The sequence below is a fragment of the Macaca mulatta genome, chromosome 6, assembly GCF_049350105.2.
Source record: "Macaca mulatta isolate MMU2019108-1 chromosome 6, T2T-MMU8v2.0, whole genome shotgun sequence".
NCBI classification, from domain to species: Eukaryota; Metazoa; Chordata; class Mammalia; order Primates; family Cercopithecidae; genus Macaca; species Macaca mulatta.
This window is the reverse complement of record NC_133411.1, coordinates 46,349,155-46,493,333: the sequence shown is the minus strand read 5'-3', so window position 1 is coordinate 46,493,333 and position 144,179 is coordinate 46,349,155.

Sequence of the window (144,179 nt, the reverse complement as noted above, 5' to 3'; positions counted from 1 at the left end):
TTCTAGGTTTTGTACATAAACTTTTCACCAAATTTGATACCTTTCATTTGTGAGTGATTGAGGACAGCTCTCTAGACAGAAATGAAATTACCAATAACATGTCATTTCAGGTATAGACACAATAGTTTTTCATCATAGATTAGTACTACATAAGAAAGTTGACTAATATAGGTTTTACATATTTCTGTTTTCTAGTTAGAAATTACCAGGAGAAGCTCACCTAAAATACCAGCTTTTTAAAAAAATAAAATAAAAATAAAAATAAAAGTCTCAGTACTCATGGGCTCTGGGTATCATAATTGGAACTGTACCCAAAAGAATAGAAGTCTCAGAAATGACCAGAGAGGGCAGGTTTTCAGCATGTTTAGTTTCACCACTGATGACTTTTAATTCAGTCTGTCATCTAAAAGTATAAACTAAAGCAGGAGTCCCTAACTCCTGGGCCACTTACCAGTACCGGTCTGTGGCCTGTTAGGAACCTGGCCTCATAGCAGGAGGTGAGTGGTGAGCAAGCCAATGAAGTTTCATCTATGTTTACAGCTGCACCTCATTGCTTGCATTACTGCTTGTGCTCCAACTGCTGTCAGATCAGCAGATCAGCGGCGACATGAGAATCTCATAGGAGCAAGAACTCTGTTGTGAGCTCTATGTGTGAAAGACCCAGGTTGCACACACCTTATGAGAATTTAATGCCAGATGATCTGTCACTGTGTCCCATTACACCTAGATGGGACTATCTAGTTGCAGGAAAACAAGCTCAGGGCTCCTATTGATTCTACATTATGGTGAGTTGTATAATTATTTCATTATATATTACAATGCAATAATCATAGAAATCAAGTGCACAATACATATAATACACTTGTATCACCCCAAACCACCCCCGCCCCTGGCCCATGGAATCATTGTCTACCACGAAACTGGTCCCTGGTGTCAAAAAGCTTGGGGACTGCTGGACTAAAGGACAGAAAATGATATCTACAATTTTAGGAACTGAAGTCTTAAAGAGGAAGGGAAAGAGACATGAGTAAAATGGGTTAGGAACGTTGGGATATAAAAGCATGGATCGTGTTTGTCCTAGAATCTCTTGGGCACACTTTTAGACTAATCTACTCTATGAAGCAGCTGCTTTTGACATCATGTTTTGGCCACTTCAGAGCCCCTCTTCAGCTGGCATTCTTCCTTACAAGTTCCACCCAAATAATCTCATGCATAAATTACTATGTAAAATAAGGACTTCTATTATTTCTCTTAGGCCACAGTATCTCAGAACAAGGTGACAGTAATAATGGATCAGGGGAAAAGGATGTGGCCCATAAACATCTCAGTACTGCCCCTGATTTAAATATATTTTCACATTATAAAATAATGTAGACTCATAGAAAAATTCAAAAGATTCTAAAAAGGAGCAAGCAGAAGCCAAAGCATCTATATGTCTACCAAATATAACCAGAATGTTGGTGTTATTTCCTTGTATTTTTAAGTTTTAGATGTGGTTATTGTTTTGAGTAGCCTGTTAAACTCAAGTGAAAACATGGAAAAATAGATATAGATAGCTAATGAACAGAGCCATAGATTTGATAATGTCATTCTCCTGTATATACAATGGTTGTATACTTATTTTATTCAATAATATAACACAACAAACTTTTATTAATTGAAAATATTTTATAGAAATAATTTTAATGGCTGACTAATATAGTTATGTACGTATTCCTCATTGCCATTTAGTTTAATTTCTTCTTAACTTCTGGTATCAGTCACATAACCTTTATCATCTATGTACAAAATGTCTTTTCTATATTAAGAATTCTTTCTTTAGTTTCACAAAAAGGAATCATGGTGTTGAAGAGTTGGAATGCTTTTATATTTCTTGATAGGATATTTTTAAACCCCTGAGGAAAAGCAAAACTAAAGGGAGAAAATTCACATAAAGATATATGTGGATTCCACATGTTTATATTTTTAGTATGTAATTGTTTGGACTTATGCTGGAGTAAAGGGCAAAAGAAGAGTGGGTCTAAAAGGGTGTTTCCTACTGGAAAGGATGATGGCAGCAGGATGAGTTTTCTCCTCCTCTCCTCGCACACTGAAACAGCCTTCCCAGATTATCATGTTGTAAGTCTGGGAAGCTGGCTGTGAACTGCGGGGCACTAGTCAGCAGATATCATCCATTCATTCATTCAACAAATATTGACTGAGTACCTACCATGTGTCAGGAAATAGCCTGGGTAAAGGAGGTAGGTGAAAGAGAGGGAGAAAACCTACTGACGAATAAAGAAATAAGTGCGAGGCAGAGGATTTAAAGGTCAAGTCTAGAGAGTGACTGATTTGCTGCTGTGGTTTGGGAGGTCAAAGAAAACCTTTCCATGGAAGACAAATTGAAGCTGGGATGTAAAAGGCAAGTAAGAATCAGTTCTATTTTAGAGAAAGATCATTCTAGGCAGGACAAACAGTGAGTGCAAATTTTCTCAGCAAGGAGTTATTGTCTCATAGGAAACATAAAAAAGGGCAGTGTAAATGAAATCTATTATTTTCTTCAGTTATGGATATAGGCAAAAATAATACAATATAGTATTTAAAGTATCTGTCATTTTGTTATTGTTAGAAACCTCATATGCTATCATAGCGAATTACAGTTTTTACAGATATATTTTAATAATATTTATGCTCATCACTACTTTAAAATTATAGTAGCTATTATATCTGTGACTATGTATTATTATTTAATTTTTAATAAAATAGCATATATTACTGCAACACATTTATTTGAGTAATATTTTTATATCTATATCAATGCAATTGGTTTTCCTTTCTTACTTTATGCTTTTATAACATTATTCTGAGAAAAAGTGCATAGCTTTCTGAGAGATTGAAAAGGTCCTTGGCACCAAAAAGGTGATGGACCCCCATCCACAGGAAAGTGGATGGTAGATGGACTTTTTTCCAGTTATGTGAATGTGTCAATTAACCTAAATAGCAACAGTAACAATTTGGGTTATGTGCTTTGTTTATTTTTTAGTTCATGAAAATGCAGAGTTTCTTCCTGGCAAAGGACCTTCCATTAGAAGGTGGTTAGTAAATTTTTTTTTAGGTAATTGGATTTGGCTGCAAAAAATGTGGAATGCATCTTACAAGTGACTTCCCAACTCAACAGTTAGCTGCTAGTCACTGAACATCTGTTTTAAATATTTAAATGACTATCACAATAAACATTTTCTTTTAGAAACTAGTGAATAGAATGGACTCATAGAGAACACCTCCAGCAAACATGATTTATTCTAGGGACATAAAATGTACCAGTAAATTAAAAGGATAGTTGTATCAACCTTCCCATTGCCTTTTTGTAGTTCACTGATAGGGCTTCAGCCCTTTATTAGATGAAATACCAACTGGATCATTGTGATGTGACAAGTACTTTCGTATCTTCAACCTTGCCCACACAGGTAGAAAACTGAATGAATGAATTTAATTATTGAATATCAACCTCTGTATCTCAGTTATTTCCCACGAGTAAAGAAGAAAACAGATTTTCTATTTACCCTTAGTGAAAAATATTCCTTTGAATTGATTGTAGGAGTCTTTGCTAATTAAGTGATCTCCAGAGTCATCATTTTAAATGTCTTAAGTTAATTTGGTACAACATTTGGCACTTCCCGAGAAAGTGAAATAAACTTATACGATAACTCAAGTGCTTGAATTGTGTATGCTTTAATCAGAAAGCCATGACATTTGCATTTAAATTTTACACTCACAGGCAGGAAAGAAGAAATGGTTATAAACATGGATAATTAGAGATTTAAAATGTCATTATTTATCTAGTAATCTTGAAAAAAAAATTGATTCTCTGTGGAGATTTCCAGTACATTCCTATCGTCTTCAAAATAATTGAGACTTTTGTTATGTATAGAAGATAATTTTAAAAATATCAAGTCTATTTTCATAAATTTCTGGATATTTAATAGATTAGATATGCTCTTTCCAGTAATTCTAGAGTTTTACTCTGTGTTTCTTAACAGTTTCATAGAGGTATAGTTGATAAGTTAATTTATTAACAGATATTTTTGTTTAAGAGTAGCTTTAGGACTATGGAAAAGTTACAAAGATGTTCATAGATGTCCCTTACACATCACACCTATTTTCCCCTATTATTGACTTCTTTTATTGCTATGATACATTTATCACAACTAATAAAACCATAATGATATATTATTATTAATTAAATCCCATGCTTTCATCAGATTTCCTTAGTTTTTACCTAATGTCCTTTTTCTGTTCAAGATCCCATCCAGGATATCATGATACACGTAGTCAGCAAATTTCCTGTATGTATCTCTTGGGCTTGACAGTTTCTAATAGTGTTCTAGTTTTTAATGACCTTGACCGTTTTGAGGAATACTTCTCAATTATTTTGTAGAAAGCCCTTAAATTGGAATTTGTCTGACATTTTCCACATGATAAGAGACTGTTTTTGTATTGTTGACTACAGTGTCTTTCATACTACCCCATATCTAGGGTACATACTATCAACATAACTTATGACTGTTGATGTTAGCCTTGATCACATGGCTTGAGTGGTGTCTGTCAAGTTTCTGCACTGTTTCTTTTCCCCCTTTCCATACTGCACTCTTTGCAAAGAAGTTGCTCCATGCAGCCCACACTTAAAGGGCAATTATGTTCCCTCTCCATGAGGACAAGGTATTTTCAAAATTAATTGGAATTCCTCAATAAATGTCCATTCTCCTTGTTCATTCATTCACTCATTTATTTATAGAAGGATGGACTCATATGTCATTTATATTATACTTCAGGTTATAATCCATGATTATTTATTTTTGTTAGCTCAAATTTTCCGTTTTTGGCCATTGAAAGCTCTTTCAATTGATTCCTGTATCCCTTTCACATACTCCGTCAGTATAACTTAGTGAGTACTTTTTATTTTCAGACATTAGATTTCAAGGTTATCTTGTATATTCCTTGCTCCAGCAGTAGAATCTGCCATTTTTCCATGAAGACTTGGCTTACTTTATTGAAGACTGATGTTAGAAACCAAGATTTGTGTGCTAGGTGTGCTCATTTGTATTAGGGTATTACTGTTTCAAGACTCTTAACTGGCAGAGCAAAAAAAATACATGTGTGTAACTAGTCCATGTATGTACATATACCAATAATTATGCATATATTCATCTGAATAAGCTTAAAATGAGTTCACACCGGGGTTTCCAACTTTAATTCATTATCATGCATCATTCTATCCTCTCCTCTTTTTATCTGCAATCTTGCCTTCTAACAGTGAAAACCATGACTCCCACTACATGCTATTTGCTTAATTGTTCAAATCTGGTGTACATGTACAGTGACTTCAGAATTCTTATTCCTTCTTCCTACAGAAAAAAACTTTAGCATCTAACTAATGGCAAGCACAGATACTTTGCCACTTAGTTTTACAGTCTCCACTACTTTTACTTTTCAGAGTTACTTAGGTCAATACATTTCTGACATACCCCTCAGTTAAGATATTTCATACATCTGTAATATAAGTTAGATTCTTTTTTCATAATCTGCATTCTATTTTAGGATCCTCCAAACTTCTAAATTATATTATCTTTAATTTGTATTTTCTAGATTTTGCTTTTTGTACTGTAGAGTTCTGTGGGTTTTTGATAAACGGATAATGTTATGTATTTATTACTATATTACACTTTGTAAATGAATTTGAAATAGGCTTAGATCTAGGATCTAGGCATGGAACTGTTACTTTTTATTCAACATCTCCTTAAAAAATACTGCCTAATTTTCTTTGTTTTTTAAGTAGTATACATTATACATATAACATATATGTAAACTTTTAGGTTCAGGAGTACAAGTGCAGTTTTGTTACACAGGTAAACTTGTGTCATAGTTGATTGCTGTACAGATTATTTCATCACCCAGGTATTAAACCTACTACCCATTAGTTATTTTTCCTGATCCTCTCCCTCCTCCTACCCTCCATCCTCTGAAAGGCCCAGTGTGTGTTGTTCCCCTCTATGTGTCCATATGTTGTCATCATTTAGCTCCAACTTATAAGTGGGAACATGTGGTATTTAGTTTTCTGTTACTGTGTTACTTTGCTAAGGATAATGACCTCCAGCTACATCCATGTCCCTGCAAAAACATGATGTCATTCTTTTTCATGGCTCTATTCTTCCAGTTTATCATTGATGGACATTTAGGTTGATTCCATGTCTTTGCTATTGTGAATAGTGCTGCAATAAACATAGGCATGAATGTGTCTTTATACTAGAATGATTTCTATTCCTTTGGGTTTATACCAAAGTAATGTTACGACTGGGTCTAATGGTATTTCTATCTCTGGGTCTTTGAGTTACTACCACACTGTCTTCCACAAAAAACCTGTTATAGACAAGCTAAAAATGAAAAGCAACAAATTAAAACATGCTACCAGATAAAATCACTTAACCACATAGGAAGACATTAAAAAGGGAGGAACAATGTGTCAATAAACAGTAAATAAGCACCAAAATAGCAGTAGTAAGTTCTTACTTAATAATAACACTGAGTGTAAATGCTGCCATCTATGACAAAACCACAGCCAATTAACATACTAAATGGGTAAAAGCTTAAAACATTCCCCTTGAAAACCAGGAGAAAAGAATGCTCACTCTCATCACTCCTATTCAACATAGTAACGGAAGTCCTAGCCAGAACACTCAGGCAAGAGAGAGAAATAAACAACATCCAAGTAGGAAGAGAGGAAGACAACCTACCTCTCTTTGCAGATAATATGATTCTATGCCTTGCACACCACATAAGCTTAGCCCCAAAATTCTTTGATCTGATAAACAACTTAGTTTCAGGATACAAAAGCAATGCACAAAAATCAGTAGGATTTCTTTACACCAATAATGTCCAAGCTGAGAGTCAAAACAGGAATGCCATCTCACTCATAGTAAGCACAAAATGAATGAAATACCTAGGGATGCAGCTAACCAGTCAGGTGAAGGATTTCTATGATGAGAATTAGAAAACAATGGTGAAAGAAATCAGAGACAGCACAAACAAATGAAAAAAAATTCGACGCTCATGGATAAAAAAAATCAATGCTGCTAAATTGGCCACACTGCACAAAGCAATGTACACATTCAATACTATTTCTATTCACCCAGCAATGACATTCTTCACAGAATTAGAAAAATAAAATAAAATAAATTCATTTGGATCCAAAAAAGAGCCTGAATAGCCAAAGCAATCCTAAGCAAAAAGAATGAAGCTGGAGGCATCATATTACCTCCACTTCAATCTATACTGTAAGGCTATAGTAACCAAAACAGCTTGGTACTGGTACAAAAACAGACACATAGACCAATGAAACAGAATAGAGAACCCAGAAAAAATGCCACACACCTGAATTATCTAATCTTCAATGAAGTCAACAAAACATACAATGGGGAAAGGAATCCCGATTCAATAAATGGTGTTGGGATAAATGGTTAGCCATATACAGAAGATTCAAACTGAAGCCCTTATTTATACCATATAAAAAATCAACTCAAGATGGATCAAAAACCTAAATTAAAACCCAAAACTATAGAAACCCTGGAAGAAAACCTAGGAACCATTCTGGACATAGGTACAGGCAAAGATTTTATGATGAAGATGCCAACAGCAATTGCAACCAAAGCAAAAATTGACAAATGGAACTTAAAGAGCTTCTGCACAGCAAAAGTATCTACAATAGAGTAAACAGACAATCTACAGAATGTGAGAAAATATGTGCAAACTATGCATCTGGCAAAGGTCTAGTAACCAGAATCTGTTAAGAACCTTAAACAAATTAACACGCAAAAAACAAGCAACCCAATTTAAAAGTGGGCCAGGTCGAGCGTGGTGGCTCACGCCTGTAATCCCAGCACTTTGGGAGGCCGAGGTGAGTGGATCACAAGGTCAGGAGACTGAGACCACCTTGGCTAACATGGTGAAACCCCATCTCTACTAAAAATACAAAAAATTAGTCAGGCATGGTGGCGGGCACCTGTATTCCCAGCTACTCAGAAGGGTGAGACAGGAGAATCGCTTGAATCTGGGAGGTGGAGGTTGCAGTGAGCCGAAATCATTCCACTGCACTCCAGCCTGGGCGACAGAGCGAGACTCTACCTCAAAAAAAAAAAAAAAAAAAAAAAAAAAAAAAAAAAAAAAAAAAAAAAAAGACGGGGAGGCCAATGACATGAACAAACACTTTTTAAGAAGAGATACATGCAGCCAAAAAGCATATGAGAAGATACTCAACATGACTAATCATTAGAGAAATACGAATCACAACCACAATAAGATACCATCTCCTACCAGTCAGAATGATTATTATTAAAAGGTCAAAAAATAACAGATGCTGGTGAGGTTACAGAGGAAATGGAATGCACATATACTGCTGGCGAGAATGTAAATTAATTTGGCCATTGTGTAAAGTAGTTTGGCAATTTCTCAAAGAGCTTAAAACAGAATTACCATTTGACCCAGCAATTCCATGATTAGATATATACCCAAAGGAATATAAATCATTCTACCGTAAAGACACATGCACATGTATGTTCATTGCAGCAATATTTACAATAGCAAAGACGTGGAATCAACTTAAATGCCCGTTGACAGTAGCCTGGATTAAAAATAAATGTGGAATTTATTTACACCATGGAATATACACAGACACACACACAAACAAAAATCATATCCTTTGCAGCAACGCAGATGAAGCTGGAAGCCATTATAGTAAGAGAATTAACACAGGAACGGAAAACCAAATACTTGTTCTCTTTTACAAGTGGGAGCTAAAATTGAGTACCCATGAACACAAAGAAGGAAACAACAGACACTGGGTCCTACCTGAGGGTGAACGGTGAGAGGAGGATGAGGATCGAAAAACTACCTATCAAGTACTATGCTCATTACCTGGGTGATTAAAATAATCTGTACACTAAACCCCTGTGACATGGTATTTGCCTACATAACAAATCTACACATGTACCCCTGAACCTAAAATAAAATTTTAAAAAATACATTAAAAAAGTCAGTTCAGATTCAACAGAAAATACATAACCTCCACCTGCCAATGACAGGAGCCTTAAAGAATTTGTGTATATATTTTAAAACCACTATAGTATTATACTATTTGTCAAGATAATTACTAATTGCCTATTTTTATTATTTCAATTTTGCAGGTGTGAAAACTGAGGATGAAAAAGGAAATTTTTCATACATAAGTTCACACAGTCAGAAAATGGCAGAAAGTGGTGGAAACAGGACCCAAATCTAGGTCTGTTCGGCTCAAACTCCAGAGTTTTAATCCATATGCAATAATTCTTCACAAAACTCTGTTGGGGAAAGAACTCCAAGGGCTGGAAACATCATGGGAGAGTTTTAGAAGTAAAGAAAAATCTGAATTCCATAGTGATAATCAATAAAAATGCCTGGAACACTTAGGTGCCTATTTGGTTTTGTCTTTTGAATCAGCGTATGGTATATCAGAGGAATTAATTCTAGCAATTTTAAGTGGGGCAACAGAAAATTACATAATTCCATAGGGATTTGTTTGACATGTAATTCCAAAAAAGCTAACTTTAAAACAACTTTGTAGGCCATCTATTCTAAAATTGCATTTTAGAAAAACAACTGAAAGGATAAACACCAAAAGATCAATAATCCCAAAAGATCAATGATTATTGATATATAGTGATATCATATATGTTTTCAGTTTTTTGATTACCTTTTTCAAAATATTCTATAATGACCAAACACAGATTTTATAATTTAGAGAGAAAATATGAGGAAATTATGTCAGCCATTCTTTAGATTTGTCTAGATGATATTAATAAATATTAATTAACAATGATTTTATCACAATTTAGATGTGATTCTACAATCACAGATATTGATACTAGCTACAATTATTCCAGAATGCATTCATAATTTTTCTACAATCTGACCAGTGTTGTTTATTGACATTTTTATCTATCTACTTTTGTTATTTTCTAAATAAAAATAGATCTCATATTAAAGGGCAATTACGAGCACAAAGCCCTCATGTGTAAAAGAACAGAAATTGTAACACTAGGCAAGAAATATGACATACTAGCAACAAAAAGCAAATTGACCTACTCTTTAATCTTAGTGGATTTCAATTGTTTGGTTACTGGTAACTGTGTAACCCTACTAGAAATAAAAGAGTATATTCATTCTCTAAATGAAACATTTTATACAACATAAATTTGCTTTGAAATTCTAAGTTATATAGTGAGACCTATGTCTGAGAGTCTGCTGAAGAACCAGTTCACTTCCCTCAGAGATTGGTCTCGAATGAATTTGTGAAGACACAGAGTTTTATGTATCGCACCCACCCAGTTTGGAGACTATGACAACTGCTAGAAGGATAAAATTGATTTCAATCTAAGCAAACAAGGATTTTATTCAATCTGAAATGAAACAACATGCCTAAGGGATAAAAGCAACTCAGGTCTAAAAGTTTAAAGACTTAACAGCTGCCATCTATGAAACAGCTTTCTGTGGAGATTATCTTGCTTTAAATTGAGACTGGTCCTTGTCTTCAGCCTATCTGACTTCTCTAGTTTCCACTTTTTTGTACCTTTGCTGTGTTATTTTTGCGACTTTGCTGGTTCCCAGCTAATATTTTGCATCTGATTTTCTAGTTGGTCTGATGTTGGGTACTACCTGGTCACTATTTTGGTTCTGAAAATCAATCCTGCCTTTTAACATGAGTTACAGGTTTGTCTGGCTCATAAAACCAAACTTAAGGCTGGGCGCGGTAACTCATGCCTGTAATCCCAGCACTTTGGGAGGCCGAGGCAGGAAGATCACGAGGTCAAGAGATCGATACTATCCTGGCAAACATGGTGACACCCTAGCTCTACTAAAAATACAAAAATTAGTTGGGCTTGGTGGTGTGCGCCTGTAGTCCCAGCTACTCAGGAGCCTGAGACAGGAGAATCACTTGAACCCAGGAGGCAGAGGTTGCAGTGACCTGAGATCGCACCACTGCATTCCAGCTTGGTGACAGTGAGACTCCGTTAAAAAGAAAAAAAAAAAACAAAACTTAAAAGCTCAACAATTAGAAGCAAGACAAATATGAAGTGAAAGAAGATAAAAGTATTCTAGAAATGAACATAATCGATTTATTTGTTTTGATTTTGATTGGGAAGTACTGCATATGGAATTGGCCTGCAAGCTTACTAAACATGTACCGAAAGCAAATGCAGGCAGATGTCAGGAGATATGACAACTGGGTAAAGAATAGAGAAAGGATGAGAGGAGGTTATTTATTTTTTTGCAAATATTTACTGAATTCTCACAGTAGGTCAGATACTTCTGTAGTCACTGAGTGCCCTGACTTTGTGAAGCTTATCTTCTAGTGGGTATAATTAGATGATAAATAAGTAGACAAACAAATAAGATACTTTCAGCTAGTATCTGCTGTGAAGAAAGTAAGAAAGGATAATAGGGTAGAGAAGAAAATCTTAAGATTTTGTTATTGGATGATTTTTGAACTAAAAACTGAATGGTGAGACGACCCATCCTTATGATATTTGGTAGAAGACTATTTCAGGCAAAGGAAATAACAAATGCAAAATCTATGGACTAATAAAGCAAATTTAGCTCTGCCATATCAAAGTGTATTAGTCCACTCTCACATTGCTATGATGAACTACCTGATACTTGGTGATTTATAAAGAAAAGAAGTTTAATTGGCTCACAGCTCTGTAAGCTGTGTAAGAAGCATGGCTGGGGAGGCCTCAGGAAACTTACAATCATGGTGGAAGGCAAAGAGGAAGGAGACATATCTCACATGGCCAGAGCAAGAGGAAGAGGGGAAAGCGGGAGGTGCTACACACTTTTAAACAACCAGATCCCATGTAAACTTACCCACTATCATGAGAAAAAGTAAGGGGGAAACCCACCCCCATGATCTAATCACCTCCCACCGGGTCCCTCCTCTAATATTGAGGATTACAATTTGACATGAGATTTGGGCAAGGATACAAATCCAAACCACATCATTCGGTCCCTGTCCCCTCCCAAATCTCATGTCTTTCTCACAACAAAAACACAGTCATCCCTTCTCAACAGTCTTCCAGGTCTTAATTCATTTCACCATTAACTCAAAAGTCCACAGTCCAAAGTCTCATCTGAGGCAAGGCAAGTTCTTTCCACCTACTATGAACCCGTAAAATAAAAAACAAGTTAGTCACTCCCAAGATACAATGTGGGAGTACAGGCTCTGGGTAAAAACACCCATTCCAAAAGGGAGAAATCAGTCAAAACAAAGTGGCTATAGGACCTATGCAAGTTTGAGACCCAACAGGGCAGTCATTCAATCTTAAAGCTCCAAAATACCCTCTTTTGACTTGATGTCTCACATCCAGACCACACTGATGCAAGTGGTGGGATCCCAAGGCCTTGGGCACAAAGGTTGTTTTTATGTAAATGGCATTTGGTGTCAACTTACATTTTCTAAAAAGGAAAGTAAAAGAATTCTTGAAAACTCTGTTCATAAAAGATTTGTAGGTCTGTGTCTGGTATAGGTTTTAGAGGGCCTAGATAGTTACCTATTCTACAAAAGGCCATTTTATAAAATGATCCAGGAACTCTTACCTTCTTTCTTTCACTTCCTACAAATGCACATGTTCCTTCCATTTTGAGGGTCTTTACACATAGGCCTCTTCTTCTTGGAGAGCCTTCATCCTTCTTCACTTAGTTATGTCCTACTTAACAGTCAGCTCTCAACTCAAATGCCACATCATTTTTAGTTCTTATCTCTGCTTGCAAATGACTTATGTGTATAACTAATAGACCCCATGAGGATAGGACCAGTGTCTGTCTAGCTCAGTGGTTTCCCCAGCACCTAGCAGAGTACCAGGGACCATGACCATGAAAGTCAGCTTTAAAAATCACAGGATCTGAGCAACATTTTGTGGAGTCTTTTTTTCTTATGCTCAACATGCCCTTGTTGATTTTAATGGAAGTAGACTGGTGCACAAATTTGAAATAAACCAGTTCTGAAAATGGTTTACAAATGAAATACAGAATACCATACACAGCATTTTGTGCTTCCTGGAATTAGTTAATTGAATTTTAATTTTTTTCCATAAAAGAATACCAAAAAAAACCCTTAAATGCAAAGGTCTGCATATCAAAGTGGGGGCCAATCTCAAAAAAAAAATCTCACTGAGATGCATATCATCAACAATATTTTGGAATGTATTCCAGATGACTCTTTAGAAACAAATCACCAAGAACACATCTGAATATGGAGGGGAGGATAAGTAAGAGTCTTATATAGCATTTGCTACTCCTGAATGTTTTTATGTATTCTGAAAAGTCTTTCTTTTTGTAAAATATGTTGCCTATCATGGAGACTGCACATACTGCCTATTATGGTAATAGATGAAGAATAACATGCTTGATTTAAGTAGAGAGCCTTAGAAAGTCTTAGAACATCACTTAAAAAAAAAAAAAAAAAAAAAAAAAAACCTCTTCATGCTCTGTTTTCTTAAGAACTTGTGTGGAAAAAAAAGTAAAATGCATCTGCATTCAGCATTCTAATATTTCATTATTTAGAAGTCATCTAAATTCAATGCATTATTTGGACCATAAAAAGACTTTTTTCCGACAAAATTGACCTTGCATACACACACACACGCGCGCACACACACACACACACACATACACACACACACCCCATATAAAGATGTATGTGTCTCTGCATTGTTAAAATAAAACTTTGGAAGATCTGGGTTTTCTTACTTGCCGGCAATTGAGCTGAGCAAGTCAATGCAGGTTAATATTGTTTCTCTTAGCATATGTGATGTCAAAATTCAAAAGGACAATTTTCTTTGGAGGAGCCAAGTAAGTAGTCCCATAGGTGATCACTTACGGCTCAAATAAACTGCCCAATATAGGTTAGTATTTATTCCATCACTAATAATTACTTAAGAGTGTCTATTTATAATCACCCTATTTGCCTGTGTTTGTAATTAATAAGGACAATAAGGAAAAATAGGAAATGTTTAATACTAGAAATAAGAACTCAAGCTCAAGCAAGAGCAAGTGTTAGGAAGTGCAGGGGAGGGGCAATGATGCTGATATTAGGCTGATGACATGTCCCGTAGTACAAACTGTACCCTTGACAATTAGGTGATGAAAGGGAAATACATGAAATTGCTTTTACGTTGTTTATTGACCTTTAAATTACCTAGATATTGAAGTATGGCTCAAAGAATAAACAATTGTCACTATAAAAATCTTAGAATTAGAGAAAGAAAAAAATGTATCTGAGGCACAGAGGTTTGTTAAATTTCAAAAGGCAGGTTAACTCAGGAACTAAAAATAAATTTAAGTGCAAAAGAACATTATCTTGATCCTACTTGAAGGCAACAAATTTTTCCAAATGGTTATCTTAAAATTCCTCCTAACAACCAGTCTAAATGGCAAATATGGAATCAAAATCTTGGAAGACAGTAATAAAAGATGCTTTTCCTCCCTCAGTAATTATTTGTAACATTTTGTTCTTAATGATAGCCTAAATGTCATGCTCCCATTCCACTGGATTCTGGAGTTCATGTGCATTCAGCACATATTGGTTCCATTTCTTTAATGCAGAACTGGGGTACACTAATTAGACATTTAAAGTATGTGTCTTTATATATGGCTGATGCCTTTAATAGGGGAAATAAATCAATGCAAAAACACATTATAAATGAATGCAGTCCTGTGTGTTTAAGTGGCCCATACAATGAGAGTTTAAAAAAGAGACTCTGCATACTAAGACTGACCTCTTTGCTGATTCTTAAATGCACTATGCCCTTGTCTTAGTTAGATGCTAAATCCAGGGAGATGCTTTTCCTGAATTTAGCAGCAGAAAATTGTGTCAGAACATAAGAAAAACACAACAGTTTAGCAAAACTGTCAGTCATGCCAATGGACCATTGTGTTAGCATATTTCTAAGCCTCTGGTTAGAAGTGGAACTTTTACTGCCTGAAAGAAAAAGTATCTTTAAACTGCATATAAGATCTAGCCTGGAGACAAGGGAAAAATTTCTAAGATTTTGCTGTATATTTGAGGCTAACTCCTGAAAAGCCCACCTGCTATTAGTTCAAACCAGTCACTTCCCTGAAGAGCATGTTTATTAAGATAAGTGTCATTGGTTGAATGATGGCCTCACAAAAATAGTTTCTACATATTAACACCAGGAGCCTAGGATTATAACCCTATCTGGAAAAGGGTGTTTGCAGGTGTCATTAAGTTAAGGATTTTGAGATGACATCATTATGGATTACATGGGTGGGCCCTAAATTCAATGACAAGTGTTCTTATTAGAGACAAAAGAGGAGAAGATTCAGATACAGAGAAGACCTCATTAAGTAAGTGGCAGAGATTGGAATAACATAATCATAACCCAAGGAATTCTGGGAGCCAGTAGAAGCCAGAAAGGCAAGGAAACATTCATTTCTAGAGGCTTTGAGACAGAGCAGAGACCCCTTTTAGGGGCCTGCTGTCCCTGTCTTAAGCATGGAAATAAAGGAAAATTTTGAGTCCCATCAAGGGCAATTCCAGGCATCTAGCTAGCCTTAAAAAGTAAATGAGCAACCTGATAAACAGAAAAGCAATGATAACTTAAACAATATCCACCCAAATAAGCTAGAGTCACAGGGTGTTTGCTTCCCTATAGAAACTAGAAATAACATCTTAACATATGTCCCTGAGTTGTTTTTCGGAAACCTGGACCCCCACCAGAAAAAAAAAGGCCAATGGATAGATTAGAAAACAAACAAACAAAAAACAAAACAAAACAAACACCTCTGCCATGTAAACCTCAGGTAAGGGTGAACAGAAGTCTAGACTCTGACTCTTGCTTTTTGTTCTAAATGTCTTCCTGACGGGCCTGGAGAAGTCATGCCCACAGGCCAAACCTTAACATTTCTTTCTACTGGCCCCAACTTTTCAGATAAAGCTTATCTTCCTTAACCAATTGCAAATCTAGAAGTCTCTGAATCCACCTATGACCTGTAAGCTGTCTCCCCCGGGCCCCCACCCCCGACCCTGGGCACCCACTTTAAGATATCACACTTTTTTAGGTCAAACCAATGTATATACCTGTCTTGATTTATGACTTTGCCTGTAATTTCTGCCTCCCCACCCTTGAAACCCTTACATGTAAGTCATCAGGGATTGGGTCTTAAGCATCAGTGTGGCACCCTGCAAATAAATGCTCTTCTTTCCCTTGCTGCAAACTTTGGTGTGGATGTTTGGCTTTACTGTTCTGGGTGAGCAGACGCAGGTTTAGTGCAGCAATATCTTCAGAGGGTGCCTAGCCTTGTAAAAATCTTGATTTCAGATTTCTAGCCTCTAGAAATACAACAATAAATTTTTGTTGTTTTAAATCACCAGGTTTTTGTTAATTTTTTGCAGCAGCCACAGGAAACTAATACAATGGGCTTCAAGAAAAACTTGGCCTCTTCGCTGATCCTTAAATGCCTAATGCTCTGGTCTTAGTTAGGATTTGTTATTCCCTCTGCCTGAACACTCTTCTCCAATTATGTAGAGGACTCCCCCATTCACTACGTTTGAGTCTCTGCTCAAATACCACTTGACAAAAAGCAGCCCTATTACCTAATGTAAATTAGTAGCCCTATCCCATGTTTCCCTGCTCTATTTACCGTATCAGCTCTGACTATCTCCTCTCCCTGCCACCATGAATGGTGATCCTAACTGTCTTGTTCACTTCTGTACACTTGAAGAACTTTCCTTGCACATAGGAGGTATTTAATAAATACCTGTTGAAACACAGGCCAAGTCATTTTTTGTTGTTTTTGTTTGGTTGGTTGTGAAAGGACACAAAGATAGATGTGTACCCGCCCCCCACCCGCTACACCCTTGTTCTGCTCTCTAATCTTTGCACGTACCAGAGGTTTCGTAAGTTCTGTAAGTACATGTTTCTCTTTCTGAGGCCAGGTCACAAGGAATGTTTAAGTAAGATAGCCAGGTCACAAGGTGTGTTTAAGCAAGATAGCCATAAACTGGTCGTGCAACCTGATGCAATATAATTAACTGCCTTTGTGTAAAACTGCTCTTCTGCCTCAAGGGTTGTACTGAAATATCAGAAATGGCGGGAACCAATCATAGTTTGCCAAATCGCTTTGTTCAAACTCCAGCCAATCATACCTCTAATTTGTATAATGATTCTATGCCTACTTTCCTTAGACTATATAACATTGTTCGGAGCTCAGTAGGGGAGCTCTCCTGCCCGTCTCGTTTCACGAGCAAGTGAGAGCTCCAGGTTCGAACCTGTAATAAAGATCCTTGCTGCTTAGCTTTGACTCTGGACTCTGGTGGTCTTCTTCGGGGAATAAACGGTCTGGGCATAACAGTTGCTTTTTGAGAGAATGGGGGATAGGGATGAGAACATCAAATCAGTGGAAATCCAATATGCTAGTGACAATAATTTGTAGCACCAACAACATTACATAAGTGGCAACTTCTAGTTACCTACATTAAGCCCATTAACCACTGGGAGAGACCAGCATATGGCTCTACACAACATGAAGGATTGTTGAGCTGAAGACAAGAAGAAGTAGATGCAGGAAAGCTCTTTGTCCTCCGTCTGCTTCACTAAAAGCAAGACATAGATTTTCAAAGACAAAAGGTATCCTGCCCACCTCTCTAACAGGAAGAACAAAAGTTAACCACTGAAGACAGCATTAGCCCCTCATCACATGATATCACAGGATATGATACCAAAGTAATCTATATTAACAAGCTTTACTAAGTTTTATCTGCCTGTTATTTGCTTTCTCCCAATTTGCCACCTGTAGAGACTGAAAATCCTTTTCCTCTGTCCTGCCACTACTCTAAAAATTTACTGCTGTTTGTTTCATATGCTATATAAACTGAAATTTAAAGCCAACTCTTGGAGAACTACTCATTCTCTGGGTGCCTCCTCCAATGTACATATGAAATATACCTGTTAAGAAACTTGTTCTTCTCTTTTTAATTTGTCCTTTGTAACAAGGGTCTGTTTTAAGATCCTATGTGAGTTACTTTTCCCCTACACATAAAAGAAAAAGCCCCAAAAGTAACTGCTGATGTCAGAATATGGGAAACGTGTGTCTATAAAGTTAGATGTAAATGGACTATCTGTAAATTCAATCATTTTAATACTGAGATGCTTTATATGACTAACGTTGCATCTTTATCTCTGATATTCATATACAGTGGCTCTTAATACTTAGTCATTAAGTTTCTGTATTCCTAATTCTCATTCAAGTAGTTAACAATGTGTAAACACATTTTAAATATAATAGGAGAATATGCTATTAAAAGAATCACTGCTGGCTTAGGTGACTCCTTTTTAATTAATAAGATAGTCAATATTCGGTCCTTTCAAATTAATTGATTTAAATAACATGTTTGCAATGTGGGTGACAGATGAGCTCCGTTCTTTAAATAGAGTTATTTCTCCCCATGAATTGGAAAAGAATTAAAGGGGGTAATGTACATATTTGCTACTGGGAGAAAGGAATGGCAGGACCAGAGTTAAGCAATTTCATTTTTATACAATGCTATTGTGGAGTCTGTTAATATTCATAATAATGAATCATTGAATCATGAACATTTATTTCTTCAGAGATCACCTTTGCTTCCAAACATTTTGGAGTATCATAAAAATTACACATATTGTCTCACCTTTCAAGGATGAAACTTTGTTAGTTTATAATCTTTAGTGAATTGCTAATTAAATAGGCTTTCAATTATCTGATGAATCTTTAAACAGAGAAGGTGCTACTTTCAAAGATCTTTGTTAAAATTGATCAAGTGAAAAATGTATTGTACTTTGTGTTAAAATTACATAAGAGTAAATTTTTTGCAAATCTGTTTCTTTTAGTTTGATTCTGTTTAAAGAGTAACTGGGTCAAATAAACCATTAACTTTTGCCTTTCCTTTCATTCAGAGTTAGAATATCAAAGAGTTGTCTCCAGAAATTATTTTTTTCAAGTAATAAGTATCACAATATTGATCCATCTAATCAACTGAGTTTTATTTTCTACTAATAGGTAAAAGAAAATGTTGATTTAATATTTTACTCTGGTGTGGTATACAGAAATTAAGACAAAAAACTACAGGACAATTTTAGAAATATGTTACATGGAGAATGAGGTAGTCATTATAGAAATTGCTGTCAAAGCAAAAATTTCACCGAAATTAGATTAGCAAGGAAGACCTTATTATACAAGGCTGTTTCTATAACATGAGAGGGCAGAACTCAGTCTGAATTGAACTCTTCTGAAACAAAGGATGAGATGGTCTTTAAAGGCTGGGATGAGCTATTGGAAAAGTACTAGAGGACTTTAGGAAGGTTGATCAATGGACTTTGAGCAGATTGAGTTATTTCCTGAGTTTACAAATGTTTTCCTCTGTGATTAGGCCATCTGTGCTTGCTAATCAGCATCTATTGAAGTTAGGCTCCTACCCTTTCACAGAGACTGGGAGATACGGACTGTATCTTGCTGGATGATTGCGTTTCAGTGGGATGGCTCTCAGGTCCTTGAGAAAGACATTTGTTGGCTTATAAAACTGACAAGAGGGTTTTAAAAGAATTTACATCTCATAGGGAGAGCGAAACAACTTTCAATTATAAGTTTTCTAAAGAAAATACTCTAAGAAAAGGGAAGGGAGAGACTTCTGTGATTAGGCCATCTGAATTCTGTAAGAGCCATCTTGAGAGGGAGGGAGATCAAGGACTTAGAGACAGGAAGAAACCTGTCTTAAGTTCAGTCAAACCTCGGAGAATGTCGAGGCCATCTTGGTCAATGGTATCTTAAGTTTTTTTAATGTGCTACACTAAATGGTAGAGTTTTTCCTAAAGATCTACTTTCAATGCCTTAGAGAACTACATTCAGTTGTTATAAAGCAGCAAACCAGAGGTGCATATATCTATAATTCTTAATAGTTATTATAACCTATTAAGTATTATTTTCAGTCAGGGACTCACTATTTATAATATGAAGGAAGAATATTTAGATCTTACACTTCTACCTGTAACCATGGCTGACCTATTTATTTCAAAATTAATCAACTATAATTATAAGTTAATGGCAATTTCTTTAATGCTAATAATAAGATTATGGGCCTAACACAAAGGGTAAAACAAAAATCATTTCGATACTGTCTTGTTGCTCTGTTATTTTGACCACACCTTGCTTGGGTTACATGGACAAGCATATTAATAAATAAATATTCCAAAATAAGACATAAGACAAAGATGATTGTTTAAGCATTTAATGAAATCTTACAATATTGTTCAACGGGCCCACTTCAGGTTATCTTACTCCCTAGGTACTTGTAAGTTTGTTTAACATACTATTTACTATTGCTTGGGTCTAGACATTTCTTACCTCTATAAAGTCAGCAGCTAACTTATAGAAAGCTGATAAGATGCAGTGATTTTCTTATTTGTCTACGGGAGAAGATAACATCAAAAACTATGATATTTTTATATCCTGTAGATAATCATCCAATTTTATAACTAATATCATGTATTTAATAATTTATTTTCTTTTTATACATTATAGAATGCCAGTTTTCAAGATGTCTTTGGAAATAGCTTTGTCATCTTTCTGGTTCTATAAATCATGACATGTGCTTACTATTGTGCGATTTTTTTTTTTTTTTTTTTTTTTTTGAGATTTATACTTTGACAAGGAGCTGTAAAGAAAAACTTTACATTTCTTTAGTTTGGGCATATGACGAAACCTATTCTTGATTATTTTCTTTTTCTTTTCCTTTTTTAATTTCTTCTCTTTTCCAATACTGATTATTTCTCATTGCCACTTCTCAACCTCTAGATCCAGAACTTTATTCAACTACCAGTTGGACCAAAGAGGTGAGGTATATGTGTGTGTGTAAAAGTGTGCAAATGTGTGTGCATATGAAGTGCATGTTACTGTGTGGGCAAAACACATTGATGAAGCAGTAAAGCAAAGGAAAACAATCTTCATTCTTACTATTTTGCTTGAGGGGCTCAGAATTTGTACTTGTAAATGAGAGAATTACCAATATGTACAGAATATTCTCTAATCTAGGGAAAATAAACCTATGGGAATAACCTCATTGTTATAGACAAAATTGTACCCTCCCTGCACACCAAATTCATATCTTGTGTCTCTAGCCTCCAAAGTTACTGTATTTGGAAATAGGGACTTTAAAGATGTAATTAAGTTTAACTGAGGTCAAATGGGTTGGGCCTTAAGCCAGTTGGGCCCAATCTTTATAGGAAGTAGAAAAGATGCCAGTGATGTGTGAGCACAGAGAAAAGACTGTGAGGACACAATAAAAAGGTGGCCATCTGCAAGCCAAAGAGACGTCTCAGAAGAAACCCAACCCTACTGAAACTTTGATCTTGGAATTTCAGCCTGCAGAACTGTGACAAAATACATTTCTCTTGTTTAAACCACCCAGACTATAATACTTAGTTATGGCAGTGCTAGCAAAGTACTAAGCTCACTTTTTTTTTTTTAAATCACTTAGAGTCAATTTATCTTGAATTTTTCAAAGCATGCCCTGCATGCATATTTAATATTTGTCGTTACTTGTAACATTCAAATTGTTCTTAAGTAGACGTGATAAGCCAAACTAATTGGCACAAAAGCACAATTTCAGTGGTTACATGATAGCTGCTAAATTAGTTTTATTCACATACAGGTTTTTGTAATTGGTAAAGATAATCTGTTCAAAACAAGAATTGCTAGCTAATAGTTATGCATACCAAAATGAGTTAGATAATATGGCTGTCTTTGCTGTCTTGGAGCTTCAGTTCTCAAGGTATTTTGTTTCCTAAGCACAATCACTTTCAAAAACAAGTCTCCAAATAATTTATTCTCTGTTAAAAATATCCTCTTCAATAAGTGTCATCTCTTGTCCTATAGCCATATTTAGTACACATTGTGGTGCACCACTCAGATTGTGCACTCAAGATCAAGCCACACATTCTGGCTGTCTGAAATGTTACCTGCTAACAGTACAGAACCGAAGGTGATCAATTTAAGATGAATGATGAAAGCCAGATGACCTCTTTGGCAGCTGATCTTTTGCAGTTGACAGAAAAAAACTGGGAATCAAGCTCAACACTTAATTATTAGGCTATCTGGGCTCCAGAGAATATTTAATTTTCACCTCTAGCCAAGATTCCTATGTTATGATCATGATCCTGATTGGAAAGAAGTACAACTCTGAGACTTTGCAAGGAGATATATGGGTATTGTGCTTATATATTAATCTCTACATGAATGTCTACATTGTTACAACCATTCTAAGCCTGCAGAAGTGGTGTACTCCTCCTTACTGGAGACTAAAGTGCACCCCTTGCTTGAAGATGATCAGAGGCCACTGTCTTCCAAATATGGCCAACCCGCTACCAATATCTCCTCTCCTCTCCCCTCTTGGCCAGTATACTAATGACTAGAGACAAATCACAACATAACCTGATCAGAAGATTGTTGGATTGTACAAGAAAGGAGAGAAATTAAACATGAAGGAGTTGTAGGATATGACTAACATAGACTGTCAGGGTCTAGGAAAATATATATGGATGCTAGATCAATAATGGTATACTGGGTTGGCACGGTGGCTCATGTCTGTAATCTCCACACTTTGGGAGGACAAGACGGACAGATCACTTGAGGTCAGGAGTTCAAGACCAGCCTGGCCAACATGGTGAAACCCCGTCTCTACTTAAAAAAAATACAAAATTAGCTGGGCATGGTGGCCCATGCCTGTAGTCCCAGCTACTTGGGAGGCTGAGGCATGAGAATCACTTGAACCAAGAGGCACAGGTTGCAGTGAGCCAAGATCGTGTAATTGTACTCCAGCCTGGGCAACAAAAGGGAAATTCCATCTAAAAAAAACCAAAAAACAAAAAACAAAAAAAAAAAGAACAGTAAAATGTAACATTGGTGTAACATTGGATAAAAGAACATTAAGGGATCACTCTCTTATGATTCAAGATTTAACGCCCTGACAAGGACAAGGACTTTGGGAGATATTGCTAACAAATGTTTTTATGATTCTTGGAAACTTGGAAAAAGTAATGTCCCAAACTGAGTGATGAGGAAATGTGAGAATTGCTAGAGAAGACAGTGGAGAATGAAAGGCTCAGAGTGGGGTTGCTAGAACAGGTATATCATGAGAGATTGGAAACCCACCGGTTGACAATATTTCATAGAGAGGTCCAGAGGATTGCCCATCTACCAAAATAATATGGAATTTGCTAGTGAGTGGAGCACAAGCATCACTGATAATTTCACAGATGGATGTCCTCTATTGGCCAGGACTGACAGTAGGAGATATTTTTGTAGAACTGGCATCTTTAACAGTAATGAGAATGAGAGGATCCTGAAGTAATAGAGACTAGTTGCAATGATTAGCTATCAAAACCATTTGAGTGCAAATATTATAATAAGTAGCAAAGGCAAACATGGGTACAGATAAACTGTGGAGAAGAATAACGAACATAGGGCACTTAGAGGCATAACAGGTGCATCCAACAAAGGTATTGCTTGAACTGTCAAAGAAAATCAAAGTTGAGTGGGTGGGAATCAGAGGACAGAAATCCCCAAGTCAGAATCTCTTACTGAGTTTCTATATTTGAGCCAGGTTTTGGAAGTGAATGAAAATCATTGATTGAAGTAAAGACTGGGTACCAAGAGGATCCATGCCAAGTAAAAACCATGGCAAGTGTATGTAATAAAGATTCTTTGAGACCTTTTCCAACAGGACCCATAGACATTCTCAGGTAATCATTGGACACAGGATCTAAGTTGACATTGATACTCAGGACCCTGAAGTACTATCATCAACCCCTGTTAGAGTCAGAGCCAGGTAGTAAATAGAATCCTATCTCGGGTCCAGATTAGCATAGTTCCACTGGGTCCACAGACCTACCCACTTGCCATTTTACAAGTCTTTGCATATATAGGTGAAATGGATATATTGGAGGGGTTGTCAAGACCACCACATTATTCTGTGGCCTTTGTGTAAGAGCTATGTAGTAATGATGAAGCCCAAATGGAAATCTTTGATATTAACCCCCATGCCCCCATGATATTAACCCCCATTGCCTATGTCAATATGTAAGAAAAATGGCATTAATTTTTTTCATCCCAGATGGAGTAGCAAAGATTCATGTCAATTTTAAAGATGTAAAATGCAGGGATTGTAATCTTCCACATCATTTACTTCACCAATCTGGTCCCTACAAGAAAGTAAAAGAAATATAACAAATAGGATGTTCATAACTATGCCAAGTAGTCGCACCAATTTTCTTTATTTCATGTGTATTCACACATCAGCAAAATAATATGCCCATTTTAATTCATAACATAATTTACCTCAAAACTGTATTATATAGGTGCAGTGAAGTTAATTTTGCAAGACAACCTTTTTTCTTCATTTGTGTTTAATTATTTAGGGATGTATTGGTTGTAGTCGTATTCAACAGTATCATACTTTTTCATGATAACTAAGGCTAGCTATTAGTTCACTGGGAACATTGACCTTGTAAAGAGAAAATAATACCTTCCATTTAAGATTCTGCTTTTGTGTTTGGTATGCAGCACAATAGTTTTACTCAATATTGCTGCCTTTGCTCTTTCTCTAAATTAGGAAGAAAAAAGAGTTAGTAATTATTTTAAACTAAGTGGTAGTTATGCGAGCTTTGTTACATTTCTGTTTTTATGCCTTTTTGTGTGACTGAACTATTCATGATTGTAGAAAGAAGTACAGAAAAAGAATAACTGTGTTATCCAATTACTTTGGAGCCTTTTTAACTCTGAAAATGGTAGAAGAACAAAGAATAGACAGTTCAGTGACTGCTAAATCATGCAAGGAATGATCAAACCTGTATATCCGATTTTTTATAATTACTACGAATCTAGACTTCTAAAATTAAATAATTAAGTAGGATGAGATGAGATTATAAGCATGTTAGAGATAAGAGTGTCTGTTAGAGAAAAGTACAATTCTTGTAAGATGAACCTGTGCAATCCAATTAAATTTCTAGAATCCCAAACACAGCTCTGAATAAAATGGAAGGTTCTTCTCTGATCACTAACGAGAAGCCCTTTGAGTGATTTTGCCAAAAGGTTATTTGTTAATTAGAACCATGTGGCATTATGTCTATGTGATTCAGAAACTAAGTGAACTACTGTTACATTAGAATGCAGGCAAGGACAGCAATTACAGGAACCACTGAGCAGCTATTATTAGGTGATGACCGTAGATATATAAATTTTGTATGCAATTGATTTGATTGTAATAGAAATATATCTCTTTCATAATCTTAAATGTAAAAACAATGTTGCCAAATATTTCATTTCCTTTAATACAAATATAAAGGCAACTTTCAAAATATACATGTAATTAATTTTTTTCAAAGGAAAATGTACAGGGAAGGGTACTCTTATTGCCCATAATACAAAGTAAAGTTGTAATTTCAGCATGACCTTTGACTTTGATATCCCCTTTTATTTTAATATCCAGTGATTTTTCACTTATTTTATTGCAACATGTGCTTAAACTCTGACACACAGAGGTATAGAGTAACAAAAGGAATCAGATTTCCCACTGAAACAGAGGTATAGGCTTATGTCAAGAAATACCACTTTCTTGAAGACTGTTAAAAATGAATTAAAGTCCTATCACTTACTTTATTCTCATAGCAATGAGATCATCTTTGGAAATGCATCTCTCTTTGAGCAATTTTTGTAAATAGGATAGTGTCAGGGACTGAAGTGCATCTCCCCAAAATGCACAGGTGGAAATTTAGCTCTGTGTTTGGAGGTAGAGCTTATAAGAAGGTAATTCAGATTAAATGAGGTCAAAAAGGCAGGGCTCTAATCCACTACAATTGATGTCCTTGAATTAGAGACACCAAGAGTGCACACAACAGAAGTAAGGCCATATGAGGACAGAGCAAGAAGGTGGTAGTTTGCAAGCCAGGAAGAGGGGCCTGAGGAGAAACCAACCCTGCTAGCATCTGGATCATGAACTTTCAGCTTCAAGAACTGTAAGAAAATAAATTCTGTTGTTTAAGCTACCCAATCTGTGACATTCTGTTATGGCAGCCCAAGCAGACTAATAATATAGGCTTGAAATTAACAATCTATATTTGTATGTTAATTCCTCAATGGAGATTTGCTTTGGTGTCTGAGGATTCTTATGTGTTTGGAAATTGAAAGCCTTTGTAATTGGTGATTCTGAGCCAAGCAAGCACTGCTCCAGCATTGGGAGCTCTTAAGAAGAATGCATTCAAAGTTTCCACCTCCAGTATCTTCTTTCATCTTGGCAGCTGGACAAAAGGCCTCCAGTTTTTCTGCAATATTCATTATAGTGGCTGCAAGGCTTTGATCAAAAGATTAATTGTATTCAAGTGAAGAAAAATATTTGCTAAATTCTCCATTTGAAATCATTTTAATAGAAGACTTCAAAAAATGTAAAAATTCTGTCCTCAGTTTGATATTGCTCTTTAAGACTTGTCCTTGAGAGTAGAGTGAACCTACTGGTAGTGGGAAAGGGCTTTACATTCTGCACTGATTTTTGAAAGTACTATTTAAAGAGGAAGTGATTTAAGTCCCTGGTACTGATGAATTTGATAAATCTTATGACAATTGACATATTTGCTTTTAGATATTTTGGCTGTGTTTTTAATGCTAATGCATGGCAATATAGAACACAATAAAACTCGATGTGTTGCCAAGCACTAGAAATACTTCATCAATAAAAGTTTTCAAAATTTAGCCCAACTAGAGGTTTAACATTGCAAATAAATCCTTCATCACTACAAGGACACTGCAGCCCTTGAAGCTTCTTAAAGGGGCTCCTAAGATAGGGAATCTTCTTGGACAGCATAAGAGTGAACATCATAGGTAAATACTAGTATCTTACTTAACTGAAAGACCATCTAGGTTCATATTATAAAAACTTCAGGCAAATTAATAGCTTTTTGTTTTCAAAGACCTGTTTTGACATATAAATATATTATCTTTTCTGGAAGGAATGGGGTCATTTGATTGCAGCATTGCTTTAATGTTTCTTTTCTCTGACTTAAACTATAAGCCAGCTTGACCATTTCTAGTGGTTAGGGCTTCACCACCAATGTAGATTCACTCAAAGTAATTTCCAAGAAATTAATAATCCATGATCTGAAATGATTTTACCCTTCACTCCCATATACTTGCCTATTTAAAATATATACTAAACTGTCAAAAAAATGTGGGCACCAGTAAGTAGACTGGAATATTTTTCAAAAGACTTTGTAAGAATTTTTGAGTCATAGTGTGCAGAAGGTCAAATAAAGAAAACATATCCATAGTATAGCCATTACTGTCATCCAAACAGATCCGCAATATTTCTCTCTGTGATTTCTGATGTTTACCAGAGTAAAGTATGGAAGAGAAAAAAACATATTTGTGCCCTTTGGTGCTTTTCTCGGAAAAAATATTCTCAACACTGAAATATTGTTTCTTTTTCAACCCTCTTCACCTCTTTGACTTAAAGGTCAGACCAGATTTCCTTTCAAACTGGAAGGGTTTTCCCCAAACCTCTATAATTAATCTTAACCTCACTTAATAGCTTTTTTGTTGTTCAGGAGAATCAAAAAAATGTAACAATAAAATATGCTAAAAAAATCCAGGTTATTAGATATGATGTTCCAAATGGTACTTTGTCCTCTTGAGTTCATGATGACATTAACAGTTTTACATTGACATAAAGACAGACTTCATTCATTGTATCATAAAGGATATTCAGAATCTCTTTGCCCTAGTAATACAGGTTTAAAAAAAGAGTAGCACATTCTCAATTCACTTCTTCAGAACATAAGGTATAGCATGATTTATAGATTCTTTAAATAGGCAAAAAGTTTTACCGTGATGTCTACAATGGTTCTATTAGAAAAAGAAAAAAATAACCTTGATGGGGAGAGTGGAGTAGAAAATTTGATGACCTTTCCATTTTTACCTGCTGAAAGGAAAGTGTAAGCAGCTCAGATTTAAAAATTCCCTGAATGTAATGAGCATGTGCTATTTTTATTCATGTCCCTCTGCAGTGTTAAGTACAAAGAGCTCCATAAGTTCTCATTACACAATGCATATGTATATGGCATCATTATGTTGTACACCTTGAATATATTTAATCTTTATTTGTCAATTAAATATTTTAAAATAAAAAATGAAAAATAAGATCATTTTAAATGAAGAAATGACAGAAAATTATGCCGTAGCTATTTTCATCAGAATGTGAAATATCTTTATAATTATGTGGTTTTGCTTTCTGTTTATATAAAATATGTATTTGAAAAGATGTCATTTCTACTGTGCCAGTCAGCTGTCCTAGGATAGATATGGTCATTAATCATACCTAGATGTAAGTATTTCACAGTAAGGCAAAAGGCTACAAACCTATTTAATTACATATTTTCTACTTTTGCTATTTTCTTCCTCATTTTGTTGCAATCAACTTCATACTAATTATTGCTTTCACAAAAATAAATAGAAAATATATTATCATGAAGTACTCATTTTGATTAAGATTTAGATTTCTAGCTCTAGTAGAGTTTGAAGTATGCAGAATTACTAGCAATTAAGGATTCACATTCTTCAAAAAATGTGTTTTTAATTTGGGGTCTACTGTCCTTCTAGAAAAGAATTCTTGAAAATTTTATGAAAATTTATGTACTTTTGTTTATATATCTTTTTCTAAAGATAAAATCTAAAACGTTTCTTAGATTCTTAAGGGGTATTAGATTCCACAAATTTAGAACTGTTGCTCTAATATACTCTAGTTAATTCCAGGTTGTCAACTGGGAACTAGATTCACATTTTTTGAGATGAAGAAAAGTGATATTAATACAGTGAAATTAATCAAATGCATATACAACACCATTCAGTGGTGTTAATAACACCATAGAATTGAGCAAGGTATATTCTGCTGACATGTTTTTATTTCTTTTTTAATCACATAGATTAAAAAAGTATTTATAAATTCAAGTTAGTTCTTCCACTGTTATATTTAAGTGTGAGCCAAAATAATAAGTCTAATGATTCCTTTGGAGCATGTACTAAAGACTGACAATCAGTGACTCTTTGTCTACTCTTTCACTACATGACATCTTGTGAATGATCTACAGCCAGTGATGTCTGCAGAGGACCAAAATGAAACCGTGTCAATTGGAGAAAGATTGCTATTTAGGACCATGTTTGTGAGTGAAACTTATGAAAATGCCTTAACATTCTTATATTCTTAGAGAGCGAGCAAATAGTGAGCTGTAATTAAACTTGTTTGAACTGAGTTATGCCCATTTCAGTAGTACACTATAATAACACTCTGTAGATAAAAACAAAACAAAATAAAAACCTTGGAGAAAAATTGCCAATGCATTTAACTGTGGCACAGTTGGCCAGGAATGCTAAAAGATAATATTTGCACAGGATTTATTGGTATTCATTGGAAACATAACTTTTCTATTACTGCCCAGCACATGATGAATTCTAACTTTCGTATTTACAGCTACTTACATGTCAGCATCAAGTTGTGCAGAGAAATAAACTTAACATTTGAGAAGACAATTCAACTTAAATGAGAAAATATTTTTAATGACTTGTTCTATAGGTAAAGTGTAAATAAAGCAGGCGTATATGTGAATTTGGTCACTTGCTAATGCTAGAGGAATACAAAGATAAACATGGTTGCTCATAAGATTACAAGATTAGTAAAGGGATATACAATTATGAAGAACTAATATAATATGTAGCAGAAGAAAAAGAAACAAATTTATGATAAAACTACAGTCTACCTTCCAAGGCAACAACTATGGGCATGATTATTAGTTTTTGAGACAAACAGAATAAGAAAAGCTTCATATAGAGCATAACATCTGACCTGAATCTTGGGGAATTTGTAGGACTTCATTAAGAATTCCTTCTTTAAAAAAGCATATTCTGGGGCCACTGCAACACAATATATCAATAGCTAAACTAAAAAAAAATAAAGCACATAAATGGTTAAAAATGGACATTAACAACAACAAAAAAAACCCACACCCATTCTAGTGAGAAAATGTACATTCCATACTATGATAGATTATGGAGATTATAGAGTTCAGGTCAACAGTGCTTGTGGAACAAACACTGATGGCCTGAACTCTAGTGAAGGGCATATAAGGTGTTACATTAGAGGGAAAATGCCTTCAGACTCTTTCTTTTTTTTAAATACTTTAAGTTCCAGGGTACATGTGCACGACGTGCAGGTTTGTTACATATGTACACATGCGCCATGTTAGTGTGCTGCATCCATTAACTCATCATTTACATAGGTATATATCCTAATGCTATCCCTTCCACCTCCCCCCAACCCACGACAGGCCCTGGTGTGTAATGTTCCCCATCCTGTTTCCAAGCATTCTTATTGTTCAATTCCCATCTATGAGTGAGAACGTGCAGTGTTTGGTTTTCTGTGCTTGCGATAGTTTGCTGAGAATGATGGTTTCCAGCTGCATCCATGTCCCTACAAAGGACACGAACTCATCCTTTTTTATGGCTGCATAGTATTCCATGGTGTATATGTGCCACATTTTCTTAATCCAGTCTATCATCGATGGACATTTGGAGTGGCTCCAAGTCTTTGCTATTGTGAATAGTGCTGCAAGAAACATACGTGTGCATGTGTCTTTATAGCAGCATGATTTATAATCCTTTCAGTATATACCCACACCTGCTTTTTTTTTTTGTTTTCCATTTGCTTGGTAGATCTTCCTCCATCCCTTTATTTTGAGCCTATGTGTGTCTCTGCATGAGAGATGGGTCTCCCGAATACAGCATACTGATGGGTCTTGACTCTTTATCCAATATTCCAGTCTGTGTCTGTTAATTGGAGAATTTAGCCCATTTACATTTAAAGTTAACATTGTTATGTGTGAATTTGATCCTGTCATTATGATGTTAGCTGGTTATTTTGCTCATTAGTTGATGCAGTTTCTTCCTAGCATCGATGGTCTTGAGGTTCCAAGATGGGCAAATAGGAACAGCTCCAGTCTACAGCTCCCAGGATGAGCGATGCAGAAGATAGGGGATTTCTGCATTTCCAGCTGAGGTACTGGGTTCATCTCACTGGGGCTTTTCGGACAGTGGGTGTAGCCCATGGAGTGTGAGCCAAAGTAGGGCGGGGCATCACCTCACCCAGGAAGCACAAGGGGTTGGGGAATTGCCTTTCCTAGTCAAGGGAAGCCGTGACAGACCACACCTGGAAAATCAGGACACTCCCACCCTAATACTACGCTTTTCCAATGGTCTCAGCAAATAGCACACCAGGAGATTATATCCCATGCCTGGCTCAGAGGGTCCCACACCCACAAAGCCTTTCTCACTGCTAGCACAGCAGTATGAGATCAAACTGTAAGGTGGCAGCGAGGCTGGTGGAGGGTGTCCGCCATTGCTGAGGTTTGAGTAGGTAAACAAAGCGGCCCGGAAGCTCGCACTGGGTGGAGCCCACTGCAGCTCAAGGAGGCCTGCCTGCCTCTGTAGACTCCACCTCTGGGGACAGGGCATAGCTGAACAAAAGACAGCAGAAACTTCTGCAGACTTAAATGTCCCTGTCTGACAGCTTTGAAGAGAGTAGTGGCTCTCCCCAGCACAGAGTTTGAGATCTGAGAAAGGACAGTCTGCCTCCTCAAATGGGTTGCTGATCCCCAAGTAGCCTAACTGGGAGACACCTCACAGTAGGGGCCAAGTGACACTTCATACAGCTGGATGCCCCTCTGAGATGAATCTTCCAGAAGAAGGATCAGGCAGCAACATTTGCTGTTCTGCAATATTTGTTGTTCTGCAGCCTCCGCTGGTGATGCCCAGGCAAACAGGATCTGGAGTGGACCTCCAGCAAACTCCAACAGACCTGCAGCTGAGGGTCCTGACTGTTAGGAGGAAAACTAACAAACAGAAAGGACATCCACACCAAAACCCCATCTGTACATCAGCATCATCAAAAACCAAAGGTAGATAAAACCACAAAGATGGGGAGAAACCAGAGCAGAAAAGTTGAAAATTCTAAAAATAAGAGTGCCTCTTCTCCTCCAAAGGAACACGGCTCCTCACCAGCAATGGAACAAAGCTGAATGGAGAATGACTTTGACAAGTTGAGAGAAGAAGGCTTCAGAAGATCCGTAATAACAAACTTCTCCAAGCTAAAGGAGGATGTTCAAACTGATTGCAAAGAAGCTAAAAACCTTGAAAAAAGATTAGACAAATGGCTAACTAAAATAAAGAGCATAGAGAAGACCTTAAATGACCTGATGGAGCTGAAAATCATGACATGAGAACTATGTGATGCATGCACAAGCTTCAGTAGCCAATTCGATCAAGTGGAAGAAAGGGTATCAGTGATTGAAGATCAAATTAATGAAATGAAGCAAGCAGAGAAGTTTAGAGAAAAAAGAGTAAAAATAAATGAACAAAGCCTCCAAGAACTATGGGTCTATGTGAAAGGACCAAATCTACGTCTGATTGATGTACCTGAAAGTGACGAAGAGAATGGAACCAAGTTGGAAAAACATTCTTCAGGATATAATCCAGGAGAACTTCCCCAACCTAGCAAGGCAGGCCAACATTGAAATTCAGGATACACAGAGAATGCCACAGAGATACTCCTCAAGAAGAGTGACTCCAAGACACATAATTGTCAGATTCACCAAAGTTGAAATGAAGGAATATATGTTAAGGGCAATCAGAGAGAAAGGTCGGGTTACCCACAAAGGGAAGCCCATCAGACTAACAGTGGATCTCTTGGCAGAAACTCTCCAAGCCAGAAGAGAGTGGGGGCCAATATTTAACATTCTTAAAGAAAAGAATTTTCAACCCAGAATTTCATATCCAGCCAAACTAAACTTCATAAGTGAAGGAGAAATAAAATCCTTTACAGACAAGGAAATGCTGAGAAATTTTGTCACCACCAGGCCTGCCTTACAAGAGCCCTCAGACTCTTTTTTTTTTTTTTTTTTTTTTGAGACGGAGTCTGGCTCTGTCGCCCAGGCTGGAGTACAGTGGCCGGATCTCAGCTCACTGCAAGCTCCGCCTCCCGGGTTCACGCCATTCTCCTGCCTCAGCCTCCCGCGTAGCTGGGACTACATGCGCCCGCCACCTCGCCCGGCTAATGCCCTCAGACTCTTAAGTTAAAATCTGGGAGCAAAGGATGCTCCCAAAGTCTACTATCTGGCTAAATGTCCAGGAATTAGTTGTTCTAAGCTGACTGAAGGCTGGTGGAACTGCTGCACTTGACTTTACAAGGCCATAACTCTCTTTATTGAATTGTGGGGGAAAATATCTCTAAGCTGAAGACACACCTGAGATTTGTTAAGAATACACCTAGGTGTTTGCTGTGAACATAAGAAAAGTAAAAAGCAAGGGTTAGAAACATACTTACTTTATTACCTCACTGAACAGGAGCAGCAGTCAGGCTGAGATGAGGTGAAGGTGGGAATTCTAGCCTGATTTCAGTGTCTGAAGGGAACTGCTTTGCTTGCTCTCTTTTTCTTTCATTTCTCATTAAAAATATGTATATATATAAACACGGTCACTTTTCTGCCAATCTCTAGCTTCACTTAGCACTGGGGAAGTTTATAGAGAAGTCAGAGGTATCAGGCAACATAAAATAAAGAGTTTTATTGCACAGTCAGATATTAAAGAACGACAGGTAGGAATTAACATTTCCTCAGGGTCAAGGAGATTAGGAATTTTTTTCTAAAGCATTCATTCAACATAAAGAGCCAAGCTCTTTATTTGACCATGCTCAGTGTATTAGTCAAGGTTCTCTAGAGGGACAGAACTTATATATATACACATATATACATACATATATATATGTGTGTATACACGTATATGTGTGTGTATATATATACACACACACATATGTATACATATATATACACACACACATATATATGGACATATATATACACACACATATATATATGGGAGCTTATTAAGTATTAACTCACATGATCACAAGGTTCCACAATAGCCATATGCAGGCTGAGGAGCAAGGAAAGCCAGTCCAAAACTGAAGTTCCAAAACTGAAGAACCTGGAGTCCCATGTTTGAGGGCAGGGAGCATTTAGCACCAGAAAAAGATGTAGGCTGGGAGACTAGGCCAGTCTCTCTTTTCACCTTTTTCTGCCTGTTTATATTCTAGTTGCACTGGGAGCTCACGAGATTGTGCCCACCCAGATTAAGGGTGGATCTGCCTTTCCCAGTTCACTGACTCAAATGTTAATCTCCTTTGGCAAAACCCTCACAGACACACCCAGGATCAATACTTTGTATCCTTCAATCCAATCATGTTCACACGCAGTATAAACCATCACACTCAGTTTGATTCTACATCCTATGACTTTTACATTCTCAGGATGTTTACACTACAGGGGCTCAGGAGAGGTGAATTCCAAGATGAGGAACCAGTCCAGCCTCGTAAGGCCTTAATCTACAGTAGATGTTTCTGGGAGAAGTATTGAGAGAAGAGAGCAACAAAAGTGATTGAATCCAGAATATAATGACATAAAAGAAGATAATCCAGAATATAATGAAATTATTCTCATGAGCAGTAAAGAATTATTAACATGTTATGTATGGAATTGATAGGATTTGTGTTTTAGCTATATTGCTCCAATGGCAGTTTCAGGGATAGATTAGTCTAAAGGCAAGACACAGGAGACCAGGTGGGAAAATAAGGAAATAAAACAGTTTAGAGACACAGTTTGAATTTAGGAGATAATAGTGCTCTGAAAAGTTAAAAATTGGCCGGGCGCGGTGGCTCAAGCCTGTAATCCCAGCACTTTGGGAGGCCGAGGCAGGTGGATCATGAGATCAGGAGATCGAGACCATCCTGGCTAACATGGTGAAACCCCGTCTCTATTAAAAATACGAAAAACTAGGTGGGCGTGGTGGCGGGCGCCTGTAGTCCTAGCTATTTGGTAGGCTGAGGCGGGAGAATGGCGTGAACCCGGGAGGCAGAGCTTGCAGTGAGCGGAGATCCCGCCACTGCACTCCAGCCTGGGAGACACAGCGAGACTCCGTCTCAAAAAAAAAGTTAAAAATTATTTTAAGTGACATTTTGTAGTTCACACTAGAGAGCTTAGTTTCTGATTTTTTTCTGGAGGGAGTTGGGGGCGTTAATAGCAAACCAAAGTTTACAGCTTGAGTAATTGGAAAGACAATGATGCCATCACTGAAACCACAAATCTTGGGGAGAGGAAGAGAAGATTTAGGGAGAAAAATGATGGGTTAGTTCCATTTTAGACACCTTGAATTATATGTGCTTGTGACAATTGCAGTATGACATATTCAAAAGGTAGTTATTTCACTGGCTTAACACAAGAGAAGTTTGTTTCTTCCTAATGTGGATTTCAGAATAGGCATTCCTCGTCAGCGGACAGCTCTTCTGCAAGTACTAATGGAAGAAATCAGGCTCGTTCCAAGTTATTTTTAACCCATGGCTGCCAAAATCACTAAGTTCACCTGCGTCATTCCTGCATCAAAGGAAATCAGGAAGGATCAGTGTGGGAAGTTACTGTGACCTCCACCTGGAGGTAGTGCTGTAGTGAACTCCACTTCCTCTCACATTCTGTTAGCTGGAAATAACTCACATAGAAGAGTTATCTCCTTTAGTTATTATGTAAGGTGCAAAGTGGTATGAGTCAGCTGGACAAATCAGAGCCCACGACTGGTATGGAGGCCTCAGGATTTCTGGGGTAGAAGATTCAACAGCTTCGTATTTTTCTGATTTTGTATTGGGAAATGTCTCTGCATTTTTCTTCCATTGTATCATTTTAATGTAATTGACCTCCCAAATAAAGCATGTTCTTTAATTCTAACTGACATGAATCATTTCTATTACTCCATCAGTTTAAGTGGAAACTCAATTACCTACCTGTTTGGTTCTATTCCATGAGGTGATTTGAAATGAAGAATTCTGATTCAGGTAATAACTCTGTTTTTCAGGCAAGCAAAGAAATAGAGAATGGGGCCCTTTCTTTTTAGTGTATAATGGAATTTCATTCATATTACCTAAATAGCATAGTTCTCCATACATCCAAGTATTAAGTCTCATGTGGGAGGGAATAATTTTTATAGGGAAAAATAACTAGTTTGTGAGGTCATTTTTGCTTAGTCATTGTTATTGTCATGTTTATGCAGAAGTACCATTATCAATAACTCTATCACTTATTTTATAGAACAGAACTGAAGGCTAAAAAAGACCATCAAAAATTCACTTGCACTTGACATATTATTCAAAATTCGATATTGTGGTAAAATTGAAAACTGCATATTTAATAAAATATATACATACTTAGTATGTGCCACGAACCATCCTATGTAATTTGTGTGTATTGTTAAACCCTTCCCATATCTCTGTGCAGCTTTATTTACTTATTTTTCCCTTCATTTTATGATGTTGGACAATAGGATAGTTGCCACTGTCCAACAATTTTTGATCCATAGAAAATGGAAATTTCATATAATTCATCCTAATGCTTGTGAGAGGATTTTAAGCCACTTGCCCAAACTCACAATATGACAAGCTGGTAAAAGAAAGAAACTGTATTTGAATTCGATAGTCCATTTTTTTCTTTATACTGTATACTCACTCTTTTACACATACATAAACACACGCACATATATACACACTTATGTTTTATATATATATACACAAACAAAAGTATATAGAGATATGAATATATACTCTGTGTGTGTGTGTGTGTGCTTGCATATGTGTGTGCCTATACTTCTATTTCTTAGGAAGAAGTTACTTTGTTTTTTGAGGTGTGTCTGTAAAGACCCAAATATATATAGATAGGCAATCTTCTACTTTCTGAACTTTAACCCTAAACTACAAAATGGTTCATTATTTTTCACACATGTCATCATCACTGGTATTCTCCTTCCTCACCTCCTACCCCTGTGCTTTAATTTTGTCTTTTCTTTTAACGATACTTAATGGCTAAGTTTGTGACCTCAATGTTTAAAAACAAATTACATTTCCATCCACTCATCTCAATCCTTATTATCACTGGAGAGCACTTTTTCTGGGCAGAGGGAACAGAATGGATTCATAGCTATTTGGGCAGCTTGTTTTCTTCTCAGCGGGCCTTAGGGAGCCCATTCTTTATTGTCAGACAGAACCCAGTCTGTAATTATTAGCAGGAGCTGTTTACAATAGAGTCACCAATTTCCCCTATATATTAGAGCGTACATATCATGCATGAGGAGGTAAAATGTAGTGACGACAAAAAAAATAACCTTTAGCAAAACTGTAGGCTCCGTGGTTCATAGACATTTTTATTTAATGAATTAAACATTCTCATCTTTCAATGTTTGACACTATTTTAAATCTATACTTATTAGGTGTCTGCAACATGATGTTGGAGTTTCTTTACAGGAGGTAGATTTTATCATTCTTAATTGTATTATGTCACATAGTGCAAAGTGGTATAAGTTAATTATCTAGATAATAAAACTAAATATATTTTTGCTTTTGCTGCCCAAAATGTTAAGTAAGTAGAATAGGTAGAAGTTACATTTTACATTTTTAAATTTAAATTATCAAAACAAAGAATTATTCTGAAAATTTTATATCTAGCTGACACAATTGGTTGGTAGATTTATATATATATATAATATATAAGTGTGTGTTTACATGTGTGTGTGTGTGTATATATATATAATGTACATTTTCTATTTATCTATGGAGAAAATTATGTATAATCCTATGTATACTTTGTGCAAATCCCAGTTTATGCACCTTTTAGGAAATCTTGGTCCCACTTGCCCACCTAATCCAATCTGCTTGTTTTGCTTCCTGAACTCGGTGACTTCTTGATAAATCCCACCATTCCTGCCCAGACACCTCCATCATCTTCTCTTCCCTTATCTCTGAGTGCTACTGACTATCTCACCCTCCCTGGGAATGAGGGTTGAACTTTAACAGAGTCTTTATTGCTGCTGCTGACAGGCACAAAAACTTCATCTTCTAAATCCAAAGCAATGTGATCTACAGAGGCTCTTTTCTTCTCCATTGGAGGTGCCAGACAGGGTCTTATGACCCGAGATTGTAGGAGAATTGACATCATAGGGGGTTAACCTTACCAGTAAGAGAACAGAAAGAGACATCTAGAGAATTGCTTGCTTTTTATATTTTAATGAACTGTTCTTAGACCCAGTAGTTCTATTTGGACTTTCTGGGAAGGTTCCAGGAGGCCTGAGAACAGCTATGGTTATTTGAGTTGGCTGATCAGCTTGGTCACACTAAATAAAATGCACAATGCTAAACCAAGAACAGGATTCAAAGCAGAAATTTGCAAAGATTTTTTTAGTTTCATGTGGCCAATAAATTTATTTTCCTCTAATGAAGAAAACTTTAAAGTGACTACCAGAATATTCTACATAGTGTGTATAGAATCTTTTATGTGGAACATGAAAATAAAAGTGTGTTTAGAATTCCCTGCTTTTCCCAAAAACATTCCCTCCTTTTCAGCTTCAAAAAAGACATGGGTCCTGAGGACTATGTTTTTTTGCTTGCTGGAGCAGTGATACATAGGATTGCAAATGAGTAAAGCAGTTTGATCTGCAAGACAAAGGACACAGTTACCCAGAGAAGCTTCAGAAAGAGAGAGAAGAAAGGAGAAAATGAAAGAGGGAATGACTAACTTAAGCAAAAGCAGGGATAAATGAAGAAAAAGAAATGCCCAGAAGATATGAGAAAGTTTAGAAAGTTTCTGTAAACTTTACCCTTAGTATTCTAAAGAGACTTTCAAAAACGACTTTTATTACTATTTAAGGTTTGGCGGTTTAGCTTAATATGGCACGATGCTAAGAAGGATCTGAAGGCAAAAACTGGAAGGCCTACTTATATTCAGATTTCATACAGTCATCTAGACAATTACACTTTATTTAACTTTTTAGTAATCTTTGTGTACTTATTTCACAGTGCAGGTACAGTTATCCTCTACCATTGGGAGGTGCCTCAATCTAAAGTCCTTAGTTAAATAATCATTTCTGGGTTTACTGTGATCCCAGTGGTGAAAATCTAATGATACCCATTCCTACTTTGACAGTAGCTTAGTAGCTTTCATCTCTAAAAATTAAAACCCAGACACACAATGTGCAAAGCTCAAGTGGCAGGGATGTTATATATCCTGCATAATTAGGTGAGCTGACATATCCCCACTTTCTGCCCCATCCCTGAGTCACTGAAGATGTGCTTTTTGCAACTTACCTTCAGTCTGTGCTGGATTGTCTTGTCTTTTCTGTAGCCCTTGTTCTGCATGCCAAATGTACATCTGCCCAAATGCCTGCAGTTAGGTGTACAATCTCAGGTCCCACCTCTGATCTCTCTCCCTGGGAAACAGAAATCTGCTGAGTTTTCCTTTGAGGCCAGTGGACTGGTGGCTCAGCATGAGCTCATTGTTAGGGGCTTTTACTTTGTTCTTTTATGTTAAAGGTGAGAGAGATGTAACTGTAGCAATTCATCCCAAAACTGGATGTGAGAACTCTGGCAAGTTATATTCTCATATTTTTCTGTGTTAAGTTCAAGACGTACAGAAAGTACTGAGAGTGTAGGGCTCAGCTCTGTAGGGCAACACATCCCTAGGCATCAAACCTAAGACCAGGCAAATGTCTGACAAATTGAGGTCACGTAAAAGACAACCATACCTTGCTTTTCATTCACCTGTTTCTTTTCAAATCTACTCCTCATCCCTAACTATTCCACTTCTGTATCATAAAATATATTTCCCAGGCTCCCTGGCCCTCTGGCTTCCAATTAGTTTGGTCGATGGGAAGCACTGACAGAAGACTATAGGGCAGGATGATGGGACAAATTGCAATGTTTCTCTCCCTCTCTGTTTCAGGTGGATACTCAGGATGCCCCTGAGACTCCTCTGTGGCTGCAACTCCTGCCTTACAGACCTGCTGTGGTTCCACCTCTCACCAGATGGGCCAACCCCTGGGATCTAGTAACAGGCTTCCTCTCTTTGTCCCTTTAGTGCTAAGGTGATAGCAGTTCCCTAATGCTGCTGATACCTGAGTTGCCTCACCATGCTTTGTTTAGTTTTTTGGCTTTTCTGTTACATGTAAAGAGTTAGGTGAAATAACTTACTCTATTTAGAGTGCTATTTTAAATTAGATGAAATTGCTGATAATGAATTGAATCTGACCAGTGAAAGTGGCAATTACCTATGTCTTAACCACCTCCAGTAATTTGCTTTCTGTCTGTATATACCCCAGAGTTATTTTGAGAAGGTTAGCGCAGCTGAAATCTCTACCAGAAGTGAAACAGGGTAGACTTTGGAAAAAGTTAAAGAAAGGAAATATTTATTTAAACTAGTATCTGAAAGATGAGCATGAGTTTTCCAGATAAAGAGAAAATGGATTTGGGGATGCACAAACTCTGGGGAACAGAGGAGTTAGAAGGCACAGTACCTTTGGTGAAAGAAGAGCAGCTTGCAATATCTCTACTTAATGATTTAAATAAATTTGATGGCAAAGAGAACATCAAAAACCTACTGCATTAGTTTGCTAGGGCTGCCATAACAAAGTATCACAAATAGCATGGCTTAAACAATGGCAATTTATTATCTCAAAGTTCTGGAAGTTAGAAGTTTAAGATGGAGGTGTCAGCAAATTAGTTTCCTCTGAGTGCTATGAGGAAGAATCTATTCCATGTCTGTCTCTTACCTTCTAGTGGCTTTCTGGCAATTTTGAGTGTTCCTTATCTTGTAGATATATCACCCCAATCTTTGAATCCACATTCACATGGCAGTCTCCCTGTGTGTATGTGTGTTTCTGTGTCCAAATTTCCCCTTTTTATAAGAACACTAGTATTACTGAATTAAAGCCCACCCTAATGACCTAATTTTAGTTTGATTACCCTTATACAGACCATATCTCTAAATAAGATCACATTCTGAAGTACTGTACTTAGGAATTCATTGTGTGAACTGAACTTGGGGAGGATACCATTCAACCTGTAACAACTGATTGCAAGACTTTGCCCAAATTTAAGCAAACAATAAGGGACTAAAGCTCAGGCAATGACAGGGATGACATTGAGGAAACAAATAAATAATATTTAAACTGTAAATTAATATGAATGACAAAGTGAATATGAAGATAAGGTGAGAAAAAAAGAAAATATTGAAGTTTGGCATAAAATATTCTCTCAAGGAAACTTGGGGGATAACTGGCCCCTTCAAATCTCATGTCCTCACATTTCAAAACCAATCATGCCTTCTCAACATACCCCAAAAGTCCCCCAAAGTCTTTAGCAGAAAGGGGTCACATAGAGAAAGCACATGCATTGAATTTTTATTTTTGGAGATAGAGATTGAGGGTAGGTAATATGTTTGCATTTTTATATGTTGAATTTGAAGTATTTATAGAACACTCAACTGGAGATATCTAGCATATCATGAAAATGTTGCCTCTGGAGCCCAGCAGTTAGAATGCTTGATATCTCTTCTATTTCTCTTCTGGTAACCTTGTATAAAGTATGTATCCTGTCTAAGCTGCAATTTCCTTATCTGCAAAATGTGTATGTTAACAATGTTCCAGTGGGTCATTGGAAGATTAAACATGTAAGTCAGGTAAAGCATTAAGCTTGGTAGCTGACACTATAACAGTGCTCAATATTTGGTAGTTGTTTTCATAAAGACTATTGTTACCCTTATCAATATTAGTATTAGGAACACGTGTGCAGGTCAGCAATAGGAGAATGACCTGGAAAAGGGTTCCAACATCCCTGCACAATAGAAGAAATAATAACACACAATAGAAGGGACACCAGAAGTTTAAAAGAAATCTCAGGAACAAGGTATATTCTTTTCTATCTTTGTACATCGTATAAGGGGTGGAGGAAGAAAGAATCCTGCCATCTTTGCTCAATATATTTACTTGATCTTTGTGTCCAAAACTACACCCAGTTTATTATCCAGGCAAATAGTACAATAATGCTTTAAGAATTATTAATGCCTCTGGAAAACATTTAAGCACCCTATAAATATATAAGTAAAAAGACTGTTTCTTTCCCTACTGATGAGAAATACTTTTTTTGTGTTTAATTTTGTTACCCAGACCCACTCACCACTATGAAAAGATGATGACAGCATATAAGAATGGAAAGGGGGCTGGGTGTGGCAGCTCACACCTGTAATCCCCGCACTCTGGGAGGCCGAGGCAGGCAGATCATCTGAGGTCAGCAGTTCGAGACCAGCCTGGCCAACATGATGAAACTCCCGTCTCTACTAAAAATACAAAAATTAGCCAGGCATGGTGGTGTGCACATGTAATCCCAGCTACTCAGGAAGCTGAGGCAGGAGAATCGCTTGAACCCAGGAGATGGAAGTTGCAGTGAGCCAAGATCGTGCCACTGCACTCCAGCCTGGGCAACAGTGCGAGACTTCATCTCAAAAAACGAAAAAGAATTGAAAGGGAGCTTGATTCTAGTAAGAGCAGTAGCAATCACTGTTCAATAAGCACACATCATTTTTATTCATAATCTTCCTTCAAAAAAAGATATAAAACTTTAAACTGCTAAGCATATTATTGCACTTACAGTGCACATGTCATGGAAGTTTCTAAATCTATTTCTTTCTTGAAATATAAAGAGAGGAGAGCTGAAGAAGATTGGAAAATTAAACAAAATGCCCAGGAACTGCAATTCACTGCACGTATTTACACAAGTGCCAATGTGCATGTGTTGACTTGAGCACTTGCCCATTAGAAGGCAATGAAATTGGACATGAGCCTGCACGAAACCTGTAAAAGATGTTTCTCATCCTCAGTAAATTTTTAAATTTTGTAATATTAAACTCTTAGAATCTTAGACTCAAAAAAAATAAAAAATAAAAAAGACTTCAAAACTCATTTTGCTCAAAAGTTATCAAAGAATGCCTGCATTGAGACTTCTGGTTAAAGTTTCTTTAGCAGGAGAACAGGGGAAATTGAGGAAAAATGTTACTTCATTTTATACAACCGTGTTCATTTGACAAACGAGGGTGATAGGAGTAGCTCAGAAAAATGTGACACAGAGCGATAAAAATTTTGAGTTGGAATGGTCCTTCCATGAGCATGCTATCTGGTCTCCACATTTTATTTTGGAAGAAACTAAACTCAGAGACTTAAGTGACCTTTTCTGAAGTCATAGTGACCTAATGGCAGACTGGGGACCAGAAATGACATCTTCTGATTCTGAGATGAGAGCTCCTTCCACAATATCATGCCGACCAACTAAAGAGAATAGTAGCATGAAAAATAGCATCCATCCATCTATGTATCATGTTCAATGCTCCTAGTCCAATGGGTACGGGTATAAGATCTAAATTTTCCTATATCTTTATTTGCAACACAGAATAGGCAGAGTATTATTAAAAAGACTAGACAAATATTAAATATAAAATTCTCTTTCCTCCTATAAAGAAGCCAGAGTGGAGTAGGTAAGCACTTGAATGCTGTGCATGAATGGCTGTGTCCCAATTGAAAAAAAAAAAAAAAGACCTAATTTTCCTAGTCTGGTGCAGCTGTCATGATCCCTGGGAAAGGTAGTAGGATAAGAAGGGAGAAGATAGGTGAGGCTAGGGATAGAGGCAGGGAGAAGGAACTGTAAACTTGCTAAATTAGATATAGCCTTACTCATGCTTCGCAAAGTTTAATTATGATTTCAGGCTGATTCCCTGGCAAAACAAGTCATGTGAGCTTGAAAAATGCTTCCTTATTCCTGAGCTCTTTGAAGAGGAACAAACAAAAAACAAATCGACAAAACACACACACAAGATGTATTAATCTGTTTTCATGCTGTTGATAAAGACATACTGAGACTGGGACGAAAAAGAGGTTTAATTGGACTTACAGTTTCACATGACTGGGGAGGTCTCAGAATCATGGCGGGAGGTAAAAGGCACTTCTTACATGGCATTGGCAAGGGAAAATGAGGAAGATGCAAAAGCAGAAACCCCTGATAAAACCATCAGATCTTGTGAGACTTATTTCATTACCTTGAGAACAGTATGGGGAAACCGCATCCATTATTCAAATTATCTGCCACCAGATACTTCCCACAACACATGGGAATTATGGGAGTAGAATTCAAGATGGGATTTGGGTGGGGACACAGAGCCAAACCATATCACAAGACAACCGTTGCTTCAGTATTATACAACAGTATATACTCCTCACAACCTAATCCCTCAGTAAATATTGTTACCCGTCAGTAAATTTGTTTTAAAAGTGAAAACCTGAACCTAACCCATTTCTACTCCATTTTAATTTAATATCTGATGTTTCCAGTGTTTCAAGATTTCTGCTGCTGGCACTAATTTTGTTCTTTAAACCCTAATGATACAGAATAACATATTTTTAGTGTACTGGAACTACTGCGGTTGAGAGAAAATAACTGATACTCGAAAGCAATAATCCTTATTTTTCTGTACTTTCAACAACGAGGAGGAGAATCAGCAATCTCTGAGCACCTCTCTGTGACAAGCAAGGCCAGAGTCCTTCCTTCATATGTACTGTTCCATTTGATCTTTTCAACCATATTGTGCAGATGAGAAAACTGAAGCACAGTAAGTTCACATGACTTCTCTACATGACGTAAGGTGGCAGAGAAGGTTTTCAGACAAAGTCTGCAAACTGAAAGCTAGGCATTCCCCCATGAGATCTCAATGCCTCTGCACAAATGATTTGCTAGAATGATTAGAGTGTATAAATATGTATATTTGTGGCCAGGCGTGGTGGCTCACACCTGTAATCCCAGCACTTTGTGAGGCCAAGGCAGGTGGATCACAAGGTCAGGAGATGGAGACTATCCTGGCTAACATGGTGAAACCCCATCTCTACTAAAAATACAAAAAATTAGTCAGGCATGGTGGCGGGCCCCTTTATTCCCAGCTACTCAGAAAGGTAAGGTGGGAGAATCACATGAACCTGGGAGGTGGAGGTTGCAGTGAGCCGAGATCATACCACTGCACTCCAGCCTGGCGACAGAGCAAGACTCTGTCTCAAAATATATATATATATATATACACACACACACACACACACACACACACATATATATATATTTGCATATTTGCATCCATCTACACATGCAGACTTCGGGATAATATCCTTTGATAATTATAAATATTGGTTTTTGCTGCTTTTTTTCTCCTGAAGAACACGAATCTTGATGCTACTAAACCACTAAGACAACTTCTTAGTGTATGTCCTGTCATATGGTTACATTGATTGTTATAACAATCAGTTTTCATCACTTCTATAAGAATTTTGTTACAATTATAGTATCCTTTTATAAACAGCTTATCAGAGTAATTTCATAAATGTAGCCCAGAAAAGCTTGCATTTCACTTTTATTATGTCTCTTAGAATCAGGTTCAGAGTAACGAGTTGTTTCTTTTACTCTTTTGGAAAAATCATGTAGTACCTAAACTTTAACTCACATGACATGTTCATATTCTCAAAACCTGTGAAAGCATGGGAACATTTTCCATATGCACGTAGTGCTTTTCTGTAATGTTAATGTTTTCAAAAGTGTCCTTGCATAAGAATTGAAGTTAGGTGGCCGGGCGCGGTGGCTCAAGCCTGTAATCCCAGCACTTTGGGAGGCCGAGACGGGCGGATCAGGAGGTCAGGAGATCGAGACCATCCTGGCTAACACAATGAAACCCCGTCTCCACTAAAAATACAAAAAAATTAGCCGGGCGTGGTGGCGGCGCCTGTAGTCCCAGCTATTCGGGAGGCTGAGGCAGGAGAATGGCGGGAACCCGGGAGGCGGAGCTTGCAGTGAGCCGAGATCGCGCCACTGCACTCCAGCCTGGGCGACAGAGCAAGACTCCGCCTCAAAAAAAAAAAAAAAAAAAAAAAAAAAAGAATTGAAGTTAGGTGCAAAATGGTGGGTTTCGCTTACAAAATCAGCTTGATTTTTGTAGCTTTCACAAATTTATTCTAATTAAATTTTTACATACACAGGTAATGTGGCAGATAAACTAAATTTCTTTAGAAGGGGCTTTTCTTAGTAACTGTAATTATTTGGATTGTGGTTTCATTGAAGTCATCTCTCCCATGTCATCCAGCATTGCTGAACTAGATGACTATGTTTAGTGCCTAGACCATTCATTTGAACATCTTGTTGTATTGCTGTGTCTGACATAAATGACAGACACACGATGTAAACTTGGCCTTAGAAGGCCATAGAGATCAATAGGATTCCTCTGGGATAAGACCCTGTGTCATATTACTACCTAAACTACCAAGACCAACCTAGAGACCAGCTGATGGTGATGGTTATCTTGAATGGATAGCGGTGGAAGAGCTGACCAATTTCGGTCTCAAGAGCAGCTGCAGAGACTGTGGAGGGAGTTTCAGTTCCTTTGCTTCTAGATTTTCCTGTGAAAGAAAGATTTGATGGAGTCCTCGAGGAACTGCTCCCAGAATGTCTATGAACAAAGATGACATGAGAGGCACAGGAGTGAAGTATGGTGGACAAAGAGGGCACTGCCCAGAGTTCCTCTGGACAGTGGGACTTGCACCTAGCTGTCGGGGTGTATGGTCAGCAGAAACCATCGACAATCATATCCTCTAAACTTGCCTCTGCTGCTCAAACACCTTGCCGAAGGCTATGCCCCTTCCTGAGACAGCCCGTCTCCAGTGATTGATTGTATTTATCACAGGTTCTGTACTGGCATACAATAATGTTTTTGATCAGTCACATAATTTCCAAGATAAAACTATTGTAAAACCAATTTCATTTTCTATTACTTTTTGTGTAGTCTGTGGTTCAGAAAAACATCTTATTTCAATCTCATTTCATTGTTTTCTGATTTTTGCATCTGTTTTAGTCATGACATCATCTATCAATTCTTCCCTAACCATCACCACCTGAAGTTAAAGTCTGGTTTAAAGATATTTTTCTTCATGCAATTTTACCCTGTCCCCTCAATTAAAAATGATCTTTTCTCCCGAGATTGTTTCCTCTCTCAAGCACATTCTTTGTGTCTCTTTTTTATTCCCATGATCAGATTCTGCTTTAGTTATTATGCTTGTCTTTACATTGCTGTAATTTTAAACTCTTAAAAATCAGAGTAAAAAGACACTCTTTATCTTTTGAGTTCCTGCAATGTACTCTAAGTAAAAGGGGGTCTTCTACAGTAACTGTAATAATTTGAATTTGCATGTAACAGTTCAATAAATGTTTGCTAAATATATTATTTAGTATATTCTTAGGAATAGTAAGAGAAAAATAAAGGAAAGTGACCATTAATGGGAAAAAATAAGATGTTTGTAAAAATGTAAGGTGATTTCAAACCCTTGAGCTCTATTCATTTCCAAATGGTTTATAGGATCTAGCAATTTGGTTTAAGGCAAGTCAAAAAGGATCAGAGGAACATTCCATGTTCCTTTTGTGGAAAGACCTGCTTTTCTCATGCTGTATAATGTGTGAGGCAGGATTCTTCCTTTTTTTCACTAAATATACTCCTTGCACAGGCTTGGAGGAAAGTAATTCTCAGCAGCAGGATTTAAAATATATATAAAATTAACTTTAAAGAAACTCTAGGTAGTAAAAATATTCTGTGAGGAAAGACCTTGATGAAGCATAAATAAAAACTATCTTCATTTGTCAGTTACCTCTGTTGCTAAGCAATTAAAATGCTAACCTTAAGTACAGTTGTTCCTTTGCCTTTAAAATCAAGAGCATAATTGCCTGTTTCTGAAAGTACGCCCTCAGTCAAATCTAAGTGATCTTGGATTTTTAATGGTGTGCCATTTGGGCCATAATGATAACTCTTGATGAATATTTGGAGTAAAGCAAAACAGCTAAGTTATTTGTAGAATATGTTGACTTTGGTGGGTCACTTCATGGAAGAAATACTTCATAAATTGCAGCTTCTATGTTCACCCAGATTATAACATTTCATCAATAATAGAAAAAAGATGAGATGCTACATTAACGTTCAGACATAATTTGTAAGTTCTTTTCTTGTCCAAAGCAAAATTGGTTCTTTCTGAATAATGTGTTCTGCCTCAGAATGTGCATACGTGTAATATATAAGTATTTCACACAATAGAGGCCAAATCTCGTGTTTCTGTAGTTCATCTTCTCAAAGAGCTAATGGGATTCTCTACCCTGAAATCTCCACCCAGAACACATCATCCGACTTATTCTTATAGAGATATTGGCTGTCAGAGACAAAGACAAAAATAGTACACAAATCATTGCTTTAAATGATTTCTGCTATCTAGCCTGCAGAAATGCATTTCTCCACTGCCAACATTTTGCAATACAGATGTAACAACCGGGTCCCTTTCTTTTGTGCCAGTTATCATGATCATTAGGGCAAACACTGAAAATAAAGGTGCCAGAATTTTCTGTAAAAGTTCAGACTTAAAGCAATGTAATCACTACCCTTTTTACAACATTACTCTGTAAGTGATCATCTCTATATTGATGACTACGAATGCACGAGAGATGTTTGTAGGGAGTTGATTCTTCTTATGGGTGATGAGCAATTTACTGATGGGTTGAGAGTGCAGAACTAAAATTCTGTGATTACAATATTCAAAGGCATCCGCCTGAGGAAGCTACATGCCAGTTCAATGTATTGAGATGGAATGCATAATGAATAGGACAGGGTTTTCTTTCAGGTGAAGGAAAGCTGGCACATAGGCCCTGATCTTTTCAGGCAGAGTTGACCTTGGTCTGTGCACTTGACCTCTGAGTTATCCATTGCCTCATCTGTGCATTCAGAGTGGTTGTGATAACACATGCAAAGTACCTTACATAACTACTGACACACAGGGAGGGAGCACTTACTCAATTTTGGTTTCCTTCTCTTGACTAAGTATCTAATACACTTTTTAAAATGTGCTTTTGCCAGGCCTGGTGGCTCATGCCTGTAATCCTAGCACTTTGGGAAGTGGGTGGATCACTTGAGGTTAGGAGTTTGAGACCAGCCTGGCCAACATGGTGAAACCCAGTCTCCACTAAAAATACAAAAATTAGCCAGTCATGGTGGCACAGGATTGTAATCCCAGCTAATCAGGAGGCTGAGGCAGGAGAAAGGCTTGAACTCAGGAGGCAGAGGTTGCAGTGAGCCAAGATCATGCCACTGCACTGCTGCCTGAGTGAGAGAGTGAGACTCTGTCTCAAAAAAATAAAAAATAAATAAAAAAAATGTGGCACATATACACCATGGAATACTATGCAGCCATCAAAAAGGATGAGTTTGTGTCCTTTGTAGAGACATGGATGCAGCTGGAAACCATCATTCTTAGCAAACTATCACAAGAACAGAAAACCAAACACCGCATGTTCTCGCTCATAGGTGGGAACTGAACAATGAGATCACTTGGACTCAGAAAGGGGAACATCACACACTGGGGCCTATCATGGGGAGGGGGGCGGGGGGAGGGATTGCACTGGGAGTTATACCTGATGTAAATGACGAGTTGATGGGTGCAGCACAGCAACATGGCACAAGTATACATATGTAACAAACCTGCACGTTATGCACATGTACCCTAGAACTTAAAGTATAATAATAATAAATAAATTTAAAAAATAAAAAAATAAAAAAATAAAATAAAAAGTGCTTTTACTTCTTGTGAGCAGGTGTTAAACAAAATAATGATTCCCACCTGTAATTTAGAGTATTGAAAGTATTTCAAAACTATTTCAGAATCTGAGAATCTATACTAAATGGGTTGTCCTGAGAAGTCCACTGTTTACTGTGGCATTCTATAAGAAGTTGGTTTTGATGTGACAGCATTTTCAAGAATTTTTTCTCACCCCCTGCTGCTTTAACACTGAGATGGTTAGGAATAACTTCCAGCTCCACCCCAGAAAGAAAGGCTTTTGTCAATTTCTCCACATGGGGATCATCCCTACAGTGGTGAATGACAGGGTTTCCATGCCAGCAAGATTCATAAGCATGAGCAGATTTGATTCAAAACCACACAGGCATCCACTCTAGAAAATAATAGTTATATCACTATCACTGAGCTTTCCTGGAATGAACTTTTCATTTTAGTTTCTCTTCACATACTATCTAATAGGCATTTGTTCACATTCATTATCTTTGATTTAGCAGAGCTTTAGGAATTGAGCTTATTGAATGGTCATTTTAGTTCTTTATTTCACATGGCCAATAAAAGAGCAAAGCAAGCTGGGCCCATCCCCAGCATCTCCAGAGACAATAGGGCCCATTTCTCTTTCTGTCCCTGAAACAAAAGGATCCTAAAGAAGAAGAGGGAGGGAATTAACATCTACTGAATTTAACCAAGTGCCAGGTTCTAAACTATGTACTTTATACATTATTAATTATTACATTTCATTCTCCACTGAAACCCAAATGAAGTTGCTCTGGTTTGTGTTTTTGTTTTGACTACTGTAGATATGAAGACATGGTTCCAATTTGCCTCAGTACAGATTACTCTGAGGGTCAAAAGAAAATAGAGAAGAGTGTTACCTTGGAGTACTTTATGTGATTATGCCATTTAAAATTCATTCAGAAAGTTAAAATGTAAAAGTTAATTAACTTTTTACTTCTGTTATTATAAAAATTTTTTGTTGACTCTCATATTAATATGTGTTAACAAATATTTAGAAAACAGAGAGACAAAAAATTTTGTAAGTATACTGCCAGAGATGGTCACTATTAATATTTTTGCATAAGTTTCAATAGATTTCTTATTTTACATATATATAGAACCATAGTCAAAAATACATAAATATATAGATATATATTGCATTATTTTATTCGTTTTTTTGTGTTAAATGTAATGCATATTTGTCATAATATATTTCAAATTCTATGAAAGTTCTGTATTGAGTAGCCATAGTCTTCATCCCTAGAGGCAAATACTGTTCTTGTATCTTCCACTGAATTTGCTATGCATGTTTGAGCAAATTAACCAGATACACATGCACATTTTTTTTCTCTTAACACAAATGGCAGCATGTATTACACATAAGTCTATGCCTCGTGCTTTAAATGTCAGGTAGGCTCCTATCAGTGTCTGTAGTATCAGTGCTGATTGGTAGTGTATTGATTTTATCTCTTCTTGATAGACATTTATATTTGTTTGAGTGAAATTATAATTGTCATGATGTTGAAAGCTACACACTCAGAAAAGATTAGAGCCATGTTTCACATAAGTGTGTTCTGATCATGTAGTGTAACCTTGGCATCTTTTTGCTAGTGATGGTCAGGAATTGCAGATGGATGCATTGCTGGTTGTCACTATAGTGACTTATTTCTGGTGCACCTACAACACAGCCTAGCTGCACCTTACCTCCCCCTTGGATTTTCCACTATCATTGAGTTCAATTGTTTCTGCTCCACACTTCTAAATCACCTAGAAGGAGTTCTATCCTGAGAATCTCAACACAGTTGTGAGAGTCTTTTGTTGTTTCCAAAAACCTTTCAATTAGTTAGAATTCTAAATCTTCTGTTTTGCATTCTGTTGATCCTGTCATCTTTTTCTGTTTTATTATTTCCCATTTATTTCTAAACTGCTGTCTTTTTATCCTCAGCTCAAGCAAAACTAAAAGCCGAAACAAAACAAAATGAAATATGGCTCTGAAACGAGGCATCATAGTTAGCATGTTTCTTTCTGGTCATTTAATCTGCTTCTGCAATGATCTTGAAGTTGGCTGTATGATCATGGTCTCTTGATTTTTGTCTTTGCTCTCTCACTAGGATGTAAGATCTTTGAAAGTTATATCCAGTTTTTTATCTTTGTGAGGGCCATGTTTAGAGTTTCAAATAAATGTCTTTTGGTTTCAGAGACTACAATTTTAGCTAATAGACTATGTGGATTGCATTATTTTTTTTTTCTGTAGCTCCTCAACATTACAAATGAATTTGATTTCTGGGTATTTTGTCTTTTTGTTAATCTTATTTTTCATAGATTTTATAATCTCATCAAAGTATCTTATAGTTTTTAATATGTTTAACTCAATTTTCTTAGTATCATCATATCTAAATTTTCTAAGTATCATCATATCTAAAAATAGTGAAAATTTTTGTCTCCTATTTTCCAATTTATATATCTCTCATGCATTTCTCTTATAAAATTAAGTTGAGCTGAACTTCCAGAAGAATGCTAGATAATAACAATGGTAGTATTCATGTGTCTCTTGCTACTGACTTCAAAGGGAACTGTTATTTTTAAAAGAAATTCTTATTACTATAAATTTAAAGATTAAAACGTATATTACATTTAGGGCATATGATTTTTAAAATAAGTTTATTTTCCTTTTCTCTGATGGAATCTACACATATTAGAAAGATGCTTTTCAATCCAATTGGGTCAATCTATCTCATGCTATGAGACAGAGATTCCATTAGAAGTGATTTTCTTTATTCAATGGTGTAATTTATTAGAATTTCAGATTTCTAAGAAGTAGAATATTTTATGTCTAGTTCAGAATAAAGTTTATTTGGAAGAAAAGGCATCACTGCCTGGGTCTTCCACTAGCAAACCATCACTCAGTTGTCTTTCACAACACTAAAGCCTATGTCAAAACACCTCATACATGTTTCATTAAGCCAGGCAAAGATAACGTTACAAAGGACTTGTCAGCACACAGTGTGATGACCCTTGCACTGCCACAAACGATTTTATTATTTAGAAGTTTAGAATTCCAATACCAACATGGATTTTGCATCTTGAACTTTTTAAAGTTATCCTAACTATGTATATTTTGCAAACATTTGTTCAAATAGGAAGAGGTCAAATTGTCTCTGTTTGCAGGTGACATGACTATATTTAGAAAACCCCATCGTCTCAGCACAAAAACTCCTTAAGCTGATAAGCAACTTCAGCAAAGTGTCAGGACACAAAATAAATGTGCAAAAACCAAAAGCATTCTTATACACCAAAACAGACAAACAGAGAGCCAAATCATGAGTGAACTCGCATTCACAATCATTACAAAAGAATAAAATACCTAGGAATACAACTTACAAAGGACGTTAAGGACCTCTTCAAGGAGAACTACAAACCACTGATTAACGAAATAAGAGAGGACACAAATAAATTGACAAACATTCCATGAAACAATAGCATCGTCATTTATGATTTTTATCATGTATTATGTACTCTACATAATTGTATGTGCTATACTTTTACATGGCTGACAGCACAGTAGGTTTGTTTACACCAACATCACAACACCAACGTCACAACAAACAGGTGAGTAATGTGTTGTGCTATGACATTATGTTGGCTAGGATGATGTCACCAGGCAATAGGAATTTTTCAGCTCCATTATAATCTTATGGGACCACCAACATATATGCTATCAGTTATTGGCTAAAACATTGTTAAATAGCACATGACTGTAGAAACTATACATTAAGCTTTATTGCTCTACAGGATAAAGATATGTGACAAATTGAAACTTTTCTAAAATAAGCAATACATATATTTAACAGGTTCAGGAGAGAGAAAAATGTTTTTTACTGAAGTCCTGGACAATTATTTATGGGACATTTTATCGAGAGCTTTTCTTTCTTTTCATATCGAAGATCATTATTAAATTGTGACATATACACAAGTTCAAGTCATAAATATTTTGCTCAGCTCTGAGATGTTATCATTTTTTTAAGCTTTACAAAGCAAAGAATATTATCTAATTACAGTCAGTTTGTGGTTAATGGCTTCTGTTCGAAAAGACCAAATATTTCCCTTTTTAAGCCTAACAGAATACGTTAACATTGCCATATTTCCTCTTTTTTTTGTTTTTATTGTCTTTATAAATCACATTATTCCTGTTATAATATTTTCTGAAGCCTTAATATTTAACTATCTTAAATAAAAGGTTTGGATCTGATTATCCTAAGCATTTATATTTATATTTACATATTAATGCTTAAAACAGAAATCAATATTGATAAGCAGATAAGAGATAATTATAAGAATGTCATCTTTCTTATGATGCATATACAAGTCTCAATTTATGAAAGATAAAAAATTAATAGCCCTAAAACAATAATTTTCTGAAAATACAAAAATGTAAAAAATATACTCCATATGCTCTTTGTCACTTTCTCTTACTGCTAGTCAGTAATGACTATGAGAAAACAAAAGCTGGAAAGGCTTTTGAATAAATAAATATTACATTTGACATATAAGTGCAAACATTGATGTAAATAACACTTGGAAACAATTATTCAATTGTTGTGTTTTAGGTCCCTGGATAGAAAGTAGGAGATTTGAGTCAGTAACCTGGTATTAATGGACAAGGCACTTAACATACTTTGATTTGTTTTCTCAGCTGTAAAGTCTGTGTGTGTGTGTGTGTGTGTGTGTGTGTGTATGTGTGTGTGTGTGTATTTGAGGACTAGATGGGGCAACATTGCTAAATAATAATTACTAATGATCACTTTCTACTTCTAACCTTTCATACCTGTGAGGCTGATTACTGAGTCTTTATTCAGCTCTGCATTTATCAAATTTGATCTATCTTAGACTCTATTCTTGCTCTACATCTAATTTTCTTCTTTTTAGCCATTACTGATCAGCAGTAAGAAAAAGTGAGAAAGTGCATATGGAGTGCATTTTTTAGATTTTTGTATTTTTAAAGAATTATTATTTTAGGGCTATTAATTTTTTTCATAAATTGAGGTTTGTGTTAGCATAATAAAAAGAATGGCATTCATGTGTATGCAAGTAACTCTTCTCTGCTTATGAATACTAAATTCTGTTTTAGGCATTAAAATGTAAATATAAATATAAATGCCAAGGATAATCAGATTCATAGCTCTTATGTAGGATTGCTAAATATCAAAGCTTCAAAAAAATTTATACCATGGGACTAACATGAAGTGTCCAAAGACAATAGGGACAATAGGGACATCCTCTAATTTGGTGATTTCATCTACTCTCACTGTCCCTGTCTTTACTTTCTAATCCTGACCTCTACACCCTGGTGGTTACAACTTGTAAGGTTATTTAGTAACTCCTTCATTGATTCAAAACATTTTAAACAATTTTTTATTTTATTGTATTATTTCTAATTTATTTTTATTTTATGTCTGCTGTAGGTCAGGCCACAGGGATAAAATTGAAAGGAAGACTAACAAAGGTGTCCACTTTCACAAAATCTTCAATCTTCTGAGCTTAATTATACCACAAAATGAACTTCCTTCTAAAATCTGCATTTCTTTCTATATCTCCACCAAGCCACATCTGAATTTAGACACTGCCTGAGACATGGTACCATGAAAGGCTTGCCCACTTCCTTTAATTCAGCCCCCAAGTCATAGAATGTCTGTCTCAGAAATAATTTCCCAGCATCACTGCAATTGCGCACCTGCACTGAGTACCTACTTTGTTAATATTATTCTCCCTAAAGAGTCACAAAGTCATCATACATTTTCATTTCCACACATATATTATCACATGTTGCCCAGGCTGGAGTGCAATGGCGTGATCTTGACTTACTGCAACCTCCACCTCCCAGGTTCAAGTAATTCTCCTGCCTCAGCATCCTGAGTAGCTGGGATTACAGGCGCACGCTACCGTGCCTGGCTAATTTTTGTATTTTTAGTAGAGATGGGGTTTCACCATGTTGGTCAGGCTGATCTCGAACTCCTGACCTTTTGATCCACCCGCCTTGGCCTCCCAAAGTGGTTGGATTACAGGTGTGAGCCACCACGCCCAGCCTTTATCTCAATTTCTACTGTTAAAGACGGTAGACTATGAGAAGAGAAGTGCTAAAGTGTGTATCTATATAAATATATGAAAATTAGCTATTGTGTATTTTACATAGCTTAGGTAAATGATACACTTGATAGGAGTCAAATGTGGAAAATAATTTTAAATTCTACTTATAATTTAAAGTTAAAGTAGCTCTGTCAAATCAGTATTCTAAATGTCATTTGAACAGATCATATAAGCAGTGCTTGTTTTCTTTATTTCTTCATATCTCTTATTTTTTGGACAATTCTAAATAATATCACAATATAAGCAATTGTTGAGGAGAGAAAAAAAACACAGAGGAAAAAAATGAATTTTAGAATTGAAATGATGTCAAATTCTTGTTTTCCAGAGGTTCCCTCGACTTGTGGCATCAGAATCCCTACAGAATGTGGTTAAAAACATATATTTTTTTGAAAAGTGCTTTTTCCTTCTTTACCAATGATCTACACTTGCCCTCTCCACCTCCATGGAGATCATGCTTTGCCGAATCTTTCCTTCCTTTTCTATCTTCACCCTCTCCTTCACCATTCATCTTTTCATTCACGGTTTCAACATGTTCCATGTTTTTGTCTGCTCTGTTATTCCCAAGCTGTTCTTTGGATCCCCAGGTTCCAGGGAAGGTCAAGAATTTGGGTCTCTTCCTCCATTTAAAAGAAACAGTTCCATTGTTGTTTTGTTGTTTTATTTTCTCTGTTGATTGGTTGGTTGGGTTTTTTTTTCTTGAGATGGAGTCTTGCCTGTCACCCAGGCTGGAGTGCAATGGTACAGTCTGCTCACTGCAACCTCCGCCTGCTGGGCTCAAGCGATTCTCCTGCCTTAGCCTCCTGAGTAACTGGGATTACAAGCACGCACTACTATGCCCGGCTAATTTTTGTATTTTTAGAGACGGGGTTTCACCATGTTGGCCAGGCTGGTCTCGAATTCCTGACTTCAAGTGATCTGCCCGCCTCTGCCTCCCAAAGTGCTGGGATTATAGGCGTGAGCCACTACGCCCAGGCTTTGTTCTGTTTTATACATTAAAGTTAGGCATAATGTTTCATGAATGGAATCCCGTGGATAAAAAGACAGCTGGAAAATCCACATACTTTTATTAAAACTATTATCACAATTTATATCAACTTTATAGCCAGTCTTTTTCTGTGTTAAATATTAGAATATATTAGAAAACTAAAACAATTACAGTTTTTTTTAGCATAACGAACAGTATATCAGTATAAAAAATATATTTCGGAGGGAATTTCATTTGCAGAAGAAGACTAGAGTGACACACCATACCAAAAAGAGGGAAGTAATTATTATCACTTGGTTACTTGGACAAATTCATTGTATTTACTGGTTTAGGCAGCTCCTCGGTGTCTCCGGGATAATCTGGCATGAAACTATGTGAAGAATTTTATTTGTCATCCTGTCTGGAGCTATGGAATGTCAGAGGGTACTTATTTTACTGCCGCCTTTGAACAGAGCATGCACTCCTATCACACTCCTCTCACACACATAGTTAAAGATGTCACCATGTACAGTAGATAATAAACAGTTGCTTACAACCTCTGAAGCCCTAGTGATGGGTGATTATGTAAGCATTAGGTTTCAACTCACATAATTGCCAATGCTAGGTCCCCAGTGAGGACATTGCTGAAATGGAAAAGTGTGCTTTATTTCTGAAGCAATGTGCTGAAGAGTATTATCTACATTGAGTATTAAGAAAGTTATGGGCATTCCACTGCTCAATACTTTGGATTCAGAAATGATCCCAAAGCTCCTCTCATTCCAAGAACCATGGCACCTGCCTATGCCACTCAACTTCTAGATTTTTATTTTTAATTTTTCATTTCATTTCATTTCATTTTGAGCCAGAGTTTCATTCTTTTTGCCTATGCTGGAGTGCAATTGCATGACCTCGGCTCACCACAACCTCTGCTCCCAAGCTCAAGCAAGTCTCCCTCAGCCTCCTGAGTAGCTAAGATTACAGGCATGCACCACCAAGCCCAGCTAATTTTTGGATTCTTAATAGAGATGGGGTTTCTCCATGTTGGTCGGGCTGGTCTCAAACTCCCGACCTCAGGTGATCCATTCACCACAGCCTTTCAAAATGCTGGGATTATAGGCATGAGCCACTGCACCCAGCAGCTTCTAGATTTTTAAAAGCATTATTATCTAAATCAAGTGTGCTGTGAGTACAAAATACTTGGTGGTTTCTTCTCCACTGTCACTATGCTGGCTGTATTAGGGTGCAACTCTGACCCAATTGTGATTTAAGAAGCAAGAATTTTGAATCCAGTATCACTGCACGTATTTAGATTCTCTTAAGAACAATAGGTATTATATAAACTAAGCTTAGTTTTGAGCTTAGTGCATATGTGTTATTCATGTGTGCTCAGACCTAAGTGAAGGTGAAGTCTCTGGTTGAGTTATTGGATTTTCTGACTTCAGAGAAATTTCAAATTCGAAGTTTGAAGTTCTTATTTAAGATATCTGAAGTTTATGAATTTGAGATTTGAAATTCTTTGGAAAGATTAGTACAGAAAAGAGAATTTTGTTTTTGCCTCTGAAAAGAACTGAAGCTACTGATTTCTATTCCCATTTATAAAGCTCATCGATACCCTTCTCCCTCTATTTCTTGTTACATTGTGCAACGGTAGTTCAAGTTTCCGAAAAGACTGAACAAGGAAGTAGCTGACGGGGGAGGGACAGGAAGTAAGAAGGGAGGCAAGCCTTACTAGGTGTATGGGAAGACATTTCCCTCAAAGGTGAAAGACAACCAAGATTTGTTAGCACCAGTTAGTGTGACTACCTCATGCCAGAACTAGAAGCATTCAATGTTAGTGCTTTATTTGTTTTTTCCAAATGTCTAAAGGGTTAGGTATAGTATCAATGATGTAATTAGTAAAAAAAAATGAACTTTAGATTTCTCCTTAGACTCCAGTTTTTATTTTGAAATTATTAATGGGAATTTCACAAGAAGTATATCATACATTTGTTAGAATATCACTATATTAATCAAGAATTTGTGCCTGAACATTTTATGAGAATTTACAGTGTGACAGGAATTGCTCTAAATTCAGTATGTAGATTAACTAATTTAATCTAATTTTACCAGTAGATTATTTTTAAATCCAAAATGTATAGATGAACAAGACGAGGTGCACAGAAATTAAGCAATTTGCCCAAGTTATAGAACAAGTAAATTCTGGAGACAGCATTGAAAACCAGCAATCTGGCTCTAGAGCAGGAGCTTGAAAGCTATTGAATAACTCATTAGCTTACATGAATTTACCTGTGGATCTTGATTTGAGGTAGAAAATCAGCAGTTTTGAGGAACTTTCACTTCATAGGACCATTTCATAAATAACCCTGGACAGTCTCAGATTAAAGAAGAAAAAATTATTTTCAGAAGGGTTCAGAGAGGGAACACAAAATCTAATCTAGTATTGGGACGGAACTGAAGAAATCCAAAGACCAGGGTGAATTTCACAAACATTAGTAACATTTTGCCTGGCAGTTCTCCCAATCTCTTTGCTCCCATTTCATGACTAAGGCCACCAAAACTCTGTTTTTTCCCGAACTGATCCTAGTTGCTCCTTCTTGGCCTCTTCCTGCTTTAATGGTTATGTAGGTGTTATGCAGGCTGGGTTCAAATCCAAACTCCACACATTTTCCCTCTTTGTAAATGAAGACTGAAGACAATAACCCATGTAATGTTTTAGAGCCTGTTACAAAGTAAACAATGTCAGTTACTATTGTTGCTCTTAATATTCTTACTCCTTTTCCTTCTTGCACAGCTCTTTCCCTTCTTACCCTACTCTCCCTCTTCTCTAGCTGTTAGACCACCTCCATAATCTTCAAACTAATTTTTAATCAAACATAATAACTGAGGTCTATGCTCATTTACACTGAGGTCTTCTCAATATTTACGTGAAAATAATCTGTCTCAGTTGAAAATCTATTGAGAAATACCCAAATGTTCCTGTGGGCTATGGGGCTAGGGCAGCACTTCAAGGCTCAGTACCCTTGTACAAATGAATGGCATATTCTACTTTGAAACAGAGGGTGGTTTCATTTTGATTTGGGATTGAACAGAGAAAAGGGAGCTAGCACTTCCAGAACAGATGCTCTGTGTATGGGACTATATAAACATGTTCACCAATATAATCTCTCTTAATATTGCCAATGATAAGCAAATGAATAATTTCCCTCACGTATGGATGAGGACTAACAAACTTAGAAATGGTAAATCACTTTTCCAAGTGCCACATGTCTATTTGACTTCAAAAGTCATGGTTTCTCTATAGATTGAAAGTATATGTCTAGACAGATACCATTAAGACAAAACAAAATGGCCTGATGACTGTCTCAATGAAAAACTCAATGAAAGGAAAGGCACAGAAACACCATTAAAATAAAAATAAACAGAATAATGTTTATAATAATTTTATTATTTTATTTATAATAAAATAATGGAAAATAAAAATAAAGCTATTTCAAACATTGAGACTTGTTTTGCAGAATGCTGAGCTGAAAAAAAAAATCTTTGAAGTTTTTTATTTCACAATTGTGAAGTGTGTTCCTCAGAACAAAATGATAGAATTATTTTAATGCTGCCATTCTTTATTGATGCATCTATTTGAAGAAAAATGATTGTCCAATAACTATGATCCAGAATCCTCTTCACTACTGTAACCATCACCAGCACTCTTCTCTTTAAACTTGTATTTCGTGCTTTCTTTCCCCTTCCAAGGTAGTTCTTATTGCTAATTTTTCCAATTTTTATTTCCTCTGTTACCCCTCCTCCTACCCTTATCTCAAGATGAGCTCATCGAAACCTTTAAAATCAATTCTTCAAAATAAATACATTCTTATCTGTATTTTATAAAAACAAAAACTTATCAGAGCTTTCCAAATACAATAAGTAACTTTCCAGATTCAAGAGTAACATTTGCTAATCCCATAAAAGAATATACTTAGCGTTGTACTCTTGCATCCACTTCATTTTGCCTTGGGACCCAGAATTATTTTGGCCCTCCTCCTGATCCTTTTCTTTTCTTTTCTTTTCTTTTGAGACGGAGTCTGGCTCAGTCGCCCAGGCTGGAGTGCCGTGGCCGGATCTCGGCTCACTGCAAGCTCTGCCTCCCAGGTTTACGCCATTCTCCTGCCTCAGTCTCCCGAGTAGCTGGGACTACAGGTGCCCTCCACCTTGCCCGGCTAGTTTTTTTGTATTTTTTTTTTTTTTTTTTTTTTTAGTAGAGATGGAGTTTCACTGTGTTAGCCAGGATGGTCTCGATCTCCTGACCTCGTGATCCGCCCGTCTCGGCCTCCCAAAGTGCTGGGATTACAGCCTTGAACCACTGCGCCCGGCCCCTCCTGATCCTTTTAAGTTAGCACTGTTCATTCAGCTCACATCTTCTGTTATCAGTTGATGTTGACATACATTTAAAACTGCTCACTTCCTATTAAGATGTGTGTCTGTTTGGAACATAGGTTTAAAAGCATATCTTTTAGCTTTTCTGATTTTTGCCAAACTGTTGTTTTTATATATGTATTTATATATATATATACATACACACACACATATATACACACACACACACACACAATTTTTCTATCAGAATGTATAAGTAAATATATATTTTCAAAACTGGATTTTTGAACTTATTTATAAATATGTAAATATGCTTATTTTTTCTTAATGTCAGCAACAGATATCTAAAATTGTATGTCTAGCATATGCTGACCACATAATGTATAGAATATGAGATCTGATCCAATTATTTCCAACTGTTCCTACCACTTTAAACATTATTTGATAGGGGGTAAATTGCTGTAGCTCTCAGAGTATTTGGCAGATCGTATGTGAATTAAATCTATACTTTCCTATATTTAATTCACAATTTTGTAACTAGAATACACCCCGTCCTAGGTATCATTCAGTGATTCCATTTTTGTTTATAGATGAAACTTCTCCTTTACCTTCTTCCCGTGTGTACTAGGGCCTATCAGGTGACATTGCCTGCCTTAGCAGAAGGCATTACAGTCAGTTTTTGGTTTTCCTCGATCATATCATCTTTTTTCCACACAAAACTATTGTTTCTGCCTCTACCTGAATCAGAGAGTGGGCAGGTGCAGGAGAGAGAACTGTTTCACTTGGCTTCATAATTCTGGCACATGGCTAAAGCTGACTCTTGGGTCCATGCTTCCTTTGTTCTCTGGGAAATCCCACTCCTGGGCCATTTTCTTTGTATACCTCAAGTGATGTATTTCATTCCCTGGGTTGGCCCCTGGCAATTCTTCTTACACAAGCTCACATCGTTGTAACCCCCTTAAAATAAGTTGTCAGGCCAGTACAAATGTAGCCACTCATTACAAAATGTGAGTCTCTCATAACAAAACAAAAAACAAATTCTTTTAAGGAAATCTCTTCACAATATTTTTAATCTCCTCTACCTTGACTATTTCATATTCTTTGAGTAGGTAAGTGAATTCAAGAATCATTCTGCAGATCATTTTATTAGTATGTTCTTAGTAAATTTGATATGTGAAGATCTGCCTTTGGAATTTCACATCTTGGTGTATTCTGAATACAAATGAAAAAATCTTGTCTATGCGAAGAAGATAAATCAATGACACTTTTTTTAAAGATGACAGACAGCTCATTTGATCCCTCACATTATGAAAAAACAAGCCCCTTTAGGTAGTAAAGCTGTGAGGATATTTCAATATAGATTTATTATTCTTGTCACTATTGATAGTCACTCTGGAGAGCCTGTACAATGACAGTAAAAGGTGTCAAGAGGGTAATGGTAAGCCCACATAGAAAAAGCTAGGAAAAACTAAATAATTCCACAAAGTCTTAATTTCTGGGTCTGTTTCCTATTGGAAGTAACCCCATTTTCGTGTTTATGTTCATCTTTTATTTAAAAGAAAAATGCACTGTCTAAAACCCTCTGTTTATTTAATATCTACCCATCCTGGAAATATTTATCATGTGCTAAATCACAATGTTGGATCATTGACAAGATCCCTTTTTAGCTCAATGGCCTTCTGGGTGAGGTGACAGTGTGAGAAGATGCTCCAGAGGCCAGAGATATTATTGCAGGTAAAGGAAGCAGCAATGGTTTCCCATAGATAGAGTGTCAGATAAGTGGAGAAGAAGTGGGAAGTGAAGTCAGGCAAGCAGCAGTAACCCAGGAAGCAGGAAGCCTTGTGAGCTAAGCTGTAGAGATTAAACACATTCTAGGAATGGGGGAAAGACACTGAAGAATTTAAAGTGGATACATGATATGACCTACTTTGAAAAAACAGAAAAAGAATGAAATCCTATCATTTGCAACAACGTGGATGGACCTAGAATCATTATGTTAAGTGAAATAAGCCAGGCACAGTAACACAAATATTGCATGTTCTCAACATGTGGGAGCTAAAAAAAATTGAATTCAAGGAGATTTTTCAAGAGAGTACAGTGATGGTTACTGGAGACTGGGAAGGTACTGGGGAGGAAAGGATAAAGACGGGATGGCTAATGGATACAAGAACACACAGAGTAAAGGAATAAGATCTAGTATTTGGTAGCACAATAGGGTGAATATAGGTAACAATAATTTCTTGCATATTTCAAAATAACTAAAAGAATGGAATTGAAATGTTCCTAACAAAAAGAGATAATAAATGCCTGAGGTGATGAATAACTTAATTACTCTGATTTGATCATTACACATTTTATGCTATGTATCAAAATATCACATGTATGCCATAAATATGTACAACTATTATGTACCCATAATAATTAGAAATTTAAAAAATATTTTTAAAGTGTAGAAGCCAACTCTGCCCTCTGGGGACATCTGTTAAGAGTTGAATAATGCTGATAAATGTGGGTTCTCTTATGTGCTGGGATAAGATTGCAGCCTTGTTGTCTTCTGAGAGTTTCTATTTCCTCTTATCCACCCCCAAAAAAGTGAAGGGAAAGAAATGACTTATGCTTGGGTAGATAAAAGAGCCAAAACTCTAAAAACTTTCTAAAATAATGTAATTAACTATAACGGATGATTACCAGGTATTTAAAAAATAGGAGTTTTTTGCTTTTCTCTTAGACTTACAAAGAAAAACACTGTAATCTGTCATATTTTGAGATGCTATATCTGCCACTTCAGTTTAATATTGTGTATGTATTTTTCTATAGGCATAAGTTTCATGGGAAAGAATCAGCCATGTCGAAACAAAGCTTCTTATTTATTTTGATGCTGTCTTTGTAGGCCGTATTTTCTTTATTAACGAATTTGAGAGACACCTGGTTGACTACATTTGGCTTAAAGTGTGTAAGTGGTATATTTGGTTAAGAAACAGGAAACATCCTGTCTGTACCAAATAGAATGGTACGTAATGTGAGAATCCACTGTTTGCAAAAGACTGGATGATCAGAAGTCAGAAAAACACATTTTCAGCTTTCAGGAACTCAGGCAATTCCAGGAGCTTCAAGAAACTGCTACTCATGAATTTAGTGCCTATAGCAATTAAACAGGTGTAATCTGCAGAACGCCTGGAATCTGCTAACAAATCATCCATTTGTTCTCAACGAAATTCAACCATTGTTGAAGGAATAATGATGCGTACTTCCAGGCTTCCAGTCCTTGTCACACAAAGGACATGTGAGGAAGAAGTAAGAATGATGTGAAAATGGCTGCAGACACAATGGAACACATGTGTTATTCTGGGGGTTATTCACATTGCATTTACTCACCCTGGAGCCCAGGTAAGATTCGAGTTATGTACAAAGAGAAACTCAGGGGTCAAATGGAAAGTGAATAGGTTCTAGTGAAATTCAAAGATTTAATACGTTCAATGTAATAATCAACATTAATTGTAACTAATTTAGTCATTTAATAATTTGAAAATTACTTCTTAATGGTAATATTCAGCTTGAATATATATACATTTCATTTTTATTTTTTAACTTGTGAATACTTACAAATACAATTTGAATTCCATCTGAAGAAAACATCTAGTAATCTGTTAATTAATATAGGCACTGCACAAAATACTATTTTGGAGACACATAAAAATAACTTAAAATGCAACTTGTGTAAGGTAGTTAATACATGCAAAGAACTATGTTTTTCAAGGCTGATTTTGAGGGATTATTTTTATTTCAGATTTTAATTACTAAGACATTTCCCCATATAGACTTGTTTACTTACTCCTTATTTTTTTATTCCACAGAATTAAATTAGACAATAATGACTTTATAAAGATAAAACAGGTTCTCAAGTTTATTATCTTTCTTATAAACCTATAATCAGAAACTATTGAATTTATTTTCTGTTAAACTTAATCTGAAATAAACTGTATGTAAGAGGATATTTTGTCATATGTTTCTCAAAATTAATTAATTCTTTCATCTTATATTAAAAATTAAAAAATGTATTTACATTATAAACTCCTTTAACAATAATCTCATATATACTGTGGCTAATGTAATAAAAATAACTTATAAATGTGATTCTAATTATACTCCTTAGCATTTAACAGGAAAGTGAAGTTCTTATCATAGGAAGGAATTATAATGTTACAGCTGTAGCATTCTCATGCCTATAAGTAAATGTATAAATAAATCCCATTTGCAATTATGAACCCAAATAATAGTATCTAAAATTCCTCTTCTATCTAAATTCCACAATTAAAGAGTTTGCTTTTCAATATCTTCTAGATAATAGTGAATTACAAAATTTACAAAATGAATACCATTGCTATAATGAAAAATCAAAAATATAAAGTTTGAAAACAAATTATGTACATATTGCAATAAATACTAAAGCATCTAAAAATACTTTTAACATTTCTAATTTCATTTTCTGACATATGGTAAGAATAACAAGTCTTATTTTAACTTATATTTAGAATCTTGTTATTTAGGAAGTTTTTCTAGTAGTTCTAAGAATAGAAGATAAATAGTTGCCTATATTATATTAGTCACTGACATCAAAGACTTATAAGATCATGGCAAATGTTAACACGTAAATACTGAGGTTACAAAAGAATGTCTGTATATTATTTTCCTTATATACATATACATGTACATCATACTCACTGCCAAGTACTATTTAGTTATTTGGAACACAGAATGCAGTGCAGCTTGGTAACACAATTTAGTAGAAAATGCAAAATAATATAATATGGATTATATATATGCAAATATAATATGACAAGTACTAATTAGAGGAGAAGAATATCAATACTGTTTGGGGTAGCCAGGAAGAGAGAAGTTGATATATAAATTTGAGCAGGAATTTATACTGAGAAAAAGAGAAAGATGGTATTCTTGGTAGAGAAAACAGTCCTTATAGTCATAGCTTTGGACAGTCACTTTACATTAGTGACTGGTAAGCTCAGGTTAATTAAGATCTTAGGGTACTGTCAAAAGAATGATGGGCAAAAGGATGAAGAGATAAGCTGAAGCTAAATTGTGGGAGAACGTATTTCTTGACTATGGGCTTAACACAGAGAGTGAAACCATGGTAACACAATTATTTAAGTTGAGATTATGGGGGTATGGTTATTAAAATACAAATTTAGGACTTTACAGTAAATATGAGAATGAGAACACATATAATGATATTTTCATCACTACCACCATCATTTTTTACTTAACGTATTGAATTAGTGACTATTATGAAGCAGGAACTCATTAAACGCTGGAGACACTTGGGAAGCATTTTTACTGGGGGATGAAAAAATAATTAACATGCTTTACTGGTGCTTACAGTTGAATGGTGGCTAGAGGCACTGGTAAATATTTAGAAAAAAATCTCGATATTTGAATTCTGGAATGTCTGCTAGGTCGGGGACGTTCTCCTGGATAATATCCTGAATAGTGTTTTCCAACTTGGTTCCATTTTCCCCAGCACTTTCAGGTAGACCAATCAAATGTAGGTTTGGTCTTTACACGTAGTCCCATATTTCTTGGAGGCTTTGTTCATTCCTTTTCATTCTTTTTTCTCTAGTCTTGTCTTCACACTTCGTTTCATTGATCTTCAGTCTCTGATATCCTTTCTTCCGCTTGATTGATTCGGCTATTCATACTTGTGTATGCTTCATGAAGTTCTCCTGCTGTGCTTTTCAGCTCCATCAGGTCATTTATGTTCTTTTCTAAACTGGTTATTCTAGTTAGCAATTCCTTTAACCTTTCATCAAGATTCTTAGCTTCCTTGCATTGGGTTAGAACATGTATCTTTAGCTCGGAGGAGTTTGTTATTACCCACCTCCTGAAGCCTACTTCTGTTAACTAGTCAAATTCATTCTCTGTCCAGTTTTGTTGCCTTGCTGGTGAGGAGTTGTGATCCTTTGGAGGAGAAGAGATGTTCTGGTTTTGGAATTTTCAGTCTTTTTGCGCTAGTTTTTCATCTTTGTGGATTTATTTACCTTTGGTCTTTGATGTTTGTGACCTTCGGATGGGGTTTATGTGTGGACATCCTTTTTGTTGATGTTGATGCTATCACCAGTCATTAGAGAAATGCAAATCAAAAACCACAATGAGTTACCATCTCATGCCAGTTAGAATGGCGATCATTAAAAAGTCAGGAAATGAGACTGGGCACGGTGGCTCATGCCTGTAATCCCAGCACTTTGGGAGGCCGAGGTGGGCGGATCACAAGGTCAGGAGATCGAGACCATCCTGGCTAACATGGTGAAACCTGTCTCTACTAAAAATACAAAAAATTAGCCGGGCGTGGTGGCGGGCGCCTGTAGTCCCAGTTACTCGGGAGGCTGAGGCAGGAGAATGGCGTGAACCTAGGAGGTGGAGCTTGCAGTGAGCTGAGATAGTTCCACTGCACTCCAGCCTGGGCAACAGAGTGATACTCCATCTGAAAAAAATAAATAAATAAAAATAAAAATTCAGGAAACAACAGATGCTGGAGAAAATGTGGAGAAACAGGAATGCTTTTACACTGTTGGTGGGAGTATAAATTAGTTCAACCATTGTGCAAGACAGTGAGGTAATTCCTCAAGGATCTAGAACCAGAAATGCTATTTGACCCAGCAACCCATTCCATTACTGGGTGTACACCCAAAGGATTATAAGTCATCTTACTATAAAGACATATGAACACATATGTTTATTATACCACTGTTCACAATAGCAAAGTCTTTGAACCAACCCAAATGCCCATCAATGAGGGACTGAATAAAGAAAATGTGGCACATGTACACCATGGAATACTATGCAGCCATAAAAAAGGATGAGTTCATGTCCTTTACAGGGACATGGATGAAGCTGGAAACCATCATTCTCAGCAAATTAACACAGGAACAGAAAACCAAACACTGCATGTTCTCACTTGTAAGTGGAAGTTGAACAATGAGAAAACATGGACACAGAGAGGGGAACATCACACAATGGGGCCTGTCAGGGGGTGGGGTGGTAGGGGAGGGATAGCATTAGGGGAAATGCCTAATGTAGATGACCAGTTGATGGCTGTGGCAAATCACTGTGGCATATGTATACCTATGTAACAAACCTGCACGTTCTGCACATGTATCCCAGAACTTAAAGTATATATAAAATAAATAAAATAAAATAAAATAAAAACACTGCAAAAAAATGGGCAGAGGATCTGAATGGAAATTTAGCAAAAGAAGACATGCAAATAACCAACCAGTATATGAAAAAATGTTTAACATCACTAATCGTCAGGGAAATACAAATTAAAATCACAATGAGAGATTACCTCCTACCTGTTAGAATAGCTGTTTTTAAAAAGATAAAAAAAATAAGTGTTGGTGAAGATGTAGATAGAGAAAAGAAAACTACTATACATTTTTGGTGGGAATATAAGTTAGTACAGCCATTACAGAAAACAGTATGGGGTTCCTAAAAAAGTTAAAAATAGAGCTACCATGAGCTCCAGCAATTACATTTCTGGGCATATATTTTTAAAAACAAAATCTGGGTGTGAAAGAGATATCGGCACACCCATGTCAGGTCGATGACAGGTTGATGGGTGCAGCATACCACCGTGGCACGTGTATACCTATGTAACACATCTGAACGTTCTACACATATATCCCAGAGCTTAACGTATAATAAATAAATTAATTAATTTTAAAAAATCTCTATAACCGTATTTGTGAAAAATGGCAATAACGGAGATATTCAAGGCTTTAAGATTAAATAACATAGAAATTATTGTTCAAATTCTCTGAAAAATGTCATTGGAATTTTGGTAGGGTTTGCACTGAGTCTGTGGATTTCTTTGGGTAGTATGTGCATTTTAACAATGATAATTCTTCTAATCCATGAACACAAGTATCTTTCTATTTATTGGTGTTTTCTTCAGTTTTTTTTCATTGACGTCTTTCAGTTTTCAGTGTATGCATCATTCATCTTCTTGGTTAGATTTATTCCTAAGTATTTTATTCTTTTTAATGTTATTGTTAATAGAATTGTTTCCTCAATTTCTTTTTTGGATAGTTTGTTGTTAGGATATAGAAACACAACTGATATTTTTATGATGATTTTGTATCCTGCAATTTTACTGAATTTGAATTTGATTATTAGTTTTAGGAGTTTTTGGTGGAGTGTTCTGGGTTTTCTATATACAAGATCATATCATCTCCAAACAGAGACCACTTTACTTCTTCCTTTCCCATATGGATGCCTTCTATTTATTTTATTTACATAATTACTCTGGGTGGGACTAAGTACTATGTTGAATAGAAGTGTCTAGAATGGGCATCATTGTCTTGTTCCTAATCTTAGAGGAAAAAAAAAGAAATAAGGTTTTCACCATAGAGTATGATGTTAGCTGCGGGCTTCTCATATATGGCCTTTATGATGTTGTAGTATATACCTTCTGTGCAAAATTTTTTGACCATTTTTATCATAAATGGATGTTGAATTTTTTCAATTTTTTTTCTGTATTCTTTAAGATGATCATATATTTTTATTCTTTATTCTGTTCCTAAGATATGAATCATATTTTTTAAGATGCAACCACAAAAGATCCTGAACAACCAAAGCATTCTTGAGAAAGAAGAACAAAGAAAGAGGCATCACACTACCTGATTTCAAAGTATGTCATATAGAAATCAAAACAGTATAGTACTGGAATTAAAAATAGACACATACACCAATGGAACAGATTGTAGAGGCCAGAAATAAATCTATACATATATGGTATACTACACAATGGAGAAAGAGTCTCTTTAATTAATGACACTAGAAAAACTGGATATCCACATGTAAAAGAATGACATTGGACCCTTATCTTACACCATACATAAAAAAACTCAAAGTGAGTTAAAAACATAAACATGGCTGGGCGCGGTGGCTCAGGCCTGTAATCCCAGCACTTTGGGAGGCCGAGGTGGGTGGATCACAAGTTCAGGAGATCGAGACCATGCTGGCTAACACAGTGAAACCCCGTCTCTACTAAAAATACAAAAAATTAGCCAGGCATGGTGGCGGGCGCCTGTAGTCCCAGCTACTTGGGAGGCTGAGGCAGGAGAATAGCATGAACCTGGGAGACCGAGCTTGAAGTGAGCCAAGATCACACCAGTGCACTCCAGCCTGGGCAACAAAGCGAGACTCCATCTCAAAAAAAAAAAAAAAAAAAAAAAAAGGAAACATAAGACGCAGTAACATAAAAATTCTCAAGAAAAATGGGGAAAACTCCTTGACATCAATGTTGGCAATAATTTTTCAATGTCTGCCCAAAACACAGGCAACAAAAACTAAAATAAATAAGTGGTGCCGGGCAAGACATGCCTGTAATCCCAGCACTTTGTCAGGCCAAGGAGGGTGGATCACTTGAGGTCAAGAGTTCGAGACCAGCCTGGCCAACATGGTGAAATCCCCTCTCTACTAAAAATACAAAAACTAGCCCAGTGTGGTGACAGGCACCTGTAATCCCAGCTTTTCAGGAAGCTGAGGTGGGAGAATCGCTTGAACCCAGGAGGCTGAAGCTGCAGTGAGCTAAGACGGTGCCACTGCACTCTAGGCTAGGTGACAGAGTGAGACTCTGTCAAAAAAAAAAAAGAAAGAAAGAAAAAGAAAAGCTGTGACTACCACAAACGAGAAGATTTCTGCACAGCAAAGGAAACAATCATCAAAACGAAATCAACCTACAATGTGGGAAAATAATATTTGCAAACCATATATTTATGGAAGAATAATACTCAAAATATATAAGGAACACATAAAACTCAATAGCAAAAGAAAAAAACAAAACCAAATAACCCAATTAAGAAATAGACAAAGGACATGAACTGACATTCTTCCAAAGAAGACATTCACATGGACAACTGGTACGTGGAAATACTTATCACAGAAAGGCATATCAAAACCACGATGAGCTATTACCTCACATCTCTTAGAATGGCTATCATCAAAAAAGCAAATGTTGGCAAGCCTGTGGAAAAATGGGAACTCACGTACACTGTTGGTGGGATTGTAAATTAGTATAGTTCTTATGGAAAACAGTAAGGAGGCTTCTTAAAAAAACTAAAAATAGAACTACCACATGATCCAGAAATCCCACTTCTGGGTATATATCCTGAGGAAATAAAATCATTATCTGGAAGAGAAATCAGCACTCCCATGTTTACTGCATTATTCACAATAGCCAAGATACGGAAACAACCTAAGCGTCTATAAAACGTGATACTACTCAGCCTTAACAAGGAAGGAAACTGCCATTTGTGACAACACATATGAACCTAGAGGACATTATGCTAAGTGAAATAAGGCGGACCCAGAAAGACAAATACTGTATGATCTCACTTACATGTGGAGCAAACAAGATGAACTCATAAAAACAGAGAATAGAACAGTGATTTCCAGGGGCTAGGATATGGGGGAAGGCATGGATTTCAGACAAAGAATACAAACTTTCAGTTATAACATGAGTAAGTCCTGCAGACCTACTGTACAGCATGGTAACTATGGTTAGCAATACTCTAGAGTTTACTTGAAATTTGCTAAGAGGGTAGATCTGAAGTGTTCTCACCACAAACTAAAATGCCAAACTAAAATGGTAGCTATTGGTATATATATATAGAGTTACCATTTTAGTTTGACATGATAGAAGTGATGCATATGTTTATTAGGTTGATTATGCTAATCATTCCATTAGGTATATCAAAGTAAAAAAAAATAAGATAGATGCCTCATTTTTTATGTCCAGAAATAAATTTTGGGGTGGATGACATTGGATAAAATATGAAATATTATTAGGATATATGCAGGCCAATAAAAGGAAGAGGAAAGAGTGAAAATAAAGGAGGGTGTTCTAGGCAGTGATAAACAGGCTATGAGTGAAAAATGCTGGCACATGGGTGTAATGGAGAAAGAACAACACAGAAAATATGTTAACCTGACATTTTATAACTTGCATTGGTGAGATTACTACCTTTCAGAGGCTATCAGCTAGTGAATGTGAAAGAAAACAAACTCATACAAGATGATGGTTTGGATCATGTTTATATTTCACACATCTGATTAAAAACAGAAGAAATCAAATATTCCTTTAAAAATAATATTTTTCTTAAAAATGAATTTTCAGGCATGACTAATGTGTAATAATATTAATTAAATATACAATGCTTAAAATTAACAAAATCTCTTAATAGATGAAAGACAGACACATTTCTCCACCATCACATTAACAAAGTTTTTAAAAAGGAGTGAATGACAATATTAAAATTTGTTAAGAATATGGAAAAAATAAAATGTGTTGGAAGACAATTTGACAAAGTAAGTCAAGAATTAATAATATTCTCTTTTCTGAATTACAGAAAGTTTGCTTTTTTCTTTTGGCCTGAGAATAAATGAACAGATACGCAAAATCAAACATAGTTGTTGCTTCATTGTTTATGATTATAACTACAGCCTAAGTATCCACTACTGGAGACTAATTAAGTCAAATCTTTGCTCAGATATTAGCTTCTTCTTGAAACTTTCTCTGAGAAGACTAATTAAAATTGAAACTCACATACTCCTTGGATGGTTTTTAATAGTTTTCTGCACAGTATTTACCTGTACCTGGCATGATATACTCACTGGATTATTTATTGTAGCCTCTTGCCCTTAGAATGTAAGGTCTATGAGGAGAGAGATTTTTTAAAAAATCCTAATTAAATAAACAATACCTAATGATATTGTATTCATTTAACAGATGCTCAATATTTATTAAAATAATAGAACATAATAGTAAGTAGATAGTATATCATTGTAGAATTAAGTTTAGTGATTTGGAGATGTATTTATTATATATTAAGTAAGAAAAGAAGGGTATAGAGCGTGATATAAGATACAATTTGACTTTTATAAGATTATAAATATTAGTATACATATAAAAGGAAGAAAACCAAATACAGTGTTTATGTTTCCATTTTGCCTGTCTTTATTTCCCAAAGTTTTTCTAAGGATTATGTATTATATATGCAATAAAAATAAAAATCAATTAATGTTTAATTCTTAAGTTAGCCACTATTAATTTAAGAATTTCAGGAATGTAAACGAAATATTTTGCTTTTTTTACACTAACGCCTCTATAAGGCAGATTTTAAGTGAGTGTAACACCTTGACTGTTCAAGCACCTCACCCTCCCAGAGATAGGAAGAAATCACATCATAAGGTAACATTTTATTGGATGATATCAATTCTATAATTTGCAAACTGACTACGAATTACTAGCTGTAGGATTTATAAAACATAAATGAAAGAAAATAGTCACATTTTGCATTACCGAAAAATAAGGGCAATTTTCTGACTCAAACCTCCTTCATCACCTTATAACATGCTCCTGCTGTACCCTGTTCTGCTGTCTTGGTATGGCCATCTCTTTACAGAACTCCAGCATCTAAGACACTCTGAGCTCTTTTGAAAGAGGCACTCCAGATGGTTATTAAGAGTGCAGACTCTAAGACTTAATTCCATGGTTTTGAATTCTGGCTTTGCATCTTTCTAGCCACCTCTTGGCCAGTTTGCATAAATTCACACAGCCTTTGTTTTTCCTAACTGGTAAATGATTATACACACAGACAAACACACACACACACACACACACACTAGCATTTATTTTTTCAAATCACACTGGATGCTAGCAGGGTTAGGAAAGGGGTCTTCACTCTGATTTTGGAAAATGGTTGAGGACAAATATTAATGTATTTTAAGAACAGGAGGACAAATACTAATGTGTGACAACAACAAATTAAAATTTGGTAAAAGTATGGGAAAATAAAATGTATGAGAAGACAATTTAACAAAATATGTCAAGAATCAATAATATACTTTCTTTGAATTATAGAAATTTTGCTTACTTGTTGAAACAAGAAAAATTATTCACAAGAGAAAAATAAGAGCACAAAGAAAGTGGAGAGGCCAGGCATGATAGGTCATGCATGTGGTCCCAGCACTTTGACAGGCAGACGCAGGTGGATCACTTGAGGCCAGGAGTTCAAAACCAGCCTGGTCAATATGGCGAAACCGCATGTCTACTAAAACATTCAAAAATTAGCCAGACATAGCGGCACATGCCTGTAGTCCCAGCTATTCTGGTGGTGGCAGAAGAATCACTTGAACCTAGGAGGCAGAGGATGCCGTGAGCCAAGATCACACCACTGCAATCCAGCCTGGGCCACAGAGCAAGAGTCCGTCTCAAAAAAAAAAAAAAAAAAAAAAAAAAAAAAAAAAAAGGTGGAGAGAGAAAGTGCTGGGATCAAGGAGTTCAAAAAGACAGAGGTAGGACATCTTAGAATTTATGTGGGAAAATGGCAAAGAGAGAGAGTTTCAAGAGAGTTTGAAAGGACTATGTTAAGAGTGTCAGAAATCAAAAATGAAAATTTTAAGATGTCTTGCTTTTTAATTATAGAAAAAAAAACACAAAAATTGAAAATGTTTTTTGAGGGGAGAATGCTATTTATTTGAATTACCACTGCACACATGATGCAGTATGTGGGTTCCATGGCTCTTCAGGCAGATTATATTTCTGGTAATGAAGTACCAATTCTGAGGCTTACAGCATGCTCTAACCCAACAGTAAATCAACAGAAAGACCCAGGTAGTAGGGACAGTAGGTTTCTTCACAGCTTTTTTTTTTTGAGACTCCCTTCAGCCTTCTATGTTCTGTTTTCGGGTTGGTTAATTCATTTTTTGCCCATTCTCATGGCCTAAGTCTTAAATAGCTATTGAAAGAAGGAAAGGGAATGTCAACCAAGACTGTTCACAATGCAATCCACATAGCGGGCTGACACTAAATTGTCATTTTGTAAGTGTGTGTCTGGACATGCATTGTGCCTGCGACTTTCTAACTTGTTGCTACCAGTTTTTTCTCTGAAAGAACGACTTTTAAATGTGTGTGGCCTTTTTTTTTTTTCCCCCCTAATTCCTAACCAGAAAGTAATTTCCTTCAGCCTGAACAGGAAACATTGTGGCTTCTGTTCTGCTTTCTGGAGATTTATTGGAAGCTCTGACATTTCTTATAACACATTCTTAATGTCTTCATAATATCTAAATTACATATTCTGGGAAGGATTGAGGCCCAGCTATGATCAATATTCTATTCACTGTTTTGAAACCAAAGACAGAAATTTATCAAGGAAATCTGCTATTGGAGAACTCTAAATGCTGCTGGACCTAGTGAAAGTAGCAAGGCTTTTGAATCAAAATACTGAAGTTTTATAGGAAGTTGTTTAGATTCTATGAGTCAATTAATATAAAGTTAACTACTTGGATTAAAGAAAGTTTGATAGTTAATTCTCAGGGAGGTTGTTAGGAGGATTAAAAGAGAAAGGTATTTTATGATGTCCAGGATTGTATTACACATATTTATTGCTCTACCTACATTTGCTTGGTACTAGACATTTATGTGTACATTGATCCAATGACATCCAGCTGCAAGGATCTACAACTCTTTGAGAGCTTTCTATGACCATCAAATTCTGAAGAAGGGCTCTCAACAATTAGGTAGAGAGGATGACTAGTCCACTGGATGCTACTTAGCCTCTACAGTGTGCCACTCAAGTACTTACACAATGTTCCCATGAATGCACCAGTCATGGTAGGAGGGATTAGGAGTATGCATGGGTCAACAGCATGGGCTGCTTCTCACCAAGGCTGATTTAGCTGCCACTATTAAATGTATAGCCTGTCAGTAGCAGCAGAGATTCACATCATGTCTGGCAAGATACCATTCCTTGAGAAACCAAGCCAGCTCCTGAGTGGCAAGTTGATTATATTGAAATCTTCCACCACAGTGGGGAGGGTGACAGCTGTTCATCTTCGGTGAGTTTGATAATACTCCACGTATGGGTTTGTCATCCCATTTCACAGTCCCTCAGGCAGCATCAGTATGTGAGGGCCCACAGAGAGTTTCATTTCTCATTATCCCACATAACATTGTCCTGACCAAGGGACCTACTTTATGGTGAAGAATGTGCAATGATGAGCACCTGACCACAGAATCTACTGATTCTCTGAGTAGACTGCCTCATCCTGAAGCAACTGGCATGACAGAATGTGGGATGGCTTCTTAAACGTACGTCTATAGGTACCAGGTTGGGAAGCATGACACTGTAGATTCAGAACACTGTCTTTCAAGGTGTGATATATATTTTAAACTAGTAACAATTATGTGGTGCCATGATCCTTAAGCTAGAATGCTTGGATTCAGTAACCAAGGACTAGAATTACAAATGGCGTCTTGGAATTAATGGGGGCTTCCTCCAAATGGTGAAACTGAAATGAGGATTCGAATGCAAGTAATGTATTGTAGAAGTGAAACACACACCATTGGGGGTTTGAAGAAGTGAGACAGAGAAGGAAACGGTACAATAAATGCTGCTCTATCACACTCTTTCCACTATGGATAACAAGCGTGTATCTCATAGGATAACTCTGTGAGCCCATGTAAAACACGTGACTTAGAGTTACGCCACCAAGAAGTGAGGGATCTGGGGCATTTGTATTCCAACTCCAGCCAGTAACTTGTTGAGGACTGCTCCTGGAGGCTTTAATTCCCTGGCATTCCAGCAAAGACATGTAGATGCTGGCAGTCAGAAGGCATGCTAAGTACAGGGGCATTGAAGGTGAGGAGGGTATGATAGGGTATCAACTGCACCTGTCACACCCTATCATCCTCACTCGCAGTTGCTCACTTGGGAAATTTATGTTACCTGTTTGCTCAACTTTAGAATCTGCCAGATTAAAGATCCTGGTTCTCAGTGGGGAGGACCTTCTATCAGGTGACACACTCAGAGTTCACCTAGCCTAATGCTATGGATGACACCTACTCATTCAGGGTTCTTTATGCCAGTAGATTTTCAGTTCAAGAGGAAATTATTACACTGATAGTGGTAATTAACCCTGTTGCTCAGAAGTAGATTGAGGGGTCTGTATATAATGGTAGTAATCCAAGCTGCAGCAGTGGGAAGCATCCCCTGCTATAAGTCTTGATTTTGTTGTTTTTGCTGTTATTGTATAGATAGCTAGAAAGGTAGACAAAAGAACCTGTGGTATAAGTACTGAAAGTGTGTTGTGTAGATACAAATTTATATAGGCCATAAAAGGGAAAATACCATTGTGGTTGAAATGATAAAAATTTTATGTTTTTACTATAGCAGATGTTATCCAGATAGAAGTTGGTTAAATAGCACTATTCACATACTAGCTATTATAATAATCAAAACTTTACATATTATATTTAACAAATATAACTGTGCATGATTTGAAAGCTGAAAAAAATTGAAAGCTTTTCTTTGGCATGGGAAAGTGAAGAGATTCTTCCAACCTAGAAAAAAAAATCCATTATTTTTCTCTTCTCATTTACTTTACCATTATCCTTATGTAAATAATCTTCATGTGTTATAAAATACATTAATTTCATTTTTTTCAAAATCAAAAATAATATGTGTTGGCCTCTTCATAATAAATTAGGGTTTCCAGCCATATTTTTCCATGTAGGACTATATAGAAATAGGTCACTTTTAAAAGATTTTGCCCCTTTAAAGGCTCCTCTTTTAGTTGCTAGTTTTCTCTTTCCACAGGGAAACCAACATTCATTTATATGGAACTTGACACACCCACTGGCAAAATAACTAAATCAAGAATTACTCTGGAAATATTTGTGACACCAATTACTTCCTAGAATGACGTTGTAATATTATTCAATTGGTCCCCATACATTTGGTACATGATATTGTTATGCTAAATTCCAAAATACTGATAACACACTCTCCTGTCTAATATAAGACAAAAGATAACTTTCAAATAATTTCACATTAAGGTTTAATGTGCAATTAATAATTTCACACATCCAAAGTAGACAAAGTTAATGACAACCAAATGAGAGTCATAAAATGTAGTTTAGTTACCTAGTCTTGGATTTGTGATATATATTTGCTCAGGTGCATTTTAAAGCTGCCTCATTACTTTTAGAAACAGGTATGAAATAAATTATAAATACTTTAATATTTAATATTTACAAGATGTTATGATAGAGTGATTTTAGTAAGTCCAAACCTCAGCCAGATTGCATATAGGTATTAAATACCTTACTAAGGGCTGTGGAGAGATGATAAAGAAAGTCTAAATTGATTAAAAGGTAGACATGCAAAGATAAAATATACTGCTTTGTCTTCAAGAAGCACATCATCTAGTAAAAGTGGTGGATAAGTCTACAATATAGCATAAGAGAAGTTTTAAAGGAACTATGCATGGGAAGCTGTGGTAATCCAGAGTACAGGAATGACTCCATAAAAGCAGGTAGGGAAGGTGTTTGAGAAGAGATGAAGTTGGCAGTAAGTCTTTGATATAGTTTCGCTGTGTCCCCACCCAAATCTCATCTTGAAGCGTAGCTCCCATAATTCCCATGTTACAGGAGAGATCCAGTGGGAGATAATTGAACCTTGGGGATGGTTTCCCCCATAGTGTTCTCATGGTATTGAATAAGTCTCATGAGATCTAGTTTTATAAGGGGAAACTCCTTTTGCTTAGTTCTCATTCTCTCTTGCTGTAAGAAATGGCTTTCACCTTCCACCATCAGTGTGAAGCCTCTTCAGCCACGTAGACCTGTGAGTTCATTAAACCTCTTTTTCTTTATAAAACAGTCTTGGGTATGTCTTTATCAGCAGTGTGAAAGCAGACTAATACAGTCTTATAGGAATACAAGTTAGCCAGGAAAAGATGCAAGAGAGTGATATTCTGTGCTGAGCCATTTCGGGGTAAAAACTTGGATTTACGAGAAAGAAGACATATGTAGATAATGAGATGTCCTCTGACAGATCTGCAGTAGGAGGTCCCACTTGGTGAATGAGTGGAACTGGGTCTGAGCAGGAGGGCAGGGGTGGACTTTCATTGTAAGATTCCTTTGTAAAATTTCTTCAAAAATTATGTGATACTTGAATTTTTCTATCTAAAATTTTCATTTTTAAAATATAAAACTGGATTTAAGAGATCCTAGGAGATTTATCAAGTTTCTCTTGTTGTTTCAGGATTGTCCCTCATATCACCATATGCCTTTGAGAGTCTGAGAAACACAAAAATTATAAGAGGTTCAAAATGAATGAGAACACGTAAAAGTTACCTGCGTTACATAAATGAAATGAGCTGTATTTATTAAAACTAGAAAATTTACCATTCAACCCTTATAGCTATGTCTACATGTTATGAAGAATTCTGTTTGCCTGAGACTTGTATAAACTGGGATTCCACTATTGATTTCTTAGGCATTGGCTCAGTGATTCTAAATTAGTTCCAAGCATATACTTATATCAAGGAGAACTCTTTTTATATTCTAGGGAAAATTTGCATATGCCAAATAATAAAATTATTAAAATGATGTTGGTTGCAATGTAATGCAATTCATTTTCCTTCTATTGTCAAAATACCAAAGTATGCTGTTGACAGGGAAAGGATAAAAGTACATTCTGTTCTCGTAATAAAGTCAGGAACTGAACAATTTTTTGTTGTTGCTGACCAATGAACAATAGGCTTTTGATAACATTTATTTCATTGAAAGAATAGATGAGTTTAGTGAAACCCATCCTATCAGTGAAAAACTAACATGTTGGTGAAAATGCATGCTGCCAGGGATTCAGGTATCCAGCTGTTTCCTTCAACAAGCTAGTATTTTACTACTCAATTTCATAACTGAAATAATCCAGCTTTTGTATTTCTCAACCACCTAAAAGAATTGACCTTTATGATGGTTTATACCCCTTTTCAAATAAAGATGATAATTCTTTACATAAATTTGGGTAATTGATTATGTATATATAGTATTTCTAGCTGCTCTTGAGATAAAATTTCATATTTAAACATTTCATTCATCTCTTATGTGAGTATTAAATTGTAACTTATGAAAACTTTGTAAATGACATTTAAAAAAACTCCCACATTTTGCATTATCAGAATCAAAATACATGTTGTATGGATTAAATTCCAGAAATATTGGCACCTGATGGACCATTTTTGGAGCACATTTTGTGACTATGCAAGTCAGTGTGATTAATTATAGTCATTCATTTAGTCACAAACTTCCTATTGGGTTTGCTAATGGCCAGGGACTGTTTTGAGTGCAATACAAAGTCAAATTAGACAGGGAACTTACTATGTAATTGGAGCTTATAAACTCTTCAAGCCTCACTTTCCTTATATATAATATGAGATATTCTCCCTTTCCCTATGAATAAAGTTGTTAGCAAACCTCACAAAATTAAAGTGGTTAAATCAGTAAATCAGATGTGTTCAAGCACACATGCACAGACAGACACACACAAACAATATATAACCTCCTCCAAATTTTTGAATTCTACAAAATAACATTTTATGCATGCATTTGGGAAGAAAAAAAGTAATAATACCATCATAAAATTTAACTTCAATTTTAGAATAGGTAGATTCACAGGGATTGGGCAATAGCCTTGGTTACTTTTTGTTTGTAAGTAGATAGACATGTTTGATGTATAAAAGTAGAAATATGTTTTCTTCTAAGAGAGCCATCTTCTACTACATTGGAAATGAGTCCCTATCTCTGATGAAAAGGCACATACTTAATTCACTCCAAATTCACAGTACCTAGGCTTATCCAATACTGACCTAGTTGTCGGTTGGGACCTTACAGGCTGATTTATGACTGAAAGTGAGTAGGAAATTGAAAAGAAACAAAAGAAGTCATCATGATCCTTCTTAATAAAATAAACCAATGAACAAGAGACAAAACTACCAATATCTATGGCAAATTGACTCAGAGACAGCTGTTTGAGTCCTGCTGTTGACTAATAATAATCAGAGTCTCCCAAGTATAACCCAAGTAAGGCAGAAAAATGTCTTTACAGGAACCAATGAAGGAAGTATTTTCAAACCATCACTTCCGAGATGTTACCTATACTGCCCAGGTCACCTTTCATATGCTCAATAACATAGATCCATAGAGCTGTTTCTTATTTCCTTTAGTCTCAGAATAGCAATAAAAAAAACTTTATCTAAATTTAATACTAACAGATATTATATGTCACCTACAGTTTTTTGTTTTGCTTTTTTTTTGTTTGTTTGTTTTTTGAGACAGTTTCACTCTTGTTGCCCAGGCTGGAGTGCAATGGCGAAATCTTGGCTCACTGCAGTCTCTGCCTCCCGGGTTCAAGCGATTCTCCTGTCTCAGTACTGGAATTACAGGTGCCTGCCACCACGCCCGGCTAATTTTTTGTATTTTTAGTAGAGATAGGGTTTCACCATCTTGGCCAGTCTGATCTCGAACTCCTGACCTCAGGTGATCCACCCACCTTGGTGATCCCAAAGTGCTGGCATTACAGGCATGAGATACTGTGCCTGGCCTGTCACCTGTAGCTTGAAGTTTGTCTGGAACATTGGTTCCTACAGTTGCTCTGATATTCTTTCCTCAGAATTCTTTGAAGATTACTGCCTTGAAAACCTTTCTTATTATTTTACCGTTTTCCATAATTATCAATTTATCTTACTCTTACTGTATGGATGATATACCAACAATAAGAGGGGTAGCTCTGCTAGTTATGTTTCAATTATCACAAGACAGTTAATGTATCTCAAATCTCTATGCGTATCTGGGACATCATTACTGAGCATGGGATCTAGATTTGCAACTGCTTACTAGGAATCTCCACAATGATGTCCAAGCAGCATGATGTCCAAACTCAGTGTTCAGAAATAAGCTCAGTTTTACTCAAGATCTTTCTTTTTCATTTTAAAACTCACTTAATGACATAAATATGCTGTAAATGCCCCATACCAATAATTACAGTAACCTCCCAACATCCATTTATTCTACTGCTAAATATTAGACTCCCTAATTCCCAGTTCTTACTTGTTTACCACAGTATTTTCTAATTTTTCTTAAAATATTTGCCTAAAATACAATTTAGATCACATATTTACAACTTGACTCTACTATCCTGGAATATAGTGTCATGTTCCTTAGAGTAAACTTAATTTTTATTATGAGGTCCCAGGTACATGTTAGAAACCAGTAAGTACTGTTTTAATAATCTTTCTACCTAGAAATTGTTAGTGTTAAGAAAAGTTTCAAATATTGATACTTCAAATATTGATTCTGTCCTCAAAAGAAAAAGAGAAATGAAATTTTAAATTGGTATTTTGGTATCTTCCCTTGACTCCTGAGTATAAAACAACCCACTAAATGGAACCATCATTGATTTCACTAGAGTAGAAGCAAGGAAGGAATTGCAAAAGTACATGTAAAGAGAAGATCCATACTCCAAACTCAGAAAATAATGTTTTGTGTATATCTTTGGGAAAAGTTAAACCTGCTGTAAGATTGTTTCATAAGAACAGTTTGTTATTTTAAAATTTAATAGACATGGAAGCTATTGCCTCATATGAGTCAATGGATGAACATCTTCTGATCTCAAGCTTGAATAGACTTCATCACTCATGACATACTCAGCACTTTTATAAATGTTCTATTTATGAAAGATGTATTTATAGACAATGTAAGAGACCTCATCCTCTCTCTATTTTAATTAAAGAAGCCAAGCAAAGATTAAATTAAATTTGAATTGCATGATGTGTCACTTGCTAGATCTTGAAGGAAAGGCACACAAACAAAATGTGGTCTTGAAAAAGAACCAAACTGCCACTTTTCAAAATAAAGAACAGATTAAAGTGTGATCACACTCAAACCTTTTTACACTTTAATGACAAAACTAATCTCATCTTTTAAAGGCAATTTATTAAAGTTTGGAACTGATGTTACATTTGACCTGGGCAGTGCTTCTATTCACTCTTCTGTAGCTAAAGGTCAGCTACTACCAAGAACCAGTTTCATCTTTTTATATCCATTTATTCCTTCAACAATGTGCCCTTAACCACTTCATAGCTGATTCTCCTGTATCCTCAAATACGTTCTCTCCTTTCATTATCAAATTGGTCCTGCTTCTCTGGAGAAATATAATACCATGATAATATAATATAATGAAATAGGCTTTTTTTTTTCCTTATAATGTATCATGTGCTGTAGTGCATCTTCTGTGAGAAGACATGAACTTATTGCCCTCTGAGGGAAAAATCTCTACTGTTAACCGGTGCTCTGAAGGACATACTCCAAGCCTTTTACATTTACATTTAGGGACTAACCTTATTGGGAACGAAGCAAGAGTCTTTGATTTGATACACTGTTGGTCTCATATTTTAAGAGAACTATCACCACACCTTGAACATGGGCTTAACAGTTAAGCTTGGTGGATTAAGCAAGCAAGCAAACCACAGCAACAAAATCAACAATGTGAGACTGTGGAATATGGATGACCTTTCTTCTCCACTCTCGCATCACATTAGTGATACCCTGCTGGCCTATTGCAGTCCCACATTCTTTCTGCTCCAGGAGCATGAATCCCCAACCTGATTGGTGAGTGGAAGGAGAAGCTCAGCACACACAGTTCAGGTCTGCCATTGTTTCTTCCTCTTGGGAGTGAGTAATCTTAAGGAACATACACCCTACTCTGTTCCTCCAGGGTAAGTCAATGTGTCTAATTCAGCAGATCATTGGGAAACCCACTTGTCGGAAATATGATTTTCTTCTATGTTGCTTTTATGAATAAAAAGAAAATATGTGGCCACCATCTGACTTATTCTTCTTTCTTATTTCTTCAGTTCATTCAGAAGAATGGCAAGTAAGTTAAACAATATATTCTGGGGGCTTTCAGACTCAAGTTTCTTAATATCTTAAAATTCCTCCTAGTACTACAAATAAAACATCTACTGAGCATTATGTGCAATAATGCATGTAAAGCACTTAGTGCATTATTGCAGTACCTATTAAATGGTCATACTCTGCTTCCTCCTTTACCTCCAGTTCCTACTACTGCTGCTGCTACTACTACCCCTACTACTATTAGTATTACTACATATGTGAAAACAATCAAAGAAATGTATTATCAACTGCTGTCAACTGCTTCCTTTCATTAGGTTTTTATAGATGACCCTACAGTTTTAAGCTTTACACCATTTGTGAAGTTGTTAGTGAAGACTGAAAACTAATGATTATGGAGATGAGAGCATCTTTTATTGCTACTAATTTGTGCTGTAATCTTTAGCAAATAACATCATTGAGTCTATATAGAATGGAAGTAATAAACTGTTCCCCTTATGAATAGTTATCACACTGGAGTATTGGATTTGCAAACAGCTGATATTAGTAACCTCCTAGGCTGAATATCCTAACATAAATTTTTCAAACCTTTTTGCAAACTCAAGCATGGGTGCAACAAAAACCTAATTGTCCTGAGTAAGGACGTGAGTTATTTTTTAAAGGCAATTTATTAAAGTTTGGAACTGATGTTACATTTGACCTGGGAAGTGCTTCTATTCACTCTTCTGTAGCTAATGGTCAGCTACTACCAATAACCAGTTTCATATTTTTTTTATATCCATTTATCCCTTCAACAATGTGCCCTTAATCACTTCATAGCTGATTCTCCTGTATCCTCAAATACATTCTCTCCTTTCAGTATCAGATTGGTCCACAGAAAGAATAGCTCCAGAAATATGTGAATGGATGCCATTCACTGGGATAATCCTCCATGGGTTGTCGAGCTTAGTGGAAATCAGAGTTATACAACTAGGCCTGCAAGCAACCACACAAAGACTACAGCTTTGTTTTTCATCATGCAAAACAAAAAACAAAAAACAAAATCTTTCGGAATGAGTCACAACATTTTAAAATTCTCTTGCTATTCTCCCATGAATTCTAATAAAACTTGCTATGTTTGGAATACAGAAAGGTCACAAAAATTGCACATTTAAAGTGTACTTGAAGACGAGGGTGATGAAAACCAAGGCTGTCTCATTTCTGTAGGCATGGAAAGAAAATCTGTGCCTCACAGTGCCTGTTCTAGTGGGTCCTCATCTAACATAGTGATGCATTGATGATAACAGAATTCTGAAAATACCTGCTTTTAGTTCTCTGTGTACTGCCACTTTATGTGCAGGGTACAAATAATTTTGGAATGGCTTTTAAAAAAAGATTTTGGCAAGACTTTAAGCCACACTTATATTCCTGGAGAATTACATCCACACCTGCCCTCCCAAATAGATTCAGTTTTTGCTGATTGCTATCCACATAGCAGTCTGCTTTTATTTTTGTCTTAAAACTTACAACTTAGGACAGTTTCATTACTTTTTTATTTAATCATTTGTTTTTTTGAAAGGACTCATTTGTCACAACATGGAGATACAATATAAATTGTGTCTAGTATAAGAAACTAATTACTTCACTCAAAATCCTGAATAATACAAATTGAGAGAGTCTGAACTTTTAATTTGGTGGGTCAGTCTTGACACAAAAATGATGAGAACTGATTACATCTTTGGAAAGAAGAAAATGTTTGACCTTTCAAACACTTAGCCAAAAACATTTCTGTTATGTTTTTATATAAAAAATGCTGAGACATAAGCCATTAAATAACTTATAGAATAAATTAGATGAAGTCTTTTAAATTTAACACTACTGTTTTGTTTTACATTGGACCACTGTGTACTTCAAGAAGGTACCATTTTAAACCAATGTCCTTTCCGTTGCTTCAAATTTGAAAACTGGACATCTGTCTAGTTGATACCGGTACTGTCTGCATTTTGGGTTATCTGTTTAATCTTCTTTCTTGCTCATGGCCTTCCTTAACTTTCGTGAGTCTCATATTTCTCCTTGTTTTGAATGCTCCATAAACCACCAATGAATCAATGGGTTGTATAACAGTGTATTTTAAAATACAAGAAACCTTTTGAATGGAAAGTTTGTGCTGACAGTGGACCTTGTATTGTACCTTTGTGTAATTTTGTTTATCCAGTCCTGCAGCCTACAATTAACTGAAGCCCATTGATGACAAGCACAGTGAACAATTCTGCTGATCTCTTCCAAGGTGATCCCTTTATTTCCCAATAATAAGAACAATTAAAGATGTTATAGCAATAAGTTTTAAACAATGGAGCAATATGCTCTCCAGAATTTTGCTAAAATGAAATTAAAAGCTATTAAAATTGTTTTATGGTTATATCATTTGGATATTATGGCTTACAAATAACAAAGTTGAATGTTTTTCTTGATTTATAGCATATGAATAAAGATAACACAGCACACAGAACATGACTTATTTGTACAATTAGATCTTGCAATTGCAAAATATAGAGAGGTAAAGAGATGGTGCAATCTTGTTACCCAGTATTCATTAAGAGATAAGTTACTAAAGACCTATTTAATAAATTTAATACTCAACTATATACAGAATTATTATTTCCACTTGTTTAATTTTATGTTGAAATTGTAAAGTGTCTAAATAAATGGATTGGTTCAGCATCCTGAAGGAAACCTCTCAGATCAGCTGGTTCAGAGAACTGCACTATACTTCTGTTATTCAAGGATAAAGTCTGTTAATAAAGGGGTACAAATTCATTAACTTGCCTATTCAACGGCCTCTTAGCAAACATGTCCTATCAACGAACTCTTAGCAAACATGTCCTATCGACAGAGCACTGGGATATATAAAGAATGCAAAGGTACTTAAAACATGTTTCCTCATAATGTAAAAATAATTATTATTTTAATTCTAATTTTAATTTCTAATAGTTATAAAAATAATTGTTTTGATAAAAGTATACTTCATCTGAAAAGAACAAACAATGGGACATTACTGTGTATATAGCCATGATATAAAGCAATGTATAGAATGTGTCATTTGAGTAGTACCACAATAGATCTTAAAGTAGCTCAGAATAAAAATGAGTTCTAGCTAGGAAACTCTTCATATAGAGGATGGTGTTTATGAATTAGTAGAATTTTACTTTTCATCATGATAATATGAAAAGGATGCAATCAAAACTTAGTAATTTGCATGTGAGTTATAAAAATTATATTACTCCAAGTACTATAATAGACATTGCACTGCTTGGAACTGATGAAATGACTAAATCCTTTGTGCCTAAAAACATAGATACTATATTCTTAATTATTATACATATGGCTATTCAAATTTATTTCCATAAATACTCAGATGACTTATGTTATTAGAGGAAAAATCACTCAATGTGTTCAAGCTGGTTATTTTTAATGTACAACATCAATTATGCTATATGGTTATACAGACAATTAGAAAGCTTTCATGCTTAAAAAGAAATTTAGTCCAGTCATCCATGAGGACTCAAACTCAATTTAACACATGATGCTATTTATCAGGAATAAGCCACTCAGACAAATGCTAGTCAACATGTGCTAATTTTGCCAGTAAATATAAAAATAATTTTTCCTGAAGTTGGTCACTCTCTATTCCTATTCCCTGATATTTTAAGCCAAGAACAGTTTTTGAATGGTCTGGGAGGCAATTAACTTCTTATCTACAGCCACCACTTCACATCACAAATATGTAAATCCTATTTTAAGTACTTGGCAGTTAGTTTTTTTGGAAATAATGAAACAGAACTATTGAACTGATTAATCATGGATTGATATTTACTCTGTATTTCAAAGCATATTCCCAATGCAACTGATTTCACTCAGTTTCTCAATTACCTTTCTAAAGCCTCTAAATATTAAACTTAAAATAAAAATTTAAACTTAATTTTTTTAAAAATTAAAACTTAAAATAAAAATGTTAAGTTTACTTTCTTTGGACTTTCTTTGTTCCTCCAAGGAAAAGACTCAAATAGTCTATGGTAAGTATTTTCATTCATTGCTTCAACATTTTACAAAGATTTATCCTCAGGAGTGGAAGCATAGAGGTCGGCCAGCATCCAAGTCCAGAGTCTGCTGAAGATGGAACATCAGCTAAGAACCCCTCACACACTAAGCTGTGGTGGCTTCCGGGATTACACCCACAGGAGAGGTAAGACAGAGCGGAATTAAGTTAGTCGCTCTTCCCAGGTTCATGCAGGAAACCTTTCCTTGGCATTGAGCTGAACAGGACAGACTGAGACATTGTAAAATACCAGTCACTACTCATGGGAATTTGTAGCACCAGTTCATGTGATCCAGGAGTCCACAAAATTTAAACAATGACTTAAAGTTTTCAAACGTGGAGTGCCTGGGATACCTTGTAAAAGCAAATGTGTTAAAGCAATATAGCCCAGCAGCTAACAACATGGAATCTAGAGCCAGTCTCCTTTGCAGAAGCCGTGGCACCACCACTTTTTAGTAATGAGGATACCTTCCCTTAAGCTCTATGTTCTTTACTTTCTTCTTCTGTAAAGTGAAATTCATAATAAAAGTACTTTCATCATGACACTATTGTAATGATTATGGGAAATTATATAAATAATGTATTTTCAAAAGTTCATGGTGCATATTTGTTAATTGACATTGCTATCCCCTTCAGAGGAAGATAACTTTATTGCAGGGCTTGGTAAAAAATTATCCTGATCATATTTTACACACAAATGCATACATATTTATATCAGAAAATATTGGCATAAAATAGAACACAGAGTTAACAGTGGATGTGGTTGGATTGTGTCATTAAGTTATTTTTATTTTTCTCTTTACAACTTTCAGCACTTAACAAAATTATCTCAATTTAATATCATAAAAAATTATTAAAATTCTTGACTTTTCAATGAAAGCAATTTTTAGCTTTCCTACTTACAAATGAGAGTATCAAATAAAAAATGAAAATAACAACTGATATTTATTGAATAGTGTGTACACTGTCCTAAGATCTTTATATTTATTAAATTATTTAATGATGATTATTACAAGATGATGAGGTGATATAATTTTTAAAACTTTTTGTTTTAAAAATAGTTTTATACTTACAGAAGATTTCAGCTTCCCTAATATTGACATCTTACACAATTACGGTACATTTATCAAAAGTAAGAAATTAACATTGCCACAACAATATTAACTAAACTATAGACTTCATTGGGATTTCACAAGTTTTTGCCAGGACTGACCTTTTTCTGTTGTTGTATCTAATCCAGGATAGCACACTGCAATTAGTCATTAAGTCTCTTTAGTCTCCTCTAATCTTCCAGTCTGTGACAGTTTCTCAGCCATTTTTTAAGTTTTATGTTTTTTAATTGACACATAATAATTGTACATATTTAGGGGGTACATTGTGATGTTTTGATATGTGTATACATTGTGTAATGATCAAATCAAGGTAATTAGCTTATCCATCACCCCAAATATTTATCGTTTTTTCTGGTTAGGATATTCCAGATCGCCTCTTGTAGCTATGTTGAAATACGCAATGCATTATTGTTACCTATACCTATCATACTGTGCAATAGAACACAAGAGCTTATCCCTCTTATCTACCTGTCATTTTGTACCCATTGACCAATCTATTCCCATCCTCTCACCTCTACCCTCCCTATCCTCTAGGAATTCTACTCTGTACATAATTATGCATACATAAATATGTATGCATTTTTGTATAAAATATGAGATCAGCTTTTTAAACTTCTGCAAATGAGTGAGATCATGCAATATTTGTCTTTCTGTGCCTGATTTATTGCATGTAACATACTATCCTCCAGGTTCACCAATGTTGCTGCATATAGCAGAATTATATTCTTTTTTATAGTGGAATAGTTTTCCATTCTAAGTTTACCACATTTTCTTCACTAATTCATTGATAGACACTTAAGTCTATTGTGGTTATTTTGAATAGTGCTTCAATAAACATGGGAGTGCAGGCATCTCTTCAATACACTGATTTCGTTTTCTTTTGCATAAATACTAGTAGTAGGATTGCTGGATCATATGGTAATTCTATTTTTAATTTTTTGAGGAACCTCTATACTGTATAACATAATGGCTGCACTAATTTGCATGTTCATCAACAGTGTTTAAGTGTTCCAGTTTCTTCAAGATTTAATTTTTTGTATATTTTTTTAATTGCCATTCTAATTGGGGTGAGGTGATAGTTCATTGTGGATGTGATTTGCATTTACCTGATCATTAGTAATTTTGTTTTGGTTGTTTGTTTGTTTGAGACTAGATCTTTCTCTATCACCCAGGGTAGAGTACAGTGGTGCTGTCACAGCTGAGTGCAGCCTCAACCTCTAGGGCTCACATGATCCTCCGACCTCAGCGTCCTTAGTAGCTGGAACTGCAGGCAAAGGCCACCACCTCTGGCTAAGTTTTGTAGTTTTTTGTTGTTGTTGTTTTTGTTTGTTTGTTTTTGTAGAGATGGGGTCTCAATATGTTGCCCAAGCTGATCTCAAACTCCAGGGCTCAAGCAATCCTTTTGCCTCAGACTCTCAAAGTGCTGAGATTATAGGCATGAGCTACCATGCCCAGCATAATTTTTAGACACCTATTTTAGCCCTTCTTTGTTCTTTATGACCTTGACACTTTGGAAGAGTTGCAACTAGATATTTACAGAACATCTCTCAATTTGAGTTTGTCTGATATTTTCTCATGACTAGACCAGGGTTACAGATTTTGGTGAAGTATCCTTCTCTTCAAATTATATCAGATGGTAACTTATATCAACATGATTTATTATCAATAAGTTAACCTTGATTATTTGGTTAACGTGGTGCTGTCTGCCAGATTTCTCAATTACAAAGTTAGTGTTTTTCTGTTTTCTTAACGATATTCATTAGAAGTGAGTCATTGGTTCTAGCACACACTTAAAGCAGAGAAATTAAGCTCCACCTCCTGGAGGGAAGAGTATTAGAGAATTTGTGGCTATGTATAAAAATCACCATGCTAATTAATAAGTATTTTGGGGAAGAGGCTTTACGGTCATTCAAATATTCTCATTCTCCTTAAAGATTCATCCATTAATTTTATAATTCACCAATGGATCTTTCAATAGAGCAGCATTAACTACTGTGATATTCTGTGTTTTTCTATTTTTCTCATTCCTCCTCCATTCATTATTTAGAATTCTTCTGAAGAAAAACATGTTTTCTTCCTCATGTATGTATTTATTCAGTCATTAATTTAGGTCAATATTTATCAATGGATGTTTACTTTACTCTTTGAGTTATAATACAATATTATCAGTATTTATTTCACTGATCAAATTATTCCGGCTTTGACTGTTGGCAACTTTTTCAGATTGGCTCCTACTTCACTTAGTGGCGCCCCTAGTCTCATCTTGTATTTTTCCTGCCCCAACGCTAGAATCAGCTATTTCTCCAAGAAGCACTGCTTCCTATCATTGGAGAGAGTGATCTTTTAAACGTAAGATTACTAGGTAGGTATGCTCATTGTTACTGAGGTTCCACTGCTTCTAGGCTGTATCAGTGGATAGGGCTAAGGTATGTATTTATGTACTACCCTACATATGCACATATCTATATTTCTGTATCTGTTATCTGATACATCCATTAAATAAACATGAGTTCATACTATTATCTTTTACTCTAGTCCAGCAGTATGGGGTTCATTCTAATCCCTCCCTACCTTATAAATAAAGTAAGTTTATTTATAACTTACTTTCTCTGGCAGTGAGAAACTTGGCTGCCATTATCTACATTTATTTACTTGCCGGTTCAATCTCAGTACACATGTAAAATAGTTTCAGAATTGCTAAAGCAAACTCCAGTGAGAAATGAATTAGAAAGTAGAGTAGAGCATTTACATATAGTTCTTTTCTGTCTTTAGCATTATAAAAGCCAGACATAACGTTTCCAAAGTTACTTAGGTCAGCTCCCTTTTCGCCACCTTTTCAGTGAGGTTGTGTCACATGTTTGTTGCAGCTGGCCCTCTTTCCTGGCATTTTTGACATTCCAGTTGATTATTTAATTTGCATAGTTAGTTTTACTCACTCTGGTTTTGCCAAAGGCAGGGTTATGCAGCTGCAACTAAAAAATCATACCAAACAACTCCATCATCTTAACATGTTTCTTGTGTGGTCCCTTTGTACTTAATCCTTTCTCTACATCCCTACCCCTTGCAGTCACTGATCTGTGTTCTCTCCTATAGTTTGCCTTTTCCTGAATGTCATATAGATGGAATTATACAATATGTAGCTTTTTTGTTCTAGTTTCTTTCACTTTTACAAGATGAATTATAATAAGAAACTTAATCTTGACTTTCAAAGGTAATTTTTAACGAGAATGAGCAAAAAACAAAACAAAACAAAAAAAAGACTTTTGCTATAGAGACTGTCCTAAAATATTTTAAAATCATTTTTAGTTTGAATAATGAAAGTGAGTCATTTCTATTTCTTAAAGAATCTGAAAATAGAATTTTTAAACTTTTTAAATAGAGAGTTTTAGTGGGTTTTGAAAGCACTCTTTAAAAATATAAAAATTCATTAGCATTCCAATAAACTTATAAGAAAAACAGTTTGAAAGCAGGAAAGTTAAAAACTTATAGTCAAATTTCTTAAGATTAGTTGTATGTTTTTTATAATTAAAAAAATATGTAACCGGTGTTTACCTTTATAACAAACCTGCACATCCTGCACATGTACCTCTGAACTTAAAAGTTAAAAAAAAGAAAAATATGTATGCTGCTCTAATAAACCCTACCAACAGTGTACAGACTTCCAGACCTTTGTATTTTTAAAAAGTAACTTTTTCAGTTATGTTAGCTATGAAATAAAGTACAGAAGTAAATAGAACTTAGAATAAGACTTCCAATAACCTTACCACAAAGTATTAAATCAAAATTTTGAACATATAAAAGAACTACAGTCATATTATTGTCACTGTGCATTTCTGACTAATGATTAAAAGAATATTTTTCAATAGTATATAATTTATATTCCTTTTATTTTTATTTTTACTTTGAGACATGATCTCACTCTGTCACCAAGGCTGGAGTGCAGCAGTGCAATCATGGCTCACTACAGCGTTGATCTCCCAGACTTCAAGTGATCCTCCCACTTCAGCCTCCTGAGTAGCTCAGACCACAGACACACACCACCATGCCCAGCTAATTTATTTTATTTTTTTACTTTTAGTAGAGACAGGGTCTTGCTATATTGCCCAGGCTGGTCTCAAACTCCTGGGCTAAAGTGATCCTCCTGCTCTGGCCTCCCAAAGTGCCTGTATTACAGTCATGAGCCACTGTGCCTGACCCTTGTTTTCTTTTTAAAATATATTTTCTTGGTTATTAAAATATATACATATGTAATGTATGTTAAAAATATGTAATTTATAAAAGATGCATAAATATACTGGGGGTACAGTCTTCAAAAGGTTTTTTACTATTCATCAGGAATGTCTGTAGTCCAGTACAGCATAGCACAGGCTCAATTATATGATATTCCCAAAGTCTTGGGAGCACAGTGGGCACACAACATATTCGTGCATCACCTGTGAAATCCTTACTCCACAGTATGACTGCTGTATTCAAAGACACATTTCTCCGCATTCTTTTTAAGGAAAGTTGAGACCCATTAGGCAGAAGCCATTAAAATCAGATAAAGTTACAACATCTAGGCAAAGTGATGATAGCACCTGTCAATGTAAGGCCTACCCATAGCAGAATGTCCCAAAAGAGCTGGGGGAATAAGGAGAGTGTTGTATGCTATTTTGAGGAATTCAGAGGTAAAAAAACCAGAAACATTGAACATTTTCCACTTAAAATTGTTTTTAAATATCAGTAAGAAGAAATATTCTGACAAAGGTCCCTCTATGAAATGTTCAAAGTGCAAAACATAGGCTCATTTTAAGCCATTTACCAGCAGATTCTTTTCCTATTTGACTATAGTTTCATTTTTGTATTTGTGACTTCCAAATATACTGTTAATATAACATTCATATATATCCAACTTTTTAGCCTTCATGAGGATTTATGTATTTTTACTCTTATTTGATGTGCCATTCAATTTCAAAAACAAGATGAAGTCTTTGGAAAAAATCAGAGTGAATATTTGAACACACACTGCTACAGAGAAGAAAGACTTTCTAAATTAAATGCTGACTTGGGTGTGGGCATTGACATCTTTTAGTTTCACCAGTAGCATTTTAGGGACAATGACTTCTAATCAGTTTGCTGTCCATAAAACATTATTCAGAGTGTTCTAGATAATATTAATGTTGACTCCTTCGTTTACATTGTATTTAAGTATGATTTCTTCACTTCAGTCAAACACAAGATAAAAAGATAAAGAGCAAAATAATAATAGCCAGGATTGGGGAGCCAGAATCCTGAATTCTTCCTCTGCCATTATTTTCTATACCTCACTGGAAAAGTAGAATTTAACAAAATAACATGCCTGACTACTCCCCTTATTCCTACCTTGAGATGACAACAGCTTGCCAGAATCAAAGACTGAACATTTTTTGAGGTTGAAATTTTTTCTGAGGTTGAAATGGCCTGACCTATTAAAATTGGGCGGAAAAGATCAAATCACTACTTCTGAAAAAATATATTCTGTTTTGCAGACTATTTTTCCCTTGAAAATACAGAGTGGATTTAAAACAAAGGACTATTTTCCTCTTTTTTTCCTTCTTGTGGGTTTTGCTTCTTAAAAAGGGCTTCATTTAATCTGCTAAGAAACAAACTCTTGTAATATTACTGAAAGATATTTAGCAATGTTTATCACCATATGAAGTGCTACAAGATTTATCTCCTAAGGTGCACCATTGCTAGGAGGGATCTGTTTTACAAGATTTAAAGTCTTATAAAACTTTACAATGACAATATCAGAATCAAGATTTTAATCTCTCTTTTGACTTTATACCCCTGTAAATTATTTTAAAATTTTAATTCCATTCCTTATTTCTCATTTTTTTCTCAAATATTTAAAAGTACTCACCAGATTTAGATAATTAGTTTGCATCTAAGGGATATCAGAAAGAAAAATATTTATTTTTCCATGTCTCCCAGTCCCCAAGGTATTTTCTCAAGGTTGTGTTCTCATGGCAGCTGCACTAAAGTGGTTAATAAAGTTAGGAGGTAGAGTCCTTTCACCTAACTGGCTTAGCCTCCCAGCATTTGGCTTTGCAAATTTCTAAAGGAGCAATTACACAATTTACACTTAATTGGAGGAGGAAGAGGGGGAGGTTGCTAGGCCACCTCAAAAGACATCAAGGAAAAAATATGTATTATCTGTCAACATCTCCATTTTTAAAATCTTGTTATAGTTGAAAATTCATCATGCAAATTGAAGCTGTACTTTCTCAGTGCCACTAAACCAAATGGAATTTGTGGTCTTCATCAATAGAAAATGTGAGTAATTTGCTAAGCACTCTGAAGGAAAGTAGTCATATTTGTCAAGAGCATAATTGACTAAGGTCTAATTCAGTACTTACAGGTTCAATAAATACTAGTTTCATGAGATGCTGTGATGAGAAAAGCAAGGAAAGGGGTCTCTGAGGTGGAAAGTCAAATAAATCTGGGAAATTATGCCTACGATATTTCATTCTCTGAGATTCACAATGTAGATTAGCCTATTAAATGATCTGAGACATTCTGCCCTTTATCTTTTCTCTTATATATACAAGTAGATGGTATTTACTTTTATTGCATATATGTATACACACAGTACATGAGGTAGATACATAGAGAGATATATACATACATGCATACATACATACCTACCTACCTACATACATACATAGATGATTGATAGATAGATAGATAGATAGATAGATAGATAGATAGATAGATAGACAGACAGATAGAAAGTATTCTATGGAATTGACTTTGGACCATGGTAATCTTGTCACATACTAGGGATCCCTCCTCTGAATGATTCCCCATCTTGTCTGAGAGCAAATACTCTTGAAATAGTTTTTCATGAAAGTTGAATATTCATACTACCTCATGTTCTCAAATGAATATGAAGCTCATCATTTTTAAGTTGCAAAACTTAATTGTAAAATGTCTCTTTTTCACATCTACTCCTTGTCCTAGATAACGAAGTGCTCTTTAAACAACTATAATATAGAATATAATATGCTTATATGTGTGTGTATATGTATAATTATAAAAATAATATCTACTTATGTAGTTTATGTTAGAATCAAAATTACTGTTACATACTGTAAAAATACTCAGAATATTTAGAAGATTCCAAAGTAATATACTTTGTTTCATTTTTAAAGAGTATTTTCAAATGACCCACATATTATCATACATAAATTGCTTCACTTTGAGAAATGATATAAAGCAATTTGTATTTCATTCTAACAATTTATTCTTATTTATCAAATGAGGATTTGAAAATAAGATTACGCAGAAGACTGCTATTTTGCATGTATCAATCCATGAAAAATGATGTTTTCAAATATATTGATTCTCTTGCGTGAAGGCAATTTAACAAGTAAGAAAATCCCAGACTCTCTGGTATAATAAAACAAAACGTTTTGTAACCTTGAAAGATGTAGTTCTACTAATAATATTTTTTGAAATAAAAATTTGTCTCTAACTCTGATGGAATAATATATCAAACAAGCTGAGTTACAAAACTACAGCATGCCTGAACTAAAATAAGCATTTTTGTTATAGTATTCTGTGTCTCATCTCTTTTGGTCATCAGAAACACGAAACAGTAGCAATGAAGTAGAATCTATTTTGACTATGGGTCTCAATAACTGTTTAGGTATATAACCCCTAGCCTTTGTTAAATGAAGATAACTGAGCCAACATTTTGTAATTATATTATTTTTCTAGACATAAATTTAAGCATGAATATATACACCAAACTACAAAGCACAATAGAGTGTACTCTCCTATAAACTTTATCTCTTCCTTAAGATGCTAATGAGAATTTTTAAAGATGTTGGCCAAGAAAAATGTGTTATTTGCCAGTTCCTTCTCATCATATTGTCCAATTTTTGCTGATCATCAGTACATCTTATTCCATTTCTTCTGGGATTGATTCACTTGTATGGGGATCATTACTTGCAGATTAGTATAAATTTTGCTAATGGACTCAAAGATGTGTTTGTTTATACCAAGTCATTATGAATTGAGTCCCAGGCAGGTTTGTTCCCACCAGTATTTCTACAGATTGCCTGCTGCTTTTTTTTTTAAAAGAAACTAGATTTGGGCCTTTCTAATCTTCCCACATGTGTGCCCAATATCACAAAAAATGACTAGGTTGTGGCTGTGAGGAGAGTTATATTACACTTCTTTTGTTCGCTATCTATGCTGCCTAATTGGATTCCAAGCTAAAAATGGTTTTCCTACTAATGAAATTATGAATAAGAAGGCATTTCTTGTGTGACACCATTAATAGCTCCTTGAGCTGCCAATGATCAGAATTTTCCTGTTTAATAATTTCCAGTCTTGTTTAACACTTTCTTGTTTAGGTTGCACTAGCTTTGAGAAGATAACTGGATAACTTAATTTCCTAAGCAGATACTTCTTTGTTGTAAATGAAACGCATTTAGCAGCTCTGAAAGTTTTATTAGGTTGCAACATTAGTGCAATAAATGCTACCTGAGAAAGGCATGCATGACTAATCTTTAATTCACAGAAGTGATATTTAACATTTGGCTCCCACATGCCCCTTTTCTGTACACTATTCTTAATAAGGCCTCTTGCAAGTCAAGATTAATGGTCCTAGTATTTGTTCACTGGTTCGTTTACTAAACTGTGAACCTCTTCATTAAGTTTAAGTCCATTGGAACTGTGAGTTACATGCTTGTCTTATTCACTTTGAAATTCTAACACCAAGCTCAATTGAATGATTGTCATAATTCACTTTTCTCCCTGTGTCATCATTTATACATTATTAGCCTTCATGCGAATGTTCTTTAGAGTGTTTAAGTTGACAGTGCAATCTATTCCTGAAAAGTGGGCAAAACACACCAACAAGCAACAACAAAATATGTTCCAAAAAAAATATTCCTTTAAGAACATTGTAGATTTTTGTACTGATTTGAATAAAAGTCACTTGGACTTTTGAATTATTTGAAATAAACATTCCACTGTCTACATAAATATTGAATACAATGAAATTTTACAGTCATCTTACGTTTCTAACAAATATAACGTCATCCTAATATCATCCTAATACACTAGGAAAGTACTGTCATGGATAAGAGGTAGTTCTCTTTGTTTGACTAGTTGGATAAATTAAACACATTGTAGATCGGCTTCTATAGATTAATTTTGATAATTTACTAACAATCTTTTAAACTTCAGTAGCCATCAATGACTTAAGCAAATTTAACATGTATTGTATGTTGCTAATCAGCCATATTCTTGCTCTTCTAAGCTTGACCCTGTACTTAAGGAGCTAGAAGACTAGAAATTACATTTTCCAGACTCACTTATTAGAAAGATTCTGTTTTAATTTTCATAGGAAATATTTGGACAGAGGAAGAGAAGCAGAACTATTATTGTTCCAAAAGCCAGGAAGCCTCAGGAGCTTTGGAAGCTAAATATGAAAGGGATTTGCTAGGGCTTCTCTGCATCCTTCTACAAATCACCCACTTCCAGACTCCAGAGAGCTAAAATCACTGGGGTATTTCTCCGCTGGTTTTATAATTTGTTATTTTCTAAACAGTATTGTTTTTACTTATCTGACAAATATATTTAGCAATAATCCGATATTGGCTTCCCTGACCTTAATTCCCTCAGCCTTCTGACAGTTATATGTCTCGAATCTCCCTTTTAAGTCTCTTCCTGTTTGAAATATGTTAAAGCTGTATCTGATTTCCTGATCAAACCTCGACTTAGAGGATGCTTTATGGAACCAGGATCCAGATCCTTTCTAATCGAGATCCAGTCCCCTAAATGCATCAGAACAAAAACAGTTTCTCACTATTAACTTAATGAACTTTGGTTTATTTCCCCCCTTTACAAACTAGCAGGCTGGCAAAAGACAGTAGAGATATTGATAATACATATTTATAGAAAAAAATTTCTCATTATTCATTAGTCTTTTACTGTTTTTGCGAAAAAGAATAACATCCTCAGAGGAAGATTCCTGAACCCATTCTAAAAAGCGTTCTTCAACTTGCTATGATTATGTAAAGATTAGGCTATAATTATGTAATTACTGAAAGTCTTCATTCCAAAGAATATGGAGAAATAATTACAAGCAGACCTTTTAAGATATTTTCTGTAAATTTAGAGAAATAAAGGCATAAGAAAATACAATGCATGTATATATGGTATATATGTAAAAGAAGCTGGGGACAGGAGAGTGACAAATAAAGAATGAAATAGAGGAATAGGTCAGAAACCTAAAACCCAGTAGCCAAAGAAGTGTATTACTTAAGCACAGATCCTTCCTACCCAGGGCACAGGGTACAACATTAGCCCAGCTCATACATAAAGGTGATGGTAAGGGGAGGTACATGCTGAGTTAAGAGAGGAATCAGTTTTCATTAGTTGAAAATGTTGAAAAAAATTATTCTATTTTCAGTTGTAAATTAATTGGATACTCTTGATACTCATAGACTTCATTAGTAGAGCTGAGTTACTTTGTAATTCAAGTGGGAAAATGACCTTTTCTTTAGAATACACTGATCTTAAATGCCTATGAAAATATTCTTTCATGTAAATGACCGTGTATCATGTATTCTGGGAGCAAATTAAGAAAGTTATATGTCTTTGCAATAAAATGGCCAACCAAGAAGGAATAAATTAAGTATCACTCTTCCTGTAGGCTTATAGATTAAATTATTTGTATATCACACACAAGTTGATCTAGTTATGAGGGTTTTGTAAATACTAACTTGTAATAATTAGTTGGATAATAATAGTTCTTATTATTTAAAATAAGTTTTTTGAATTGAGAAGAGACTACGTGTAATATTTCATGTCAGCATCTGTGAATATTAGAGTAAATATAAAATAATAGTTCAACAAATAACGAACTGTGATTCACACTTTTCAGACTTAGTAGAAATATTTATTTCTCTAGAATAATTTAATATACATATGGCAAAATGAACAGATACAGGAAAACTTAGAATGTTATTTAATGCTGTATTTAATGCTTACATTGTAGAATATGCCAAGATAGTATGTAAAAACATACAAACTTATCAAAATTTGGTTCCGAGAAACATTTTTTCTACAGTTTAGAAAGCTCAGGCGAATATTTTGATAGATAGATAGATAGATAGATAGATAGATAGATAGATAGATAGAGAGAGAGATAGATAGATGGTAGATAGATGATAGATAGATAGATAGATGATAGATAGATGATAGATAGATAGATAGATGATAGATAGATAGATGATAGATAGATAGATAGATAGATAATAGATAGATAGATAGATAGATAGATAGATAGATAGATAGATAGATAGACCATAGAGTTTCTTTCACTGACCATAAAAAGTAAAAGCTCTGTGTTTGTGGTCAGCCTAGTGGGTTCAGAGCAGGACAAAACAGGATCAATACAGATATCCACTAAACACTTATACAAAGAGATATCTGTATGTCCATTTAGTAAATTAACAAAAGCATTAATAAGCATTCAGGAAACATGAACTAGCTACTCTATCACAAATCAACAAAGGTGCTTAAACATTATGAGGGTTTGTAAGTATCAACCTAAACCTTTCTGCTTATTTTGGAAAGGATACGGTTTTGATGACTTGAATATATTTTTAATTAACAGATAAAGTAAATCATAGTGGTAATGTCAACAATAAACTATTTAAAACTTAGAATGAAAGACGTATTTAAATAATTTGATAAACATACAGTTTGGATTCAACAATACATATGTGTGTGTATTCATTTCAGAACTATGTTGATTTCCTTTCAGCATATTATTTATTTTATTTAACAACCACTTATATAGCACTTCCTATGTGACAGACACTATTCAAAGTATATTACCAATATTAACTCATTTGGTGATATGAGTTCTGTTCAACTCTTGGTTAAATTTTACAATTAACTCTTTCTTCAGTGTTATAAAAAATAACACGTCTGCTTCAAACATAATCTTAAACCCAAGTATGAGTTCATCATAGAATGTACTTTGAACAATATTCCATGCTGTAGTGTAGTCTATGTACACCTTGGTATCCATGAAATTTCTATGTGGAGAGTTGACCTTTCTTGGGCAGTGCCCAAGGATTTACTTAAGTAGAGCACCAAATCTATGGCTTGTACTTCCTCCTCTCCTTCCCTCAATTATAGTTTTCCACTATTGCTTATTGCCCAGACTCCTAATGTGACACACATGCTTATAAGAGATGGAATAGAAGACACAGAGAAAAGAGGAAAAGGCCTTGTGAAGATAGAAATTGTAGTTTTGTAGGCACAGGCCAAGGAATGCCTCCTTGAGCAACCAGTGCTAGAGGAGACAAGAAAGGATTCTCCTCGGCCGGGTGCGGTGGCTCACTCCTGTAATCCCAACACTTGGGGAGGCCAAGGCAGGTGGATCACGAGGTCATGAGATCGAGACCAGCCTGGCCAACATGGTGGAACTCGGTCTCTACTAAAGATACAAAAAATTAGCCAGGTGTGGTGGTGGGTGCCTGTAATCCCAGCTGCTCAGGAGGCTGAGGCAGGAAAATAACTTGAACCCCAGAGAGGGAGGTTGCAGTGAGCCAAGATTGTACCACTGCACTCCTGGGTGACGGGGTGAGACTCTGTCTCAAAAAAAAAAAAGAAAAAAGAAAGAAAGAAAGAAAGAAAGAAAGAAAGAAAAAGCATTCTCCTCTAGAGCCTTTAGGGGATGTGTGGCACTACCAACACCTTGATTTCAGACTTCTGGCTTCCAGAACTGTGAGAGAATAAATTTCTTTGATATTAAACCACAAAGTTTGTGTGATTTGTTATCACATCCCTTGGAAACTAATACAATAGTTCATACTCTACTTGGGATGACAGTAAGTAAAATATATAGCATGCTAGATGATGATAAATGCAATGTACATTTAAAAAATTAAAAAAAAATAGAGAGAGGGCAGTAGAGTACTGGGACAGAGAATTTCTATTTTAAAGCAGGTTCCTTGAGAATGTAACATTTGAACAAAAACATAAAGGTGGCAAATAAGCAAATTATAAAGATAACTAGGGATAAGTATTCTAGACAAAGGGACTAGTATCCTGAAGTGTGAGGTTATGTGCTCTCTAGGAACGGTAAAGATGCCAATGTGTCTTGAATCAAATGTGAGGGGGTTAGATGATGGAATACAATGTAAGAGAGGTAATGTGATGCAGCCAATAGGCCATAATATGAATTTCTAAATGAAATGGGATGATGTCATAAGGTTTTGAGCATAAAGTGATTAAATAAATTATTTTAAGAAAAGATGAACTTTCAGCTAAGTGGAAATGAGACTGTAGTTGAACAAGAATGGAGATATGAAGACTATCCATATCCTCATGGTAGATTATTGACAATGATGAATTGGACCAGGAGAACAGTGATGAGTAGTTGTCAAATTCTGCTTATAGTTTCAAGTTTGAGTCTTTAAGATTTTTGAATAGATTGGATGTGAGGTGTGAAAGAGGAAAATCCAAAATTTTTGGCCTGATATACTGGACTAACAGAATATTTACCTGATATGGTTTGGTTCTGTGTCTCCACCCAAATCTCATCTCAAATTGTAATCCCCACATGTCACAGAAGAGAACTGGTGAGAGGTGATTGGATCATGGGGGCGGTTCCCCCATGCTGTTCTTCGGACAGTGAGGGAGTTCTCATGAGATCTGACCATTTAAAAGTGGCAATTTCCCCTGCACTCGCTCTCTCCTGCCACAATGTAAGATGTATCTTGCTTCCCCTCCACCTTCTGCCATAATTGTAAGTTTCCTGAGGCCTCCCCAGCCATGTGCAACTGTGAGTCAATTAAACCTCCTTTCTTTATAAATTACCCAGTGTCAGGTAGTATCCTTATAGCAGTGTGAGAATGGACTAATCCATTACCTAAGGTAGGAAAGAGCTCTGGAGGAATATGACTTGGGGAAAAGATTAGAAATTTGGGGGCATGTTAAATTTGAGGTGCCTATTAAATTTCCAAGTGAATCTAATAGGCGTCCAATAGGTAGTTTAAAATCAAATTTGGAGTTTAAGAAAAAATTTAAGTTGTATATAAAATTTTTGAATCATCATCAAATAAATGGTAATTAAAGCTATGAGACTTGAGAATATTACAAAAGGAGTGAGTTCAGATAGAGAAGCCTTGGAGCTGAAATTGTACACTCCAATGTGAGAGATTTGGGAGATGAGTGGAATCTAACAATGGGGACCGTGAAGGGCCACCCAGTGAGGTAGGAGAAAAACTAAGAGAGTGATGTCCTGGAAACCAAGTGGAGAAGATGTGTCAAGGAAAATGGAGTGATCTCTGCTAAATGCTGATGACAGGTCAGGTGATATGAAGATTAAAAACTGGATTGAATTTAGCAACATGTAAGTTATTAGTGATCAATACAAAAAGAAATGGTGAAGTGGTAGAACTAAGATGGATTTAGAGAGAAAGAAAGAATAGTATTTGTGGGCATGGAGAATAGAAAATTATTTCAAAGATTATTCCTTTAAATGGAGAGCAGAGAATAAAGTATGGAGCTTAAGGGAAATGTGGGGTCCAGAGAGGTTTTATTGTGTGTGTGTGTGTGTGTGTGTGTGTGTGTGTGTGTTTTGCTTTTCTGTGTTAATATAGAACTAAGAGTGTATAATTTTTGGAATTATCCAGTAGTAAGAAATAAAATAATGGTGCAAGAGGAAGAGGAGAATTGGTAGAATGATGTTCGTGAGTAGGAAAAAGGGGAAGAAATAACAAAGAACCAGAAACTACACTCTTTAAGGAATGAGAGTAAGAAAGTTAAGACTCAGAAGGTAAGTGCAGCAAAGACAGAAAATGCATGGTATAATTTAATGCATGAGATTTGAAACTGGAGGTATTTAGGAAGGTGGGGAAAAAATGATTAGCAGGGAGGAGCAAGGAGGAAACAGAAGCCAAACAAGTTGTAATAAAAATACATTAGGATCAATTTAAAATATTTTCAATTAAATTGTTTTTATTAAAATATTATTTGAGTTTAATAGCATTATTTTGTAAGAAAATCAATATTTTATGTAGAATAGTCTAATCTGACAAATTTACTTTATCTTTTTAATTCACTCTTTCCATTTTCACAACCATTGCTATAATAATAATGTACTCATTTTCAATCTTTATTTAATACAATGCCTACTCCTTTCTAGAATCCTCTGGTAAATTCAAAGCATTAGATTTAAAGTCCAATTAATTCCTAACTCATTATCTGTCCTCATTAATAGATCCTAACCTCCTCCACATCAGTAAGTATCTGTTTCTTTCAATGACTTTGCCAGATTCACCCTCCTCTACTTAATAGCTTTTTACTTAAGATCCATCTTGGCCACGCTTGGTGGCTCACGCCTATAATTCTAGCACTTTGGGAGGCCAAGGTGGGTGGATTACCTGAGGTCAGGAGTTTGAGACCAACCTGGCCAACATGGCTTAACCCCATCTTTACTAAAAATACAAAAATTAGCTGGGTGTGGTGGGGTATGCCTGTAATCCCAGCTACTCGGGAGGCTGAGGCAGGAGAATAGCTTGAACTCAGGAAATAGAGGTTGCAGTGAACTGAGATAGCACCATTGAACTCCAGCCTGGGTAACAGAATGAGACACTGTCTCAAAAAAAGAGGATCCATTTCAATAATAAAGCCTTTTAAAGATAGACTCATCTGGTTTTAGTGATTTAAAGTATTGGATGAAGTCTTACTTCATAGTAAGTCAGTTTTACTACATAAATATATTAAGTATATGTTACATAAACTTGCTATGAAATAAGACTTAAGTAAGACTTCATAGTATTTATATGTTACATTATATAACATATGTTAATTTATATTGATAATTTATATTATAAAACATGTTAATATTTATGTAACATATAAATATTTATGTTATTTATGCTTATAAATTCATATTTATGTTATTTTATATATGTTATATAAACATAAATTTATATGGTATATAAATAGCATGACATAAATATGTATTTATAGGTATAAATAACATGCATATATTTTATAAATATTTTATAGATGTATAATATACATATCTTATAAATATATAAAATTTATAAATATTATAAAATGCATATATTTTATAAATATTATAAAATGCATATATTTTATTAATATTTTATAAATATGTATGTTATTTATAAAATATGTGTATAAAAATAAACGTAAGTATTAGCAGAAGCTAGTGCAGTCATTTTGCTAGTATTTATATTTATGTGTTACTCATACATATAAATAACATGTTATTGATGTGTTATACATGTTATTTATAACCTATAAATATGTATTTCTATTTATATGTTACTTATACATATATGTTATTTATACCTATAAATACATACTTATATTTATGTGTATATTTATATTGTATTATATTTATGTATAAATAACATTTATACATACAAATAATATATATGTCTGAATAACATGTAAATAACATAAATACTAGCACAATGACTGCACTGGCATGTGCTAATATTTATATGTTATCTTTATACATATATATTTTATAAAAATATTATTGAGTATCTTATAGGTCTGGAAAGTTTTAAGGAATTCAAAGTCAGAGTCTATGCATCTCCCAATGTCACTACCTGTAGATTATGCACAATACACACTGCATTCAAGTCAGGGCCATAAACATTTCCTTCATCTTTTTAAGGGTACTAATACTGCACTCTCCTATTCAGGCAGTTTCTGCTTATAGTTACCAAATAGCTGAATTGGCAATCAAAAAATACAAAGATGTTTTATCACTCTTCTTTTGGATTTTAGGGAAAGTTTGGTTTGTTGTCCCCTCTACTCTCTCTTTTTTTTAACCAAGGCAAAAGCAATGACTTTGTATTTCAATATCATATCATCAAAGCTTTCTGATATATGAGAAGTCATATATTTTACCTGATAAAAAATGCAGTTGTGAAGCTCTAAATAAATCAGAAACTATTTTAAATACAGCCATTAATGCATGGCAGAGACTAGTCTAGGGTAAAATATAATTTCTGAAGCATTTTATTTAGGTTTCGTTTGGTCCAAGTCCACATATATTCTAAGTACACAAACAAAAAAGTTATTTACGACACTTTAAATTGAGCCGATGTCTAGACAGTATGCAATGTAGGTGAATCTGAAGTTGCAGCTATATTACCATGTGATAATTGATCAGAGAAATCAGTTGGCATATTCAATTACTTGTGATGACAGTCATAACAATACACAGTCTATTTTTAAATTGCAGCTTAGGAACATTATTTTCTTTGCCTTGTAAACTTGAATAACTTTGAAATGCTTTCTATGTGATTAATGTGTTCAAGTATATTAAAATTCATTCTCATCTAATTGTAATTTTTTAATCACACTTTTAAAAATGCTATAGTTCCTTCTTCAAATTAAATCAATACAAATCTAATTATTTTGGCTTTTTGGTGGCATTTTTATTCTTGACAAAGTATTCTCTGATTCTGCATGTAATTGACATTATAATCAATAATAATTAAGCAAACTCAAGCCCAAACAAGAAGCAAATATTCTCCTTGAGAGGTAACAAGGCTCATTAGAAAGATTACCAGTCTAAATGTCAAGATATATAAGTTTATTGCTAATTTTACCTTAAACATGCTATGTGACCTTTGTCCAATAACTTTTTTTCAATATCAGCTTTCTCATTAACACACAAAAGATGTGTGTAATTTTAAGTTCTTTCTATTTTTTTTTTTCTGGTTTAATGTCAGATGCTTTTTTTTTTAATTTATTTATTATTATTATTATACTTTAAGTTGTAGGGTACATGTATATAACGTGCAGGTTTGTTACATATGTATACTTGTGCCATGTTGGTGTGCTGCACCCATCAACTCGTCATTTACATCAGGTATAACTCCCAATGCAATCCCTCCCCCCTCCCCCCTCCCCATGATAGGCCCCGGTGTGTGATGTTCCCCTTCCTGAGTCCAAGTGATCTCATTGTTCAGTTCCCACCTATGAGTGAGAACATGTGGTGTTTGGTTTTCTGTTCTTGTGATAGTTTGCTAAGAATGATGGTTTCCAGCTGCATCCATGTCCCTACAAAGGACACAAACTCATCCTTTTTTATGGCTGCATAGTATTCCATGGTGTATATGTGCCACATTTTCTTAATCCAATCTGTCACTGATGGACATTTGGGTTGATTCCAAGTCTTTGCTATTGTGAATAGTGCTGCAATAAACATACGTGTGCATGTGTCTTTATAGCAGCATGATTTATAATCCTTTGGGTATATACCCAGTAATAGGATGGCTGGGTCATATGGTACATCTAGTTCTAGATCCTTGAGGAATCGCCATACTGTTTTCCATAATGGTTGAACTAGTTTACAATCCCACCAACAGTGTAAAAGTGTTCCTATTTCTCCACATCCTCTCCAGCACCTGTTGTTTCCTGACTTTTTAATGATCGCCATTCTAACTGGTGTGAGATGGTATCTCATTGTGGTTTTGATTTGCATTTCTCTGATGTCCAGAACCTACAAAGAACTCAAACAAATTTACAAGAAAAAAACAAACAACCCCATCAAAAAGTGGGCAAAGGATATGAACAGACATTTCTCAAAAGAAGACATTCATACAGCCAACAGACACATGAAAAAATGCTCATCATCACTGGCCATCAGTTCTTTCTATATTTAAGCGTTTGCATTTCCTACACTTTAAAGCACATATATTACCATAGAGCAAGAAATTGTACATTTAACTTAAAAGATACTGACCAAATATACATATTTTAATATTTTTAATATTTTAATTATGAAATCATGCTTGACATTCAAATTTGTTGTTATAGCATTCTTTCTCCTCCTCTCTCTGTCTCTGTCTCTCTTTCTTCCTCACTCTCTATTTCTCTCTCTTCCCTCAAAAAATGAGATATTAGAAACATTACTCTGAAACTTATTGTAACTAAAAGATATTGATCAAATATACATTTTTAAAAATTTTCATTGTGAAATCATGTATGAAGTTCAAATCTGTTGTTATAGAATTCTTTCTCCTCCTCTCTCTGTTTCTCTCTTTCTTCCTCTCTCTCTTCCTCTCTCTTCCCTTAAAAAATAAGGTATTAGAAACATTACTCTGAAATGTAATTTTTGCTCTACTTCTACATGGACATTCCTTTTGTTTAGTACATATATACTTCATTTTTTGTGTTACCTGCATAATGATCCATAATATGGATTTATCATTGCTTTTTGGTGGACAATTAAATTTTATATTGTTTCCAGTTTTTTTGCAGTTACAAGCAAAGCTGTGCCAAGCATTCTTGGGTGTCTACCAGTACCATACCTTCAAAAAAGGTATTGCTGAGACACAGAATAAGCATAATTTACGTTTTAATGGAATAACATGTAAACTTACCAAAAAAATCGGGAATTTACACCTTCATCTCATGTCCGGGCAATAGCCAGAATTAATCTCATACTCTATTTTGAGGACATGGGGCTGGTGGGAGTTTACATGGAATTATGACATGGTCCTTATTAATTTTAAAAAGATATCCAGAAATATTGTAAAGTCGGACTGAAGTTAAGAAGTCTGAAACCAAAAAAGAACCACTAAGAGGGTGTTGCAGAGTCTGAATAGGATAAAATGAAGGCCTGAACTAAGACTATCCTGAATGATTGTAGAGAACATCCATAAAGATAACTCCTCAGATGGAAGTGCACTAAAGCTGATTATTACATCCTTAAAAAAAATGGCCAGCATTTTGAAAGTGAATTGAAATAAATTCAGGTTGTCTAGCTTTTGTATTTTTATTCATTTCCCTAACAAATATTTATTGAGCACCTACAATATGCCAGTCTCTAGGGTGACAGCACTGAGCAAAAATATTTTGTCCAATACTGAAAATGAATTAAGCCCTTATGAAGCTTACTTCCTACTGAGAAAACATATAAACAAGGTAATAAGTGCATTGAAGAAAAATAAAGTAGATAAGGGAAAGAGAGAGTAGTAAGCTTGGAGACTTTCAATGAGGAGGTCAGGCAGTCTTTCATAGTATGCAAGAATAGAACATAGATCTAAAGAAGGTCAAGTGGAAAGCAATATATAAAAACATTAGGTTCTCAGTAACCAAAACAACAATCATAGAAAACATTATTGTATTTAGAATTCTAATAATTTGAACATAAGAAAAGATGACTAACAGGGAAAATGTTGATGCAATTCACAATAGAAAGATTTGAAATTAAACAGACACACATGCGCACGCGCGTGCACACACACGCACACACACATATTTTAGACCCTGCTACTTAAAGATGCATTGTTTTAAATCCATTAGGCTTTTGTCTCAAGAAATAATCTTTAGGCAAATTAATAAATGACCCCATTAGAACACATTTATGCATCTGCCTACAAAAACAAATGCTTTTAAAAATTACTGCCAGCTCGTTAAAATAATGATGGCCAATTTAGTGTACATTGAAGTTATTGGTTGCTTTGCAGTTATTCTATGTGTACCTGCCCTTGTGGAGACATCCTTTTCTTCCTCCTGGGTTATTTGGGCAGAGTTACTTCTGCTCTAAATGCATATTGCATAACTGATTTCATAATTCTATCCTGTGCCCTCTATGGTCCTTGTTGCATAGGTAATCAGGATTTTATGTAGACAGTATAATGCAACAGATAGCACATATTCACATAATGAAATCTAAGCCTCCACAGGGGTGAATGTCCAGAAATTGCTTAGTCTTCTTCATCCTACAAAATAAGAGTTAACAATACATTTTGAAAAGGAACATAATTAAGCCAAGAAAGAAACATGGTCATTTAACACCTATCTTCTTATCATCTCAGAAAATCTTATATGAAGCATTAGTTTTTTCTCTTAGGAAACTGTCTGCCACTATTTTTGACCTGGGGGGAGGGTTTATTTTATGTCTTCAAAATATGTGTATAATTGATACATTTGTTGACTTTCCTGTTGAAACTTTATTTGGGGAGCATATTTTTGCAAAATATTTATTCCAAACATCTTCCGAAGAATAACGACTGGCTATGTGCCACACAAATAAACAAAGCCAAAGAAGGAAAGAGAGACAAGTGAACAAGACATAAAATAAATTGAAGTTTATTTTATAATTATAAAAACTGAGTAAGGAATTAGATTAGAAAATGAAATTTATAACTAAATCTAAACCTTGATTTCTAATTAAATCCTTCTAAGTCAGAGATGTATAAAAATTGGTCAATTTGCCATGACATAGAGATAACATCTAACTGTATTCATTAATATTTATGTCATCACCTATACATTTTGTTCTCTATAAAATAATATGTTATAATAAAAATGCTTGTTTTTAACAACTATCTATATGTTGTATTTGAACTTGCTTTTTCCCCCTTTCTTATATTTTTTCAATAATGTCTTTGTACTGACTAGGAGGTCATTATGTAGACAATTACTAATTTCTTCTTCAGCATTTCCAAATACTTCTCCCCCTCTACTTTTAAAGAGTTCCAGGCAATAATAGTATTCATGATTTGTGTTAAAGATATCTCATAGTGTAAAGAAATATATACTATATGCAAATTGGCCTCAGGATGAACCCATTATAGAAATAACATATTTTTCTTTCATTGTGAAGGTATCTATAATAGAAAATAACTGCTTCAAAAATGTTTAGCTTATATACATTCAGACAAAATTCACATTGAAAGCCTGAAAACAAGTCCTTATTCCTGTGGATATATATATAAAGAAGAATATCTTTGGGTCTGACACTGTCATTCTTGATAGACCAAGTGTGGAGCCTCATCCACAGTTGTTTTTCATAATATCTTTGCCTTAAGTGACACAAGCTTTAGTTTTCTGAAAAAGCAAAACTTAATGATAAATGTAATACATATTTTTGTATTAAAGAGTGTAGGATGTCCAAGTGCCAAAGGCAGGAAACTTTAATTAAAATACTCGTACTTTGAGAGAAAAGGAAAAAATATCTACATTTTAAAGAGCAAAATAAGAAAATTTTTTTATCTGCAATAGATATTAAAATTATCAGATAAATATTGGCCTGCTTGTCACAAAGAAAACATTAAATAATTTTGAAATCATATTTCTATGATGGACAGTGAATCATAAGTTTAAAATAACTGTATAACAATTGCTCATCAATAATGCTAAGACTGAAGACTGATGCAGGTCAGGGAAAATATTCTGCTATTCTGCTAATTATCTGAACACGAAGAATTTTATAGTTGGTGAGAGAAGTTTTGACCATATCTAGTCCAACACTCATTTCATATTAAGTAACTTTTTGGGTTGTGGCTATAGCCCTGAGACAGGCTCAATTTTGTACCTGAGACAAAATATTTCACTTCCTCAAGTCACAAAATTATACTTAACCCTTAAAAAGTACCAGTATGCCTAATTTGGCTAAGTCTACTTGTGTACTACCAGCCACCTATATACTTAATGTTGTTCAGTCAGTAGTACGACTCTTAAGAAAAGGAGATTTGAAATAATAATGCATACATATCATACTTAGTAATTAAGATTGTAACTAAGATTGACTAAAGATTTCTATGAAGCAGGCACTGCTACTTAATCAAAACCTATAAAATGTTTATACAGAAAGAGGAACCTAGAAAACATGCTAAGTGAAAAAAGCCAGTCACAAAAAGACTTATTTGATTATATCACCTAAATTGTCCAGAATAGGTAAATCCATAAACACACACAGGAGATTAGTGGTTACCAGGGCCTAGGGAAAAGGAGGCATGGGAAGTGATCTAATTGATACAAGGTTTCTCTGGTGGGCGATAAAGATGCTCTATATTTAGTGGCAACTATTGCATAGCTCTGAGAATATACCATAAACATAACATTGTACATTTTAAAGGAGTGAATTTTATGGTATGTGAATTATATCTCAACAAAGCTGTTATATTAAATAAAATGTACAGTTTATTTCTTTTTTTTCACTGTCAGGACTTAAATCGGTCCTTTTTAACTTTTCAAGGGGACTGGATTGTAGTAAAAGTCTCCTAACTGCAATTCCCATCTCCTTCTTCTGCAATATATTGGTCACACACAAGATCAATCTTCATGAACATGGTTTTTACATAACCGTTAGTATCTTTACAACAGTTTGTGAAGGAATAAAGATTAAAGTCTAAGATTTTGGTCAATCATCTTTCCATTTTGATCTATTGTCCTTTACTCTCTACTGTTGATATCCTATGGAGTCTGTATTTCCCCAATAATCATAACATTTTCCATTTTCATCTCTAAAATATGACTTTTAGTTAACATAGTTACCTTGCTAGAAATCTGCTTCCTTTCTTCTACACTTCTCCCTTTCCCCATTCTTTGAAGCCTAATCCAAATCCCATTTTATTTATTTATTTTTATTATAACTTAAATTTTGGGGTACATGTGCAGAACATGCAGGCCAAACCTCATTATTTTCTAATTCTTTCCTTGGCCATCTCAGAACACAGTCAACTGCCTTCTTGCCAAAATTCTAATGTATTTCCTTATAAGCATTACTCATTGCCTGTTTGACCAATCTTCCATATATTTTGCCTGTATATTTCTGTCCCTTGAGGACTTTGGAAGTGGCACTCTATGGCATGTATGTCTCATAGTATTTGACCCATTATAGGTGCCTATCATATTCAGTGATGGACCATATAAATACAGAGAATTTGTAACCAACATAAATTTTTCAAGTACACTAGGGCTTTTTGAAGCAACATAAACATTTTTGATCAAATAATATAATTCTAAACACATTACTTGCATATTGTATAATAATTTCTAGCTTTACAGTTTTTAAAAAAATAATGTCAACTATATTTTCTGAAACAAAAGCAGAACATATGGTCTGACATATAGAAGGGAATATTTTAAATCAGAGCTAATTATGAATATGAGCCAAATGTTCAATCTATAATAAATCAAAATTTTAAAAATGTTGGTACCACAGAGACTTGGATTGTGGACATGCTGTCACCCTTATTAATTATTTTATCTTTGAGCAAGTTAATCTTTCAATGTCTGATTTTCCTCATCTATAAAGTAAAGGAAATAACCTATTCAACATCATAGGACTGTGTTAGAAAGTCAAAAGATAAAATCCTAATTTAGTGCTTGGTACTGTGTTGGATATGAAGAAAACGTTAAATCAATTTTAGTTATTACTGTGCAGTTGTACAGTAAAATAATTTTTAAGGGTGGGCTATTACAAGCCACATTTGCACATATGAATAACAGAAAATGGCAATTTAAGCTTGCCTTTGGGGAATTCTATTGGTTGTGTCTCTTAAGTGTCTCACTTAAGGATCATGTATTTTACTAAAATATGTAAAGCCAGAGAAGTAGCTGTCTCTGTGTGGGAGAATGCAGGATCTTCTCTTATAGTATATTTTGTCCAATACTGAAAATACAAGCTGACACACCATTTCTCCATTCACTCCTTGGCCTTTTCACAGACAAATCTACTAACCAAATCAAGAGAAGGTTACTAACACCTAAAGATAATAAACGAGAAAACAAGGATTGACAACAAGCATACAATTTGAGCAGGAAGGGGCAGAAAAGTTTAGAGGAGGTTCTTAGTGCCCCCTAGTGTTAATTAAATCTCCTTAAGTTTTTTGTTTCGTTTTGTTTTTTAAGTGGGTGTTTTACCAAGGGAGTTTGCAATTAAGCTTTTATCAAATGATCCTTCATGTTAGGCTGTCACAAAATGCACACACACATAATTCTTCTAAGAAAGGAAATTATTTAAGGCCAAAGACACACAATGTGTGTGATTAATTACAAATGAAAGGAAACATATCTAGGAAACGGACTCAAATTCTGTATTTAAATATATTCATCAATTGAAGCAATCAGATAATCAGAATATGTATATTTGAGAATGTTTTAGCCTAAGTAACTCTAACTGAAGCAATGTAATGATTGAATCTGGTTAAACTCCTTACCTAGGCTATTTTTAATGGAAATGCTGACATCCTTAATACAGAGATCCGAACACTTCTCTTCCAAGTGTGTATATAACCTGCAGACAAGCCTTACTAAAATGTGCTGACTTAACTTCTCAGCTTTGAGGCTTTTATTTCACAAGGGCAGAACATTAATTTCATGACCTTCAAACTTTTTAAAATGATTTTAGTTAACCACTGAATTAAATAATAACTGGTTTTATTTTATAGCTATCAAGCCTATAGATGGAGGCCCAAAGTTACAGGAATTTTACTGTAGCTTAGTAAAAAAATACTTCATATTTTTCTGATTAAAATTTTTCTTTGAAAACTTTTTATAAAAATGGCAGTTGAAAGTCTAAACTATTTCGGAACATTTATAAGTAGTTTAAAGAGAACTGAAATAGGTCATCATAAAGAAATAATTAATTGGCTTGCTTTCAGTCTGACTAATATTTCTGTCAATGTGATTATATTAGAAAAGATTTTTACTATTGAAAAGAAAACCATGTCTGATGTAAAACTGGTCTGGACAAACCTTAAGTTTGAATCAAGATGTTTTATCTCTATTTTCATATAGTCACTTGAAAATACTTGTACTGGTTTCTGTATTCTAGTGTTCTCCTGATAAGGATCATTCTCAAGTTTTCTTCATTTCAAATTTCACCTTTAAAATATGGGGAGTAGGATGGTGAGCTGTCATTCAGAGTGTTCACAGCCAGAATTATTCGTTATACAATAACCAAGCCATACTGTATTTCTTTCCCATAACTTCCCACTTCAGTTATTCATTATATACTGCACTAACTCTTATTTATGCTGACCCCACCCCAAAACCCACTCTTAGGAGACATCTAATGTCATTTAATCTAGTCCCTCTGTATCCCTTAATTCAAATGCAGAAGAATTTAAAATTGTGATTATACTTGATGAACTGCTCCTGGATGATGAGATCAATTAGTAAAGAGTGACAATTTTGGTTTTCCAAGGACAGACACTGAGGTAATTGGTATAGCTCAAACACCCTTTGTAAGAATGTTAGCATATATACTAGAAAGAGTTATCAAAGGCAAGTGCTTAGACCCTTAAGATGAAAAAATCCAATTATATTCTTCAACTTCTGAATGTAAACTTTTGAATTTGACAATTTTTTTGCTGAAGGAACCAAACAGGTAACAGCTATGATAATTAGCTATGCATGTGGCTTACATTATTATACATGATAACTCTTAAAATGAAATATTTTCATAGTCAATGAGATCTACATGAATTTATGTTTTAGGATTTTTTAAAGAGAAAAGAGAACAACATGGCTAAGATGAGATTTTTAGCGAATGAAAGCCTTAGAAAATAATATGGAAAGAAAAGAAAATAGGAGGTATAGTACCTTTAGTGTTAACACAGTATTAGTATCAGAGATTTGTGTGGCATATGAAGGAGTCCAAATTTTAAATACAGGTACAAAATTCCACAATTTTTTTTCATTCTGTGTTGCTTTGTTTTCCCTGATCCCTTTCGTAGAGAATACAATGAGTCAAATAAATTAAAGAAGCACTCTTCACCCCTGGGGTCAGACAGACATCGTTACACACTTTGAGGCATGAAATACCTAATCAAGTCATGGAAGTGAGTTCATCCTACAATCACCAGAGTTAACATGTTTATAAAGTTCATAGCAGTAAGAAAACATGACATTTTGAAAAATAACACACCAAAACAAGATATTTCTGGTTTACGAACTTGAGATTATCTTACATTATCTGCTATCCTTGAATAACCCCATGTGAACATCTCTGGGGTTCAATGAAAAACAATAAGCACATAATTTTTGCCCATTGTAGAGTAATAGTCCCAGTCAGCCATCATCCTTGTAAACAGAAAAAGGCATAGAAAATTTCCTGTGAAGAGATAGCTAACTAGCACTCAGCAGTGGGCTCAAGTGCTCTGTGGTAAGCCTGCAGGCCCTGGAGTAGAGCTCACTCTCCTATTAACCAGAATCTTTGACTTGACTTTTCACCTCATTGTCACCTCATATGTTTCTCAGCTTGTGTCCTCTGGACTCTGATGGTCCTTCTATTGTAAATCCATGGTTGCTAATTCCTACAGCTTGCCTACCTTGTCTCAATATTATTCTTGTCAACTCATTCCAAATTAACCTCACCCATTGACCTGCCTTTCTAAAAGGTAGTCCTTTTGCTATATAAATCCTGGTGTGATCATTTCACTCTGAAAACATTAACATGGCAGATGGCAGCCTAAAACTCTCAAACCGTTAGATGCTTACATTATCTATTAATCATCTATAGCTTGGTGCAAAAGTCATCATGGGTTTTACCATTACTTTTATTTTTAGTTTTCAGTCATAACGTAGAGGTCACAACCAAAATGAGAGAAAACTACCTGGTGTTAGGCTGGGGAGTCATAAGAGTAGCTATAGGGGTTTCAGATTTGTTGCTAAAGAAACAATGGCAAAGAGGCACAACTTTCTTAACTGTGGTGAACTTTGAGTCTATGCAAGAAAGATTTTTGTTTTCTGTACTGGGAGAAAATATAAAATAGTAAAGTTTTACTTAATTCCTTACACAATGCTGGGAAGATAGTAAAACTTCAATAAATGAATATTGAAAATGGAGAGGAAAAGAGATGAAAAAAAAAGAAAAGATATAATGAGGAAAGCAGGAAGGAAAAAAAGAAAGTGTTGTGAACTGACCTAGGCCAAATTGGACAATCAGGAAGTAAAGAGCTCTTTTGATAAGGAGGCATATATTCTGGCCATATGTAGATAGCCTTTATCCATAAACTGCTTCCCAAGTGATATTGCAAATGCAAGCAAGGGTTAAAAAAATACTATTGAGATACAAACTTGTATTAGCAAGTATGCAACATGAAATGAAATGAAATAAAATAAAATACAAATACATACAGTCCAGTTCAAGAAGGTCTGGAAAATTCCACTCTGTCCTCAGATACTCAGACAAGCACCTTGCTTCAACTAACTATTCACTATGAGGCAGGAGTCAAAATATTCTCTAGTGTGCATCCTTTTATCTGAGTGAGGCAAGAGTCCTCCAAAAGTTCTAGAACTTGACTGACTTATAAACCTTATTTATTCTAAAGGTGGCACCTGCATAAACTGGTTGTCCAATTAAATGTCTTAAACACTCATTTTTTTTCAAAAATTTTCTTTTCTAACATGTGTTATGTTAATTAATAAACCTTTGGTATCAACTTTAATACTTTCCTTTAAATGCTTCTAGAATTTTCAATCTTGACTACAGTATTTCAAATACTAAATGACTGTCCTTAAAGGATAAACTTATCTCCATCCCCACTCAAAACACACACTTGTGCCACAATGTTTATAGTAAAACATTTCAAAGTAAATTATCACATATAAAGTAAAACAGGAAGGAAGGAAGCCCTTTGGACTTCCTTGATGCTAGTAAAGAGCCTATAATGTTCAGTAAATGTTTGATTAAACTAATTGAATTTTATATTGAAAATGCCTTCTACACGATGATATACTACAATACCAACTTCAAATATTACTTTCCCATTTAAGTGTGAAAAAAACAATTAGGTAAGAAGAGAAGGACAGGTGAAAAAAGGAAAAATATGGTCTAAATGACCATAGAGAGAGTTTGAAAGTCATTTCAATGTGATAAGCAGAGAGTTTGAAAGTCATTTCAATGTGATAAGAGAAATTAAAGCTAACAATTACAATGAAATTTCCTAATAAATCACCTTTTGAAATTCAACTTGAAAAACCTCCAAAATGTCTATTTTATTAGGTGGCAAATTAATTTCTTAGAAGATTTTCAAAGTTTTCAAATTTAGACATAAATTTGAGATATGAATTTAATTCATATCTTACACATAAGTATTCATATTCTATTTCCAACATTTAGATATTTTAATTATGGAAGTTATTTTCAAGTTCAAGGCTCAAGACTGTCTGGATTTTAGAAACATACACTTAGAGTTTCTTGTAGTTGTCGACTACTGTGAATAATTTTTTTAACAAATTTATATGTGATAGAATATTTAACATATAATTATTTGGTGGTAAGGTTTTTAAAAAACAGAGATTTCCAGCCTGCATTTCCGTAGAATCTAATTTAATTTGTCTGGGGGAAGGCCCAGGTATCAGTATCTTTATAAAGTTATAAAGCATGTATTCTTTTCTAATGTATTGCCACATTGAGTCACTACTATTGCTAAGATTTTGCCAGAACTAGAATATTCTAGTAATCAATCTGATATTAATAGGTACCTGAAGGAGCCTTTAGAGAGTATACCAATACATTTATATCTTGTCTTTTCAATGAAGTAGCAGCTAGCCAGATGTCATTCTTCTAAAAAGAATATTTAGAAAACTACTACTTATAGAATATTTGATTATTCTTTGACCATATTGGTAAAAAAAAAAATCACTTTATTGAAAGGTATTAATGTAGTGAAATATTCCAGGATGAAGAAAGTTAAGAGTTCTGTCTCTTACAATCTGATATTAATCCATTACCAACTAGGAAACATGTTCAACAGAAAAAATATCTGATCATCACTATATTTGGAGCTAAAAACAGAGCAGGAAGAAAATATATTTAATAAATGAGAAAGAGTTATGTAAGTAAAACTTTTATTAACAAATCAAAACAGAGAATTGAATAGTCACTAGAGATCTTCAGGGGATCAAGTTACTTTTACCAAATATGCAGACAGGAGAAAAACTCCCACAAACTTTAATTAACCAGGAGTTATGTAACCTGATCCTTAATAATGTTTAAAGAGTCAATACAGTAGCTCACAGATTCTCTCTATTTACAGTACTCCAAGTTTACCTTAAACAAAATTGGGAAATAAGTGTGATTTGGCCTAGAGCATCTTTCCCCACTTAGAGACCTCCCTGCTGTGCTTTGGCTTGCAAGTGTCCCTCATTGTAAGCCTAAAATCTTACCTTGATCCATTCTACTATAAAAAAGGTCTCAGTTTTGTGTTCCATTCCTCATGTATTTGCTCTCATGTAAGTTAAATTAAATGATAGATATTCATTAAATATCTAGATCATTTCCAAATAAGATAATCTACTTATACATTAATTGTTGAACATAAGTTTGAGCTTATCTATTTTTGGCTGCTTCTTAAAGAGGAATTAGAGATATTTGGGTCTGCTGGTAAGCGTGTCCTATGTTACATAAGAAATATGCATACTGTGAGGAAGTATATATTTTAAAAGTTATGAAATTATGCATTTACCAGTTTTCACTAGATATGAAGGTTACTAGGGGTTAAGAACACTAAATGTTATATGTAATTAAAACTACTAGAAGTACTAAGGATGAGTGAAAACAATGTATGCAAAAAGTGTACAAAGAAAATAGGATGTTTTTAATAAGGCAAAGTATGTAAGGCATGTATTTTCACTAAAGGAAAAAAGAGTAAATTTGTCTTAAAGTAAGATGACTATTATAGAAGAAAAAAGGAGTGAAAGAGTAAGACAAAAACCAAACAGATATAGAAAGTTGTAGGCAGTCTGTGAAAAACATTTATGTGTGGTCAAACTTCTAAGGTTAGATAAATTAGTTCAATAATGTTCTGATAAAAAGTTAAATTTTTGTTTCCTCTGTGTTAAAAAGGATAATGCTTTCTTGGATAACAGGTTGGTTTTACTAAGAGATTATAAAAAAGTAGTTTTGGTTCATCTGTCAAATAATCTGCCTAGAATATCTCAAAAGATTTGTCCTCTCTTTTCATAAGAGACTCATTAAACTAATTAGGCTTACTTGATATGTTAAATTACATGGGAAGCATTGTCAAATACAAGTGATGTTTAGCCTTCTTAGGTTACTATATATATAAATATACACACACACACCCCTAATATATACCTATATATACCTTATATACCTAATATATACCTATATACCTAATATAATATAGATATTCAGTAATGTAAATGTTCCAATAAGTATATGAAATTTCTAGAAATCTGATATGTTCTAGTATGATAGTCTTATTTCTAGTTATCATCTCAAAATGTTGCGTGTCACAAAAACAACCAAATTTCCTTGTCAGTTGCATTATAATGAGCTCTCATCAGTTCTTTGATCATGGTCATTTTAAGTCTTTTGTCATCCACAGACAGTTATTTAACTTTGACGCTTTCATGAAACCTTTTACAAGCAGCTATGGTACAAAATTACAAGGACTTCATTAAAAAGACTCACAGGTACAGGTTTCTGATAACTTTAAGACTGTACTTTTGGACTGAGTAAGGATTTCCAGAACTCAATTGGAAAACTGATGGATGCAAAAACTGCTAACTCAATATCAAACAAAATGATAATTAATTACATGGGGCTAAATTAACTGATGAGAATAATTATGTCTTTTATGACATATCTTTAAAATATTGCTAGTTCTTTAATGTCTTATTTTTCAGATTTAAGTAATTCTTTTTCTTGGTTCTCTTAAGCTGTCTATAACTTACAGTGGTTTGACAAAATGTACTTCTGCAAACAAAAACATTTGTGTTTTTCTGTCTACCTGATCAGTCTGTAATTTGGACACTCTTACTAACTAGTCTTATTTTCATGGCAATGTGAGTATTTGCATACATTCAATAAGAATCTGTTGTTCTCATAACAGGACAAAATTGGACAAGTCCTTGACTTGACTTTTAGCCTAGAGAGGTTTTAGAAGTTTTAACCTGAGATTCCTTATTACCAAATCATTTAAAAAAACCAAACAACCAACTAAGATTGACTTATACAAAGTCTGTAAGGCCCATTGGCTATTACCAAACCTACAACTTAAATGTCATATTTTAAAATACGCATAGAATCAGTATTGTGGCACTTATACAAATAATCAGGTCAAGTTCAATGAGCTTAAGCTTTTTTAAAAAGATAAGTTTTATTTGGGGTAAATTTGGTGAATATTTTTGTTAAAAAAATGGGTGATTATAAAAAGGAGTGTATTTTAATGGAAAACTACAGCACACCATTATAAAATTCTAGTCCTCTTTATTATCTTAGAGGTTTGTTATCCACTCACAAATTGGATTGCTTCCTAAATTTTTCTAGTTTCAGTAAAAACTAAAATTACCCCTTTCCCAAGCCCAGCAAGCAGAAATTAAATGACTTGATAGAAACTTCAGAAAAGTTAAAACAGGTCATGTATGAACAACTTTCATGCCTTCTGCAATGTGGGTCACTCAAAGAGTTCATCAAAATTGCTGATGATATAATCAGAGATATTCAAGCTGGCTCATCAGATTGCAACTGCCATCCTCATTCTGTCATCTAAATATGCTGCAAACTCAAATTAGAAATCTTGACTAGCAACCCTCTGAACTCAAAAACTAAGATAATAATGTGGCCCAACTATTAACTTGTTTTTCTTTTGTTTTTTTATAGAATGACAGCTTGAATTTTCCATGAGCAATAAAATCTGAAATGAACAATTTAGCCTCAGTAGTACTCCAAAATATAAAACTTATGGATAACTTAACAACTTGACAAGGAGGAGCTTACACTTATGCATATAAAAATGTTTCTACGTTAATAATCAGAAATTATTGCCCCAAATTTAAATTATCTTTAGAAACAAATGTAAGTGTTTCATCAGACATGTGTTATGTCCTTTATTAATGTATTTAGTCAGTTAAATCATGGCTCCCAGGAATTGCTGCTGTGTGGTCTTTTGAAATCCTTGACTATTATTCTCCTTATACTCACGGTATTCACTTTCCTACTGCATAGTATCTGCTCAAGAGTATTAAACGCTTTTCAGCAGCCACTCATGTCAAATGATTGCCATCAAGATTACATGACTTGAAGAACTCAACAACCTAAAGATCTCAATAACTGTACCACTCAAGCCACAATGACTATGCAACCTTGAAAAACAGAGACAAGGTGATCTTACATGGCAATGCAATTATTGATGATGACAACATTTCCTTCAATCTTTGTTCCAGTGACTACATAAATAATGGTAACTGAGAGTAATGCTACACTGTTCAGACACACTCTCGGTTTGCTGAAAGAATGACCAAAAGAGGGGAATTTTTAAAGTAAATTAGAATGAAGAGCTAGCTGAAGAATTCCTGAGCAGAAAAAGCAAGTTAGGCCTCATAAGTGACCTAAATCTTTCTTGATTTGCCAACATAAGCAAAACTTAACTTTAGCTATTTCTTCTAAATGCCAATATCAAATAAAAAGAGAACCTAAGTTCAATCAATTAGAAGGAGCCAAAAAAAGGTGTAACTATTTAACTGGAAACTTTCCAACTAGGTAGACTAAATATGGCAACTGTATAACTGTAACCAGTCAAATACAGGCATACCTTGGATTTATTGCAGGTTTAGTTCCAGACCACTGCAATAAAATGAATATTGCAATATGTGAGTCACACAAACTTTGTGGTCTCCCAATGCATATAAATGTTATGTTTACACTATGCTATAATCTATTGTGTGAATAGCATTATGTGTAAAAAATTGCACATAACTTAGCTAAAAAGCACCTTATTGCTGAAAAAACTCTAAGAATCATCTGAACCTTTGGCAAGTCCTCATCTTTTTGCCAATGGAGAGTTTTGCCTTGACGTTGATGGCTGCTGACTATTCAGGGTAGTGGTTGCTGAAGGTTGGGGTGGCTGTGGCAATTTCTTAAAATATGACAATAATGAAGTTCCTTTCCTGAAAGAGTTTTCTGTAGCATGCTATGTTTGATAGTATTTTGCCCACAATAGAATATCTTCCAAAGTCAGTCTTCTCAAACTCTCCCACTGCATTATCAACTAAGTTTATTTACTATTCTAAATCCTTTCTTGTCATTTCAACTATGTTCACATAATCTTCACCAGGAATAGATTCCTTTTTTTCACTTATCCATAAGAAACAACTCATCCATTAAAGTTTTATCTTGAGATTGCTGCAAATTCAGTCACATCTTCAGGCTAGTTCTGGTTTTCTTAGTATTTCCTCCCCATCTTCAGTGACTTGAACTTCACAAAGTCATCTATAAAGGTTTAAATCAACTTCTTCTAAACTCCAATTAATGTTGACATTTTGACCTCTGAGGAATCACAATTGTTCATAATTGGATCTACAAATATGATTTTTTCCAGAAGGTTTTCAATTTACTTTGCATAGATTCATCAGAGGAATCTCTTTATATGGAAGCTATAACTTTATGAAATGTATTTCCCTCCCTCTCTCCCTCCCTCCCTAGCTCCCTCCCTCCCTCCCTTCCTTCCTAGCTTCCTTCCTTCCTTCCTTCCTTCCTTCCTTCCTTCCTTCCTTCCTTCCTTCCTTCCTTCTTTCATATATTTTTTAGAGTGGGACAGAGAGACAGAGAGAGACAAGGAGTGAAATGTATTTCTTAAATAACAAATCTTGAAATTCAAAGTTACTCATCGATCCATGGGCTGGAGAACAGATGCTGTATTAACAGACACTAAAAATAAACACATTAATCTCCTTAAACATCTCCATCAAAGCTCTTGGGTGACCAGGTTCATGGTCAGTAAGCCACAATATTTTGAAAGGATTTTTTTTTTTTTTTTTCTGAACAGTAAGTCTCAACAGTGGGCTGAAAATATTCAGTAAACCTTGCTGTCACCCAAGCTTTGCGGTTAGATATTCAGTTGGTGCAAAATTAATTAAGGTTTTGCCATTGCTTTTAATGACAAAAAACTGTAATTACCTTTGAACCAATCAAATAGACCACAAACCAAATAGATTTTGCATAATTTTAAGGACCCTAGGATTTTTTGAACAATGGCTGCAACTTCAAGTCACCAGCTACAGCAGCCCCCAACAGGAGAGTCAGCCTGACCTTTGAAGTTTGAAGCTTTGAAGCCAGGCATGGAGTTCTCTTCTCTAACTATGAAAGTCCTAGATGGTATTTTCTTTCAATAGAAGGATGTGTTATCTACATTGAAACGTTGTGGTTTATTATAGATACCCTCATCAATTATCTTAGTGAGATTTTCTGGATAACTTGTTGCAGCTTCTACATCAGCAATGACTCAATGACTGTTTCACCTTGCTCTTTTATGTTATGGAGACAATTTGCTTCCTGAAACCTCATGAACCAATCTCTGCTAGCTTCCACAACTTTTCTTCTGCAGCTTTCTTACCTCTCTCAGCCTTCATAAACTTAAAGAGAGTTAGGGCTTTCTCTGCATTAGGCTTTGACTTAAGGGAATGTTATGGCTGGTTTGATCTTCTCCAGAGCACTCAAACTTCTGTGTATCAGCAGTAAGTCTGTTTCACTTTTTTATCATTTGTATGTTCACTGGAGTGGAGCTTTTAGTCTCCTTCAAGAAGTTTTCCATTGTTCTCAAAAATTGGCTAATCGGTGCAAGAGGCTTAGCTTTTGACCTGTCTTGGCTTTTAACATGCCTTCTTCACTAAGCTTAATCATTTCTAGCTTTTGATGTAAAGTGGGAGATGTACAACTCTTCCTTTTACTTGAACACTTAGAGGCCATTGTAGGGTTATCAATTGGACTAAATTCAATATTTTATGTCTCAGGGAATAGGGAGACCTGAGGAGAGGGAGAGAGATGAGTAAACATCTGGTTAGTGGAGCAGTCAGAACACATATAGCATTTGTTAAGTTCACTGTATGATATGGGCATGCTTCACAGTGTCCTAAAACAATTACAATAGTAATGTCAAAGATCACTGATCATAGATCACCATAACAGATATAATAATGAAAAAAGTTTGAAATGTTACAATAATTACAAAAATGTGACACAGAATCACAAAGTGAGAATATAATATTGGAAAAATGGTGCTGATAAGCTTGCTCGATGCAGGATTACCACAAACCTTTAATTTGTATTAAAAAATGCAGTAATGCAAAGCATAATAAACAGTAACTTAAAAAGGTACATCTGTATTTTCTTTGTTTGCTTCTGCATCTGTCCTATAAAAACCTCCCCTTTGTATTCCTTTGTATTCCTTTGTATTACTTTGATACCAAACTCCTTTTGCTTTGGAGCTGCCTGATTTAATAATTGTTGTTTGCTCATATAAAGTCAACAATTTTATTGTGCCACAATTTATCTTTTTACCATAGGTAACGGCTAAAAAATAAACAAAAGTGGTGCTTAACAAATTTAATCAATGAAAATGTCAAATCTGGAAAGAGAAGAGTTACATAAAATATGCTACAAATGTGGAATGATCTATAGCCACGCTCTTCATACATTGGTACATTGGTAAAACTTTGGAAATAATGATATTTGCCTAAGTCCTTTACTGGTTGTTAGATTTAAAACAATGCAAGTAGCTTAAGCAAGTAACTTAAGCAGTTTGATATTAAATGTGATTAATTTGTAGCAGAAACTTCATATTTACACATAAAATGGGAGAAAACTTCTGTGTTCAGCATTAGCCATTGGGAAATTGCATCTGCTTTAGAGTGGTTGTAGTGTTTTTTATTACCTGTTAACTCAACATCTTTTCGTCAATTAGAAATGGCTTAGTTATTATCTGAAATATATTTCTTTCTCATTTATATTGGAACAATTTATCTCCAGTTAAGATTGGCAGACTTGATTTATATCAAATGCATTCAGGATGATTTTCTTTTCTTTTTTTTTTTTTTTTTTTTTTGAGACAGAATCTTGCTCTGTCACCAGGCAGGAGTTCAGTGGCATCATCTCAGCTCACTGCAACCTCCCCCTCTTGGGTTCAAGGAATTCACCTGCCTCAGCCTCCCGAGTACCTGGGGCTACAGGCACACACCACCATGCTCAGCTAATGTTTTGTATTTTAGTAGAGATGGGGTTTCATCGGATTGGTCAGGATTGTCTTGATCTCCTGACTTCGTGATCCCCCTGCCTCGGCCTCCCAAAGTGCTGGGATTACAGGCGTGAGCCACCTCACCTGGCCTCAGGACAATTTTTGACTGGAAGTCTTTGTTGAAAGTCAATCCTATTAAAAATTAGTGAAATTAGATGCAAACACAAACATTTGAAAGCAAATAATATGCCATATTTGATCGATCCTAGATTCAAATAATCAATAGCTCTTCCTCAAGATATTTTGATTATGTAAGTGTACCCTGTTGAACTATATTTATAGGACTTATTTTCCTTGAAATGAATTTCTCTATTTAGCTAATAAAATTTAGAGTTCAAATTTTAGTAACTGTAATATAATACCTAAAGACAATTAAAATGACATTTTATTTCAATCTAATTAAAACATAAAACCAATAAAAATTATGCCATAATTTGAACATTTGTAGATCAGCAATAAATAAGTACCTGAGGCATTGATTTAAAAATTTAGCAAAATCAAATTTAGAAATATATTGAAAATGGGAATAAGCATCATAATTGCTATGGACTGAATGTTTCTATGCCCCTAAAATGTATATGGTGAAATCCTATTTCCTAATGAGGTAGTATTTGGAGGTAAAACTTTTGGGAAGTAATTAAGGTTACATTAGGTAGTTAAGGTGAAGCCCCGTGATGGGATTTGTGCCCTTTTAAGGAGATGAAAGACCAGAGTTCTCTATCATGTGAAGACACAAAAAGAGGCATTTCTCTGCAAATCAGAAAGAGGGCCCACACCAGGGCCCTCTTCCCTGTGGTGAGAACTGTGAGAAATTAATTTTTGTGGTTTGAGTCACTCAGCCTATAATATTTATCTTATAGCAGCTCAAATTAAGATAATAGTATTGGCCCCTAAATTTTAATGTTTTAATATCAGTGCTCACAATCACAAAATTCAACATCTTTATGAACACTGGAAAGTGTTAAAGAGTTGAAGCCAATTTAATAGGCTTAGGCATTTTTTATGAATAAACTCTAAGAGTAATTTGAATATTTTCTAAGTAGAATGTTTCTTCACCTCAGCATCTGCCCTTATTTTACATTTGTCAGTACAGCAGGAAGTGGATCCCATTTTGGAAATTCAAATAGTTAATGCTATGTACTCATTACTCTTTTTTTTTCCTTATTCCTCTTGCATTTATTATAAGAACATTTTTTCCAATTCATCAATCCCTGTAAAACTGAAAATATGTTGTTCTGAAAATGCTTGTTGGCAAGTGTAGATGTGGCTCTCTACTCTTCAGTTCCAGGATCCTTTCTTCCTCTAGTTGTTGTGTCCTTATTCTGCTTCCTCCTGGCTCAAGGCTTCCAGGGAATCACCCTTCCACATTTACCTTCCCTTTTCACATCTTTTGCTCTATCTAGAAGGTCCCAACCCAGCCTACCAAGAGTCCCTGACTTCTGGTAATTCAAGCAAACATGATAAAACACCCCAAGGAGGTGTGATAATAACGCTAATAGGTATGTTAATATATGCATCTTAACCTTCTGGTGGTAGGAGGTACTTCTATGAAAAACAATACTATCTCTGATTTTGGAATTTTCAAGTAAATTTATGTTATCCAAACCTTTCAATGGTTATTACAATACACACACACACACACACACACAGAGCATCCTTGCTTAAGCCACCTACACACAGGACTATCAGTGAGGTACATTTTAGATTCCTACTACCCCACCGGCTCTAGACTATTCATAAACCAAACCTTGCCCTTGCTCCACGTCTGTGGTTATTTTGCTCATGACTTCCCTCATTCTCTACCCATCCTTCAGAGTTCAGCTCAAGTTTTACACGTTCCATAATTCCTAAGCCAGCATAGAATATAGATTTATCTTCCGTGAAAGACAAAAATGTCAGCTGGGCAAAGGTGATATTGTGAAATGTCTATTTGGTCTTTGTCTGTTTTCTGACGTACAGCTCCTAAAATCCTTGTAATCTCCCCAGCGATGAGTGTACTTTGCATGCTAAGATGAGTGGCCATCAGAAAGATCAAGGCACTATTAGAAGGTTGGGACCTTAAGCCCCACTCCCAACCTCTAGGGAGGGTAGAGGTGCTGAAGGTAAAGTTGATCACCAGTGGCAGTGATTTAATCAATCATGACTACATATTGAAACTTCCATAAAAACCCTAAAGGACCGAATTCAGGGAGTTTCTGGATAGGGGAACACATGAAGGTTCCTGGGAGGTGGTGCATCAAAGGACATGGAAGCTTTATACCCCTTTCCTTATACCTCCCCTCATTTCTCCCTTCATCTGACTGTTCATCTCCTTTATAATAGGCTAGTAAACAAAAGTGAAGGGTTTCCCTGAGTTCTGTAAGTCACTCTATCAAATTAATCAAATTCAAATTAGGGGTTGTGGGAATCTTGATTCATTGCCACCTGTACTTGGGGCTGGCATCTGAAGGGGAGAGCAGTCTTGTGGGTCTGAGCCTCCTAACTGTGGAATCTAACACTATCTCCAGGTAGATGGTGTCAGAATTGAGTTAAATTAGAGGACATCAGCTGGGCGCCCTGGCTCATGCCTGTAATCCCAGTACTTTGGGAGGCTGAGGTGGGTGGATCACCTGAGGTCAGAAGTTTGAGACCAGCTTGACCAACATGGAGAAACCCCGTCTCTACTAAAAATACAAAATTAGCTGGGCGTGGTGGTGCATGCCTGTAATCCCAGCTACTGGGGAGCCTGAGGCAGGAGAACCGGTTGAACCCAGGAGGTGGAAGTTATGGTGATCTGAGACCACGCCATTGCACTCCAGCCTGGGCAACAAGAGCGAGACTCCATCTCAAAACCAACTAACTAACTAACTAACTAAATAAATAAACAAATAAATAAAATTAGAGGACACCAGCTGGTGTCTGCTGGAGAATTGTTTGGTTGGTGAATAGGAATAAAACTTCCACACACCTGGTACTGGAAGTGTTAAGTGACTGTGTAAGACAGGAGAATAGGAAAATAAAGTATTTTTGTTTTTTCCTATATCCTATAGAAAATACTGGGGTTTTAGTATATACTGTCTCTCAATTATAACCCTAGAACATGAGGGCCAGGCGCGGTGGCTCATGCCTGTGATCCTAGCACTTTGGGAGGCTGAAGCGTGCGGATCACGAGGTCAGGAGATCGAGACCATCCTGGCTAACACAGTGAAACCACGTCTGTACTAAAAATATAAAAAATTAACTGGGCGTGGTGGCAGGTGCTTATAGTCCCAGCTACTCGGGAGGCTGAGGCAGGAGAATGGCGTGAACCTGGGAGGCGGAGGTTGCAGTGAGCCGAGATCGTGCCACTGCACTCCAGCCTGGGTGACAGAATGAGACGCCTTCTCAAAAAAAAATAAATAAATAAAACAAAATAACCCTAGAACATGAGTTATTGAGATTTTCTTTTCTATATCCTTTGAGATCATTCTTCTTCAAACTTCAGTGTAAGCTTATGGAGGACAATATCTAAATTGTATTATTTATTTTGTACCCCAGTCATGTTGTACAACCACCATTCACATCGAATTCACATTTGAATGTTGACGTCTAGAATGTAGAATGATCAGTCTCGTGTTCCTAGGATATAATGTGTCAAAACATGATTCAGTACCTGACTGTTCAATAAATGTTTTATTATTTCATTCTCACACTGCTATAAAGAAATATCAGGGTTGGCGCAGTGGCTCATGCCTGTAATCCCAGCACTTTGGGAGGCCAAGGTGGGTAGATCACCTGAGGTCAGGAATTCAAGACCAGCCTGACTAACATGGCGAAACCTCATCTCTACTAAAAATACAAATATTAGCCAGGTGTGATGGTGTGTGTCTGTAATACCAGCTATGCGGGAGGCTGAGGCAGGAGAATTGCTTGAACCCAGGAGGCGGAGGTTGTAGTGAGCCAAGATGGTGCCACTGCACTCCAGCCTAGGCAACAGACTGAGATTTCACCTCAGAAAAAAAAAAAAGAAAAGAAAAGAAAAGAAAGAAACAAGAAAAGAAGAGAAAATAAAAGAAGAGAAAAGAAAAACCTGATACTGGGTAATTTATTAAAAAAAAAAAAAAAGATGTTGAAATGGTTTATGGTTCCACAAGCTATACAGGAAGCATGATAGTGTCTGCTTCTGGGGAGGCCTCAGGGAGCTTTTACTCATGACAGAAGGCAAAGCAGGAGCAGGTGTCTTACAAGGCGTAAGCAGCACCAAGAGAGAGCAAGGGGGAAGGTGCTGCATGCTTTTTAAACAACAAGATATTGCAAGAACTCCCTCACTCACTATCGCAAGAACAGCACCAGGAGATGGTGTTAAACCACTCGTGAAGGACCACCGCTATGATACAATCATTTCCCATTTGGCCCTACCTCCAGTACTGGGGATTACATCTTAACATAAGATTTGGTGGAAACACAGATACAAATCATATCAATGTATGTCAATTAATTTTAGCTTAATTTATAGAGCTATTTTATGTATTTATTTATAATTTGGGGGCAGAGAAAAGGTCTCATTCTGTCACTCAGGTTGGAGTGCAGTGGCCTGATCTCAGGTCACTGCAGCCACAAATTCCTAGGCTCTAGTCATCCTCCCACCTCAGCCTCCCGAGTAGCTGAGACTACAGGTGTGTGCCACCATGCCCAACTAATTTTTGCATTTTTGGTAGAGATGGGGTTTCACCATGTTGCCCAGGCTGGCCTTGAAATCCTGAGCTCAGGCAGTCTACCCACCTCATACTCTCAAAGTGCTGGGATTATAGGCATGAGTCACCATGCCCCACTGAGTCTACTTTAAAACCAGTGGAAATTCAGATAACAAGAGTGTGAGAAAACATTAAATACAATTAGAAATTAGTCCCTATTTGCTTCACACAAAGTAGTTATAAAAATTAACAATAAAACTTCTTTTTAAGGAAATCTATTAAACTTTCTGTAAAAATAACCATCTCATCAACCAAGAATTATATGACCTAAACAGGAACTCCTATTAACAAGCCACTATGTCTGAGGGAATCTTATGTTTTCTCCATCCCAATGTGCAGAATTAGCAGTACTAATTGAATAAGCATGGGTTATGGAGATTTGATAACAGGTAGGGTAAAAGAATAGGTAAATGTAATGTAAAGTTTCAAAAATTTTTAGGCTCTTAAAATAAAAGAAAAAAGTTTACTTGACACTTAAATATCAATTATGTAAAATATTAACTAATACTTTGGCTAGTATATTTGAAATAAAACTGTCTTTCTTTGCAAAATATCTAAACCAGTGGTTCTCAGTCAAGGGATCTTGCCACTTCAGGGAGCATTTGGCAGCATCTGAGACAAATTGGTTTGTCACAACTGTGTTAATTGTAGGGGTCCTACTGGCATCCAGTGGGTAGAGATCAGGGATGCTGCTAAACATCCTACAATGAGATCACTTGGACACAGGAAGGGGAACATCACACACCAGGTCCTATTGTGGGGAGGGAGGAGCGGGGAGGGATAGCATTAGGAGATGTACCTAATGTAAATGATGAGTTAATGGGTGGGTGCAGCACACCAAAATGGCACATGTATACATATGTAACAAACCTGCACATTGTGCACATGTACCCTAGAACTTAAAGTATAAAAAAAAAAAAAAATCCTACAATCACAGGACAGGCCCCAACAACCAAGAATTATCTGGCCCCAAACGTTAACACTGCTGATATTGAGAAACCCTTCTCTAAATTAATCCAAGAAAATACTTTATAGACCTGAACATCTTTCTTTTTCATAGTTATCAGAAAAGTGGTTCATTTGTGGGACTAGTGGGGGAAAATTGTGAAGTTCGCTCCTATCTAAAAAAGTGAAACGTAAAACAGGGTCTAGAAAGCAGAGTGAAAAATAAACTCAAAGAGGAGTCATATCTATGGAAAGCTTCTATTTGTGTAAGATTTTAGTGCTCAGAGAGCATGATAAGTGTCTTGATGAACAGCAATGTCTGCTCACCACACTGGCTCTCTTGCCAGCTTAGAGCCTATGCGCCTCTTACTACCAGCGTAAGCCTTTTGAAGCTGTTTAAAACCTTTTTGATGGACTTACATCACACTTCAAAGACAATTCAAAGATTTTACCATGACATGCAAGGCCCTGAAATATCTGTTCTCTGGTTAGGTCTTTGTTCCCAGATCCGACCACTCTTTCTCTCTCTACTGTGTTTCAGTCCCATTGGTCTATTTTGTGTCCCCATAAACACACAACAGGCAGGCTTCCTTCTTGGGACTTTCCCTCTGCTTGGACCATTCTTCCACAAGTGTTCTTGAAGTTTCTTCCTTTCCTATATATTATTTTTCAGGTCTCTGTCCCAGTGTCATCTGCAGAGGGAAAGTGGTAACTCCTACCACCACTTGATATTCACTTCTTATGTTGTATTTCTTTTTTGTTTTTTTGCTGATATTTTAAATTTATTATTAGTAGTAGTAGTAGTAGTAGTAGTTGTAGTAGTAGTAGTAGTAGTATTTTGAGACAGAGTCTCACTCTGTCGCCCAGGCTGGAGTGCAGTGGTGCAATCTCGGCTCACTGCAACCTCCACCTCCATGGTTCAAGCTATTCTCCTGCCTCAACCTCCTGAGTTGCTGAAACTACAGGTGCACGCCACCACACGTGGCTTATTTTTTTATTTTTTATTTTTTTAGTAGAGACGGGATTTCACCATGTTAGCCAGGGTGGTCTCGATCTGACCTTATGATCCGCCTGCCTTGGCCTCTCAAAGTGCTGGGTAATCTTTTTAATTTTATTCTACATTATTTAAACATTTTTTTGAGACAGAGTTTCACTCTGTCATCCAGGCTGGAGTGCAATTGTATGATCTTGGCTTACTGCAACCTCTGCCTCCCAGGTTCAAGCAGTTCTCCCATAGCAGCCTACTGAGCAGCTGGGATTACAGACACCCACCATCATGCCCGGCTAATTTTTGTATTTCTGTAGAGAGGAATTTTCACAGTGTTTGCCAGATTGGTCTTGAACTCATGTCCTCAGGTGACCCGCCCACCTGGGCCTCCCAAAATACTGGGATTATAGGCGTGAGCCACCATGCCTGGCCAATTATTTGTTTTTTAATTTTATTTTAAGTTCTAGGATACATGTGCAGGACTTGCAGTTCGTTACATAGGTAAACATGTGCCATCACGGTTTTCTGCACCTATCAACCCATCACCTAGGTATTAAGCCCACCATGCATTAGCTATTTATCCCAATGCTCTCTCTCCCCGCACCCCCATCGACAGGCCCCAGTGTGTGTTGTTCCCCTCCCTGTATCCATGCGTTCTCATTGTTCAGCTCCCACAAGTAAGTGTGAACACGCAGTATTTGGTTTTCAGTTCCTGTGTTAATTTGCTGAGGATTTCTTTCATAGAACTTTTCATTGACATTTTTATCATTATTTGTTTACTTTCTGTCTCACCCCACTGTCACTACCCCAAATGAATGGGATATTTGTTTAATCCTGTTTAATCTTCATCGGTAAGAATAGTGCCTAGAAAATGGCAATCTCTTTATACATATTTATTAAATTAAGCAATATATAAATGAATAAACATTTAAGATGTTCTAACTAAAATACTAAAACAGTCTTTCTTTTGCGTTGACATTCTTATTGTTTATCTTTTTTGTCTACAATCGAGAAAAGATTAGACTTAACTTTGCAGGATCAAGCTTCTACTTAGAAACACAGTAGGACAATCAATGCTTGGTAGAAAAGTCCCAGTGTTCCAGCCAAGACTACTAAAATGTATAAGCAAATCCGTCAAATATTTTCTTTGTGGACAGGGGCTCCATTTCATATGCAATGTGTATGCTGAGAGCAGGTATTACTTCAGTGAGATTCTGGTGCATGGAATAAAGGTGCATAGAAGTAAAATTGAATAAAAGAGATACATAATAAAAGATAGAAAATATAACAACTTAAATATGAAGCAATGTACTAGATTGATAGGGCAATTAGATTTTAGATTAATTAAATATGTATTCAAATGTTTTCTGTCTTAGGTTGGATTTCCCGAAAGCAGGTCCTGAGATGTGCTTTCGTCTACAAGTGATCCCAGTGGCGACCAGTGACCAGTGAGGGTTTAAGCAAACCAGGAACTAATGGAGATCAGTGACCAGTGAGGGATTAAGCAAAGCAGGAAGGGAAGAGGAAGAAACCAAAGCAATGCTATTGCAAGCAATGTCCCAATCTTTCCCTGATGCCTCCTGGAGCTCAGAGGCAAGAACTAGTGCAAGGAAGCTGTGCTTTTATCCTCCTCCTCCTGAACGGGATGTCATTGGCTATAGACCACACAAGGTATAAAAATCCCCAGGCATCTGCAGGGCTTGGTGCCTGGGCAAAGCAGCTTTACTGCGAGTCAGTAGGAATTAAACAGAGCAGCTCTTCTCCTCATGTCTTTCATCCTCCTGGGACCAGCAGGCTGGCCCAGGCACGTGTTCTCATTTCAATGTCAGAAGTTCAAGAGAGCAAGCAGAAACATGGGATGCCATTTTAGACATGGGATTGAACTTGGCACACTGTCACAGGTGCTTACATTTCACCAGCTACTGCCAGTAACATGCCTAAGTTCAAGATCAAGGGAAGTCCACTTTGCACATGATGAAGCCATGACAATGGTGGGCTTACAGGAAGGGCAGAAGAACTAGGGCCAATAATGAAATCTACTATACTCTCCTATTTTTCATATCTGAAAACGCTACTGCTACAGGCATTAATTTATATCACAAAATATCTTCTTAATTTAAAAAGTAAATTAATAAAATCTAAAAAATCTTTATTTAAGACGGAGTCTCACGCTGTTGCCAGGCTGGAGTGCAGTGGCGAGATTTTGGCTCACTGCTATTCTGCTGCCTCAGCCCCCTGAGTAGCTGGGACTACAGGCATCCGCTACCACGCCCGGCTAATTTTTGTATTTTTAGTAGAGATGGGGTTTCACCATGTTGGCCAGGATGATCTCAATCTCTTGAACTCATGATCCGCCCGCCTCAGCCTCCCAAAGTGCTGGGATTACAGGCGTGGGCCACCACGCCTGGCTTGTACACAATCTTCAATAGCAAACTTACAATTATTTGTCTATTTTAAATGATTTTATTTTTGTCACAGTCATCCCACAAATACACATGCATGCATGCGTTGCTTATTATATGTGCTGGTTAATGACAGGGATATGTTTTGAGAAATGAGTCATTAGGTAGTATTTCTGTTGTGCAAATATCACAGAATGTAATTCACAAGCTTCAATGGGAGAGCCTACTACATACCTAGGCTATATGGTATATCCCATTGCTACTGGGCTACACACCTGTCCAGCATATTGCTATACTGAATACTTGAAGCAAATCTAACATAAGAGTATTTGTGTATTTAAACACATGTAAACTTAGAAAAGGTACGATAAAAATACAATATGTAGGGCACTTACCATGAATAAAACTTGTAGGACTGGAAGTTGCTCTGGGTGAGTCAGTGAGTGAGTGGTGAGTGAATGTGAAAGCCCAGGACATTACTGAACACTACTGTAGACTTTATAAATACTGTACACTTAGGCTACACTAAGTTGATCAAAAACATTTATTCGATAATAAATTAACCTTAGAATACTATAACTTTTTAACTTTACAAATTTTTAAAAAACTTTTGGCTATTTTGTAGCAATACAGTTTAAAACACACATTGCACAGCTGTATAAAAATATTTTTTTCGATATCCTTATTCTATACACTTTTTTCTATGTTTAGGTTTTTTGTTTCTATTTTTACTTTTTAAATGGTTTTGCTAAAAACTGAGACCAAAACACACAATAGCATAGACTTACACAGGATCAGAATCATCAATATCACTGTCTTCCACCTGCACATTTTGTACCACTGGAAGGTCTTCGGGGCAATAACACACATGGAGCTGTCATCTCCTGTGATAACAAGTCCTTCTTTTGGAATACCTCCTGAAGGATCTGCCTAAGGCTGATTTAAAGTTAACTTTCTCTTTAATAAGTAGAAGGAGTACACTTTAAAATAACAATCATATGTTTAGTACAGTAAATACATAAATCAGTAACAGTCATTTTTTATTATTATCAAGTATTATAGAGTATACATAATTTCATTTGCTGTACTTTTATATGACGGGCAGACTGGTAGGTTTCTTTACACCAACATTACTATAAACATGAGTAATGTGTCTTGCACTGAGATGTTAGTTATGATAGCTATGACGACAATGACGACACTAGATGACATAATGTTTTAGCTCCATTATAATCTTATGAGACCACTGTGGTATATGCAGTCCATCACTGACCAAAACTTTGTAATGTAGCCCACAACTGCAGTGATTTTCAATTGTACTTAAAAAAAAAAATACCTTACTAAAACTCTCAAAATTATAATTACTTTAGTTTATAAATGCTAAAATGAAAATATTTCAAGTTCTGGTAAGATTTATATACAACAGTAGCTTGTACTAAATATGTCAGTCAGTGTTTTGCCTGATAAGAAGTGATAGTGAGAGGTGAAGCCAGCTGGACTTCCTAGGTCGGATGGGGACTTGGAGAACTTCTCTGTCTAGCTAAAGGTTTGTAAATGCACCAATCAGCACTCTGTAAACCGGACCAATCAGCGGGACATGGGTGGGACCAAATAAGGGAATAAAAGCTGGCCACCCGAGCTCGCAGTGGGAGCCCACAGAGGCAACCCACTCGGGTTCCTTTCTATGCTGTGGAAGCTTTGTTCTTTCGCTCTTCATAATAAATCTTGCTGTTGCTCACTCTTTGGGTCCCTACTACCTTTGTGAGCTGTAACACTCACTGAGAAGGTCTGCAGCTTCACTCCTGAAGTCAGTGAGACAATGAACCCAACAGAAGGAACAAAAAACTCTGGACTCGCCACCTTTAAGAGCTGCAACATTCACTGCGAAGGTCTGTGGCTTCACTCCTGAAGTCAGCGATACCATGAACCCACCAGAAGGAAGAAACTCTGGACACATCTGAACATCTGAAGGCACAAACTTCGGACACACCATCTTTAAGAACTGTACACTCACGGTGAGGGTCTGCGGTTTCATTCTTGAAGTCTGGGAGACCAGGAACCCACCTGAAGCAACAAATTCTGGACACAATAGGACTCAAAAAGACTTAATTTAGCATTATGTCTATAAGTCAATAAAAACTTCAATTACAGAAATGACTCAACCCGTGCTAGTGACAAGACTGTTAAACTTTGAGAATTACTTCCTAGCATCAGACTAAAACAAGGTATTGTTATTTCAGTGATCTCAATAATCTGCCTTCTTCCAAGCAACTAAATATGTGTATTTTATTAATTAAAGAGAAATTAGAATTCTTTTTATTTTCCCCCTCAAGGTGGCTTCTCTTTATTGTCTGTATTTGATCTGATACCAGGTTTTCAAGATTTAAAAAAAGCCAGCTGAAATGTTTAGCAGATCCACAAATTTAAAGCTCTCCTCAGACACACACCCAAAAAGCTTGATAAGTGCCTCATGGGGCTTGTCTATAGGTTGAGAAGAAATGATTGATTTAATAAAAAGTAATAGTGAAGAATAAGCTTCCGTGCTGGGGTCAAGGACAAAGTCAATCCTGACCTAGAGAAATTATATTTTGTATCAAATCCCCGGATAGAATTGTGAAAAGTATCAACATGAATCTGAAAATAAACTCTACAGAGAGATGACTTAGAACATCTTAGATAATCGTCATATGGAAGTAAAATAACATATACATTAAAATAACAACCTCCTGTACTTTGTAAATGTGTTTTTTAAAAGGTGAAATAAGGAAACGTCAAAATCATTGGTAATGCTGGAAAATGGGAACAATGATCTCGGCTCACTACAAGCTCTGGTTCCCGGGTTCACACCATTCTCCTGCCCCAGCCTTCCAAATAGCTGGGACTACAGGCACCCGCCACCACGCCCGGCTGATTTTTTGTAATTTTTTTTTTTAGTAGAGATGGGGTTTCGCGGTGTTAGCCAGGATGGTCTCAATCTCCCGACCTCGTGATCCACCTGCCTCGGCCTCCCAAAGTGCTGGGATTACAAGCGTGAGCCACCATACCCAGATAACAATTTCTAGCTTTTAATGGAGACTTTTTCTACCATCATATTAGAGTTAATAGAGAACTGGTACCCAACATCATGTTGTAGTTTTAGAAGAGTAACTTCTCTCTGCCTCTGCCTCTTATTTATTTTTTTTCTACAGTGGATATTTATTATGTATGTTTTTTGGATTGTAAGGCTTGCAAGATATCACCAATAAAATTAACAGAGGTTGTATCTGCAGAGAGCTGGCAAGAGTGGTATTACCAGGGTCTGTATTCATCATACTTAGTCAAATCATGTAGGGGATTAGAAATATTCACCCCAGCTAAGCACGATGGCTCACACTTCACTTGTAATGCCAGCACTTTGGGAGGCTGAAGAGGGCAGATCACTCGAGGTCAGGAGTTCGAGACCAGCCCGTCCAATGTGGTAATTCTCCATCTCTACTAAAAATACAAAAATTATCTGGAAATCGCTTTAACCTGGGAGGCAGAGGTTGCAGTGGGCCAAGATTATGCCACTGTACTCCAGCCTGAGCAACAGAGCGAGTCTCGGTCTCAAAAAAACAAAAACAAAAAACAAAAAAACAAAAAAAGAAAGAAAGAAAAAAAGAAATATTCACCCTGGTCTCTCCGTTCTTTTTAAATAATGTAAATAATACCTATATGTATTTCAGTTGTTAAAATGTCTAAAAGAACATAAAGTTAAAAAGAAAGATCCTACTTTAGCACAGAGACACTATTAGATAAAATTAAATATAATCATTCATAATTTTAAAAGAAGAAATTCTTAACAAAATAAGAATTGAAGGAAACCGTTTAACCTAATAGAGGTAATTTATCAAAAACCCATAACAATCATCATTCATAGTGGTGAAAACTTAAGATGCTTTCTGTCAATGCTCACTCACTGAATATTTTCAGAATTATACTGGAAGTTCTAAATATTCCAGTAAAAATAAAAAGCATTATAATAATATAGAAAAATAAGGGTTTTTGTTGTTGTTGTTTTGTTTTCTATATGATATGATTGTCTACCCTACTACGTACAGCTAACCAGGTTGTGAACCTTCCAAATCTCAGGAATACAATTCAGTGTGAAATCTATATTAGTTTGCTAGGACTACCTTAACAAATTACCACAGACCAGAGAGCTTAAACAACAGAAACTTATTTTCTCACAGTTTTGGAGCCATGAAGCCTGAGATCATGAAGTCAGTGGGATTGTTTTCTTCTGAGGCTTCTTTCCTTGTCTTGTCCGTGGCTATCTTCTCTCTGAGTCATCACATGATCTTCCTTCTTCCTGTGTCTTCATCCTATTCTCCTCTTTGTACATGGGCATCAATTCAAAGTCATATTGGATTAGGACTCACCCTAATGACTTCAGTTTAACTTAACACTTTAAAGATTTCTTCTCCTAATACCATCACATTCGGAGGTACTGGGTTTAGGACTTCCACATATAAATTTTGTGGGGACAAAATTCAGCACATAACAAATCCCAAAAGAGTGTATAGACTAATTATTAGTATTATCTAAAGTTTAGCCAAGCTACTGGATATGTTTTTAAATGCCAGTTACAGTAATGAGAAAAGCAAATATTACCTGGGAGTCAATATGACAAATTATTTATATGGCCATAATGTAGAAAATTGAGAAGGGTTAATTTGTCCAAAACCGATGCTCTAGAGAGGCTGCTGTAAAACTGTATGAAAAACCAACTACACTAAGTTCTTCAGGCAATTACTTTGATAGAGGATAGACGTTAGAGATAAGATCACTTGTCCTCCACACAAGGGAAAATTAAAAGCATAGACCCCAGCTCCCTGATCTCATCAGGGAAGAGAGTGATGCTCCACCAACCGTGAATGCCTAAACAACAGAACACGGTGAATGTCAGGATTCTCATGTCATGTCACTGGAGAAAAACCTGAATCACATGAGGAGAATGGCTTCCCTAGTCAAGCTAATTAACCAGCTCAGTCAAAGACCAAGGTCCCACTTCCATATCTGGCACAATTATATCCTATCTTTTGGTGCAGAGCAGTATTCAATGGAGGGCCTACAATCCTAGCATGACTCTAAGCTCATTAGTTTTTCCCAATGAAAGTGGCGTCAAAAGCCTAATATCTGCGTTCAACAAAAATCTAAAAATCATAAAGAACTTAATAATTGGAGACAGAGACAATGTTTACAAATATACTCAATATTGTAGGACTATCAATTATCTCCAAATTAATCTACAAGTACAATGTAACTTCAACAAAAATCTGGGCATTGTTATTTGAAGTACTTGATACTGATTTATGTTGAAGAGCAAAGGGTCAATAACGGTCAATATAATATTGAAAAAGAATAAGGAAGGGTAAATGTAAGGCTCTACAAAGTATCAAAATCTATTTTAAGAATAGGTATTTGCACTTGTGGGTAGGAATAAAAATGATTAAAATTAACATCTTTTTATCAAAAACACTATGATGAAAATGTAAATCAAGTAATCAAATGGGAACCTATCTCTTTCGCTAGCTGTGATTTATTCTTAACACATCAGCCAGAATGCCTCTGTAAAACTCAAGTAATAACAGATCTCTGCGCAAAACCTTCTAATGACTTCCTGCTTCACTCTAAAGGAAGCCAAAAGTCTTACTCCGTCATAGATGTTGCTTCATAACCTGATCTCTCTGTATGTTTCTGACCAAAATTATTACCCTCCTTTTCTCACTTTGCTTCATGTACTTACTCACTTGATTGTTTATGCTTCCTCAAAGACACAAAGCACAGAGAGGCTATTGCCCTCTATTTTACTCTTGGCTAAATTATTCTTCTTCCACACATTGACATTGCTCAATTCCTTATTTTCTTTAAGTTCCTGCTCTAATGCCTTCTATTCAGGAGGTCTCTTTTTTGAGACAGAGTCTCGCTTTGTAGCCCAGGCTGGAATGCAGTGGCTGATCTCAGCTTACTGTGAGCTCTGCCTCCCGGGTTCATGCCATTCTCCGCCCTGAGCCTCCCGAGGAGCTGGGATTACAGGTGCCTGCCACCATGCCCGGCTAATTTATTTGTATTTTTAGTAGAGACGGGGCTTCACTGTGTTATCCAGGATGGTCTCAATCTCCTGACCTCGTGATCCGCCCGCCTCGGCCTCCCAAAGTGCTGGGATTACAGGCGTGAGTCACCGCGCCCAACCAGGAAGGTCTGTATAGAAATATAGCAGCCTTCTGCTCTTTGGTTATTTTTTTTACTTATGTATATTTAAGGTTTAAAACTTGATGATTTAATATATTCATATACATGGTGAAAGGATTACCACTACCAAACTAATTAACATATTCATTACTCGACATAATTATCATTTTATGTGGGTAGTGAAGACATTTGAGATCTGTTCTGTTAGTATTCAATACATTATTACCAACTATAGTCACCAAGTACATTAGATATCCAGAACTTATTTACTTTACATAACTGGAACTTTGTACTCTTTGATCATCATCTCCCCCATTTTCAACTCCCCTCAGCCCCTGTTAACCATCATTCTATGCTGCTTCTATGAATTTGACTATTTTGGATTCAACAAACAAGTGAGTTTATGCAGTATTTGTTGTTCTGTATCTGATTTATTTCACTTAGCATAATGTTTCCAAGGTCCATCAGTGTTTTTGCAAATGACATAATTTTATTATTTTCTAAAGCTGGATAATATTCCATCATGTATGTATATGTATGTGTATGTACATATCTATATATGTATATACCATGTTTTCTAATATATTCATCTATCAATATCCTTTTAGGTTGTTTGTTTGTGCTTAGATTATTTTTATATCCCTTTGACTTCTTCAATCTATTTGTTGTTCAGGAGAGTGTTGCTTAATTTCCACATACTTGTGAATCTTTCAGGTTTTTTTTTCTGTTATTGTTTTTTAGTTTCATACCCTTGTGGTCAGAAAATATAGTTGATATAACTTCAATCTTCTTAAATTTTTTAAGACTTATTTTGTGGTCTAATGTGTGATCCTTCCTGGAAAATGTTTTGTGTGCTCTTGAGAAGACTATGCACGTTGCTATAGGTGGATGGAATGTTCTATATATGTCTGAGATTCACTTGGTCTATACTGTTGTTCAAGTCTGTTTCTTCCTTATTGATTGTCTGTATGAATGATCTATCCATTTTTGAAAGTGAGTTGTTAAAGGCTTCCACTACTTCTATACTGCTGTCTATGTTGATTCAATTCTGTTCTCATTTGTTTTAATTTAGGAGTTCCAATGTTGGGTGCACGTATATTTACAATTGCTAGACCTCTTGATAAATTGACCAGTTTATTATTTTCTAATAACCTTATTGTCTCTTGTGAAGTTGTAAGTTGAAGAACTTTGGTAAAAATTACTGCTGTCTATTTTTTTCTCTCTTACACTAATCACCTGTATCCTGCTTCCCAGAGAGAGAACCACTTTCCCGGCTTCTGAGATAACTATTTACTAGCTTTCAAAAAGGAATTTGCAAAATGCTGTATATAGTCTTCCAAAAGTTGCTTTTATTACTCAACTTTTAGTAAGATTTATGCACCTTGTTGTCCATGGTGCTAGTCTGATGCTATTTAAAAAAAAATTCTTTTTAAATTTTTGTTTTAAGTTCAGAGGTACACGTGGAGTACGTGCAGGTTCGTTACATAGGTAAAAGTGTGTCATGGGGGTTTGCTATACAGATTATTTCATCATCCAGATATTAAGCCTAGTATCCATTAGTTATTTTTCCTGCTCCTCTCCTTCCTCTCACCCTCCATCCTCAAGTAGGCCCCAGTGTGTGTTGTGCCCCTCTATGTGTCCATGTGTTCTCATCATTTAGCTCCCACTTAAAAGAGAGAACATGCAGTATTTGGTTTTCTGTTCCTGCATTAATTTGCTAAAGATAATGGCCTCCAGCTCCATCTACATTCCTGCAAAGGACATGATCTGTTTATTTTTTATAGTGGCATAGTATTCCACTATGGTATATACGTATCACATTTTTTTTCCTTTTTTTTTTTGAGATGGAGTCTCGCTCTGTCGCCCAGGCTGGAGTGCAGTGGCCTGGTCTTGGCTCACAGCAACCTTCGACTCTCGGGTTCAAGTGATTCTTCTGCCTCAGCCTCCCGAGTAGCTAGGATTACAGGTGCGCACCACCACGCCCTATATGTACCACATTTTCTTTACTCAGTCTATCATTAACAGGCATTCAGGTTGATTCCATGTCTTTGTTATTGTAAATAGTGCTGCAATGAACATACACATGCATGTGTCTTTATATTAGAATGATTTAAAACTTGATAATATGATAAAAATAGAATGATATAATAGAACAATAAAAAATTTGATCAGATTGTAAAGCAATACATCTACTAAACTAGTGTTAGGGCTGTGAGTTGCTACAATCAGTTTTAAGTATAATGTGGGATAACTAGCACAGTCAAACACGTACAAAAATTGTGACCTAGCCATTCCACACAGGTATATTGTTTAGAGAATCTCTCAGATAAACATTTAAAAAGACATTTAAGTTATATTTATAGGAAGAATTGTATTAAATGCTAAAAATTTGAAATAGCTTAAATAACCTACAACAGTAAAAACAATCAATTAACTAAAGTAACATAAAATATGGATGAACTTATAACTATAATGTTGAGTGAAAATAACAAGGTGCTAACAAATACAATATAAAATTATTAACATCAATTTTTAAAAGCTACAAAACAAACTGTATGTTTAAGAAATACTATGAAAAAACAAAATATATAAAAATACATAAAATTATAAACTGTGAATTTTGAATAGGGGCTCCCAGAGGTAACCTCTACAAAATTTGTGGAAAGTTCAAATCATGGAAAGTTTATACAGAGTGTCATCTGCTTTGGCAAAATTGCATGTGTTATTATTTTAGTGGTTTGGGGATTTTTTAAAGTTTTTTTTATTACTTTCATCATCATTTTTATATGTTAAGCATTTAATGATAACTTTTTTTTTTTTGGAAATGGAGTTTCACTTTTGTCACCCAGGCTGGAGTGCAATGGCATGATCTCAGCTTACACAACCTCCACCTCCTGAGTTCAAGTGAT